At 36.9% G+C, this 144,179-nt stretch overlaps 1 protein-coding gene across 1 annotated transcript; it reads right to left on the bottom strand.

The window, feature by feature from the left end:
- Window positions 1–16,233: 16,233 nt before the first annotated feature.
- On the bottom strand, window positions 16,234–67,064 carry QRFPR (pyroglutamylated RFamide peptide receptor). The gene is made up of 6 exons (XM_055317093.1): window positions 66,725–67,064; window positions 26,038–26,196; window positions 23,008–23,069; window positions 18,627–18,862; window positions 17,338–17,435; window positions 16,234–16,574 (listed from the first exon to the last, which is right to left on the bottom strand). Exons 1-6 carry the CDS (start codon window positions 67,062–67,064, stop codon window positions 16,234–16,236), a joined length of 1,236 nt encoding a protein of 411 aa, XP_055173068.1.
- Between the last annotated feature and the right edge of the window lie 77,115 nt (window positions 67,065–144,179).

A 144,179-nucleotide genomic window follows, 5' to 3' on the forward strand; every position in this document is an offset into this window, starting at 1 on the left:
TATTGTATCTAAAGAGAAAATTATTCTTAAAATTTGTTTACATTTCTAACTGACTAAAGTTATAAATAAACTATAACAATAAGCATTAGGAAATCTGTCTATGTTCCCACAGTATCACCTTGAAAATTGATAAAACCAGTGTGGGCAAAACTCTGGATCCTGCTGGTAAAGATAGTCACAGAAACATTTGGTTTTTCTGTGACAGCTAATACAGTGGTATCAGGGCTGAGTTCCTCATTTTCCAGTGTGAAACAGCAGGTCATAAGTTGTCCATTCTCATGGAATGGATAGTGGCAGAAATTGTGTGGTGTTGGAGCCAGCAACAAGCACTGGCTTTCCAGTTCCCCACCTGTCAATGTTGGGTAATTAAGAAAAAAAAAAAAGGCTTGATTTATTTAAATATGTGAGGCTAGAGTCTGTATATTCTGTTGTCAGTAATTGAACCCTAATAGATGTAGGATGACAGAACAATAAAAGATTAATCATAGGAAATATGAATGATTTTAAAGTTTTGAGGAAGAATTGTGGCCCGTTTTCAGAAAATTTAGGGTAAAATCAACAACCATGTGTTTTCCCATTTTAGTGGGGTCTAATTCTGGGAAACTAAATATTACTGTATTTAGCTCTATATGTCTATGTAGTAGAATGGAAGGTGGGATATTACTATGAATTTACAGAACTAGAAAGGATCGTAAGAGAATACTATAAAAATTATACACCAAAAAATTCAATAACTTAGATGAAACTTAAAAAATTCTAATTCTTGGAGAATTTGGGTGGCTCAGTCAAGTTAAGTGTCCAACTCTTGATTTCATCTCAGACATGATCTCAGGGTTGTGGGATGGAGCCCCACATTGGGCTCTGCACTGAGCTTGGAGCCTACTTAAAATTCCCTCTTTCCTTCTCCCTATGCCCCTCCTCCCCACTTGTGCTCTCTTTCTCTCTCTCTTTCTTACAAAAAAAATTTTTTTTGAAGAAAGACAAAAACTACTGAAACTGATTCAAGAAGAAATTTAATATCTGAATAAGCCAATAATAAATAAAGAGATTCAATTAGTAATTTTTTAAAAAATCTCACAAAAAATAGCCCAGGCCCAGATGGCTTTTGTGGACAAGTCCTACTAAATGTTTAAAGAGAAATTAACATATTCACAAACTCTTCCAAAAACAAAACAAAACACAGAAAAAATGGGAACAAGTCCCCAATGTATTATACAAGGCCAGTATGATCCTGACACCAAAACCAGATAAAAGAATCACAAGAAAATAAAATCATACAGCAATATCCATTATGAATATAGATGTAAAAACCTTCAACAAAATGCTAACAAACCAAATTTAGTGACATATAAGAATTATACCAAGTGGGATTTATCCCAGGTATGGAGTGTTCATTCAACATATGAAAATTAATAAATGCAGTCATGTTAATGGAATAAAGGACAAAAACCACATGAACATCTTGATAGATATTACATGAATAGAAAGGAAATTATTCAATCTAAAAAAGGACATTTATGGAAAACCCACAACTAATATCATACTTTCTGGAGAAATACTAATAACTATACCCCAAGTCAGGAATAATGCAGGATATCCATTCTCACTATTTCTATTCAACATTGTTCTAGAGGTTCTGGTCAGGGCATGAGGAAAGAAAAAGAAATAAAAGGCGTTCACATTGGAAAGGAAAAAGTAGAACTACTTCTATTCACAGAAGACATTAGTTTTTATATAGAAAAACTTAGGAATCCACAATAAAAACAATCAGAGCTAATAAATAAGTTCAACAAGATTGTTCAATATACAAAAATCTGTTGTATTTCCACACAGTAGCAATGAGCATCCAGGAAAGGATATTTTTAAAATTTTGTTTATAATTATGTCAAAAAGAATAAAACATTTAGGACTAAATATAGTAAAAGTACAAGACTTGTACACCAAAATTATAAAACATTGTTGAAATAAATTAAGGAAGACCAATAAATAGAAAGACATAAATAGATGAAGACATCTATGTTCATGGACTGAAAGATTTAATATTGTTGAAGTTGCAATACTCCCCACATTGATGTACAGATTCAGTGCAATCTCCCTCAAAATTTGAACTTTTTTTTTTTTGCAGAAATTTAAAAAAATCTTAAAATTCCTATGGAAATGCAGGGGAACCAGAATACCCAAAACAGTCTTGAAAAGAGAACAAAGTAGGACTACTCATGCTTCCAGATATTAAATTTTACTATAAAGTTGCAGTTACCTGTGATCAACAGTGGTCTGGAAGCAGATGGTCCTCCTTCTGAAGGTCCATAGGAGTCTAACACTACATCATAATGTCTATGCCATTCACCTCACTTTGTTTTATCACAGGGGCATTTCATCATCTCACATAACTTTTATCCCAGTATATTGTTATAATTGTTCTATTTTGTAATTTAAATGTACTTGCATTCTAACACCAAATATGAATGGCTTTATCTACTTGCTATACTTTCCATTGTATTTTTTCCAAATGTGAGGCAATAAAGATACATAACATGAGAAAAATAGTACTTCAATTTTAGTGGGCAAAATAAGAATATCTCCTTTTGTTTTAGGTCTTGAGTTTTACATTCTCAATGATCTGTGAAAGTAAGGCAATCATTAGATAAAAAACCCAAAACAGCCACTGGAGATAGAAATTTGCTTAAGTTATTCCAATTTAAGTTATTCATTTACCTAAATTCTTGTATTTTTATTATGAAGCCCAACTCTATTCTTTTTAAGCAAAAGAAAGTTTATAGTATACCTCTTTTATTTTCATTTGATTATGTGTGTGTTTTGTTGTTGTTATTTGTTTGTTTTAGAAATCATGTTCCTGGAAAAACTCAGCTCCAATTGACTAGGCACTTAAATCTATACAATAAGGTACACAGTTCTGTAAAAATAAAATATAAATAAATTTAATATTTGCAGATGGAGTAACCAGTGACGCAATGTTTAAAGTAGCATCCTGTCAACCTGGTGGGATAGAGATTATGTACTTAGAGTTAATTTTATTAATTTTAACTTTATTTTATCAAAAGCAAATACATTAATATGATATTCTTTACATTTCTGAGTTTTAGGCTGTAAACTTTCAGCTACCACTATCTCATTGAATCTTTTTACCCTTACTCTATAATAAGAAAGGTAAGATTCAAAGACATCAGTGAGTTATCTAAGCCAATTCAGCAAACAAGTGGTAGAGGTGCGATTAGAACCCCAGGATATGACTTTAGCCCATGTTCTGTCCACTATTCCACAGATGACTAAGTGGACAAGAAATGGAAATGGGGTACAGAGAAGGTATTCCAGGTTGTCATGAATGTCCCGCCTCCCAGATTAAAAGGCTCTTTGGTCTGGGGCACCTGGGTGGCTCAGTGATTGAGCATCTGTCTTTAGCTCAGGGTGTGATCCCAGGGTCCTGGGATGGAGTCCCATGTCAGGCTCCCCACAGGGACCCTGCTCCTCCCTCTGCCTATGTCTCTGCCTCTCTCTCTGTGTCTCTCATGAATAAATAAATAGAATCTTTATTTAAAAAAAAAAAGTTCTTTGGTCTTCTTAGAATGAACAGAAGTGCCCAGATGATTATCACCCCTTGATAAAGTCCGGGTGATAACTAGTGAATTAACCAGGACTCCTCCATCTTTCAGTTCTTCCCACACTCCATCCTGAATGATAGTGTTTATACTCTGACTCAGACCTTTTGTTCATCCCTAATCCAGTTTCCTAATCTAGCTAGAACATAAGTTTCATTAATGGAAGATCTGAGACCTCCCATCAAAATTTTAAGAGTTTCATGATCAAGAGACATAAAATGGTAAATTAAGAGAACTTATAAATTTCTGAGAAGCAACTATTCAATGTCACAGTCTCTGTACTCCCACACAACTTTCTTATCTTCAATAAGGCTTTAATAAGTATTACATGCACGCTAAAACTGCTGGGTTTCTGCTGTGCTGTGACTCAAGTTGTTTATAAATACAAAATAAGAATAAACTCATATGACCCTTGAGGATAAAATAAGGATACATGTCAATTCAAATCAACAATTAAATATTTTACCGCTGCGAAGTGCAAAGCTCTATGCTTTGTACACCATATGTATATGTATAAACTATGTATATATGTATATGCCACAAAGGAGCCTACAAATTAGTTGGCAAGATAAGACACGAATGCAACTCACACAATATTAATAAATAATTAAATAGCAATTTATGTAAATGATACCACCTCCTACCCTTACATTATGTGGGAACCTGAGATCCCTCCCTCTCCTCCCACTCCCCATAACCAATGCACTAGAGAATCTTGTCTATTCAACCTACTAAGTATCTCTTCAATCTCTTTGGTTCTTCCCATCTTGATACTAATGTGTGTCTCTTAATAATGTCTAGCCTTCCCAGTAGGCATTACTATTCTCCACTATCACAAACAGTATCTCGTTTGTCTTACCACTTTATTCTCAGAATCTAACAAAATTTCTGATATAGAATATGTCTCAATGAATGTGTTGAATAAAGGAATGAATATACACTCAGAAAATATTAGGGTATTAGTAAACCAGGATCCTTTTACATTTTGAACTCCAAGTAGTCAGTAACACAATGATTCAATAGCTTTTGAAAACGAATTCCACACAAAACCCTGCACACAGATATTTAGAGAAGCTTTATTCATTCAATGCCTTGCATCTTTTCACGTACAAGTGACAAAAAAAAAATTCCAAATGGCTTAATGAAAATTGAGTTTATTAACCTGTATTTCAGCATCCCAAGAGCGGATTTCCTTTAGTGAAGCTTGATCCAGGACCTGTTTTCTTTTTCCATTTTGTGCCTCACCTCTCAGGGGAGGCCTTGTTCTTAAGTCACTGTTTGGCATTATTCACAAGATGGTTGCATCTGCCCTTGTCCTGTATCCAACAAGAAAGTGAAAGTGTTTCTACTTCAAAACTGACAAAAATGCCCTGGGCCTGACTCTCATTGGCCAGAATTGGATCATGTGCCCATCCTTAAACCAATCACTGTAGCCTACACTAATCATGGAACATTTCCAGAGTTGAGAGTGGAGACAATTCTGGTCAAACACAGTCTAATTTGAGAGAAGGGAATTCCCCAAAAGAAATTTTTCCCATAAAAAGGATAAATGTTTTCAGTATGGCCAAAACAACAAACAACAGATGCCCACTTCAGGCTTTTACATCCACGAAATTATTGTGGATTATTTGATTTTTGTTTATTTTGATTTTTTGCTTTTGATTATTGTTGCTACCAGGGCAGAAAAATACTGTTATACGTAGGAAGCTTGTAAGAGAGGAAGAAAGAACTATAGCATACACCACATTCCCCCAATGGTGCAGACAAAAAGTTTATTATAATATACGACTCAATATTTAGAACAAATAAGATCAAACAATGCCTCAAACCTACAAATATAAGCCCCAAAACAAGACTAGGAAGCCTTGGCAGATGAGACTGAGGCCAGAACAACCTGGTGTAGCACAGAATGTGTTTCTTTATCCACCCTGTATAGGGTTACTACTGTCTGACTGAGAATTTGATGATTTTCTGAAAAATGCTTCCACATATATTCATATATTTATAATTTTTCAGATTCTGGTAACCAGAGTGGGCAAAATCAGGTGAGTAGCCCACTCATACCTCACTTTTACAGAAGTCTGTCTGTATATTTTCACATTACATAAGGACACAAAAGCAAACAAGATCTCAGACAACAATAAAAGGCTGAATAGAACTGATTGCCAGAGGCATGTGCCACAGGCGAAAAGTACGTTAAGAGTTGGTAGATAAATTGAATTAGGCCAAGCTCTTCAGGGAAACCTACAAAAATGTTTTGTCCTTCCTATAGGAAGATGATGCAGGAAACAAAAATATGTGGTTAGTTGCTTCTCTCCCCCCCAGTAAGTAATAACTTCTTGGATGTGATTCAACCATGTATTCTTATCCTATAACTCTTGTGACATAGGTGTGCACTGATGAAAGACCAGCTAAGGATGAGGATGTCACCTATAGTCATGGAAACACAAAGCTTTGATCAGTTCTTGGGCAATGTTTTTTTTTTTTTTTTAAGATTTTATTTATTTATTCATGAGAGACTCACAGAGAGAGGCAGAGACACAGGCAGAGGGAGAAAGCAGGCTACATGCAGGGAGCCCGATGTGGGACTCTATCCCGGAACTCCGGGATCACACCCTGAGCCAAATGCAGACGCTCAACTGCTGAATCACCCGGGCTGCCCATTCTTGAGCAATCTTCCTACAGAACGTTGAAAACCTCAGTGAGATTCCAGTTTCAAGGAACCTTGTTACCAGTGAGATCAGAGCCTCAAAAGAGAAAAATACCCTCTTCCTTTTCCTTTTTCACCCAAGTAGGTGATGAGGAAGAGATGGTGCCCAAAGGCTCAGCCACATCAAATTTCCAATGAGAAAAAATGATATCAGACAAGCCAAAATCTCATCTAGTCACGGAAATCTGCCCTCTCGATGTTTTCTGGGCCACATCACACACTTTCTACCCTCCTATTGTAGCCACCCCTATTATCTGGGTCTGATGACAAAATGAAAACCTTTCATGTCTACTCAAAATCAATTCTTTTCCCCTTTACTACCTATTTTCTTCTGCTTTCTCATCATTTTTTTCTGTTATTAAAAAACAGAACAGCTGTTATATTTTCAAGAAAATACCTCATACTTTAGTGTTCCCCTTCTCTGCTGATCTGAATTTCCCAGACAACCTCATTTACTCTTTGGCATTATTAGAAAAATTTATAAGATCATGATATTTTGGGATCCCAGGGTGGCTCAGCAGTTTAGCGCCTGCCTTTGGCCCAGGGCATGATCCTGGAGACCTGGGATCCAGTCCCACATCGGGCTCCCTGCGAGGAGCCTGCTTCTCCCTCTGCCTGTGTCTCTACCTCTTTCTCTCTCTCTCTCTCTCTTCCTCTCATGAATAATTAAAAAAAAAAAAGACAATGATGTTTTGACTGACCATGAATTTGTGAAATATAATTTCAATTTGGCCCACCTGCTCACCCAGAAACTCTCTCAATCATCTCTTGTTGACACATTCCCCATAGTTGACTATTCTAGATCATTTCCATACAATTTAACCCCCTAAAGCACTATTCCCTACTCATAGTAGATGTCTTTGTTTTATAACAAATCTTATTAGATTTTTAAAAAAGATTTTATTTATTTATTCATAAGAGACACACAGGGAGAGGCAGAGACACAGGCAGAGGGAAAAGCAGGCTCCATGCAGGGAGCCCGATGTGGGACTGGATCCCGAGTCTCCAGGACCACGCCCTGGGCCGAAGGCGGCACTAAACCTCTAAGCCACCTGGGCTGCCTTTAGATTTTTGATAGAATTCTCCCTTACCACCTCCAGGAATCTTTCTTTGCACTACTTCCCTTATCTAGAACATTCTTTAGTCCCCAAACCATTCTAACCCCACAACTTGTCTAAATATTTCAAATATCAGATCTTGTTGTCTTATTTCTCCTTAACTATTCTAGGACCTTCTCTAAATTATCATAGTAATATTTGGATCTCTTTTTTGATACAGTTTTTGCTGTCTAGCGTTGTCTTTACATGTGCATGTTCTGTCATCTTGAGTAACTGTAAACATCAAGGCAGAAATCATACGATAACTCCTACCGTAGTGTCTCAGAGTTCACACTTAATAAGTCTGCATTTTAAAGCATAAACAATCATTCTACAGGCATAAATATGTAAGTTTTGCAAATTTTTAAATTGTTACTTTATCATGTTCTCAAAAGTTCTGAAAATGGCTAATTAGTGAACTTATGTGTATGTACTTGCTTTCAAGATGACCAGTTAGGGGATCCCTGGGTGGCTCAGCGGTTTAGTGCCTGCCTTTGGCCCAGGGCGTGATCCTGAAGTCCCGGGATCGAGTCCCACATCGGGTTCCCAGCAAGGAGCCGGCTTCTCTCTCTCTGTCTCTCTCTCTCTTTCTCTATGTCTATCATGAATAGATAAATAAAATCTTTAAAAAAAAAAGATGACCAGTTAGTTTCACTCAAAGCCCATTCTATGGACTAATAAGTAGAGCTAACTATCTTGTAAATGCAGATTTGGCATATAGAAATCACTCAACAAATATATTTTGGATGGATAGAATAAAAATGTGATGACTTCATCCTCATCGGAAAAAGGAATTCAGTTGACATTGTGATAAAATGAACAGGGTTACCTGAGGGGGAAAGGAGTAAACAAGGATGGTATAGTCTAAATTGGGGTGCTGGCAACTCTGCCCCTTGAGGGACATCCTCTCTTTCTATAAACTCATAAAGAGGGCAGCACCTGGATGCAGCCCCTATTCAGGCCTCCTGAATAGCCAAGATCTTTAATGCTGTAAGAAGGAATACGAACATGCAGAGTAAATTAAGGAGACATCTGAAAACTACAGTTGCTATTAAAGGATGAAGATAGAATAAACAATCTAGGTAGTCATGCAAATTCAATAGAATGAAATCAAGAATTTAAAATAAGCATAATAGGGGCACCCAAGTGCCTTATTCAGTTGAATGTCTGACTCTTGATTTTAGCTCAGGTCATGATCTCAAGATCATGAGATTAATCCCTGCATCAGGCTCTGTGCTCAGTGCTCAGCACTGTGTGTGCTTGAGATTCTCTCACTCTCTCACTCCTGCTTCCCATCCCCTGCTCTCTCTCTCTATAAAATAAATAAATAGATAAATAAATAAATAAATAAAATCTTAAAAATAGAATAAACCTATTAAATATCCTTCAAAAAATGTTACAGAGCTCACCTATACTTCTATTAAATTTTTTTTAATTAAGGAGGATTCTGGTGATATGAAAAAGAAACTGACAGTTACAATGAAAAATCAAGTGGATATGCTCAGTATGAAAAATATAAAATTTGAACTAAAAATATTAAAAGCCAGGATCAAAAGAGTAGATAGAGAAAAAGAACAAATTATTGAGCAACAATATCAAATTAGGAAACTCTCCCAGAAGACATCAAGGAGGTTTAAAGAGATGAAAAAAAAATCATTAATGAAAAATTGAGTGAAATGGAGAGTGGAAGTAGAAGTGTCAAATCCATAGAATAGAAATTCTAGAAGAAAAAACAAAAATAAAGACAGGGAAGGAAATAATTGAAGAAATAATAACTAGAGCTCTCCAAAAATAAATTGAGAAACCTCAGATCCTATAAAATTTTACCATCATGTATTTAGATGTGTACTTTTTTCTTTGTTACCCTTAGAGTACTTTCAGTCTAAGTCAAAGAGCAAGTTTTAAAAGATGCCAAAGAGAAAGACGGTATCTCAGACATCCGAATTCTTAACAGCTACATTGATATCAAACACAACATTACAGATTTAGATGTACTGAATGACATGAACTGAGAACTTAGACTTGTATATCTACCTAACCATCATTTAAGTATAAACATATGAGGAAAGATGTCCAGGCATACATGTACTGGATATTTTCTGTCTATCCACCCAGAATTATCCACTCTGCATCACTCTGCTCCACGCCTGATCAAGGGGGTTGCCTTGCCTCTCAACTGTGTTTGGGGAATGGAGACCACTTGCAGATCAGAGGGACTATGACTCAGGTTAGTGCATTTGTGCTCATGGCACCTGCCATGAGGAGCATCATGGCCTGGCTCATGCCTCCACCCACAGTCACAACTTCTATAGGCAGCTCCCCACACATAGATTTTTCACTGTCCCTCTAATTTTTTTTTCTCTTCCTATTCCTTCTTCTATTCATCCTCCTCCATCTTCTTGTTTGCTTTTCAGGCTTTGAGATAGAAACACTGCCTTGCTGTAGGTAGCAGCTGGTACTGTACCAACGCTTCTGTTTTTCTGTACCCTGCTCACTCCTTTGTAAACCGTCCCTTTATTAATCTCCCCTCAAATTACTCAGTTTGAATGTGCCATCTGTCCCCAGGCACCACTAAATGACAAACAGAGCCTCAAGAGGTTTGACACACAAACATACTTTAGGAAACACTTTTGAAGGAAACTTTTTTTTTTTTTGGTTCCTCTTAAATATATGGGGGATAAAAATGAGTAAATTATCTATTTTTAATTTCAGCAATATATTTTTAATTTCTTAGAGTTTTATTCACCCAATTTTTCCCTTCTTGTAGCATGCTTTATTTATGGTTTTATCAAAACAGTATCTTTTAAAATCTGAGAATAGTACTAATTAAATTCATTTCTAAATTTTCTTTTGCTATCTTGAATTATTTGATTACTCTAGGGTTAGTTTTCTATCACTATCATAGTCTTGTTCCCTCATTTTTCAGGTTTTTCTAAAATGTATAACAATCCTTCAGGAAGGCAGAAATGAGAACTGATCAAGAACTTTGTAAACATGGGCTGACGGTGGCAAGCAGCTTTGATTAGGATGATTGAGTGTGGATTCATCACACTTGGGCACTCTGTCATTCCAGAACCCTGTGGTTTCTGCCAATAGTCACACTAATTGCTGTAGTTCTCCAATTTAATTCCAAAGGAAACCTGTGTAGAGGGGTGGTGGGAGGAACCGTTAAGTACAGAGAAGTAAACACCTTTATTGTGGCCATTTTGTATGTGGTGAGTAATGGGATGGGCTAGGATGGCTACCTTTTCTCTAGACGAATCATCAAGGAATCCTCTCCTTTTTACCCATCTTTTTCTCTCACTCTCCCACTCAGAGACTTCAAGTCTCTCTAGGATTCTGCTGAAGATGTAGTTTCCTGTTCTTAATCTGGTCTTCTCTGGGTGTATTCTAACCTATAACTTCCTCTGTTTTTCTTCATGATTATGATGTTTATAATCAACACCTGAGCTCTGTTTTCAAGAAATTTATTGGAAAATTCTCATCCACTGTGACTACCCTTTGTTTTTCATCAATGTTGTGGGTTTATACATTTTGTTATTCTTTGTTATCATTCTGGTATCATAAATATGCTTATACAGTCTGTTATCTTAAATAAGAAATTCTTTAATTATTTTTGAATTCATTCAAGCTGGTAGAATTTAGAGAAAACCTGTGACACTTGAAACGTCTACTCCCTACAAAGAGGCTCTATAATTATAGATTTCCCAGATGCTCCTTCTCACTGAAATCTCCATGCTCCATCTACCTTTGCCAGTTCATCAAAATATTTCTTTTAATAATGGTTTTGGGACATCTGGGTAGCTCAGTTGGTTAAGCATCCAACTTTTTATTTTTAAGATTTTATTTATTTATTTGACAGAGAAAACCAGAGAGCACAACTGGTGGGAATGGCAGAGGGAGAGGGAGAAGCAGGCTTACTACTCAACAGGGAGGGAGGGCTTGATCCAGAACTCAATTCCAGGCCTCTGGGATCATAACCTGAGCCAACGGCAGACACTTAACCGACCCAGACACCCCAAGCATCTGACTCTTGATTTCAACTCAGGTCATGATCTCAGGGAGATTTAGCCCCACATTGAGCTCCATATTGAGCATGGAGCCTGCTTGAGATTCTCTCTGTCTCCCTCTGCCCCTCCCCACAGCTCTAGGCATATGTGTACTCTCTCTCTCTCTCAATAATAATAATAAAATAAAAATAAAAAGGTTTCTTAATAGGTAGGTTTTCCTAAGTTAACACAGTTTTGTGTTAATATAGCAATAGCCAAGGAATCTGGCGTGGCGACCAGAAACCAGTGTAGTCAGAACAATATTTCAGTTATTCCTATCTTCTCAGGATTCTAAATATACAAATTGTAATATTTTATGCCATTTTATCTCATTTCTTTCCATCTTTTTTCTTTCATCGATGAATCATAATCTCATTTCTAGAAGAAAAAATTTGAACATACAAGAGGATAGAGGGCCTGAGATATAAGCCAGTAAAGCTATATATGTTTTTAAAGTATATAGAGTCACCTAATTTTATGACTTTCTTCTTCCTATTCTCTCATTTGCCAGCCAACCCTCTTTAGCCTCATCTGGTTCAGAGTAGAAAGGATTTTCTTGATTTGAAATGGAAACAGGGTGTCTAGGTCTGACACATAGAGGAACTCCAAAAATATTGTTGAATAAGTGAATGAGAACAACATCTAAAAAAGGGTAGCCACTCTACACTTTTTCATGAGTGGGTCTGTTTCAACATTTCATGGACTCCTGCACACTTACAGCTACTCCATTTGAAATGCAGCTGAACTGTTTAATCTCTGTTCATAGCAAAAACTTCTCAAGATTGTATTTAAAGAGCCTGCTAGTCTGACATATAATGGAATTAAACAGCTGCAGGCTTATTTGGGGGCTATAAAGCAAAAAATCACGTTGAGGCTACTTTGATGAGCTGCGAATATCAAAACAACTCTTTGTGGAATGATGAAGAAAGGAATTGTGTTTTTATAGACCATATGCAGAATGGAGAGAGTCAGGCTGAGTATTAGAAGGAAATTTTTTGTTTAATTTTCACATATCACCATAACTCCACCTGCCACAAATGGCGGTAAACATGGTAATAAATAAAACATACAAATATATAAAATCATGTAACCATGACCAGAATCAAGATATGGAATATTTCTGTCATTCAAAGATGTCTCTCATGCCCTCTGTGCATTTAACTGCCTAAATTTAGCCAGCCCCTAGCCCATTTGCTATTCCTAGAGTTTTGTCTTTTCTAGAATTCATGTAAATGGAATCATAGAGCATATAATATTTTCTTCTTGGCTTCTTTATCTTTGTCGTTGCATGTATCAGTAGTTAATTCCTTTTATTGCAGAGTCATATTCAATTGGATAGAATTACCAAAATGTTTTTATTCATTCACTGGTTGCTAAACATTTGGGCTGTTAACAATTTTTGGTTATTTTGAATTAAGCTGCTATGAATATTCATGTACAGGTCTTTTTTTTATCAACGAAGTTCATTTTATTAAATTCTTTCTTCTAGGCTTCCTACTTTCAGTGCCCTATGAAATCTTTGCCTTGCCTAATCCAAGCTACAAAGATTTTATTCTGTTTTATTCTAGAAGCTTTTTATACATTAAGCTTTTATATTTAAGTCTATGATGCATTTTGAGTGAATGTATGTAGTATAAGGATCAGGTTCCTATTTTTGGTACTTGGCTATTCAATTGTTTCAGAACCATTTGTTCCAAAGATTTTCCTTTGCCCATTGAATTATGTTGCCACCTTTGTCAAAATAAGTTGACCATATATGCGTGCATCTACTTCTGATATCTAGTCTTTTGCAATTGTTTATATTTCTATCCTTAGGCCAATGCCACACTCTTTTGATTATTGTAATTTATAATAGGTCTTTGAATCAGGTAGTATAAACCCTGCAACTTGGTTCTTTTTAAAACATATTTGGACTTAGAGACTAGTGTTTAGTCAAACTAGTATACATAATGCTGATGTCCTGATCCATAACAAAATGAACTATGATAAAAGAAGTGGGTTTGTCTTTCTTTCTTTCTCTTTCTCCTTTTTTTTTTGTTTCTTTCTTTTTTTTTTTTTTTTTTTTTTTTTGGTACAGTGGAAGAAAAGACACAGCTCTTTTTGGCACAATGATCCATAATGAAATAAAAGGTTTAGAGGTCAGAGCAGTGATGCATATCTTTTCACTGATTTCATATACATTTTACCCAAATGCTAATGAATGGTTTTAATGACTAGCTTTCTGTACCCCTCCACAACCCTATCTCCTGGATCCAAAGGGACCTTTTCAATTTTCACTTCAAGCACAAATTAAGGGGAAATCAGATGGAATAAAATGAGCGACAGCCTAAGGCAAAGGAAAAAAGGTGGGGAGGAGAAAGCAGATGCCTGGGTGGAGGACAAAGGGCCTAAGAGACTTAGGGGAGTGCTAAGTCTGAGGAAAGTAAAAGAAAGACCCGTAACCAGGGCTCCTTTTGCAAATCCAAGGTGAACTCTCTCTAAGCTCATAAGCTGTGTTATAGTTTTGGCAGGACTCATTGCCCAGACCGGACTCAGAGCTGCTTTGGCTAATTGTAATAACAGTTTCTCAATAATGGATTGGATCAGTTTTCTCTTCTAAACCTGTACAATGGAGTAAGAAGATTGCATGTTTAAAGGACAAAAAAATAAGTGCTCTATTTTTGTTTCTGAAATGGCATTAATTCAATGTGAAGGGGAAAAAATCTTTCATAAGATGTCTGGACATTTTAGAGTAACTATTTATAATTTAATATCTAAATGTTTTTAGATCAAGCAATGTTTAGAAATTTAAAAATCTCTAACATTAAAAATTAAATGGTCAATAACAGTGTTGATTTGTCTGTTCTTCATCAAGCTCTATTTGGAGCATGTGTCCATCAAATTTAGGAAGAGTCAGGTGGATATTTTCTGATTAAATAAGGACAATCAAAAGCAGAGAATCTGATTCATTTTTAATGGCTTAATGATTATTATTGTTTTGCTTCAGGGTATCTAGCCATAATAGGATGCACACACACAACCCGTAAGTCCATTTCAGCACAAACCAAATAATCAGTTTCCTTCTCTTGACTTTAATTTTCTTGTCATATTGCCATTTTTTTCTTAATACCATGCAGTGTTTCATTTTTGTACCTTGATCCATGCTTATATTGACACACCTATAAAGTTAAATGTCTATATTTTGAAAGATCCCAATGGCCTGAGTTCTCTGGGTTCCCAAACCTTAAAGCTTCCCAACTGAAATACTCTGAGAATCCTTGAGCTTCTCTTCCTTTCTAGCCTTCCTGGCAGAAAGAGTAAGTGCTAGAAAACTGGAGGCAGAAGAAACATGTTAGCCAAGAGGCTGTGAATGGACTTTGGGAATCTCAGATGTTAAAGGGGAAGTGACAGGGCACTGCGATGCAGTCCATGACATTTGAGGGTAAGAAGAGAAGACTGGAAAGAAGACGGGTTAAGTTTAAGGGAGACTCAGGTAAGGAAAATGGGTAGGGAATTCTGTTGTTCATCCTGGCCTCACTCTCTTGGGGGTCAATCTTGGGCACAGTAAAATCTCATGGGCTTGGAACGCATTCTCTCTCTCATCTGCTAACTGTATCTAAAAATCCTTTTATATAACAGTCTTTCATTCCACTAGTGAAATAAGGGATTGAAAAATAGAAATATTTGAGATAGTTAGATTGGCGTATGTATATTACAGTCAACCTATAAATGAGGATCCCAGAAATATCCTTCTTTTGGAACACAGTTTGTAGCTCATAGAAATGAGCTATAAACCAGATACATGAGGAAAGCTGCACAGGGTAGAGGACCACTCTCAGGAAAAAAAAGGGAACAGGTCTCCAGGGGAGACCTGGTACAAGTTTCTGAACTTGAGAGTGCTTTAGAATATAAAGTGCTGGCAGGAGCCCTGTGAAGCAGAGGAAGGACCACCCCAGTTCACAAAGGAAAATACAGAGATGCGAAGTGGTTCAGTGGCTTGCCAGTCATCAGGGCAGCGGTGGATGGTAGGGCTGTGAGAGGCTCAAACTGGGTCATATGCTTCTAAATCTCATTCATCTGTCATTTTGAGGACAGACCTTATTTACAAGAGACTATACCACCAAGCTTCAACAGTGCACTTAAAATTACATTACTGTATTCAACTATTAACTCATTCAAGAGAGAAGTTTTAATCTTTAAGTTATTTTCTCATCTCATTTAGCAATACATAGAACGTCACCTTACAGGGGCCCCTCGGTGGCCCAGTCAGTTAAGCATCCAACTTTTGGTTTTGCCTCAGGTCATGATCTCATGAGTCCTGAGACGGAGCTCACTGTTGGGCTCCTCACTCAACGGGGAGTCTCCTTGAAATTCTCTCCATCTCCCTTCCCCAGTCTTCTCTCTAAAATAAATAAACAAATCTTTAAAATAAAAGAGTCACATTACATTGACTGAATTGAGGGAAAAACTACTATCCAAGAACATGTATTTCTGTACAAGTTTTTTCCTTAAGTTGATTTTTATAATCTAGAAGGATGGCTTACTAATTTTTCAAAACTGTGTTTTCACGTATATATATTTTTTCATGTATATTTTTAATGAAAAAATGGTTTGCTTCCTTCTTTTCATCACTGTGAGAATAAAAAGTCTTCAACCTTTGCTTGAATAATTTTCTCTTCTGATTAAGCTATGAATGGTACTAATCATGAAAACGGTTATAATTAGTGCCCACTGCCTAAAGCAGAATTCTCAGAAAGTTCAGAACTGAACAGGGCAAGATGTCACTTGAGATATTTTTTCCCCTCTGGTTGTTCACATAATTTGACTTCAATGTTGCCATCACTGAAAGCTTCTCCTTTGGTCTCCTCTACAGGATTCTCTCTTCGGGAAAATATTGCTTTCTTCTGCATCATTGTAATTCCTGAATTTCCATGCCTACGTGCTGGAGATAAGGTTTCTTTTACTATGCAATAACAAACTGCAGATACAAAATTTTTTTTGAAGTTTTCATTCATAAATGCGTAAACAATGGGATTACAGATGGAATTGGAAAATCCAATTATTTGCACTATAGCAAAAATCATCTTGATTGTGACATCATCATATTCCTTTTCAAAATTGCCTGAAATAAAAAGTAATAATATAGAATGCATTATGTTCTAATGAGCACGAAATAAAATTATCATCTATCTTTACAGAACACTTATACTTTAACAAGTGGCTAAAGGTGTGAAAAACTCTGAAGACAATTTTGGGAAGAGCCATCTGATGTCTGAAGAAAAATAAGCTCTGTGATGAGTCCTCATTCTTGGAGAGTCTTGGCTCACAAGCACAGCCTGGCAGCCAGCACAAATTTAGGGAGCTTACTGCATTTCAATTTGATTCCAAGCTTCATATAAACTGGAAGCAGCAGTTACCATTCAAATGTTTGCTTGTGTTATAGAAACACAATCACCTGAGAATTATCTTAAGTCTCAGATTATCAAAGGTAATACACTGAGGATCTGGCTGAAATCATAGGTGTAATTAAATTCACGTGGTTCAAGTCAATATTCTAAATCTAAACAGAACATTCATAGGATTTGGAGAACAAAATGGAGAACATTTCCCCAGTTTGAATGGCTTTGGGAGAACAGGAAAGCATAGCATGAAAGAAGACTCTCCAAAATGTTTCTGTACCTTCTGTAATTATTAAATATTTGGTCAAAGTCATACATAATTACCTACCATGTAATGATCTGGTGGGTCTTGAAAACATGAAAGAAACCCATTAAATGTTTGCTATTTGATTACCCAAGTGAATAGTAACAAATTTCAATGATTCATTGTCCATCTAACAGGAAATGAACTAGAAGTCTTACCAAATGAGAATGAAAAGCACTTACTGTATTCCATCATCATGTGAACAACATGGAAAGGTGCCCAGCACACAGCAAAGAGAGCCACTACTGTCACCATCATAATGACAGCTCGCTTCTTCTTCCTGGACCCACAAAGATTATATTGTATTAGTTAACTTCTTGGCAAATTTGTCAAATTGATATCAAAATTATTAAATAAGGTTTGAGCCTAAATCTCTCAACCATAATTTTTCAAATATTAATATAGCTCATTGATAGGAAAACTGTGGGCTGTTTCTCATCTGTTCCCATTGCTATTACCTCATCCCTATATTTCTCATATTATAAACATCCTTATGATGTATGCTCATGATATGTCTAGCCCTCTGCTAGATGCTTTCCAGGGATTATATCATTCATCTTCTCAGTAAGCCATTTGACAGATGCAGAAACTGAGGCACAGAAGGTTAAGTAACTTGCAAAGTCAGACGACCAGTCAGATATCCAAGGCATTTAAACTGTAAGGGTTAGTGTGGACTTAAAGTTAGGCAGCTTAACTCAGTGCTTAAGCCCTTATTCACTTTTTGTTGAAGAGCACTCTTCTGAGGAAGTGGGAGAGCTCAAGCAGTAAGTCCCAAGGTTCTCAACAGTCCAGCACTCTGCAGACAGGGAGGATGGCTTCGTACAAACTGGGCACTAGAGGTCGCTGCACACTTGAAGAAATGAGAAAATACCGCCCCACAAAACATAAGGCTTTGGTTTTGGTTTTTGTGTTTAATAGCCATTCCATGTAGATTATAAAATAAGCCATATTGACTACAAGTACCATATCAGTAAATTAGGTTTAAAATTTGTATTAATGAATATGATCAGAAAAGAAAGGCATTATTATTATGTCAATAATAATAATTTAAAGTAAATAGAATACTCTGGTCACCAAAGAACTTTCATACATATCTCATGTATTTTAGCATCACTTTTGGGTAGGAGGAAGTGAGAATGGATATTTATTAAGCTCCCTGGTACCCATGAAGAAAGCAGGAGCCCTAGGATTTAAAGAGACTCATCCACACCAAGTGTCTGGTGTGGTGGGGAGAGCACCACAGTTCTTCCTACCATGTCATACTGACATGTAGATGAAAATGTAAGAATTATCTAAATTCCTGCCATACCTAAAAGCTCCAAAGTTCAAAGTCAGCCCATGCCCTAAACACAAATTACAAATGGCAGTTTGGATAAATTTCCCAGGAATTCAGAGATCCCTGGCAACTGCTCCTTCAAGCCTGACTAATTACAAATATTTTAAACAGAGGTGAATATTTCATTAAACAGACCTGGTTATTTTTGACATTTCTTTTCCATGAATAGTTCGAAGCACTGAGCAATCCCCCACTCTTTTCTTTATCCAAAGTTCATAACCAATTTTACTGTATAGGATAAGCATCAGCATAAGAGGCAGGAGGAAGAGGATGACGAGGATGAAGGTGGTATAGATCTTCTGGTGTGCAGGGCTGGCCCACTCTTCCAAACAGCAGATGTGTTCTTTTTCATATAAGAAATCATACTTAATCTTTAACATAAAAACAATTCAGTTAGAGGAGCCAGAGTCACCATAAAAAAAAAAAAAACAGAAAGCAGCCAAGTTGTATTGTAAGGCTGCATTTTTCAGATCCTATGTATTTACTGTGGGTCCATATTCAGGTGAGATACAATTTTGATTGTTCTTTTGTTGTGAAGGTCTTTTTTCCATTTCATTCATTTCTTATATTCTTAATGGTTTTATACTTCCTTTTTTATTTTTTTATTTTTTTCCTTTTCTATTTTTAAGTGGAATTGAGATCAATAGCTTGTTTATTTTTTTAATCTTTCTCAACTTTTTACCTTAGAGCCATAATTTTCCAATTCAGGGAAAGAGCTATATACTCTTTGACCAAAATATGTATGTATACAGTCCAGATAAAGAACATTATTTCCAGATAAATAATATACTACAACAACCAAAGTATGTAGGAAAATAATATTTTGTACTTGCATGCCACCTACTTTAATGTTACATTATTTTGCTTCCTCAATTGTTGAAGAGTCAAATTTCGACAAGGCATCAGATGTCTTTGAATTGATGGGTACTGAACGCCTATATTCTGTTACTGCTATTTCAGATTGGAACAATCAGATTGCTTATAAAGATTTTAGAAAGGTAACTGATAGCTTTAAGATTCTGAGATGAAAAAAAAAGATTCTGAGATGAATAAGAAATTGGGATTCAAACTATTGTCAGTCTACAAATATTCAGACTCAGCTATAAGCCTTTGAGGTAGATATTTTACAGAAAGGCAATGTCTCTTTATTAACACTATTTCTGACAGACTCATGAGTTCAAAATATTATTAATAATAATATCAGTAATAATAGAAAATGCTAATAAGGGACAAACTAAGCAAAGCATATTCAAGAGTCATTTATCTAGATAATAAGAACAAAAGAGAATTTAGCAAAACTACTGCCATTTTAGTTAAAGCTTTCCAGATGAAGAAAACCTAGGTCTTAGACTTATTTCTTCCTTCATTCCTGCAAATTTTATCACCAATCTTTAGTCAATTGAAATGGGGAAAAAGCTTTCTGGTATACTCATCAAAGGTAGGAGAATTCAAGCTCTGATCTAGGTGTTTTTTACAAATACAACAAGAGATGAAAACACTTATTGAATAATAAGCTGAAGATCCAAACTCCCTGGGAACAGGATATAAAGTGAAATTCATTCTGACTCCATGTAGGCAAAGGCCGCAAAGGGCAACAACCATGGGGGCAACATATTGGCACATCTTAAAGCATAAGCTATACTAGCAGTCTCCAAATAGGTGCATGCTGCTCTGGGGACAAGCAAAACACCATGGGCAGATGGTTTTAAGGGAGCCAATTTCAGATTTTCTATTCACAACCATACAGTTCACTAAAATTCTACTACCTCAGGATGCCTGGGTGGCTCGGTCGGGTAAGCATCTGACTCTTGATTTTGGCTCAGGTCATGATCTCAGGGTCCTGGGATCTGACCCTGAGTCAAGCTCTGCGTTCAGCAGGGAGTCGGCTTGGGATTCCTCCTCCCTCAGCCCCTCCTCCTGCTCATGCTCTCTAACGCTCTCTAAAATTAATTAATTAATTAATTAATTAATTAATTTTAAAAAATCTTGAAAAATCCTACTACCTAGGAGAAGTCTGAGACTGAGCATTGTGCTGGCTCTCCATTCCCAGTTTCTTTTTTTTTTTTTAAATTTTTTATGATAGTCACAGAGAGAGAGAGAGAGAGAGAGAGAGAGAGAGAGAGAGGCAGAGACACAGGCAGAGGGAGAAGCAGGCTCCATGCACCGGGAGCCTGACGTGGGATTCGATCCCGGGTCTCCAGGATCGCGCCCTGGGCCAAAGGCAGGCGCCAAACCGCTGCGCCACCCAGGGATCCCCATTCCCAGTTTCTTGTTTCTAATTCCTCTTCTCCCTATCTATATGTCAGGTCTCTTACAATGAGGCATTGAAAAAGGAGGTGGTTTGAATTACTGATGTCAGGGAAGCCACCTTGATCAAGAAACCATAAATACATGATAGGGCTTTGTGCTTTTCCCTATCTTAAACATATTTCTATTCCGGGTAAAGCTTGGCATTAGAAAAAAAGGTGCTTTGACAGGTATTGAAATGTTGTGAATTCACATGTTTCATACAATGAAAGGACAGAAATGATGACAATTTTAATTTAACCACGTTGTTACTTCCGTCCCCTGAACATTGTCAAATACATCTCTCCTGAGAAAGAGCCCAGTGACAGCAGAGCAAAGAGAACTTCATTAGGTGGAAATGGTGAACTCAGGGGTGCTTTGTTTCATCCAGGTGAGAAATTCAGGCTTTGTGCATGCTCACACACACTCTCTCTAGTAGAAATTTAGAAGTGAGAAGGGGACTGTGGGGATGCATATTAATTCATTTATCTGGTATGAAAAATGAAATCACACTTCTTCCTGACAGAAATTTGATTTGGCTGATTTGGCTGATAGTGAGGAGCAGCTTTGCCAGTTACATATGCATTTTTTCTACAAAGTAAATAAGTTACATATTTAAACTATATTTAGAGCATATGATAAAATAATTTTATTTAAAAAAATAGACAAATCCCCTTGTGTCTATGAGCCAGGAAGGGACCCCACAAATGAGTACTGGGTTGGGTCACTTATGAGAGGACTCCATTGGTACAGGATTCCTAATGGGATAAGGACAGCCTTGGAGAAAAGAACAGAGCACATACAACTATGTGTGGAAGCTCACAGGTCTTGATGAGCAGCCTGCTGGAGAAAGGAATAACAGTCAGAAGCCTCAGTGTTGTTATCTTTGGAAAACCCCACAAGTAAAGAATTGATCATGGGCAACAGTCACCTGCAGAGAGCACAATACCCAAGGACACCTGCCCCTTCCTCTCCCTACCCCTCTCACCACTGCGCAAGGAGCCAGAGGCAGTCAATTGAATGGAAAAAGAGAAATGCACAATAAGGAAGCAGAGAGGAAGGGGATCGTGCCCCCTTTCCTAAAACAGCACAAGCTGAGGAGAGGGAGACATTTTGCATCAATTGAGAGTGTAGATTTATGTGATTATGACACTGGGCATTTTAATAACAGAACTAACACTGTTGTGACTGCAAGTCATCAGAGGAATGTTGCTCTCTGCATGGCTGGAAGAGTTACAGGGCCTGCTTGGGGCTGCATCCACAACATTGGGTCAGAGTACTAGGAAGTCCTCAGATCACATTTTTAAAGGTAGCAAGGGACAGAATAAAATTACTTCCTGCTCTCACCCGAGTCCAGATCATTCAGTATACTGGCTACATAAAAAAATCAAGTCGTATTTTAAATATGCCCTTGCCTGAGGGCTCATTTACTATCCTTGCCAGTGGACATCACATATCTAGTAAAATTTCACATTTATCAATTTAAAAAGGTATAAAGAAAAAATAAAAATAAATAAAAAGGTATAAAGAGGATAGACAGTTCAAAAAATTATCTTAGTGGGGTGTGAACAACTCTCTACTGCCTTTGAAGGCTACTGTCTGGGCTAGATCACTTAGACAGGAGATACTGAAGTATGCATGCCCTATCCAAGAGACTGGGTCGCTAAAAACAGCACGGTGCTCCCTCTACTGTGAATCCCCACGCAATGCTGGGCCCATCTGATAAAGGTGGGAGGGAAGGAGAGAGTTCAGATGAAATGATCCTGTGTCATGTTCCAATTCAAATTTCAATTTGTTAATATATGGGAGGCAGATAAGAAAGGACTTATGAAGGAGAATCAATTCATAAGCAGATAATTAATGACAAATTCTTAATGTGATTTCAAAATTTAAAAAAATCTAGAGCAAACATTGAATTCTTAAAATGTAGTAAGATTCTGGGGGTCACTAGGACAGGCATGCTCAGCTGGCAGGAAAATGTACAAAGTGATCCTGGTGAATTTTCTTATAAGTATGAAAGTCTTAACAATATAAGATCAAGGGAGAGCTAGATACACAGAGCGGGGAAAAAGTCTCAAAACAAATCACTGCACTTGAAAAGTTTCCAGTGAAACTTTTCCAGTAGCTGGGGTCATACAAATTTGCAGGAAGAAAATGGATTATCATTGAGAGGGCTGGGAAACATCTCAATAATATGACTCTCAATAATCAACCCCAGTGCTGAATCTACCTCAAGGCGTTGCACGTGCCACATGGGCGATCCCACGATGACTGCCACCAGCCAGACCACACCTGCCAAGACATTAAAATCATGAGAATATGGTTCAGTCTGCGAAGCAAAACACATGCATGCTTATGCCATAAAGCAGATGGTCTAAGCATAAAGACTCCTCATATGTGATCATCTCTGCCCTGGAACAGTGCGGTGGCCTACATGTCCTCACAGCCACTCTTTCACTATCCTCAAAACTGCTGCTGGAATAGTCTTCCTGAACCATTTTAAAATGCTTAATTAAAACTCCTTAAACATTTAAAAAAAATCCTGACTAGTATTTCAGTGCCTATAAGATAAAACTCAAACCCTTAACACGGTCCCCGAGGTTCTCTTACTTGCTTCTCTCTCCTCTTACATTTCTGTCCATGTTCTTCAAACCAGGGTCCTCTACTGAAGAATTTACAGAGTTGCCTTCAGCCCTCATATCCCAGAATGCATTGTGCTGCTCTGCGCCCTACAGTGTCACTCGGGATTAGTACCCTTTTCCCAACATCTATCTGTGAACTCATTTTCCAGGACTTGACTCAAAAGTCACTTTCTCTAGGAAATCTTTGAAGTCCACCATCATTTCCAGATAGAACTGACTGCTAATTGGCCGTTGTCTCCATGTGCCGTCTAGAGTGGCATCCTGTTGCCCTTGGTTGTTTCTTCTCAACTTCCTCTAAGATCATTGAGGGCAAAGACAATGCAATTTGGTTTGTTTGTTTCCTCAAATATGAGTCCAAGGAAAATTACTGGCCCTTAGTAGGTGTCGATCAAGCACCTGCTGTTTGGTTGTCAGACATGATATAGATCACCATCTACAATCTCTTCTTAAAACTGAGTAAAACTTGTCTTAAGCATCACAACATGAGTATTATTTCCTTATTTACAAAAACACTTAAAACATCAGAAACCAGAGTGCTCTTTCCAAATTCCCTGTCCTCCACGTTTTGTTGGGGGAATTGCTTTAATGATGTGCCCTCAGCCACATACAAAAGAGAATGTGAATAGATTAGGATGAGGCTAGAACCAAGAGACCCAACATCAATTCTGAGAGCAACTTATTAGCTCAAACTCTTCTTGTTTTTTCTGTATTGGGTAACACCAGTGAGAAACCAGTGTATTGCCTTGGGTTTCAAGAAACGGAGACTCACTTAAACTGTAACTGGTGTTTCTCATAAGGAAACACATGAACTGACACTGCCTATAAAAAGTCATTATTAGGGGCACCTGGGTGGCTCAGTGGTTGAGCATCTGCCTTTGGCTCAGGTCATGATCCCAGAGTCCTGGGATCGAGTCCCACATTAGGCTTCCCATGGGGAGCCTGTTCCTCCCTCTGCCTGTCTCTGCTTGTCTCTCATGAATAAATAAATAAAATATTTTTAAAGTCATTATTATTCAAAGATTTAAGATAGTTCTAAGACTCATAAATCAATCTCTCTTTACATCACCACACACATCTATTCCGTTTTGGTCCAATCAGTATCTCATTATGCTATCTTCTGCCCAATTACTTTTCCAGTCTTTAGTAGAAATGAGTCTAATTGGCTTAGCTCATTGCCAATCCTTCTGGCTCTACTGCCCATTCAGGGAGAGAAGGGTCAGGGTTAGATTCATATTACTGGTATAATCTGTGAACCCATGGGTAAGTGAGTCTAGCAGGTCGCTGCTAATGGGGGCAAGGCAGTTTCAGCTAGGAGGTACTGGGCATGAAGACAAGACTGGTTCCTAGTGTAACAGAGCTAGAGAGACATCAGGCAACACTGCACAAAAGCCCTACAGGGAGATGAGCCTTCTTGGTTTAAAATCTTTTCTGTCTCTCATGACTTTTTTGAGTCGAAAGTTCCATGACTGCCTGTTACTGACTTTGCCTTCAGATATTGAAACTCTCTTCCTCTCTTTCCTTTTTTAATAACTTCTCTCCTCCATGTATTCCTTTTCTCACCTGCTTTCCACATCCACACATGCTTTTCAGATATTGTGAAGTGGAAAGATGTCAATTATTAAAAGGGAGATGAGGCCTTTGAATTCTTTGTAGGTAGGATGTGCCAAACATTTGAAACTAACTAAAACTAAGATATATTTTCCCTGTTTTCTCACTATTTGGCATTCCAAAGCCTTCAGGAATTCTTTCCCACACTGGCTAAATTCCAACAGCAGAAACAAATATTTACTCATTCCTCTCAAGATATTAGTAAAAATTGCTCTTTTTGGTTATTGCATTTGTCACTCCCTTAACCTTTCATTGGTTAGCTATCAGACATTCAAACCACTGGGAAGTGCATTAAGATTTTAAATGGCTCTATTATGACTATCAAATGGACAAATGTTTCCATCTTACTGTGCTAGGCTTTAGGATGTTGCTTCGAGGTCACCACCTGTCAAGAAGTACCTGTTCATCATGACTTGCTGACTCAAGACCAGTGGCAGCAAGCCGAGGATTCAGAAATGCCTGGAGCAAAATTACAAAGTGGATGGAATTTGTCTTCACCAGGTGCCTCCAGCACTCAGCACCCAGGGTTCTCATGACCCCGGTGGCCTTCTGCTGTTGTGACCATTGGGGCCACCTCTGAGCAGCACCCCTGTTCTCCACCTTTCTAAAAAGCACCTTTCCTTCCCCTATCAAAAGCTATCTGCTCTAAGAAGGGCATTTTAGCTCAGATGCCTCTTACCTCAGGATGACAGTTTCTTAATCTAATAAATGTTAATGTGGTAATGCCACTAAAAGGTTATCTTAAATTAGCTGAAAGTAGTGTTAAAAAGTTAAGACTTAAACTGAAAAAGTAAGGCTGAAATGAGAGATTTTAAGTGTGGGAGTAGGCGTAAAGGTGAAAAGGAGTGGGGGTCAAGGTAAATGGGGAGAGATCTAAAATCCCAGTTGTACCTCATGCCTACAAACTCAACAAGAAGCTACTAGTCTGGTTCCTCAATATGATTCACCTTGAAGAAATTCTCTGTGTTCTGTAATAAAGACCGGCAGTACTGCCACTGGTGCCTCCTCACCTAACATGGTGAAAGCTCTCCTGTTGGTGTATTGTCCCTTCATTTTAAAAGGATGCACAAGTCCCTGGTGTCTTTCTGCAGCAATACAGGTCATGGTGAGAATTTCTGTCACGACAGCAGTAGACTGGACAAATGGCAGCATCTTGCAAATGAAGGCACCTGCAGCAAGGAAACAGGACAAGGTAAAATCATGAATAGAAGTTTTCTCTGTGTTTTTGTAATTGGTGCCATTAATTCTGAGCCTCTGTTCAAAATTTTTAGGACTACATATCGCATTATAGACTCAAAATAACCGAGAAAGGTTGAACTGGCTGATATTTTCTCGAAGTTCCTAAATTATAGGTGATTACATGTAAGAGGACAGTGAAAAGGCAAGTAAGTATCTGATCATTGATAATAGGCAGAAAAAAAAATCAACATGAGTCTTGTCCAAGAAAGAGCAAAGTCAGTGTGAATTGGTCTCCTGGAGTGTCAACTACACAGTAATCGTGGATTATTTCTTCCTTTTTGGTTCTCTGCCAAATTATAACAAAAAAAGAATTCTCATCAGATTCATATTTCTTTTTTTATTTTTTATTCTCCTTTGACTTTCTGTCCATGACCTTACATGTAGATTACATCATTACACCCTTTAACTGATTTCACTTTCTCTAATGCAAAGGTCTTAAACTGATGGCCCCTGGGCAAGATTTGGTCTGCAAACATGCTTTGTGTGATTTACAGAATCTTCTTAAAATATGTGAACACACTGCCAGTATTTTGAAAAGTTCACACTATCTGTCTTGCCCCTTCATCATTTATTTGCAACCCTGGTCTGGTATTTCTGCTCTTGAACCTATCCGCCTCATCACTGTCAAATTAATTACTCTGAATTATCAGAAAATCAGAAGATCAGAGAATATGAAAAGTTGGAAGAGACCTCAGAAGTCATGGAGTGAGTGCAAGCTCTCCCCAAAACCAGAAGCTGTTTTGTCAGCTTCTCTCACAGACGCTCTGCCAAGCTCTGCTTGAGCACCTGCAGAGGAGGCTTCCTTGCCAGCATACTCCCGTCTCAGGCCAATATTTGGCTCTTCTTTTCTGCCTAGAATGATCTTCCCCCAGAGAACTCTCTCACACCATTCATCAAAGTATTTGCTCAGATGCCTCCTTCTCAATGAGGCTGACCTGCTCTGACAGCATATCTGTGACTGAGGTCTGTCCCATTCCCCTTTCACCTCCTCTCATCCCTTATCTCTTATTCTTTTTCCAAAACCCTTTCAACCTTCCAACAGATTACATAATTTACTGATTGGTTTCATTATTTATTAAAAGTTACCTCATGCCTTCCAAAATGTAAACACTCCAACAGCAGGGATTCTTGTCTGTTTTCCTCACTGATACACTTGAAGCATTTGGCATGGCACAAGAGGGCTCTCAACCAACATTCACTGAATTGAAGATAATGAGTAACCCAGGAGGCTTTTAAACCTCTAGAAGTGCCTCCATTCAACTTTAGGAAGGCTCTCACTGGAGAAACTTTTTTTTTTTTTAAATAATTCCACCCACTTCTTCCAGTTTCATTTTCTATTTCTTAGAGTTTTAGAACTAACCAACCATCTTTTCCAGACATCAGCTCTTCATATATTTGAAAGAAGCTTTCTTGTCACTCTTAAGTCTTTTCTGGTTGGCCCAGCTGTTTCCCATTTGAGACACTAATCAGACCTTTCAATTTCTTGCACATCTTCCATGACTTTCTCTGGTTAGTAACTATATGGTCCTAAAGGAAGGAAACCCACTGTCTTCAAGATGAGGTCTGGCTAAAGCAGAAACTGCAGGAGTATATTGCCTCTTTGGGTCTGAACACCTTTTTTCTGTGACTGTAACTAAAATTTACATCAGCCTTTGGTGCTAGAATTTTCAATGGTTGGTTTCTTTTATACTTGAAATCAACCTGAAGTAAACTGTTTAATAGAAAATTATTGTTTTCTTATAGAAAATTATTGTTAATCTAAGATTTTTGTGACTGAGAAAGAAATGTATTCAGATATCACTGTAGATATGACCTTTCCAGTTCTTTTTGGAAGTTCCAAGTTTTAATCCAAAAGCCAATCACCCTCACTCTCAGCCTCTGTTCCAGTTTCCCAAATCCTAACCCTGCTCAAAGTTTCTTTGTCTAGCAAGATAGTTTATACGCTAAATGAACAAATTTATTTTCAATACTAATGTATTTCGCTGAATACTGATCATTACCTTAAATCCTGTTTCAGATGTGATATTTGAATAGAGGTATATGTGAATAAATTATTCATCTGAATATTTCTCCTTTGTCATTTTTTAAAAGTCTGATGAGTTTCTTCTATTCTTTCAACCAAGTTGTTTATTTTTAAAAAATAGTTAGATAGGTTGAGGTTAAAAAAAAACACCAGAAGAACCTTTCCATGAAAAAAACATGGACTTGGGGATCCCTGGGTGGCTCAGCAGTTTAGCACCTGCCTTCAATCCAGGGCGTGATCCTGAGGTCCTGGGATCTGGTCCCACATGGGGCTCCCCGTAGGGAGCCTGCTTCTCCCTCTGCCCGTATCTCTGCCTCTCTCTCTCTCTCTCTCTCTCTGTCTCTCATGAATAAATAAATAAAATTTTTTAAAAAAGAAAAAAAGCATGGACTCATTATCAACACAATTTAGGTGTAAGTATCCAAACAAGAAAGAATTATTATGGTAATGTCCACTGTAGTGTTACCTCATGGTAGTGTTATCCATCCTAAATATATTCATCTTGTCTAACATAATAGCAATAGGAAATTGGTCAACTGATTCCCTGCTATCAAAACAAACTCTGATCCTGATTCACCTTATCTATTAGCACTCTGAGTCTCAATTTCATTATTTGCTAAAAGGGATTAATAACACCCATTTGTCATAGGACTGATGTGTGTGCTTTATAAAATCACATAATACCCAGCACAGGATGTGTTCTTTAATAAATGAAGCTCTTTATCATCCAGAAACCTAGTTAAAAGAACTGAGGTAAATTTGGTACATGCAGAGCTAACAGATTCTTTGTGGACGGATTCTAAACTACCCACTAGAAGACATCTAGTTTTATAACATTTCCCAGAAAGAAATAATGCAGCTTAAAAAACTCAAGTGATTTGCTCATGTCCACAGAGTTGTTTATTGACAGATGAGTGTTTGTGCCTAAGTCATCTGACTCCAGTTCTTTTCACTGTGTCACCTTCACTTATCTTAACACACCTATGCTATCTGGGAGTTTTCTTGTCTCATAAATGTCTAATAATCTGGTTTAAAAATCCACTTGAGAACTTTGCACCAAGCTATAGTAACTCTATAATCCATTATCTTACCCTTCTAATGCATCCAGACACCATTTGCCCAACTTATTACTTCTGCCATTTCTTCAACCAATACTCTAAGAAATTATCTTCAGTGGGTTTTTTTAAAAGATTTTATTTATTTATTTATTTAGAATGCAAATAGGGGGAGGGGCAGAAGAAGACGGAGAAAGAGAATCTCAGGCAGAGTTTGTACTGAGGCAGGAGTCCCACACAGGCTTGATCCCAGGACCCTGAGATCATGACCTGAGCTGAAACCAAGAGTCAGATGCTTAATGGACTAAGCCACCCAGGAATCATTTTCCAAGGTCTAGAAGACTAAAGCAACATAGGTATTGAAGAGTTTGTATTTTTTTTTCTCTGCCCTTCATTAAATTTCCAACCCTCCCTTCCTTTTTCAGCTCCTTGCACTGGTAATCTCTGTGATAACTCTTTAGTCAGCTTGTTCTACATTTTAGTCTTCCCAATGTAAATTCCCAGGTCTGAGCTACTTTGCAAGAATGTGTCATTTGTGACACTTCTTCCTATAAAGGGCAATTTTAAACTGAGGTAATCCTAGAATTCCCTATATAGACCACTGTTTTCTTGGAATGTCCTTCCCTTTTTTCCTTATTGGATTATCTGACCTTAATATCAGCTTGTGTTTCTTAGAGTCTGCTTGGAATAGCTGTTTCTCATAATTCGATTATCCAGGCTCCACCTGTATTTTCTAGCAGCAACACAATCTCCTCTGGTACACAAACTCTCTCCTATGTGGGCAGATAAGGTAAGCAGCCCTGCTAGGGAAGACAAAGAATTCTCACAAAGAATCTATCAGCTTCCAATGTTCCAAATTTACCTCAGTTCTTTGAATCTGTTGAAAGAATGCAACAAAAGTGGAAGGGGGGATTGAGGTGCTACAGTGCTATGTTCACTGGATCTTGAGTGTTAACGGACCACAGCTTAGTTACTGCTGCTGACTTCTGAGGAACCTTGGTTCCTCAGTAACAGACCCATTCCTCCAGCTTTACACTGATTCTATGAGCCTCCCACATCCTTCTGGTACCTTCCTATCTCTTAAGCCACTTAGCTATCAATAGTTGCTTATGACCAAGTAAACCTCTTTGATATACTCTATTTTTATTATCTTTCCTCTAGAAGATGGATTTCCTAAAATGTAGAAATCTCTGGATAGTGTTCCTTCTGTGTATATTGCTAATTCTAAGATAACACAGTCCAAATCCTACTATTACAATTTACCTCCATTGCTGCTTCCATCTCTACTCTGTATGGCTCTTGCATTAGACGCTGCAAGTCTCCTTTGACTACTCGATGAGGAACAAATGCTTTGGTTTTACTATTTATTGCCTTCTACTTCCAATCTTACCTTATTTATACAACCTTATTTTCTAGAACATGAGTTCTGTTCTGGACATGAATGGTGCTCACTGTATCTACTCAATTCTGCCCTCACCTCCTACGTACACAGTGTGGGTCTTGTGACTCAAATAGAAACAAGACCTCCTTATTTCTAAAAATGATGCTTAGAAATTGGGAACAATTTGACTTGCATTTGTTTTCACCCTAGTGTAATGGTGATTTTAAAACTGACCCAATGGGAAAGACAGAGTAAAAAGAACAGAATATTCACATGTAGAAAAATGAAAAGATTCTTTTAATTTAGGAAATGGCATCATGAACTATAATTGCATAAAAGTATCTAATGATAGCCATTCTCTGAAGAATTTGTTCCCAGGTTTGGTAAAAAAAAAAATGTAAATAGACATTTGCAGTTTCTATTATTAAAAAAAGACTATATAACCATTATTTGAAACAATGCTTTAAAATATTATAAAATCTAGCATTATAAGTCCTTAATTTCCTGTGCCAAAAACAAAACAAGCCATATTCAAACAATCGATGCCCACTGGCCCAAATATAGCCTGTAAGTGTCTAGTTTTATTCAACATGTTTCTTAAGCAGATATCAATCAGCAAATTTACCAAATTCTGAATCCTACCTCATCTCCTTCAACCACACCTTATAGTAGGAGAGTGGGGAACAAATTAAATATAGTCAAAATCAGAATTCTTATACAAGCTGTGGCTGAGAACCACAAAAGAGTAAACTATGGAAGGCCCTCCAGAGAAGAGCCAGGTTGAGGCCTTTCCATCAGTGTTCCTTACAGCTCTGTGTTTCTAGGGGTACTCTAGAAGCTGCCAAGAAGGAGGAGAGGCAGGCTCAAGGCAAGAAGGGAGAAGAGGTTTTATGCTCCGACCCTGCTTCAACTGAAGCACTTCCAACTGCATCTAGTTTAATTGTTGAAGTTCCAGGAGAGAAGCCACCCATAATTCTAGAGAAGTTATAAACCCTAAAGAGGTCTTATTCAAAATTCACTATAATATTGTGTCTATTTGAGCCACACAACCCAAAGAAAATAGTTGCTAAATATTTTAAAAGAGATGTGTGAGAGATAAGATGACAGAGGAGTAGGGGACCCTAATTTCACCTGGTCCCTGGAATTCAACTAGATAGTTATCAAATCATTCCGAAGACCTGGGAAATCAATGGGAACTCGGAGAAAAGAATTGCTACAATCTTACAAATAGAAAAGTGGCCACTTTTTAGAAGGTAAGAGGTTCAGAGATGTGAATCTGGGACAATATATAGGAAGATATGGAGGAGGTTAGGGAAGTTGCTTAAGGAGGCCGCCGCAAAGTACTATAAGCAGCAGAGTGCAAAACTAGAACTTTTAGAAGTCTGCTACAGTGGGATGCATCCTGGTTTAAAGGTGCTCAAGTGGCAAAAGCGGGTGGAGTCCCAGGTGCTACAATATTCTCAGGATCCCCAGGGTCACAAGAAGAATGGGAGTGCCTCAGTGTGGCAGAGTTCCCAGGCATCAGATCGGGAAGCCACCTGAAACAGTGAGTCTAGGTTCTGGCTTTCTGCACAGTGTTGCCATAAACTGCAAATCGCTGCATTGCCATGGGACCACTCTCTGATCAGGATCCCAGCAAAAGGCAGAAATCCAGGGAGACCCCACCCCGCCCCTGCCCTGGGAGGAATGGACAGGCATTGTTCCATGAAGCACAGGTCCCTAAAGTTCGGAGACTCCAACGGGGTCATGTGTCTGAGATAATAGTGCTTGGTCAAAGGCTGGGTGAATACAGAGTTCGGTTGGAAACAAGGGAGACAAGAATGAGGACTGCATTTCCTTGGGGGTGCGCTGAAGAGTAGGGGGATAAAGACAGGGGTGCTGTCATATTCATTCTGCCCGTCCGTGCTGAAAGGCTTCAGGGAGCAAAACATAGTGCCCAGGTACCACATAGTGCAATCTGGGGCCACTCACACTGAGCCCAGTCCCCTAGCAAGGGGAGTGCAGTTCCACCAGGGCGAGGACACCTGAGAACCAATACAACACAAGAGAACAAGAGCACAAGAGAACCCCCCTCCAGAGGACCAGCAGGAACAGCCAGTTAGCACCAAGTTTACTGATCCTAGAAACTGCAAAATTTCAGCTCTTGGGGAAAATAGTGGTTCTTTTATTATATTTTAGCCTTTCAACTTTATTTTTTCCAGCTCTTTCCTTTTTTTCCATTTTTTAAAAAAATTCTTTTCTAGGGCAGCCCAGGTGGCTCCGCGGTTTAGCGCCACCTTCAGTCCAGGGTGTGATCCTGGAGACCTGGGATGGAGTCCCACATCGGGTTCCCTGCATGGGCCTTCTTCTCCCTTTGCCTGTGTTTCTGCCTCTGTGTGTGTGTGTGTGTGTGTGTGTGTGTGTGTCATGAATAAATAAATAAAATCTTTTTAAAAAATTCTTTTCTAATTTTTATTTATATATGTACATATATAAATATATATAGGTATGTTTCCTTTCATTGTATTTTATTTATTTTTTGTATATATATATATATATATATATATATATATATATATATATAAGTTTTTCTTTCTTTCCTATTTTGGGATCTAGTTTCATTTAACAAACAGACCCAAAATACACCAGGATCTAGTTTATGGTTTTGTTCTGTTTTACTTCTTGTTTGATTTTATCTAGTTTTGTTTCTGTTTTCTTCTGGTTTGTTTTGTTATTTTTCTGGTGTTGTTATTTTTGCCTTTTCTCTCTCTTTTATTCTTTTCTGGACATAATTACACACCTCAAAAGAAAGAAGAGGAGACATTCCTCACTGCCAAGGATTTCATCAATATGGACATAAGATGTCAGATTAGAATTCAAAACATGGATTATAAAGATACTAGTCAGGCTTGAAAAAAATAGAAGACAGTAGGGAATCCCTTACCATAGAAATAAAATTAACTACAATCTAATCAGGCCTAAATTTAAAATGCTATTACTGAGATTCAGTCAAAAATAGAGACTCTAAAAGTGGGATAAACAAGGCAGAAGAGAGAGTCAGTGATATAGAAGACAAAATGATGGAAAATAAAGAAGCCAAGAAAAAGAAAAACAACTACTGGATCACCAAGGAAGATTTAAAGAAATCACTAATATTATACGATAAAATAATATTTGAATAATAGGGGTCACAGAAGATCAAGAGAGAGAAAGAGTGGTAGAAGGTTTATTTGAATACATTGTAGCTGAGAACTACAAGGTTAGAAACATATGGCTGGCAGCAGACCTGTCCACACAGATCTGGCAGGCCAGAAAGGACTGGCATGATATATTTACTGTGTTAAATGGGAAAAATATGCATCCAAGAATACTTTATCCAGCAAGGCTCTCATTCAGAATAGAAGAGGAGATCAGGAGTTTCCAGAACAAACAAAAACTAAAGGAATTCATGAACACTAAGCCAGGTCTGCAAGAATATTAAACAGGATTCTTTTAGTGAAGACATATCCCAAAAGTAACAAAGACCAGAAAGGAACAGAGAAAATCTACAGAAACAGTAACACTAAATCCGTATCTTTCGATGATTACTCTGAATGTAAATGAACTAAATGCTCCAATTAAAAGACATAGGGTATCAGAATGGATTAAAAAAAAGTCAGCAAAAAAATGCTGTCTACAAGAGACTCATTTTAGACCCAAAGACACCTCCAGATTGAAAGCAAGGGGGTGAAGTACCATTTATCATGCTAATGGACATCAAAAGAAAGCTGGGGTAGTGATCTTTATATCAGACAAAGTAGATTTTAAACCAAAGACTCTAATAAGAGATGAAAAAGGACACTACATCATAATAGAATGGTCTATCCAAAAAGAAGATCTAACAATTGTAAGCATTTATGTCTCTAACTTGGGAGCAGTCAATTATATAAATCAATTAATAACAAAATTAAAGAAACATAATGATGATAATACAATAATACTAGGGAACTTCAACACCCCACTCATAGCAATAGACAGATCCTCTAAGCAGGAGATGAACAAGCAAAGAAGGATTTTGCATAACACACTGGACTAGATGGACTTCACAGATATATTCAGAGCACTTCATTCTAAAGCAACAGAATACACATTCTACTCAAGTGTACATGGAACATTCTCCAGAATAGATCACATATTGGGTCACATATCAAGTCTCAACTGGTACAAAAAGATTACAATTATGCCACGCATATTTTCAGACCACAATGCTTTAAAACTTGAACTCAATCACAAGAGAAAATTTAGAAGGAACACAAATACATGGCGATTAAAATGCAGGCAGCCCGGGTGGCTCAGCGGTTTAGCGCCTCCTTCACCCCAGGGTGTGATCCTGGAGACCTGGAATTGAGTCCCACATCAGTCTCCCTGCATGGAGCCTGCTTCTCCCTCTGCCTATGTCTGTTCCTCATTCTTTCTCTCTCTCTCTGTCTCTGTCTCTCATGAATAAATAAATAAAATCTTTAAAAAAAATGCATACTACTAACAAATGAAGGGGACGACCAGGAAATTAAAGGAAAAAAAATTTTTTTAAAGATTTTACTCATTTATTCACAAGAGACACACACACAGAGAGAGAGAGAGAGAGAGAGAGAGAGAGAGAGAGAGGCAGAGACACAGGCAGAGGGAAAAGCAGGCTCCATGCAGGAAGCCCGATGTGGGACTTGACCCCGGGACTCCGGGATCATGCCCTGGGCCAAAGGCAGGCTCTAAACTGCTGAACCACCCAGGGATTCCCTAAAGGAAAAATTTAAAAAATACACTGAAATAAATGAAAATGAAAACATGACAGTTCAGAACCTTTGAGATGAGGGAGAGGTAGTCCTAAGAGGGAAGTATATAGTAATATAGGCCTTTCTCAAGAAACAAGAAAAGTCTCAAATATATAACCTAACTTTATACCTAAAGCAACTGTCAAAAGAACAGCAAATAAAGCCTGAATACATCAGGAGGAGAGAAATATAAAGATTAGAGCAGAAATCAATGATACAGAAATAATACTAAAAAAACAAAACAGCAGAACAGCTCAATGAAACTAGGAGCTGGTTCTTTGAAAGAATTAATACAGTCAATAACCCCGTAGCCAGACTTATCAAAAAGAAATGAGAAAGGACTGAAATTAATAAAATCACTAAAGAAAGAGGAGCGATCACAATCAACACCGGAGAAATAAAAACAATTATAAGATAATATAATGAGAAATTATATGCCAAGAAATTAGGCAATATGGAAGAAAAGAATGCATTCCTAGAATCATATGAACTACCAAAACTGAAACAAGAAGAAATAGAAAACCTGCACAGACTATAACTGGCAAAGATATTGAAGTAGTAATAAAAAAATCTCCCAGCAAACAAGAGTTCAGGGCCAGATAGCCTCCCAGTGGAATTCTATCAAATATTTAGAGAAGAATGAATGTATATTCTTCTGAAGCTATTTCAAAAAATAGAAATGGTAAAAAAAACTTCCAAACTCATTCTATAAGGCTGGCATTACCTTGATCCCAAAACCAGACCAAAAAGGAGAATTATAGACCAATATCCCTGATGAACATGGATACAAAAATTCTATCTTGTATCTTGGATCTATTCTATCTTGATGCAGTACATACAAAACATTGATCTTATCTTGATACAGTACATATGAAACATGATACAGTACATATAAAACAACAGTACATATAAAATATTATTCACCATGACCAAGTAGGATTTATTCCTGGGCTGCAAGGGTGGTTCAGTATTCCCAAATCAATCAATGTGATACACCACATTAATAAAAGAAAGGACAGAAACCATATGATCCTCTCACTAGATGCAAAAAAAAAAAAAGCATTTGACAAAGTATAGCATCCTTTCTTGATAAAAACTCGCTGAAGTGTAGGGATCAAGGGAACATACCTGAATATCATAAAAGCCATATATGAAAGACCACAGTGAATATCATCCTCAACAGGGAAAAACTGAGAGCTTTTCCCTAAAGTCAGGAACACGACAAGAGTGTCCTGTTGTTCAACATAGTACTGCCATAGTCCTAGCTTCAGCAATCAGATAACAAAAAGAAATAAAAGGCATCCCAATCAGCAAAGAAGTCAAACTCTCACTCTTCATAGATGACATGATACTCTATGTAGAAAACCCAAGACTCTAAAATTGCTAAAACTCATATAGCAATTCAGCAAAGTGGTAGGATATAAAATCAATGCACAGAAGCCATTTGCATTTTTGTACACTGAAAATGAGGCAGAAGAAAGAGAAATCAAGGAATTGATCCCATTTATAACTGTACCAAAAACCGTAAAATATCTAGGAATAAACCTAGCCAAAGAGGTAAAGGATCTGTACTCTGAAAATCATAGAAGAATTATCAAAGAAATTGAAGAAGACACAAAGAAATGGAAAACATTCCATGTTTGTGGATTGGAAGAACAAATATTGTTAAAAGTATATGCCACCCACTGTAATCTACACATTCAATGCAATCTCTATCAAAATACCATCAACATTTCTCACAAAGCTGGAACAAACAATCCTAAAATTTGTATAGAACCAGAAAAGACCCTGAATAGCCAAAGGAATATTGGTAAAGAAAACTAAAGCTGGTGGCATCACAGTTCTGGGCTTTAAGCTGTATTACAAAGCTGTAATCATCAAGACAGTATGGTCCTGGCACACACAAAATAAATAAAAAAATAAAAAAATAATATAAATAAAATAAAATAATAAAATAAAATAAAATAAACAAAATAAAATAAAATAAAATAAATAAAATAAAATAAAATAAAAGACATATATCAATGGAACAGAATAGATACCCAGAATTAGACCCTCAAATCTATACTCAACTAATCCTTGACAAAGCAGGAAAGAATATCCAATGGAAAAAAGACAGTCTCTTCAACAAATGGTGCTGGGAAAATTGGACAGCCACATGCAGAAGAATAAAACTGGACCACTTTCTTACACCATACCCAAAAATAAATACAAACGGATGAAAGACCTAAGTGTGAGACAGAAAACCATAAAAATCCTAGAGGCGAACACAGTAACCTTTTTGACATCAGCCATAGCAACTTCCTTTTAGATATGTCTCCTGAGGCAAGAATGAACTATTGGGACTTCATCATGACAAAAAGTTTTTTGCATAGCAAAGGAAATAGTAAAAAAAAATAAAAGGGAACCAGTGGAATGGGAGAAGATATTTGCAAATGACATAACAAATAGGGGCTAGTGTCCAAAATCTATTAAGAACTTATCAAACTCAACACCCCAAAAAACAAAAAAAAATCCAGTCAAAAATGGGCAGAAGATATGAACAGATATTTCTCCAAAGAAGACATACATACATATGGCCAACAGACACATGAAAAAATGCTCAACATCACTCAGCATCAATGATATACAAATCAATACCACAATGAAATATTATGTCACACCTGTCAGAATGGTTAACAACTCAGGAAGCAACAGATGTTGGAGAGGATGTGGAGAAAGGGGAACCCTCCTGCACTGCAGGTAGGAATGCAAACTGGTGTAGCCACTCTGTAAAACAGTATGAAGCTTCCTCAAAAAGTTAAAAATAGAACTACCCTACAACCCAGCAATTACACTACTGGGTATTTATCCAAAAGATACAAACATAAAGATTCAAGGGGGCACATGTGCCCCAATGTTTATAGCAGCAATATTCACGATAGGCAAAATATGGAAAGAGCCCAGATGTCCACCAACAGATGAAATGATAAACAAGAGGTAGTATACACACACACACACACACACACACACCATGGAATATTACTCAGCCATCTTGCCATTTGCAATGACATGGATGGAACTAGAGGGTATTATGCTAAGCAAAATAAGTCAGCCAGAGAAAGACAAATATCAGATGATCTCACTCATGGAATTTAAGAAACAAAACTCATGAACATAGAGGAAGGAAAGGAAAAATGAAAAAAGATGAAACAGGGAGGGAGACAAACTGTAAGAGATTTTTAACTATAGGAAACAAACTGAGGTTTGCGGAGGCAAGGTGGGTGAGGGATAGGGGTGGACATTAAGGAGGGCACATGATGTAATGAGCACTCAGTGTTATATGCAACTGATGAATCACTGAATTCTAGATCTAAACTAATAATACAGTACATGTTGACTAAATTAAATTGAAATAAAAAATCTTTTAAAAGATGATATTTAGCTCCTCTAGGCCCTGTGCTTACTGATGTATATTTTAAAATTATCTTGCCTATGTTTTCAAAAAATCTTTCTGGGATTTTAATAGAAATTACATTAAACCTATTGATTGATTTGGGGAGAACTGTCATCTTTAATATCTTGAGTCTTTCAATCCACGAACACAGTATAACTCTCCATTCTTCTATTCACTGACTTCCTTCATCAGCATTTTCTAATTTTCAGCATGTACTACCTGTATGTTTTTGGTTCATAGTATACTTAAGTATTTCTTTTCTTTTTTCTTTTTTTTTAAGATTTTATTTGTTTATTCATGCTCTCACAGAGAGAGGCAGAGACACAGGCAGAGGGAGAAGCAGGCTCCTTGCAGGAGCCCAATGCGGGACTCGATCCTGGACCCCAGGATCATGCCCTGAGTCAAAGGCAGATGTTCAACCACTGAGCCACGCAGGCATCCCAAGTATTTCATTTTCTTTGGAGTAATTATAAATAGTATTGTATTTTTCATTTAAGTTGCTGAATGTTACTTGGTAATATATAGAAATACCATTAAGTTCTGTGCACTTATCTCGTATACTGTGATCTTGCTGAATTTACTTATCATAGGAATTTTTTGTAGATTCCTTGGAATCTTCTATGCAGAAAATAATGCCATCTGCAAAAAAAAGGCATTATTTCTTCCTTTCCAAACTGCATGTCTCTTATTTCCTTTCTTTGCCTCCCTACAGTGACTTGAATTTTGAGTGCTATATTATGTAAGAGTGGTGAGAACAAATATCCTTGTCCTGTTTCCAAACTTAGAACAAAAGTACTGTTTTTTACCGTTAAGCATAGTGTTAGCTGTAGGTTTTTACATTTTACATTTTCTTCAGCAAGTTGAGGAAGTTTCTATTTCTAATTTGCTGAGAATTTTATCATGAATGGTGCTGGATTTTGTAAAATGTTATTTCCTGAGCAATTGCTGTGATTATATGATTTTTCTTTTTAAGCTAATTACATTGATTGGCTATGGTGGATTATATTGATTATTTTAATCAATTTGAGTCAGCCTTATACCTACAATAAATCCCACTTGATCGCCCCTTTTTAAAGATTTTATTTATTTATGAGAGAGAGAGAGAGAGAGAGAGAGAGAGAGAGAGAGAGAGAGAGAGAGAGGCAGAGACACAGGCAGAGGGAGAAGCAGGCTCCATGCAGGGAACCTGATGTGGGACTTGATCCTGGGTCTCCAGGATCACGCCCCGGGCAGAAGGCGGCGCTAATCTGCTAAACCGCTAGGCCACTAGGGCTGCCCTTGATCGTCCTTTTTATATGTTGTTGGATTCTATCTGCTAATATATTAAGGATTTTTGTATCTAAGTTCATGAAAGATAGTTGTCCACATTTTACTTTTTATTGTACTCTCTTTCTGGTTTATTTATAACAGTAACAAACACCTCATAAAATGAATTAGTAATTATTCCCTCTGCTTAAGTTTTCTGAAAGAGTTTGTGTAAAAGTAACATTAATTCTTTAAATGTTTCATAGAATTTTCTAGTATAATTATCTGGCATGGAGATTTCTTCTTTTTTTTTTTTAAATTTTTTTTTTATTTATTTATGATAGTCACAGAGAGAGAGAGAGAGAGGCAGAGACATAGGGAGAGGGAGAAGCAGGCTCCATGCACCGGAAGCCCGATGTGGGATTCGATCCTGGGTCTCCAGGATCGCACCCTGGGCCAAAGGCAGGCGCCAAACCGCTGCGCCACCCAGGGATCCCATGGAGATTTCTTCTTGGCAGATTTTCAGATGCAAAGTAAATTTGTCTTTTTCTTTTAAAAAATGTATTTTATATCACAGAATTATGAGCAATAATAATTGCTTCTCCCCAGAGCTTTTAATTTTCTTATAACACTCTCTTCAATAACTTCTTTGGAAAGGTTTTGGAGGTTATTTCCTAAATTCATGAATGTAGTTTCCTAGTAATATTTTTAAACCCCTATTCATTGGCTTATCAACTTCCAACAGTTTCTCTTGTTCCTCACTTTGCAAGATGATACCCCACCTCCTTCCTCCTTTTCTTTCTCTCTTCTTCCTTTAAACTTCTATCAGTTTTGCTTTACATTTACTTTAAGGACAGGGATAGCTTTCCATTCTGTCTCATAGGCATATTAAGTCTTCTGCACTTGACTTACATTTTAGTTATAACAGATTAATACTATAAACAGCATTTTCATTATTATAACTAGTTCAATATTATAATGACAAAGCCAACTTGTATGTTCTAAATACATTTCTTTTTCTGATTTTTATAATTGTGATCCTTCTTAACTTACTTATAGCTCTAAAGTACGTCATATTTTAATCTAAGCCATAACTTTCTTGTATAATATTTTTGTTTATTTAATTCTTCCCAGAGTTTTTGATTGCATTTGTTTTTTCTAGTTGGAAGAAGAAACATGTACCTTCATCAACACAATCTAGTGGTTTAGAGTATGAGCTCTGGAATTATTGCCTAAGTTTGGATCCTGTGTCTACCACTAGTTAACTGTGTGACCTAAAGCAAATTGTCTTACTTCCTTATGTCTTGTTTTCTTATCTTTAAATGTTAATGATGATAATACTACTTATCCCATATAGCTGTTGGAAGATTAAATGAAATAATAAGTATAATGTGCTTAAGACAGTGCCTGGCACTATGTCAAAGAATATTCATGAATGTTAGCTACATTTATTGCTGTCATCATCCCCATCATCACCATCTTCATCATTTTTACTATTATATCTCATCATTTTACTATTATATCTCAAAATAACATTTACTGCTTAGAATCAATTACAAATGGCATTAGGAAAACTGGGCAGCAATATGCAAAAGAATGCAACTGGACCACTTTCTTATGCCATACACAAAAATAAATTCAAAATGGATGAAAGACCTAAATGTGAGATAAGAAACCATCAAGATCCTAGAGAACACAGTCAGTGACCTTTTTGACATTAGCCATAGCAAAGGCTTACTAGATATGTCTCCTGAGGAAAGGGAAACAAAGGCAAAAAATAAACTATCAGGACTTCATCAATATTTGTTCTATGAAGATCCTTCTAGAAGACTACTTACTTCCAATTTTTTTAAAAAGGTTTATTTATTTATTTTAGAGAGAGAGAGAGAGAGAGCGCACGAATGGGAGGGATAGAGGGAAAGGGAGAGAGAATCTAAAACAGACTCTGCCCTGGACTCCACACTGGACTCTCCGACATGGGGTTCATTGTCACGAACCTGAAATCACTACCTGAGCCAAAACTGAGAGTCAGATGCTTAATCAACTATGCCACTCAGGTACCTCTACTGACTTCCAATTTTGATTATTACAGTTTTATAGGGGTTTGGTTTTTTTTTTTCCTTTTTTAAGACTGCTGTATAGCTGTTACCTTAACACCCATTTTCATTGGATTCCTTCACCATTTCTTTCATTTCATGGCTTCTTATTCCTTGTGTTTTACATGAACCTTTTTCAAGTAATTTCTTCAAAATAATGATTTTAAAGTACGCTCATTAAGCTCTTGCATATCTGAAAATGGCTATAATACAACTTTAAATTCAATATCACCTTCCTTTGAAGATCTTGCTTTATTGACTTTTAGCATCTACTTTTGATGTTAATGCATCTTTATTATCCACCTGATTGTTGCTCCCTTACAAGTATCCTGCTTTACTATGTGGAAACTTTTATTGCTCTCTTTATAATTGGAATTCTGAAATAGTGTGGAGAAATGTTGGAGGATGTGTTATTTTTAGTCTTTCTCTTTGGCTTTATGTGCACCTTTTGAATTTAGAGACTTCTAACTCATCTATTTCTGTGTTTTTCTTTGAGCATCTTTTTGTGTATGTGTGTGTGTAACTCCTGTTAATCAGATGTTGGAATTCCTAGGTTGCTCTTCATATGTTTGACACTTTTGTTTAAATATATTTTTTGCTTTATAAATTCTCTTTGTCTGTTTGTTCCACATCATGGAGATTTTCTTGTCTTTGTCTTCTAGCTGTTATAATTTATACATAAGTTCAGCAATCATGTTTTCACTCTTGAGAGTATTTTCTTATTCTCAAAGTGTTTCTTTTTCAGAGAAACTTACGCATGATTTACGAATTCAGTATCTCCTTAAATCCAGATATCTCCCACTCAACATCAGTAACCCATTCATGAAAAGGAGACATTCTGTGTGAAATATGCACTGGTAACCTATTTTCCATCATTTAAAAAGACAAATTAAACTCCTAGCAAATTTCCTTAACTGTGACTTGTGACTGAAACACAGTGAAACCCTTCTTCACTATATAAAATGTTGAAAATAATGCTCTTGACTGAAAAACAGAATGGTTGTTATAAAATGGTTTATATGCATGTTTCTCTGTATGCAGCATTCTCATGATGCATCATGAGTATTTTTTTTCCAACAAGGCAGGGCAAACAGCACACATAAATTAATATTAATAAATTAATAAACATGTTAGAAGAGGGTAAAGGTAAAATTTGCAACAAAAATAGGGCAAATACCTTGTATGTCCTGTAATTCATGAAGAAAGGAACAGAGAGGAAACATGAAAGAGGAGGAGAGCTGAAGTATAATCATGGTCACTGGTACTGGAAAGTGATATCATGGGTAAGAAGAATTGCAAAGGAACAATTTCAGGCAAACTATGAAACTCAGAAGCTTACAGATTATTTATTGCTCCTGTACTGAAGCAGGGGTACTAAATAGATCTTCAGGGAGGCAGATGACATTTGAGCATGAAAAACTATAGAATGGAGCTTTATTTACTGTCCTCTAGTTATGTTTATAGAATTCTTTGCATAGTGCTATATGGAGGATCAAGCAATAATATCTTCACCAACTTCATTATCATTGTGTCTGTATAGCCCACAAATTATTTTCAGCAAGCCATGTCTCGTGGTTTAATTGAATGCTTTCCAAGTTACCATTGACTCTTCCAACTGATACTCTAACCAAGTTCAGTACTCGCTAATTTATCAGTATGATATTTAAAGAATTCTTCAATATCTTCTTCATTGACCTTTTCTCAAAGCCAGTTTTCTTTGCAAGAGTTAATGAAGAATTGCAAAGAATGGCTCAATTGCAAAGAATGTATATAATGATGTGAAGCTTCTCTCAGTGTCAGCAACATTTGGCACACACATTTGTGGACACTATAGGCATGCTTTTCAAAACATCTATTGGTAATTTTGATGTTCTACCAACTATATTTGGAATATAGCTAAATAATTTTTCTCTGTATCATTTTTAAATGTTTTATTAATTTGGGGGACATAAGTTTTTCTTATGTAGGTATGAGCTTAAAAATTGTGGTGCTGAATGATATGTTTATTGTAGAAGTTTGAGACTTAAAAACAAATAGGGGCACCTGGGTAACTCAGTCCTTTAAGCATCCATCCAACTCTTGACCCCAGCTCAGGTCTGGATCTCAGGGTCATTATTTCAAGTCCTGCATTAGGCTCCACCACCAGCATGAAGCCTCCTTAAAACCAAAACAAAATCAAACAAATAATAATTCCACCGGGGAAATATAAAATGAAAAGACATTTTTTAGGATATATCTGTAAATATAAACACACTACCTTAGAGTTTTATTTCTAAATTCATTTATAAATAATCCATATCTTCTGGTTTCATTTATCTGTCTTGTACCCTTTTATTCTGCAAACTTTACTCAAATTATCTGACAATTCTTAGTTGTCTTTACATATTCAAGAATGTGGCAATATGAAAAATAACTGACATTCGGTGTGTACATAGGCTGGAGTGGTACCCAGAAAGACTTTGATTTAGGATGAGTAGGCCTTACAGATTCCAAAATCTTCAGGTTTTTAATTGTGAAGTCAAAGCTATACCAGTTAGGTAGTTCTGCTCAGAGTGCTTCCTTCAATTACTTTATAAGACTCTTCTGGGTGTATATTTGTACCAGACAACAAGTTCAATAGAGTAAAATTGTGTGTCTCCTGTTATTTTTCTTCTAATTTTCATTATTCTAATGGCTACAAGTACTATTTTAGAAAAATAACTGAATTGTTTTTTTTCCTCTCCACTAGTGGCCATAATGAGACTTTCAAATAACAGAATTAAATGAGCCCAGGTTAAACATTAGAGGAATACAACAAAAAGCAGAATTCCTGTGGTTTCATTACATTAAAAATGTTAAATAACTCATTGTCAAGTAATGTAGGAGGAATTTTTTGTATGTATATTATAAAAGATATGAAAAAGGTCAGATTAGGCATTAGAAAAAAATCTTTGAAAATAAAGCCAACAAAATGTATTCTGAAGCATCCTTCCCAAGAATTGCTAAATTAAATTTTAGAAATATTTATGCAGTTTATTTACTCAGTTTCTCCAAACATACAATAATCTCAAATTAGTATAAACTAATCTCAAATAGTGAAAATGCTAAACAAATTATATGTCAATAAGATGTAAATTATTAAATTTATGAATACTTTAAAAGGAAGTGGAAAACTAACTGAAATCAAGCAGTAAACAAATAATATATACATGTGCACACACATACACCCAAACATTAAAAGGTTTCTATTTTTCTGAAAATATATGCGGGACAAAACTAAAATATAATACACTAAAATGGTCATTATAATTCTTTCTAGATGTCGGAATATATAATTTTTATTTAGATTTTTTTTATGTGTTAGGATGTTTTGGACTGCAAATAAAAGAAAATTCAACTCAAGTGGATGAAAAAATAAGGAAAAGCTATTATTTCACATAGAAGGCACTCCAGAGGTAGGAAAGTGACAGTATGGTAAATTCCACAGCAGAATGATTTCACCACAGATTGAGTTCTCTCCATTGGGTTACTTTGTGCTCCTCAGCATGGTTTTGCTTTTGTTCTTGGGATTGTGCCTTTGTACAAATAAGATGACTTCAGTATCTCTAAGCACTGCACCTCAAACAATATTCAAAAAACAAAGGGTAAAGGGAAGTATACATTTTTTGCAAGCTCTTCATAAAAATGAGGAAAACCTCAGACCCTGTGAACAAAATGGATTGCATGTCCATTTTTAAACTCATTATTGACAAGGAGAATGAAACTAAAAATATTGGTTTAAATTAATCAAATTCAACTTCTAGAGCTGGGAAGGGGTCCTAACCTTCCCTAAAGAATATGCCCACCCAATACCTGAACATATCAGGTTTTGGCTAGCAAGGCATAACATCAAACAAGACCTAATAAATGGAGAGTTATTATATATGTATAGGGTGATTGTGTCATTTTCCTAATGCTGCTAGAACAAATTACCACAATCTTAGTGGCTTAAAAGACACAAATTTATATCTTATAATTCTGTAAGTCAGTTGTTTAAAATGGGTCTGTGGGGCTACATTGCTTCTAAAGACTGTAGGGGGGAATCTGTTTCCTTGCCTTTTTCAGTGTCTAGAGATTGCCCACATTCCTTGGCTCATGGCCTTGTAACATTCTGATCTCTGATATAGTTGTCACATTTCTTCTCTACCTCTGAAATTCCAGACTCCCTTTTATTAAATACTCTGTGAATGATTGGGCCAATCCAAATAATCCAGGATAATTTCCCCATCTCCAGATCCTTTTGCCATGTAAGGATATAAGGTAATAGAGTATAAGGTAATATTGTAGTAGGTTGTGGGGATTATAATGTGGAAATCTTTGAAGGACTATTCTGCTTACACACAAAATGTTAATATGACAAATTATACAGTGACTTGACATTATAAAGATGTCAGTTTATCTCCAAAACTATAAACAAATTGAACACAATACCTATCAAAATTCCAGGGTAATTTTTTTTTTTAGGAAATTGACAAACTTATTAGTTTTAAATGTATATGGAATAATAAAAGTCCATATATAGCTAACTCATCTCTGTAAAAGATAGTCAAGGAGTAGGGGACTTTCTTTATGCAATATTTAGATATGCTAATGACCTTTGCAATAAATGCTGCAGCACACAGGCAACTAGACAATGTTTCAAAATTGAAACTTAAGAAGGTGGGAAATCAATTTATAATTAAAATGGCACCACAGATCAGTGAAGAAATTATAAGCTGTTTGTTTATTAAGTGCTGTAAAGAAGACTAGCTCTCTACACGGAGAAAAATAAACCCGGATGTCTACCTTAAATCATATACAAAAATATACAAAAATGAACTTTAAATAGATAAATTATCTGCTGTAAACAAAAGTATTAGGTAAACATAGCAACCTGGGTAGAAGTCAGATGAGCCCATTTCTGAAGATAGAAACAGTCACCATCACCTAGTTACATTTTCAGCATATTCTCCCCTCTAGGGAGATATTCAGATCCCCCTTCCCAAAAACAGGGAATACGTGTCTGTTGAGAATTCCAAGAGCTAGCCCCAGATTTTAGGCCCTCGAAAGCACTTGTGGAGGCCAAGAAAATTAAGGCCATTCCACTTTAAGTTCAGCGTTAGCACAGGTACAGCCATCCCAGGCCCCCGTGAATAAGAGCTGAAATTTACATTACTTCAGTTACAGGGAAAAAAAAAAAAAAACAGCTTACAGCTTAATGTCCTAGAAAGCCCCATATTAGGATGAGAACAGAGCCCAAGCTAGGGGCAGGAAGCCCCATATTAGAATGAGAACAGGGCCCAAGCCAGTGGCAGGAAGCCCCATATTAAAATAAAAACAGAGCTCAATGCCCTTGAAAGCCCCATATCAGAATGTAAACAGAACTTGAGAAATTCCTCTGCACCTTCTGGAGGTCCCCTAGACCAGCCCATAAAACTAAGCTGAAACCCACCTCGGGGTCCAAGTCCCTGCTCCGCTCTGTTGCTCTGTTGGGTGTACTTGGACCCAAGCTCCAGCTTGTAAATAAACCCTCGTGTGTTTGCATCAGTGTCGGCTTCTTGGTGGTTTCTCGGTTACATAATCTTGGGCACAACACACTGGCTCTCAAACTTGGCTACATGTTGGAATAACCTGAAAATCTCTAAAAGAAATTGATGCCTAAATCTCACTCTGAAAGATTCTAATTTATGGAATATGAGTCACACCTCAGCGTTTTAAAAAGTTCCCTTCCCGAGTGGTTTTAATATGTAGTGAAGCTTGAGAACCACTAGGGTGGAAATGGATTTGAAAGGGAACCTTCATTTCAAGGTCTATCCTTCTAACATTACTTCCAATTGTGGGGGGCTGGGGAGGTCTTGGAAGGATATTCTTAGTCCATCATATTGATTTTTCATTCTATATTTTGTTTTCTCATTCATTCATGCATTTGTTCATTCATTCACTTAAGGTTTTTTAAATACAGACCAAGACAAAACATAAACACCTCCAGCTGTTCTTCATGGAAATGATACAGGAAAGTTTGGTTCTTGTTTCACAAAGAATGAATCTCACGGACAAAGGAGAGTGAGTAAAGGGATAGACGTTTATTAAGTGAAGATACAGAGAAAGCTCTCAGAAGTGAGAGGTGTCCCAATGGGTTGCCACTGGGGGATTGTAGGGTTGGTCTTTTATTGAGCCTAATCAGGGAACCTAAATTTTTTTTAACTTATCCATCAATATCATCGAGTGAGGACTAGTGATAACATCTTTAATGACTTACTTCCTTTTTAGGGTGCGATAATTGTTGATCACAAGTAGCTGATATAACAAGACATCTTCCCCACCCACACCTAGAACAGGGTGGTCTGGCTTGTTCCATTATCTCTGGTTTCCTTACACCTCAGCGTTTTGGGGATTTTTGTGGGCCTGCTTCTGTGGCCCCTACCTAGTCCTGCTTAGCCCCATTTGTCCCTAACTCAGAAAGAGAGCAGACATTAAACAATATTCCACAAATAAACATTTAGTTACAAGGTAGTATTCCAAACAATTCAGTTTGAATAGACACAAGGATAAAGGAATCAAAATATTTAAAAACCAAAAGCAAAATGTTAAAGTTGAGAAATGATAAAAGAAAAATATGCATTTAGGCAATAGTGACAAGTAATACCAAGAATGCTGTCTATTATTTATCATCCACATTACAAGGGATACAAGTGAAGATGTGCTGGTAAATGTTAACAACCAGCTCTCCAAATTAAAAAGAAGAAAAGATCCTGATTTGTAGTGTTTGCTAATTTCCTTGACATAAATAATCTCACCATGGCCATTTCCAAACTACCAATATGGTATGAGCGGATGTGGAGTTGCAAAGAGACGCACACAGTTGGTTCTCATGAACTGATGCAATCTAGCTCTAGTATACCATTAGACACCTGATAGTGTTCAAATAAATTATAACTAAAAATAATGCCAACTAATATATGTTTTATGGTCTCTTTTTTGGTTTTGTTTTCTTTTCTGTTCTTTGTCGTATCTGAATCACTATTCTCGAAAAGACTAATTGTGAAAGGAGGTTTAGATTTTATAGATGAATTCTTGTGATAGTTAATTTGATGTCAACTTGACTGGATCATGGGATGCCCACATATCTAATTAAGTAGTATTTCTGGGTGTCTGTGAGGGTTTTTCCAAGAGATTAGCATTTGAATTGATGAACTGAGTAAAGCAGATGGAGTGCTCCTCCTGGAGTGGGTGTCATCTAATCTTGTTGAGAGCCTAAATAGAACAAAAAGGCAAAGGAAGTTTGAATTTGCTCTCTGCCTGACTGCTTGAGCTGAGAAATTGATCTTCTCCTATCCTAGTATTCCCTAGTTCTCAGCCCTTCAGACTCAGACTGGAATCCACACACAGGTTCTCTGGCTCTCAGGCCTTTGAACTACCACCACTGGTGGCTTTCTTGGACTTCTAACTTGCAGACAACAGATTGTGCAACTAACTATGGGCACCAGTTCTTATAATAAAATATCATTTTTTAATATACATGATATTGGTTCTGTTTTCTGGAGAAGCCTAATATGTTATCTTTCATCTCTTTCTCTGTACTGCTCTCATTAACTTCTGGAGTTTTGCAACAGCATGAAATTCCATCTCTGCTCTCTCCTGCTCTCTCTTCTTTTGTCCCTGTTTAGTACCTTATACCTGTGAGAAGTGTCCTTGACTGAGCCACTGATGATGGTGTTCAAAGTTAAAAGACTAACTTCCTCTCTATTAACAATTATTCATCACTTACCATGTGCTGGGTACTGTTCTAGCAAGCATGAATTCCAGCCGTAACCACCATAAAATCCTTGTAGCAACACTATAAGGTAGTTACTATCTCCAGCTGAGAAAGAAATGAGGACTAAAGCAAATTCCCCTCAGGTCACTCCTATATTCCATAGTGATGGAGCCAGCAGTCTGGCTCCACAGTCTATTCTCTTTGACACCATAGAAGACAGCCCCTAAATCACAGGTTTTCTTTTTTTTTTTTATTCTTATTTTTTTATTTATGATAGTCAGAGAGAGAGAGACAGAGAGAGAGAGGCAGAGACATAGGCAGAGGGAGAAGCAGGCTCCATGCACCAGGAGCCCGACGTGGGATTCGATCCGGGGTCTCCAGGATCGCGCCCTGGGCTAAAGGCAGGCGCCAAACCGCTGCGCCACCCAGGGATCCCAATCACAGGTTTTCAATACTAGTGCAGGCCTTACAAAAAAGTGAGTGTTCGGTGTGTCTCAATGATTTGGAAGCATCAATGCTGTTTCTTTTAAATTACTTCACTACCTGCCAAATTAATACAACTCTATTCTCTACTTGTGTGTATATTTAGACTGGACTTCTAATGTTGATTATTGCCATTCCTTCTCTGCATCTCATCCCTATGTTCTTCACATTTCCTATTGCTCTCCCCCTCTGTTTTTCTAACTGCTAGTTTTGGGTAACATTTTTTCTAAAATGTATTTGAGTGGAGGGGCTCCTATGATATAATTTACTAATCTCTAACTTCACACAGTCCAAAAATTAAAATATAGTATCCAGAAAGAGTACATACTTCTCTCTCTCTCTCTCTCTCTTTTTTTTTTCCCAGTAAAAGCTCTGTTTTTATTGCAGTAATAAAAAACAGAGCTAGGAGGCCCTCGGTAAAAATCATATGTAAGTCAGCCATTCTTCCACTCAGCCACCACTTATGTCTTCTGACATAATCTAATCTAAGCAGTTTGCCTTTGTCACAGTCTCATTTATACCCACACATTCCAAGATGGATAAAGAACTTACTACTTTATTAGCAACTAATCACAGGTAAATCAATTTTTCAATTATCTGTGTCCCTTTAAATTGTATCATCAATTCCTCCAGTTTAGTAACCCAATTGTGAGAGTTGGCTGGAAGGAAGTATAGTCACTATGTAGCAATAGACCCAAATCATGGCACTGCTGAGCCCTGCTGGGTTTAACCTGTTTATGGTCAACTGTACTTGCTCTAACCCAACTCCCTTGCCATCAGTGGTTTTGGGTTTTTTTTTTTTTTGTTTTTTGTTTTTTTTTGTCTTGTTTTGTTTTTAAGATTATTTATTTATTTATTCATAGAGACACAGAGAGAGAGAGAGAGAGGGAGAGACACAGGTAGAGGGAGAAGCAGGCTCCACGCAGGGAGCATGATGTGGGACTTGATCCAGGGTCTCCAGGATCACACCCTGGGCTGCAGGTGGCGCTAAATTGCTGCGCCATCAGGGCTGCCCCCAACAGTGATTTTGACCACAACCCACAGTAAGAAATACTTGACCATTATACACACACACAACTAAAGGTATTTCTTACTATGTGTGTATATATATATTTATATATGTGCATACACACAACCAAAAGTTTTATCATGTAAATGTTCTTTGATATTCTCTATTCTAATATATTTGGTTCTTTTCTCAATTGATAATCCTGACTCACCAAAAGACTTGATGACTTAAGACATTGCAACTCCTATTTTGAGATTCACTGCCCTAGACAGTGATGCCTCTGCTCCAAAATGAAGTTCAAACTCCTTAACATAGCACCAGAAGGCTCTTCATGATCCTTCTTCCTTTCTCTTCAGTTTCATCTCTCACCACTTCCCCTTTGAATGCTAAACTCCAGGCCTACAGAACTACTTATAATTTCCAGGAAGCCTGATGTCTCTCAAAATCTTTACAATATCTACACCATGTACTATTCACCCTTGTGTCTCAGTTCAACATAGTGGTTGGTATCTACTAGGCATTCAATAAATAATAGGTGGATTAGTAAATACATGAATGAATGAACAAATGGAAAAGTTCTATCAACATCTATTTAAAGAATATACTTTGACTATAAAATCCCATCAATTTCACTCTGAAAATCCAGACATTGGCTACAGAAAGGAGAAAAAACATTCAATAACCTAGAGGTTTATTAAGAAAAATCGTAATTTCTGAAATCCAGAGTCAACGGTTTCATAAAAGCTTATTTACTCAGGAAATTTTCACCCATTTAATTTGGGTCAGCTTGATTTTTTTTGTCATCAATAAATCAAGCCCACAAGTAAAGCTGATTGCGTACTAAATTTTGTGCCCTTCTTGGGATAATGATGACTTAGAAAAATAAGGTGCAATGGCATAAGTCCTGGTTACTGTAGTAACGGCTTTTACGGTATAATAGATAATTAAGGAGAAGTATTTAGCCAATCTATTTGCTAATGGGAAGTGCTCAATAGGTAGCCTTTCATAGTTGGTCAAAATATTCTATCCTGTGTTCATCAGAAGCAAAAGTGGAACACAGCAACAGTATATTATAAACTAGCCTTGAACTTCCTTGTGCATATGGACCACATGGTTAATTTCATTAAAATACAGATTCTGATTCAGTAGGTCTGGTATGGAGTCTGAGACCATTTCTAACAAGGTTCCAGGTGATGCTGATGCTGTTGGTTTATGGAACAGATTCTAAATGACAAGAAAAGTACACAGTGTACTGAAGACTATTTTGCTCCTAGGGAATATTATTTCCTGACACAAGCATTTTTGTTACCTAGGCAGCTGGGTCACAAGTGGGTCCTACGACTACTTGACCTAATGACTTACTGTGTCTTCAGAACTGTTTTAGCAAAGGAGAAGCCTTCCCTTGGACTCCTTCTTGGACAATGAGTTTCTTTCCCCTTTTCGAATTAAAGGAATCGGTACAGTGTGTATCTTCTAGTTACCAGTGAAGCAGCCAATTTTTATTTATCTCTTTTTGTCAGAAACTTAAAAGAAATTAATAACTTTGTTAACTACTCTCTAGTGCTGAAAACATGGGGAAAAGATATATAAGAGCCATGCAGAACCCAAATAGCTCAGTATAGAATTTTGACTTGTATGATTCTCACTTAATAATTTTCTGTTAGGGATTTCCTTAAGGTTTTTAATGGAAGATAATCAAATTCCATTCTTATATAATCAATTTTCCATCTGTCAGTAACATTTGTAAGTCAAGATTTTCTGACAATATTAGAAAAGTGTGGGTGTTTTTTTTCCCCAGTTCTCTTCCTTCTTAAAAGGTCTTTTTCTTTTTTTTCCTTTTTGCTACACTTTTCTCCAGGAAGAGGAAAAAAAAGGCATAGGTGTACAGAGTTACTTTAAATACAGAGAAAATCTTTCTTTGACATGTTTACTACAAGAAAGACCATTGAAAATGAAGTCTGATAAGGATATAAAGCAAAGCCAATTTAGAAAATAACCAAGGTTCATACTTGGCTGACTTAAAATTCTCATCATTGTTAGTGAAATATTGTTGCAAATATATTACAGACAACTGTTCTAAAACTTTGAGAATTTCACAGATAATTTAAAAGAAATGAATCAACCTCTCTGGAATCCATATAAGCCTAGTGCATTTTGCAGCCTCTTGCGATTTCCTAAAGAAGGGACCCAAACTACATCTTAACTCAGGCCCATCCTGCCAGGCTAAGGCAGTGACCTTCTCTCCAACTCTGTTGAAAGATAGGCCTAATATGGGGCACATGAACCACTTGTCCCTCCTAGCCCTTTGTTGACTGAACTATAATTGGATCCAAGTCTAAGCCAGTCAAATTCCTTCTCTTTGGGCTTAAGACGTAAGAAATAGAACAAGAGATAAAGCCAATGGGTATACAGAAAAGCCTGTATTGTATGGATGGAGATTTCTGTGATTTGTCCTGCATAATTGACCACTGTGACCCACACATATGCAGGCAGGCTAAAGAATGTTGTTCAGTGAGGCTTGTGCTGCATGAGTGACCTCGGGAGCCTGGTTAGTTGACAATAGCTGGCCTCCAGATCAGAATTGGCCCTTCTGGTCTGGATGCTAAGAGCTACAAATCTTGCATTACATCCCCTCCAGCTCCAGACTGGGCTGGTCCCCAAGAATGGGATCTGGGAAAGGAGGCAAGCACACCCTTGAAAATGTAATGACATGTTAACATAGGAATGCAGCTCCCTCTAAATTGCATATAGGAGAACAAATGTTTAACTTCAGACCCTGGTATGTGTCCTATAAATATGGCCCTCATAGGGATGGTCAGTTGGAAGTCTCACCTGAGGGGAGGATGCTCTGCCCAGGTCTCTGAATTGGGACTCCATCCTGGCTGTATCCACTGAGCTTCCCCGGCTAATGAGGTTGGACATTATAAGTTCCCAATCTGATATAACTCTGTCTTATTCTCCTCTACTGGTTACTATTTCCCTCATCTATCTGTAGATTTCCCTTTTCTTCTGTTTCTATTAGATTTTTATAATACCAATAAAGTGTTTTTTTTCCCCTTCAAAACTGAGAGGAGGGCCACTGTGAATCTTTTCTTCAGAACAGAGCCATGAGTAAGAGTGGGAGCCGTAAGGGTTATGAGAAGGTGTTTAGAAAATCTAAACACAAACAAATATAGCAGGGGCAAAATTAGTCTATGAGTTTTCCTAGGTTCTTCCTCTCCTCCACTCTTCTCTCCCTAACTAAAAGACATATCTGCTGGATAGTTCCCTCCATGGGCCATTTTATTAACCAGATTGTGTGAAATAATTTGGGTCAGAAATCAGGATGGGATATTTGCATAAATAAGAGTGAGTTTAAGGAGAGAGAAGGAAAGGGTAGGAGGTGGGAGAGATTGAGAGAGAGAGAACGGGGAGGGGTGTAGGGGAGAGGAATAGAAATACGAACAGTGAAGAGGAGAAAGGCTCATGAGGATGGAGGAAAGGAAGTAGGCAGTAAGAATGTCCACAAGGAATTGGAGCATATGTTCATAATCAAGGGAGGTTTCCTTGGGTTGGGATGGGGAGGTTGAGAGACCTTGAGGTCCTGCATTACAAGATGATGGTGGGAGTCAGTGACAGCTTTATATTAATACTAGTGTGGCAACATTGTGTCTACGTGTGCTGCAGGCTTGAAAAGACACATGATCTTTGCAAGGTGAAACAAGTTCTGTGACACACTACTAAGTGTAATAGTAAAGACCTGGATGAAATGAAAGAAAGAGGTTTTAGGCAATAATTTTGTGAGTTAATGAATTAAAATCTTTTAAAATTTCTTTGAGACATGTAAGTAAAGAATAAAATTATTTTATATTAGTGTTGGTCACTGGACTAGGGCTCTTTGAATTGGACACTTGGCGCACTAGGATTTATTCAGTTTTCCAAGAGTACAAAGCAGAAGGTGGAAGATACAGGATAAAAAAAGATCGAATACACTGAAAGACTGACTACTATGATAGTAAAAAGCAACCAGATTTAATAAGCAAGGCTTTGTCTACTGGTGGAGTGAGGTAAAGTCACATTTATGGCCGAGCCCTGGAAATTCATTAATTCTTCATGCTGAGCGCCACACAGCTGCTATTTAGGTCCCTCTTCAGTTTCCATGAGACCTACCTGTTACTGTCCTTAAATTCAAGACATCCCTCTCTTTACTGCTACAAAATAGGCTTGCTATAACTCCAATTATTTGAGGTAAATTGAATCTTCATTTCTTGCAACCAAGAAAGGAAAGATATACAAAAGATAAATATAATCTCATTCTTCTTTATATCACAAAAATAAATACAACTGACTCCTTAAAAGCATCAAATATTAGTATAATGACAGATAAGGTGATATACGTTAATACATTCAAAAAATATTTATTGAGAAGTACTAAGTAGTATTGAGAGCTTTCTATTACTGGGCAATTAAATGCTGCATAAACAAGAGTTGAAGTCTTTGACACTCTAGGGGGAGACAAAAAATAGGCAAATAGATTTTATCTTCAAAGTCATAAAGTTCACATGTATTATTTCCTCATCACTGAAAATTTAATTGAATAATGTGCTCACTGAATTAACCAGCTGTTTTTGCATCTTGAAAACACAGTGTGAAGATCTGTATTGTATACCTAATGATTCTATTTATAAGTAATGTAAAATTTTAACAGGACCTACATCTTGCTCAGAGTGAAGTTTTACTTCGTTAAGTCTTCATTTGTTTTAAGCATTAGACCAGTGCTAATTTCCAAGGCTTCATCACCTTGCTTTTAAAAAAAAAAAAAAAAAAGTAAAACTGTCCTTTTAAAATACATTTCCACTCTTCCTTCCTCAGACCCACTGAGGAAATCACTGCTTGTATTAGGTTTATATTTACACTTAGATTGGATTTTGACCCAAAAAAGTCCTCCTCGTAAAAATAAATCCTTTACTGTTTATAGTAATGCAGTAAAGGAAAAGTTCTAAAAAGCCAAGCATGTTGCTCTATCTGTAGAATAGCTTGACAGTACTCCTAAACCAAAGTCAATATGGACTTTTACGAATATGTATGTGTTAAGGTTCCAAGCATCAGTAGACAGGTGAGCAGAGCCAGAGCGTCAATATGCAGGAGTCCATTCTCAGGAAGGTTTCTGGGGAGAAGACCAGGATAACTCTTCATTTCAGAAATTTGTCCTCCAGGTCCCAGAAACCATATCTGAGGCCTAACTTGTGGGCAGCACTGTGCACAAACAGGGCAGAAGCAGGTGATGAAACACACAATGCACTGCAGAAAGAGAAATCATGCCGCAGGCCAGTAGAGCTACTGTGGCAAAAACCCCAACACAGAAGCAGAGTTCTTACTCTTAAATCCTGGCAGCAGCACTTCCTATTTATATGAACTTGGGCAATGTCCTTAATGTGATAGATTTAAAAAAAAAAGTCTATAATTTCTCCTGTCACTGTCTGCAAACTCCACCACAAGCCACCCCACTAACCCCCAGCAATGTGGTTTTGTCAGGTCACATGAATTATCAGGTGGAGGGACCTACTTCCCTACTCTTTGAATCTGGGCTGTGACGTGATTTGTTTTACACAGAGGTGACATCGGTGCAACTTCCAATCCTGGGCCTTGAGAGGTTTTGAAGCTTCTGTTCTCACCGTCTTGGAATGCGGTGCCTCCACATAAAGAAATGTGGCCAATCCTGCTAAAGAAGGAAACTACATGGGACAGAGATAACCTGTCGCTGCTGAGGTCTGGCCACCAGATGGTCTGGCCTCTGTCGGGCCACCAGATGAACATAGTCTCATGAGTGATGTCAGGTGAGACTAGCAAAAGAACTGCCCAGCAGAGACAAGCTGAATTGCTGGGCCACTGAATCGCGAGAAAATAAAACAATAGTCTCTTTAATCCACTAAGGTTTGAGTAGTTGGCAATGCAAAAAAGATAATTGATATACTAACCCCATCTTTTTGTGCCTCCATTTGCCCCTCTGTAAAATGGGGATGATAATATACTTGTCGCAGAGTGACCTCTAAGAGTTCGGTATTCATTTCATTATTATTCCCATTTCTCCAAGGTGCAGAGTGAGGCTCTAGTACCCAGAATTGCCCAGATCCTAGCAATCTGAGCAAGTACTATGGAACAGTCAAAGGACAGCAGTCATGGAACTGATGTCACTGCTTCACCCTGATTCTGGTGGGCATATTGTGGTGTTCTCATATGCCTTTTTCAGGCTATGAGCTAAGCAGCAAGTATGGCGGGAGGAGTTGAGGGACTCAGAAGTCCTACATTACAAGACTGGGGCACAAGTCAGTGAGACAGCTCTGGATTAATGTTAGTGTGGCAACATTGTGCCTACAGTCTGCAGTGTCCTGGGAAGACACATGAGCCTGGCAAGGAACTACAACATCTACATCAGCCCCAACAAAGCTTTTACTACTTCAGCCTCTTTTCAGGGTGTATAATTGCTTCTGAAATAAATGAAAGCAAACACTATTTTATGTTTTCTGAGTACAAATGATTAATTTGGATTTTCATTGTTTGAGTATAGAAGTAAGTATTTTCTTGTTAATAATTGTTTTATATAAATGTATATCATATGTCTTTGGGAAATTAATATTACAATTATAATTTTTTACTCTATCATCCTTATTAACTATAAATCTATTGCACACACAAACATGCCTAACATTTTAAAAAGAAATACTTTGTAAATGTAAACAACAATCAGCTTCCTTCCATTAGGTACCTACCACTAAGTGCCAAGTTCCTTTACACATAGGTCATTCTTTCTCACAGCAGCCCTATAAGTTAGGCATAGCTTTTCCCAAATTTATAGGTGGGGAAACTACAGCAAAGAGAAATAAAAATATTGTTCCAGTGTGAAACACTGTGTTTTCACTCTGCAAATAATTCTGCAGATATTAAATGCATCTCAATTTCACAAAGAGGTTTTTTAAAAAATGTTTTTTTACACATGCGTTGAAAGGGACCTTCAAGTTCGTTTCAGGTTTTACAGGTGCAAGTTTGCATAGGTGGAAGTGTATAAATGTTGCATACTTCACACTGAAATACAATGGGAAATCTTAAGAACTGGATATGCATTACAATTTTTGATAACATACAACATGATGTAAAATTTGCAACTTTGTTGTAGTTTCTGCCACTGCATTGACCACTGGGGGGCAACATCATACATAATTTTATAACTTCTCTGCTTGGTCTCCTAATAGGAGTGGACAGAATGCAAAGAAATGTAGTTAATAGTTAATTCAATAATTTATGAGTCGTAAATGGTGCAAAAGGATGAGAACCCAGTATCGTCCACTCTAGAGTACATACTCATTTTCACTGCACCAAACTGTCTCTCTCTTTTACTTCTCCCAGGTTATGAGAACACATTATATTTTAAGGAGAATTCCACTAGTCCTTAATACTCTGCAATCCTTCTGGTACTATAGGTGACATATTTCTCAAATACACAGCCACAGGAAGAACAAATTTAGTCTTGCCTACACAGATAAAAGCAATAAACACTTGAGTATTTTAGAATCAATCATTAGAAATCAATCCTTAATTTTAAAATAGGAAATAAAACAACAAAATAATCTGTGACTACACATTTGAGTTGAAATAGGGAGGTTTTTTGTTTTGTTTTGTTTTGTTTTTTTAGATTTATTTATTTTAGAGGGATGGGGTGAGGAAGAGCAGGGGAAAGGACAGAGGGAGAAGGAGAGAAAATCTCAAGCAGACTCCACGCTGAGTGTGGAGCCAGACTCCGGGCTTGATCCCAGGACCCTGAGTTCATGACTGGAGCAGAAACCAAGAGTTGGATGCTTGACCACCTGGGCCACCCAAATGACCCTGAAATGGGTAGTTTTAAAGAAGAAATGAGCTAATAGCTCTTTCTTACTACCTGACAAAGACAATCCAAAAATGAAACTGCAGTATAAAAGATGTGAGACAATATTATCCTCCTTTTCTTAAGTTATTTAAGATAGGCTTCTCTGCTTGCAAACAAGAATCCTAATAAACCACCCACTGGTCAAAGAACATGCTAAGCTATGCTCTAGAAAAGCAAATGAAAAAGGGAATTATTTTTATTCCTTCTAAATGCACAATGAAATTTTCAAATTTTCTCACTGCCAAATTCTTTTGTGTCCCGATTTTAAGTAAAACGCTGTTGTCCTATGTAGAGAGACTCATACAAATCCCATTGCAGTTACTACCACCCTCCAGCTTTCTGAGAAAACTTAGTGAGTTTCCTGACTACAGCATCCTTTCTTTTTAAAGGGTGCACATAATTGATTCTAGAGAAGATTACCCAGAGACTAGCCCCAGAGCACAATTTTTTGACTTCCAAACTACTGTTGCTGTTGGGCCTTCTCTTTGATTTACTTCTTTTATTTTTTTATTACTCCTCTACTTCAGTGAGTCTATTCTTGGTCAATAGCTTTCATCATTACCGTTAAAAGGTTTTTTAAAAGCCCCATAATAAAAAAAAAAGCCCCATAATACTGTTGATTCTACATCAGTTTTACCATATTTAAATTTCCCTGGGGATGCTGACATTTCTAAAATGTTAGAGAAAAGGGAAAATTATTATTGTTATGTTTTCTAACCACTAAGCAAATAATAAAATAGACCTGAAGAAGTTCCAGTCTAATTCCTTTGCTCTGAGCTGGCCCCCTAAATTAAGATCTTTTCACCCCATAATAATTCAATAACTTCCTTTAAAAAAAAGATTTTATTTCTTTATATGAGATAGAGAGGCAGAAAGAGTGCACAGGCAGGAGGGCGAGGCAGAGGGAGAAGGAGAAGCAGGTTCCCTGCTGAGCAGGGAGCTAATGCCGGTGGGTGCAAGGCTTGATCCTGTAATTCTGGGATCCCAGGATCATGACCAGAGCCAAAGGCAGAACCTTAACCAACTGAGTCACCCAGGTGCCCCAACCACTTCTTTTAATAACCCATTTCACAATTTATCAGGTTGAAATCTCTAAAAACTCACCTAGATTTTTTTTAAGGTTTTATTTCTTTAGAGAAAGAGTGAATGAGAGTGGATTGAGGGGGAGGGGGGAGGGAGAGAGAATCTCAAGCAGACTCTGTGCTCCGTGGGCCTCCATCTCCTGACCCCTGAGATCATGACCTGAGCTAAAATCAAGAGTTGGACGCTCAACCAGCTAAGTCACTCAGGTGCCTCTCACCTAAATTTTTTGTGCAGTATACAGTGAGTGTTCTTTTCTTTCCTACTTTCTTTCCCTCTTACTGGGAGGTTCTTCCTCCCAGTAAAATCCTTTTTTTACAAATATTAAATCTTATGCAAAACCCAATTTATTATAAAGAGAGAAGGGAGCTGTTTTGTTGAAGCCTGCGAGCCTGCCTGCCTGCTCCACATTCACCCACACCAGCCACCAAGGCTCTGGGTAACATGGACTGAAAATCTTGCTGTGGGGTGTGCTCATTTAAAATTAGAGTTTTATTCTCCAGGCGAGAAAATAATTCTTTTAGTCTTTCGTCCTATGTCAGGTATCCCAACATTATAATCAATTTTGACTTCTTTCTAAATCCACCTTGAAAGACTCCAAAAAAGTTTAGGGCTTTAGTGAAGATGTGGTTGGCTGAGTAAAATGGGAGAATTGCCTCTGAGTTCCATGTCAGGCTCCATTTTATACAACTTACTTGTAGATCTTCCAAGCATTGTAACTCCGATTGCTATTTTTTTCTGTATAATATAGAGCAAACTTGCACTGGTGTAATTGGCAGGCACTGTGCCTCTTAAACACCTTACATCCAATATTTCATTTCACCTCCACAGCAGCCCAAGCCTTGATGCTGTCAGCATTTGTACTACTTCAGTGGTTCTTGACCTTGGCTACAAATTATATTATTGGCGGACTTTTGAAAATCCAATACCTAGGTATCACCCGCAGATCAATTAAATCAGAATTTCTAAAGGTAGAAGCCAGGCATCATTTTAAAGCCTCTCCGGGTGATTCTGTATGTTTGCAAGACTGAACTACCACTCTAAAAGGAATTTCCTATCAGCCGCTGAGAAAATTAATTTTTACATTTTCTTACCCAAGCAAGTAGTCTTCAAAAGTAGTAAATATACATGAAAGTGCACTTCTCCCGGTGAGGCTGCCATTACTTAGGCTATGTTTGGAACTCCTTTTTTGTAATTGCTTTTAGTCAATTTACCAGTCCTCCTTAGAAAATTCTTTTCAGTGCCCACAGCAGGATTGCATGGAGGTGCAGAGAGCTCTGGGTGCACCTGAGGAGACCATCCCTTCCCCTGGCTGTGAGCTTACCCAGGATAAAAACTAGGATAATCCTGTGGCTCCTGGCAAGGCCATCAGCACCTCCCCCTCTCAATTCATTAATGCTGAGAGCCATAAAGGAGGCTAGAATGAGTATTGGTTTTCTACCTCCTTCTGGGAATTCTTCAGACTTAATCCCTCCATGTTTTAAGATCAAATTTAACTTCAGTCACCATGAGTCCCATTCTCCTAGACTAGCCCTTGTCTCTGGACCCAGTCCAGGCTCTAAACATCCCCATTCTGACTCAAGCCTCCCTGTTCCTCAACACCTGCCCTGTGCTTTCTCCACAGTGCACTCTGGAACTCTGACATCAACAAAATCCCCTGCCTTCTCCATTTTTTCTTTGAATGCCACCTTCCCCTTCTTCCTCTAACTGAAACCTAGCAATTATGGATATAACTTTTCTACACCTATAATATCCCGGTACACATAGCAGATACCCAGAAAAAGCTGAATACAAAAATGACTCAGAGTACTATTGATAATAGTTTAGACCCTGGGCAGAGAGACAAGGTAGGGTGAAAGAATGTTGGATGCTAACAAAATATCTATGTGTAAATGCCTAGTCTGAGAGCAGAGGAATTACAGCTGAAGATAATTAGATCCTGATTACAGAATCATCAGCAAAGGAAGGAGGGTCCTGATTGGAGCCTCTAGGCAGAAATGGCTGATGAAAGAAAAGACCATGTGCTAGGCTTCAGTGGACACACACTCAAAAACTAAGAGGAAGTGTGCGAGCCATCAAAGAGCAGAATATAAAGAAAGAGATAGACATAAAGAAAACTAAGAAGGAAAAGACAAGCTTATGGAATCCTAGAGAAGAGACAATAATGTTCTGGGGCATTGTTCAGAAGCAAAATCTACTATATGGAATTTAGTTGAAAAGAAAAAGGAACATAGTCGTGAATTTGGAGGAACATGTAGATATTACCAAGAAAGATATTAAAGAAGTAAGAAAGAGACAAAATGAGGAAGAACAGGCTGCAGATAAGGAAACATAAATTCCCTGGCCCCAAGAGTACAATGAGCGAGTTCACTGCTGGATTGGCGAGCAGAATGCACACAGGACTTCCAAGACCTAACTCCTAAATTCTATGACAACACAACACCATCCTTATATTAGTGATTAAAAAAAAAATAAGCAAATGCTACTTACTATTCTTAGGGGAAGGGAATCCCTACTCCTACTAGCTCTGTGTTGGGTATTCTGGGGAGTGGTGTGGGAGCGAATCAACTGGTGGATCAAAGAGCAGTGGCATTAGGATGGTAATGCCAAACTTATAGAAGGACTCCACATACACTTGTCTCCATGCTGAGCAACACTTAGATGCTGAATTTAGATCTCCTTCTAAGATGAGTGTAACTCATATAAATAAACTAAATATTTAAGGATGCACTTTGTTGCACCTATCATTTATGGTGCCATCACTATACCAAAGAAAACTCAAAGTCTTTGTTCGGTGATGTGCTGGAAAACAACTGTGTGGTTTTGTGTAGTTGTTTACTTGTTTGTTTTTAAAGATTTGGCTTGTAGCTGCTGATGTCCACAGTGTAAATTCTCCTATCATGACTGATTTCAAGCCAACAAGATGACTTCTCTGAATGGGGAACTGGGTAGAGATGTGCACAATGGTCTGTAAGTGAGCGCAGGCTGGCTCCAGAGAGTCAGACGTAACTGGTTGACTGGGGCTGGCACAGATCATTTTTAAAGCCCCTTAGGAGGTTCTCTGTGCAGCCAGGTCTGCGAATCACTACTTATGGTGGTGCTTCTCAAATTTTATGTGTTTATGAATCACCTGGGGATCTTGTCCAAATGCAGACTTTGACTCAGTAGGAAATGTTGGTCCCTAGCAAGGGAGATTAGTGGACTAAAAAAAAGAAGAAGAAAACTCATGTATAGCCCTATGTTTGTCAGAAATGTTTGAGAGGGAGGCTTTGAAGGAAAGTCACAAACCAGAGGTCCATGAATTATTTGTGGCCAAACCCACAGAAAGGTTTTATTTTACCCAACTGCATTTTACTTTTTAAATCTGAACTAAATGCCAAAAAAAAAATTGAACTAAATGCCAAGATCACAAAATTCTATATTCTCAGCTGCTCTGGAGAAGAAAAGGAAGAAAGAAAAAGAAAGAAAGAAAGAAAGAAGAAAGAAAGAAAGAAAGAAAGAAAGGAAGGAAGGAAGGAAGGAAGGAAGGAAGGAAGGAAGGAAGAAAGAAAGAAAGAAAGAAAGAAAGAAAGAAAGAAAGAAAGAAAGAAAGAAAGAAAAAGAAAGAAAGAAATAACAGCAACAACAAAAGATCTGACAATTCAGGGCACACACCCCTACCTGCAGGAGTCTGCCTTTAGGGGAGGTACTGAGGCTTTCCTCTGCCACTGTTGCCTTCTAGAGGTCCCTACTGTTTTATTTATAGTTCCTTCTACACCCCTGAAGGAATCTGAAGGGCATTCATATTTTAGGTTTAGCATAACTGATACTTTTTCCTCCCCAAGTTGCACTAACCTACCTTTCTGTCTCATTTCCCACCATTGCTCACATATAAACTATATATTCTTGAAATGACTTACATGGTGTTCTTAGGACTTCATCATCTTCTTTCTTTCCTCCAAACTGAATTGACCCCTGTTCCTAGAGTACACTCCATCCTTCTTTCTCTGTTAGAAACAATCTGAATCATTCTTCAATACGTAAGTCAAAAGCCTCCTATTTGGGGACAACTTCCTGACTTCTGTGCTCCTACAGCAGAGTGGATCCTTTTCTATTAAATCCTATATTTGCTCATTTGGGGATATTTTCTATTTTCTGAGACCCAAAAAGGGATCAGATAAGCTTTATTCAGTTTTTGTATTACCAAGGTAGAATGCTTTGCCATCAGGATCCTCAATAGCTTTATAAAATAATGAATCATGATTACCTTTGAACTATTACTCTATCCTCACCCCAACCTGTAAAATACATGCACAATACAGTGACCTTTTTCAGCATTTAGAAGCTATAGTGCAATGTCTTCCATGAACTAGGAAGCAAGGAAAACAGAAAGTTTAAGAAAACTTTGCACGCCCACTTAAGTCCTGGAGATGAAAGATCCACCCTAGAGTATTCCTCAGGCATAATCTCCCAGTATGGCTAAGGTCTAAACATCTGCCTCATTCCATTTCCAAGCTTCCAGAATTCCTAATACTGTGTTGAAAAGCTGAGGCCCAGATGTGTTGAATTAACGTGTATCAGAGCCAAAGTAGTAATCCAGTCTCTGGATTCCCAGTATAACATCCCACATTTCCTATGTTCACCTTTACAAACAGAGCTATAATCCTCCAGCAATAATACATACGTGCTTCACAAATCTGTCTTCACAAATATGTAAAAATGAAAACTCCTCTCAAAAAAATAAGTTATATATGATGATAAAAGTTTACCCATTAATTTTATGGGGTGAGTTGCACCAGGCAACTTTAAAATGCCCAAGTACGATGATTTCATCAGAGTGCATTAGAAAGGCTGTAACCCATAGTCAGTGTAACTTCCTGCATTATGTGTCACTCTCACATCAACACTACGTTCTCTAACGTTTAGTGCATTTTTGAAAATATTTACATTATAGATGAGATGGGAATCAAATATTTTAGCCTCTTCATCCACTAACAAAAAAATCCAGTGCAAATTAATGAAAAACAAAAAGCAATGCAAGCGAAAGAAATTGGAGATCTCAAATTGTTAATGGTAGGATGAAAGAAACTCTCTGTGAGATTAAAAGGAAGCAGCAAAGGAGTGGAAATGGCAGGGCTTGAAGAGATAATGATCCATTTCTCTCAAATCCTCTCTGTATTTGCAACCATTTTCTAAGAATGTTGATGTGGTCTCAAGAATGCACCCTTCCATGCCAGTGGGGTTACAACCAGTGCTTCCTCCCCAAGGCACACCATTAAACACTCATGACAGGGACACCTGAGTGGCTCAGCGGTTGAGTGTCTGACTTTGGCTCAGGGCGTGATCCCGGAGTCCTGGGATCCAGTCCCACATCAGGCTCCCTGCCTGGAGCCTGCTTCTCCCTCTGCCTATGTCTCTGCCTTCTCTGTGTCTCTCATGAAAAAATAAATAAAATCTAAAAACAAACAAACAAACAAACCACTCATGACAATAGAGGACACTACTGCTTATGGACTAGAAGATGCTCTATAGCCGTGTGTCTGTAAGGACTGGATCTTTTGGGGGAAGTGCCCTATTTTTTCTCAACCTCCAGGTACTGCTCCCGGCTCAAAGACTCTGAATGGCTTCTCTGCCCTTTCCACTCCCCCTTTAAGGAAAGGGGAGAAATCAATGTCTCCTTTATCAATCAGGAGGGGGTTATGTCTTCTCTGTTCCCTCTCCCTGCCTGACTCTGTGAATCCAATCTTGAAAGAAAGAAATTTGAGATTGCCCCCCCCTCCCCTACCGCCCCCCGAACACATACATGTAAGTTGGTTTCACCGGTTTGGATGCCACAGAAGCAACTGTGGGGTGAGCCTGGAGGCTCACTTAAGAGAAAAGAGTGGATATTGGTTTTTTTATTATTTGAAATACTTTAATCTTACTTTTATAAGAAAAGAGAAAACAAACTAGTACGATTATGGGAAAAGGAGCTCAAACAACTGATCAGCGGTGCGAACCCCCCTCCCCTGCACCTTTCCTAACATTTTCCTGTGTCTTTAAGCGACAAGTTGGAGAGACGTTAGACCGAATCGAGTGGCCCAAAAAACTTCTCTCCAAGGGAGCGCAGGCGAGTTGGTTCTAAGAAAGAGCCCCGGCTTCGTCTGGTAGACAGAGAAATGTTAGGAAGAGAGGGGCAGGAGAGCCCCAGGGGAGGCTGGGGGGGGGAGGGTGCGGGCGCGGCGGGCTCACCTCCCAGCCAGGTGTCGGAGATGTTCTGGAGCATGGTGACCGGGATGCAGAAGAAGGCGATGAGCAGGTCGCTAAGCGCCAGGGAGCAGATGAAGATGTTGGTGACGGTGCGCATGGCCCTGCGGCGGGTCACCACGTAGACCACCAGCGCGTTGCCGAAGAGCGCCAGGGCAAAGATGAGCACGCCCGTGAGAACCAAGGCCAGCTTGGCGCGCCCCGGCAGCTCGGGCGTGTAGACCAGCGGCCGCAGCCCGTAGCGCGCGATGAACTGCTCGCGGCTCAGGTTGTGGTCCCGCAGCAGCCGGGACAGCTGCTCGGGGGTGACGTTCAGGGACTGCATGCCGCGCGCTCCCCGGGGGCCGGGCACCCCCCCCCCGCCGCCCCCCGGACGCGCCGACAGCCTGGGCTCGGTCTCCCGGAGGTTCGGGGGACCCCGGGCGGCCGCGATGGGAGACGCGAGGCCGAGGCGCGGGACGCCGTCCCGGTACCACCAGGGTTCGTCCGCGAAGAAAGTTCTCTCGCTGGTCCCTAACGCGAGTTGCTGGGCCGGTCGGGAAGGCTGGGTCCCTACGCCTCCCAGTCCCCACCCTTCGGGTGCACGCGCGGCCCGGGCTCCAGGCGCCGCGGAGGGGGCGGGGCTGCAGCTCTGCTCCCCCCCCCCGCCCCGGCCCGCCCCGGCCCGCCCCCGCCGGCTCCCGCGGCGCCCACCCCCGCAGGGCCCCGCTACACCTCCCCGGCGCCCTAGGCCCAGGCCTCGCGGGATGCTCCTGTGCCAAACCAGTGTCAGGGCTTCTACTGTCTCACGGTTTCTTTTCTTTTCTTTTCTTTTTTTATATAAATTTATTTTTTATTGGTGTTCAATTTACCAATATACAGAATAACACCCAGCGCTCATCCCGTCGAGTGCCCCCCTCAGTGCCCACCACCCAGTCACCCCCACCCCCGCCCTCCTCCCCTTCCACCACCCCTAGTTCGTTTCCCAGGGTTAGGAGTCTCTCCTGTTCTGATATTTCCCACTCATTTTTTTCTCCTTTGCCCTTTATTCCCTTTCACTATTTTTTTTTAAATTATTTTTATAGAAACGACAAATACCCAGCATTTGCTTCGACGTGGATGGAACTGGAGGGGATTATGCTGAGTGAAGTAAGTCGATCGGAGAAGGACAAAGATTATATGGTCTCATTCATTTGTCTCAAGGTTTCTCCTTTGACAAAGTAATGTGGGCCACAGCTAGCCAAGGCAACATGAGATCTATTTTTAGTTTTTCCTGGATTTTCAAAGAATAATTACAGCACGCAGAAAATTGCAGGCGTAAGAGCACCTGGGTGGCTGGCTCAGAGGTCCAGCGTCTGCTCTCGCCTCAGGTCATGATCCCAGAGTCTTTTTTTTTTTTTAAGATGTTATTTATTTATTTATTCATGATAGACAGAGAGAGAGAGAGAGGCAGAGACACAGGCAGAGGGAGAAGCAGGCTCCATGCAGGGAGCCCGACGCGGGACTCGATGGATCCCCGAGTCTTAAGATCGAGTCCCGCATTAGGCTCCCATCAAGGAGCCTGATTCTCCCTCTGCCTGTGTCTCTCGTGAATAAATAAATAAAATCTAAAAAAGAAGAAAGAAAGAAAGAAAGAAAGAAAGAAAGAAAGAAAGAAAGAAAGAAGAAAGAAAGAAAGAAAGAGAAGAAAGAAAGAAAGAAAAGAAAGAAAGAAAGAAAGAAAAAAAGAAAGAAAAAAAGAAAGAAAGGAGAAAATTGTAGGGATAGTAGAGAGAGATCCCATGTATCCTTTATCTATTTATAGATATTTATCTTTTATCCCATTGATTATATCTTACTTGATTATGATACAATACAAAACCAGGATTTGACATAGGTAGGATGTGTGTGTAAGGTCTATATCATTGAATCCCAAGTGTAAATTCCTGTAACCATTCCCAAAATCAAGATAGAAAACTATTCTTTCAGGACAATGATCTCCCTCCTGCTATCTCTCTGTAGCCATACCAAGTCCCCCCCCCCCCATGTCAGTCCCTACCCCTGGTAATCACTGATCTGTTCTCCATTTCTATACTTTTGACAAAGGGTAATATAAACAGAGTCACACGTTATAGTAGCTTGTTACATTCATTTTTTCCTACTCTGCATAATGCCATTCAGATCCACCCAAGTTGTTAAGAATATCAATACTTTTTTTCTTTTTTATTGCTGAGGATGTACCACACAGTTTGTTTAACCATTCATGTTTAGTAGGCATTTTGGTTGTTTCCAGTTTGGGGCTATTACAAATAAAGCTGCTATGAAGAATCATGTACAGGTTTTTGGGTGAACATACGTATTTCTTTCTCTAGGAAATGCCAAGAAGTTTGATTGTTGAGTCTGTAGTTTATATTTAGGTTCTGAAGAAATTGCCAAATTACTTTCCAGAGTGGCTTACATTTTACATTTTCTGTAGCAGCATATGAGAAATTCAGTTTCTCCACATCCTTACCAGCATTTGGCATTGTCACTAGTTTTTTTTTTTTTTAACTGTTCTAAGAAGTGTGTAGTGATATTTCCCTCAGCTTTTAATTTGCATTTCTCTAATGGTTAATGATGAACATCTTCTCATGTGCGTATTTGTTATCCCAGTATTTTCTTCAGTGAAATGTCTTTTCATGTATTTTGCCCATTTTCTAATTGAATTGTTTGGTTTATTTGCTATTAGTTTTGAGGGTTCTTTTTATATTCTAGATACCCATCTTGTGTCAAAGTGGCTTGCAAATATTTTCTTCTAGTCTATTTCTTGTTATTTATCAATTTAGTAGGGGCTCTCACAGATTAAAGTTTTTAATTTTTAATCAGTCCTATTTATCAATATTTATTTTTTGATGTCCAGTCTAATACCTCTTTATCAAATCCAGTGTCCCCCAAATTTTCTTCTGTATCTTTTTCTAAAAATTTGATAATTTTACATTTTTCATCTTAGGCTTTCTGTTCTGTTCCATGCATTGATCTTTGTGTCCAACATGCCACACAGTCTTGAAAATTGTCTGGTTTTGGAAGGCAGCTATGCTCACCACTATACCACCAACGCAATTGTCTGGTTTTGGTCAGTACTTATGTAAGTATTGAAATCAGGCAGAATGATTTTTCCCACTATATTCCTCTTTTTCAAAATTATTTTAGATACTAGGGCTTGTGGCTTTTTGTATGAATTTTGCAATAAATTTGTCTGTGTCCACAAGAAAAACCTTGCTGAGATTTTGATAAAAATCAGTATCTTTACTCTGTTGAGTCTTCCAATCTGGAAATAGAATATGTCTCACCGTATTTTTAGGTCTTCTATGATTTCTCTGATCAGCACTTTTCAGTGTTCAGCATGTAAGTCCTATATATGTTTGTTAGATTTGCACTTAAGTATATCTTTCTTTAAGCTTTGATGCATAATATTGAATTTCTAATTTTCAGTTCCATGTATTCATTACTATAGAAATATGGTTTATTTTGTATGCAAGTCTCAAAACCTATCATGTTACTGAATTCACTTATTAGTTTTAGGAGATTTTGTTGTTGCAAATTTCTTGGGATTGTCCACTTAGGCAATCATTGCATTTGAGTAGAAGGGCAGTTTTATGTCTTCTTTTCTGATTTGTATGTCTTATATTTCCTTTTCTTACTATATTGCAATGGCTAAATCTTCCAGTGCTATGTTAAGTGGCTGTGATAAGAATGGGTATCTTTGCCTTATCTTCAGTCTCAGAGGGGGAAGCATTCAGTCTTTCACTACTTAGGGTGAGGTTAGCTACAAATATTCTTTATCAATTTGAGTATATTCCCCTCTAAATTTATTGAGAGACTTTATCATAAATGATGGTGAATTTTGTCAAATACTTTTTCTGTAGCAATTAATGCAATCATTTGTTGTTTTTTCTTTCATCCTCTTAAGTGGATCACATTGATTAACTTTTGAATATTGAAGCAGCCTTGAATATCTGAAATAAACCCTGTTTGGCCATGGCATATTGTTGTTTTTACATATTGTTGAATTTTTTTAAAAAGAATTTTCATGTCTAGCTTCATAAGTAATACTAGTATATGAGTTTCTCTTTTTTGTACTATCTTTGTCTGGTTTGGGCATTATAAAATAAAAGAAAGTATATATTACTCTCTGCCTCTAGTTCTTGGCACAGAGCTCCTGAAATTCTTGTAATTTCCTAAATGATAAGAATACTATGAGCATCTTTTGTTCTAACATTTGATCTTTGATTCCAGTTCCTTACACAGAGCTTTTAGATCCCTTGGAATTTCCTGGCTGATAGAAATATCTTTTGTTCACTTGAGATGACTCTTGGTGAGCTCCTGGATGGGGGCTTGTCACCAGAAAGATAAAGCCATGACTAGGAGATTGGAATTTTCAGCCTCATCCCCATTTGGGGATGGACTTAATAATTAATTGTGCTTATATAATGAGGCTTCCATAAAAATTCTAATATTACAGAGTTTAAGAACTTCCAGATTACTGAACACATGAAGGTCCTGGGAGGGTAACACTCCCGGCAAGGGATGAAAGCTCTGCACACCTTCCCTCATACCTTGCTTTATGCATCTCTTCCTCTGGGTGTTCATAAACATTCTTCATAATATTTTTTATAATAAACCAGTAAATGTAAGTGGTGCCCTGAGTTCTATGAACCATTTTAGAAAATTATCAAATCAAAGGAGGGGGCAATGGGAATCCTGATGTATAGCTAATAGGTAAGGCATACAGGTGACAAACTGAGACTTGTAATTGGCATCTGAAACGGTGTGTGTGTGTGTGTGTGTGTGTGTGTATATGTGGTGTCTTGTGTCTTGTGTAACTGAACCCATAAAGTGTATGATCTGCCACTATCTCTAAGAAGATAGTGTCAGAATTGAATGAAGTTGCAGGTAGTGTCAGAGAATTGTGTGATGTGTAGAAAACCTATATACCTAGTGTCAGAAGTATGCTAGTGGTATTAGTGTGAGTATAAAGGATAGATATACAGAGATGTGTTTTTCCTTTATAGGTATCCAGGTAATATTGGCTTCATAGAATGACTTGGGAAATATTCACTTCTTTTCTATTTTCTGGAAGAGATTGTGTACCATTAGTATTAATTATTCTTTAGAAGTTTGATAGAATTTTTAAATGAAATCATCAGGGCCTAAAGATTTCTTTTTTAGGATTTTTCAAATATGACTTTAGTTACCTTAATAGTATAGGGAGGTTCAAATTATTTCCTATTAAATTGTAGTAGTTTGTGTTCTTTTGAGGAATTGATAAGTTTTATTTGTCAAATTTATGTGTATAGGGTTGTTAATAATATTTTTTTGTTATCCTTTTGATGCCTTCAGGATGACTAATGATAACCTCTGTTTTATTTCTGATATTGGTAATTTTCTCTTCTTTCCTTTTTCTTTGTCAGTCCTGTTAGAAGTTTGGTAATCTTGATATTTACAAAGGACTAGCTCTTTGTTTCATTGATTTTCTTTATTATATATCCATTGATATCTGCTCGTACCCTTATTATTTTCTTTCCTCTACTTGCCTTCAGTTTATTTTGCCAATCTTTTTCCAGTTTCTTGAGATGCAAGCTTGATTTACTTCCCTGCAACTTTTCTTCTTTTCTAACATAAGCATTTAGTGCCATAAATATCCCCCTCAGCACAGCTTTAACTCTCTTATATGTTTTTGTACATTATATTTTCATTGTCACTCAATCTATTTTTAATGTACTTTAAGACTTCTTTTATGACCTACAAAGTATATAAAAGTCTATTATTTAGTTTCTAAGTGTTTGAAGATTTTCCTGTTGTCTTTATTTTCTAGTTTTATTTCATTGTGGTCAGAGAAGATATTTTGTATTTTTACAACTTTTTTTAAGGATTTTATATATTTATTTTAGAGAGAGAGCATGAGTGGGGGGAGGGGCATAGGGAGATGGAGAGAAAGAATCTCAAGCGGACTCCGTCCTGAGCACAGAGCCCTAGATGGGGCTCAATATCATGACCCTGAGATCATGACTTGAGCCTGTATCAAGAGTTAGAAGTGTGGGGCACCTGAGTAGCTCAGTCAGTTGGGCATCTGCCTTGGACTCGGAGTCCTGCGATCCAGCCCTGTGGCAGGGAGTCTACTACTCCCTCTTCCTCTGCTCCTCCCCTCCGTTTATACTCTCTCTCTAAAATAAATAAATAAAAAATCTTAAGAAAAAAAAGAGACAGAAGCTCAACTGACTTAGCCATCCAGGCACCCCATGTGTGATTACAATTCTTTTATATTTATTGAGGTGTTTTTCTACTCCAGGGTATCATCTGTCTTGGTGTACATTCCAAGAGGCGTGTGAAAAGAATATGTATTCTTGTGTGTCAGAAGGAGTATTCTATAAGCATTGACTAGATCTTCTTGGTTGATAGTGTGGTTAAGTCCTTCTATTTTGTTGCTGATTTTCTCTCTTTTATTCTATCAATTGTTAAGAGAAGGTATCCAACTTAATTGTGGATTTGTTTATTTTTCATTTCTGTTCTGTTAGTGCTTATTTTACAAACATTGTAGTTCTGTAGCCTGCTGAACATACATTTAAGACTTATGTCTTTTTGATGCCTTGATTCTTTTATCATTATATAGTAACTCTGTCCATCCCAGATCATTACCTTTGCTGTGAAGTTTATTTTATGTCATAATAATATAACCATTCCTGCTTTCTTTTAATTAATGTTTTCATGTCATATTTTTGTTCATCCTTGTACTTTCAGCCTACTTAAGTCATCACATTTAAATTGAGGTTATTATAGACACTCTTGCCTTTGGTCATTTTGTTTTTTTAAATCCACTCTGCCAATCTCTTTCAGCTAGTATATTTCAACCATTTACATTTGATGCAATTATTGATATGTTAGGGTTCAAGTAATCCATTTTATTTTTGTTGTTATTTTCTGTTTGTTCCATTATTAATTTTTAAAATTTCTATTTCCTCCCTGTGAGTTACATGAACATTCTTAAGATTTCATTTAGATTCATCTATAGTGTTTTTGCGTATATATCTTTATATCCTTTTTTCTGTAACTGTTGTAGGTGACACATTATATATACATAACTCATCGTAGTCTAATATGTCAATATTTACCCATTTGAATCAAGTATAGAAACCTCACTTCTTTTATGTCCCTTTATCCTTTTCCAGATATAATTGTTTCAAATATTGCCTCTACATAAATTTAGAACCACATTAGTTAGTATTCTCATTTTAGCTTCAACTATCAAAACTAATTTAGGAAATGCTAGAGGAGAAAAATCTATTGTTTTTACTCATATTTTTACTGCTTGTACTGTTATTTCTCATTGATATTCCCAGATCCCTCTTATTTCCTTTCTATATAGAGAACATCCTTAACCATTCTTTTCAGGTACGTCTGCTGGCAATAAATTCTCTTGGTTTTTCCTTTGTCTACAATGTATTGATTTCTCATTCATTCCTGAAGGATATTTTTACTAGATACAAAACTTTAAATTGATGGTGGTTTTTGTTGTGGTGGTGGTGGTGGTTTTTGTTTTGCTTTCTTTTGTTTTATTTAGCATTGACAAGGCCTTTGCCACTACCTTCTATCATCTATAGTTCTGGTAAAATTCATTATCATTCAAGTTGTTTTTCTCCTATAGGTAAAGTGTCATTTCTCTCTCACTATTCTCAAGACTTTATTTATTTATTTATTTATTTATTTATTTATTTATTTTATAAATCACAGTTAACCCGGGCTGTGGTTTATTTATTTATTTATTTATTTATTTATTTATTTATTTATTTATGATAGTCACAGAGAGAGAGAGAGAGAGGCAGAGACACAGGCAGAGGGAGAAGCAGGCTCCATGCACCGGGAGCCTGATGTGGGATTCGATCCCAGGTCTCCAGGATCGGGCCCTGGGCCAAAGGCAGGCGCCAAACCACTGTGCCACCCAGGGATCCCTCAAGACTTTTTTATTGTCTTTAGTTTTCAGAAGTTTCAGTATGATGTCTTGATGTTGATTTCTTTGAACTTTTTCTATTTGGGATTTGCAAAGCTTCTTGAGTCTGTAAGTTTATGTCTTTTGCCATATTGGGGGAAATTTTAGTCATTGTTTCCTCACATTTTTTTTCAACCCTAACTTCTTTCTCCTCTCCTTTTGGTACTTAGATAACATGAAGGCTAAATTTTTTTTTTTTTTTTATAATCCCACAGGTTTCTGAGGCTCTGTTTTTTTCTTTTTCTTCTCTCCAACCACTTTTGGTCTATTTTCTCTGTTATTCAGATTGGATAATTTCTACATTTCTACCTTAAAGTTCATTGATTCTTTCCTCTTCCCCCTCTATTCTGCTTGAGCCCATTTACTCAGTTTTGCCTTTTGGTTATGGTATTTTTTTTTTCAGTTCTAAAATTTCCGTTTGTTTTTTCTTTGTGTCTTCTATTTCATTACTGGCATTTTTTCTTTTTCTTTTCTTTCCTTTTCTTTTGTTTGCTTAAAAAAATGTGTTTATAATTGCTTGTTGAAGCATTTTTATGATGCCTGCTTTAAGATTCTTTTTTTAAGTTTTTTAAAATATTTATTTATTTGAGAGCAAGCAAGCATAAGCAAGCAAGAGAGAGAGAGAGAGAGTGCATAGAGAGAGAGAAGCAGACTCTTTGCTGAGCAGGGAACCCATATGTAGGGCTCTATCATAAGGAGCCCAACTTAGAAATCATGACCTGAGTTGAAGGCAGACACTTAACTGCCTGAACCACCCAGGTACCCCTAAAGGTTTTATTTTTAAGCAATCTCTACATCCGAGATTGGGGCTTGAACTCACAACCACGAGATTAAGAATTTTGCATGCTCTATCGACTGAACAGCCAGGTGTCCCTAAAATTCTTATCAGATAATTTTAACATCCCTGCCATCTCAGTATTCATGTCAACTGATTTTCTTTTGGTATTAAGTTGAAATGTTGCTGGTTATTGATATAATGAGTTTTTTTTTCTTAAAACTAGAAATTGGAGTCTATGTTATGAGACTCTGAATCTAATTTAATTCTCCTTTTGTTGACATCTGCCAACACTTTTTCATAAGAGAAATGGAAGGTACTCTTGCATTACTACCAGGCATGGGTGGAAGTCCAAAAATATAAAAATTCATAAATTTGCTTTGAAACACTCACCTGTCTGTTTTGCAATAGAAATTTTGGCAATTCAAGGTGATTTCTCCAGATACTGAGAAAGATATAATGAAATTTTGTGGAAAATTATTTTCATTATATTCATCCCTCCTCCCCACTCTCACTTCCCAAATGTGACTGTATTTAGAGATAGGATATTTAGAGGTAATTAGGTTAGTGAAGTCATAGGGATGAGGCTCTAATACAATAAAACTAGTGGTCTTACAAGGGGAGAAAAAAGAGAAGTATCTATCTCTCTCTCCATGTTCATGCACCAAGACCATGTGAGCACACAGTGAGCAGGTGGTCATCTAAAAGTCAGAGAGTTTAAACCAGAAACTAAATAAGCTAAAAGCTTGATCTTGAACTTTCTAGCCTCCAGAACTATGAGAGGAAATAAGTTTTTGTTGTTTAAGTCACATTGTCTAGGTACTTTGTTATGCCAGCCTAAACAGACTAAGACATCTCTATTTTTTTCTATCTTTGCCTCAATTCTTTCCTTAATTTGATACGAATCTTGTAGCCATTGTTCTCTCTCATTAGCTTTAAGATAACATAAAAACTGAGAAATATAAAAACTTAGAATATGAATATTCAGTAATCCTCATACTGGTCCATGTCTTGCATTATCTAAACCCAACCCTGGTATCTACCACATATTAATGCAAATGTCTGGGAATGTTATAGCAATTTTTAAAAACAAGCAACAATGTCATGCTATTATATACAAAATGTCTAGAATTCCAAAAAAGCAATGGTGAATGAAGAGTAATATTGTAACTATTGAGGGAAGTCCAAGAAAAGATGTGCTGATGATTGTAATCCATCTAAACCTCTTTATAGAAGTTATAGTCCACATCCATGAACCTGGTTCTCTGGGCTGGGGCTGAAGGTTTGGGTCACAGAGGGCAGCGCTCAAATGGTGCAGAGACCACAAAGATGGAGGACATGCCCTCCTTCTCCCAGGCTTTCAGTATTGGGATCAAGGAAGGCTAGCAGCACAGCTGCACACCAATTCTAACCTTAGGTGATTCACAGAAGTCTCAGGATCTCTTAGAGGGTGAAGTGAGTCTGATGTCAGTATATTCAATTCCTTATGCGATGTGGACATGTTATTATGGCCAGCGGTAGTGCTGACCTGGCTGCCTTAGCCCTAGGTATATGCAGCACTCTTCAAAAACAGGTGAAGGGGTATTAGAGATCAGAGAGGTGTGAGAAGGAAAGATTAACTCTCTCAGGGGCTCCATGGGAAATACTAAAAAGCCCCATAGAAAATTTTAATTGAAACAATACATGATTGATGTTAAAGTTGAATTGGAGCTAATACGGAAAAAGATAAAGTTCACCGTTAATGTTTCAAACTCTCTGTTTTCTTCCCCTTATTAATATTGCACAAGTCTTCATTTCCATCACTTATCCACACATCTTCAACCCTCACTCCCCATCCTCTCTACCCACTCCATCTCAGCTCTCCACTTCCAATCTCCATCCAAGTGAAATTATTCTTATTAAGGCTACCCAAGTCTGATTTCATAGGGCACTCCCACTATTCCTGACCTTCTTCTCCATCTCAAACCCACAAGCTCTTTGTGGTCCAGTTTATCAGATCACTGCTTACTGCCTGAAAACTGAAAAAGTAAATTAATATTTGTTCCTCTATTCAGTAAATTTTTTAGATGTCTGCAATATACCAGGCAATGCATGCATCATTGAGAGTAGTTTGGTAAAGAAGAAGATGGAACCCTTGATGGGCGGAGCACTGTAACCTGCACATAGGGACATAAAATATAGTCAGCCTTTGGGCAGCTCATAATCTAGTTCAGAAGTCAGCAAACTACACCCCAGGCTGAGCATGGTTTACTACTTGCTTTTGTAGAGCCCGTTAACACAGAGTGGTTTTTACATTTTCAAATGATCGAAAAGCAATCATAAGAAAAACAATTTCATGACAGGAAACTGCATAAAATTTAAATTTTAATGTCTATAGAAATTTAAAAAGTTGGAACACAACTATGCTCATTGTTTACAGATTGCCTATGGTTGCTTTCATGTTATAATGGAGGAATTGCATATTTGCAAGAGATTGTATGGCCCTCAAAGCAGAAAATATTTACAAACTGACCCTTTGCAAAAAAAGTTTGCCAATCTTTGATCTTGTTAAAGAGGCAGGACAGACACAAATATGCATAGCCTAAAGCAATGTAGTAAAAGCCAACCCATACATAGAAAAGACTTGTTCTACAAATTCAAGCAAGGCAGATCTACAAATGCTCCATAGAGAAAGTAGAGTGTGACTTGGCCTAGAAGAAAGCATAAAGATGAAAGACCACGCATTTCACACTGAGGGTCACTGAGCCTCCCCAGGGTCACTGAGGTAGAAATTATCATGCTAGATAGGGAATGCTGAGAAATATAAAACAGGAAATGTAGGTGGGGTTGGCTTCTGATATCTATGAGAGGATAGCAGTGAGAGAAGGTCCCTTTAAAAAAACAAACAAAAAACACCAGCTGATCAAGTAAAGGGGAAGCATTGAAGAATCTTTCCCGGTTAGGGTAGGAACCACAACAGAAAGTACTTGGATAAATGTAAAAGAAGAGGTAAGTGATACTTTATGGGAATGTTCTAGAGTTTATCTTACCAGACAGAGGGTATAATAATAAAGTCCTTCTTAGAAAAGATTACAAAATTGTCAGAGATGAGGGATTAACTAGACATTGGCTAAAGGTATAAGTAGTCTAAAAGCAAAATATATTGTAAGTGTTTTCTTCATCTGGCTAAGAATTTTGTTATTCAAAAGAAAGAGGTATTCTGGTAGAACTGGTATTCTATTCTTAGTTGTGGACAATATGAAAAGAGTTGATGGTAATGTGAGAGTGACTGAAAAGTTGAGAAGATTGCTGTTGTCAACTGCAAGTATGAGATGCAGTAGGACATGCTATATATACAGTCAGATGGGAATTCTAAATTTCCAGAACCCAGTTAATGATGGTTTAGAAAGGCCCATGTGATCTCTTGGTCTGAATTTTTAGTTAGAAACTGGCTAAGGGGAGCTGAGCAGCTCCACAATTTAAGTTTCTCACAACATAGTATCAGAGTATCAAAATGAAAAAAAAAAAGAAGCAGGCACAGAATATCATACCAATATATCAATATCATAAGGATGCATAATATCAATATTCAGAACTCACTACAGAACAGAAATCCATTTGATTATGAGCAGGAATTTCATTTGACTCCTCGTAACGAGAGTGGTTTTGGGAAGGCCTACAATAAGCTAATTGACCAAAGTGCTTACAGCAAAAAAGAAAAAGAGAGAGAAAGACAAAGACAGAGAAAGGGCTTTTTCTAAGTTGAAAGCTAGGTCCACTAATTGGAAATAAGATCATGTAATTGTATATATGGATATTTTTATATCTATGTTAATTACTATAAAAGAGAATTAGAGATACCTTGTGCCTCTTTTTTTAAAGATTTTATTTATTCATGAGAGATGCAGAAAGAGAGGCAGAGACATACACAGAGGGAGAAGCAGGCTCCCTGTGGGAAGCCTGATGTGGGACTTGATCCCAGGACCCTGGGGTCATGACCTGAACCAAAGGTGATAGATATATGTATATCTATCACACACACACACACACACACACACACACACACACACATATATATATATATATATATATATATGATATACACATGGAATATTATTCAGCCTTGAAGAAGACTGGAAATTCATGCATGCTACAACATGAATGAACCCGGGAGATATTATGCCAAATGAAATAAGCCAGTTACAAAAAGATGAATACTGTATGGCCCCACTTATTTCAGGTACTTAGAGTAGTCAAATTCATAAAGATAGAAGGTAGAATGGTGATTGCCAGTGGCCAGTGGTAGGAAGAAATGGATCACTGTTGCTTAATGGGTATAGAGTTTCAGTTTTGCAAGAAGTAAGGAGGTCTGGAGATTGGTTACACAACAAGGTGAATATATTTAACACTAATGCACTGTACACTTCAACTTGGTTAAGATAGTACATTTTATGTTATTTACATTTGATCACAATTTTTGTTATATTTATTTTTTAAAGATTTGTTTCTTTATTTTAGAGAGAAAGAAAGAGAAAGTGAGAGCAGTGGGAAGGACAGAGAGAGAGAAAAGAAGACTCTGGGCTGAGCGCAGAGCTGATGCAGGGCTCAATCTTATGACTCTGAGTCTACAACCTAAGCCAAAACCAAGAGTCAGATACTTAACCAACTGTGCCACCCAGGTGTCCCCATAATTTCTTCTAAAGGAAAAAAAATCACATTAATAACAGTATTTGAACCATACTTTATCATTTAAAAAATTTTTCACATCCATGTGAGGCAAGTGCTTTTATTATCCTTGTTTTTTAATCCATGTTTTATTATCCTTGGTAAGTGAAAATGGGAGGCATAGAAAATATTACGAAAACTTGCTCAAGGTCACACATTGAAAACTATCAGTTGATTTGCAAAATTCCAGAAAATTAGATTCTTAAGTACATACTACCAAGCAAAAAGCTGTAAACTTATTAGGACAAAAGAAAAAGGAGAGGGAGGTTATGAAGGCATGCGACTGGTAATGAGAAAAGCCAAGCAGGTAATTATACCAGCAAATCTAGACCATAGGAAGCTACAGCAACTGAGTAGAATATTTAGCTGTCAGCTTCGTGACAACTAGAGAGTCAGGGCCAAAAGGAGTATTGCAGTCCTCATTATCTAAAAAAGTAAAGCATATTGGTGGTATGTCAGAAGAGACCAACCATTTTGAGGCTGGCTCTAAACTTGGAAGGAATTTTATGTAAGAAACATAACACAAATTGCATGATGTCTTCAATAGCAGTGGTCATTCTGCACATAGCCATGTATAATAGCAAACTTGATGCAAGTTAGTGGCACAATTCAAGTCACAGTCCCATAAAGAGATTTGTATGGAAATCCAGAATAATAAAATGTAGGTATGCTACTTTCTGGTGATTTGACTCAGTAAGAGAAAGCTTAGGGAATGTGTGTAATGATTCATGACTCATAAACTACCAGCCCTGAATATCGATTGATTTGTCAGGCTTTGACCAGGAGCTATGTAGGAAATGGATCTGAACTGAGATAAATGAGGTAATCTCTGCTCTTGATTGAAAAGAGATCCATGTGCTTTGGATATAATGCATCTACCAATTCATGAATTAGTTATCCAAGTTAAGGGCTCAGCTGTGTGGCCCTCCTGTTCAAATGGACTACCCCCCCCCAATTCTGCATGATGTCAGCAACAGATCAGTACACATACAGCATAAGGGGGACTAACAATCAGTGTCGTGGAAGAACCACTGCTGAAAATCTTTAGGAAATTAGAAGACAGTGTAGACTAGACATGTGTGCATGGGTCAAGCTGAATAAGATCAGTAAGCAGAAGCACACTGGAACCCCAGGGCTAGAGAAAGTCACTGGGATAAGTCTCAGCAGTTGACATTAAAGCAAAAAACTTCTGGGAAGATTGGCAAAGACATTCTGAGGGGCCTAGTAATAGGCAGAGGGCCATGAGAGCAAGCCTGTAGGTATCAGCAAGACCTGGCTACTGGTGGCCAGTCCAAGCTGGGGGCGAGAATTAGGGGCTTTGACCACAGACCCCAGAGGGCTGGCAGGGACTAAGAAAGGGCCATTATCTCAGATTGGGGCCTGTATCAGAGGCTGGAACCTGAAGGTAAGTGTACAGAATGGAAAAAATAGAGACAGAGTTCTTAAAACTAAGATATAAAGAAAGGTATGATCACAGTAGTAAGTCAACAGCCTATCTGAGGGGGGGTTTAAGGCCAGACTATGGTCAATGACTGTGGATATGCCAACTGAAGAGTGACTTTCTGATGCTCCTGGTAGAGGAACGATTTAGGGCCCTCAGCCAGGCTCAGATGGCAGTAGGCACTTAAGTGGCTCCAGCTGCAGGTTTTCAAGGGCTTCATATCAGTTACTGATCATTATATGGCAGAGTGGAAATAGGTTTCAGAGAGAAGGTGGCAATGGGAGCTTCACTCTTGTTCTTGGGGTCTAAGACTGGGAGAACACCTGTTTTCCTCCTCATGCTACGTACCCCAGAGGGTAAACTCTCCTCCCTGGGTCTTGCAGGTGCATGAGCAGTTTGTTTCTGTGCTGAACTTGGGTGTCCAGAAAGCTGAAAAGAGGCAAATCAGGAATGTTGGAGAGACAATTAGCATAGCTTAAGAATACCCATGACATAAGTTACTGGGGAACACTCCTTATGTTCTGTGACAGTGGGGCTCTAATGAGAGCAGGAGGTTCATTTGGTTGTTTGGAAGGGGGGAGGGAGGAGAATCACTTGTTTAAGAGCATGAAAGGCAGGACAACTGTATGAGATTTTCAAAGCAATGCACGTTGCCAATATTAATGATTTTAAGCTCAAGTCCCTGGTACATAATATAGGACTTAATTTCAGTTACATAAACATTGGGAAAAGAGGTTTGTTCTGAGTATAGAGCAGTAAAAAATAGAGCAAGCAGTTGCTAATAAGACTGGTATTTATGAGGGAAGTTTTCATTAACATCAGCATATTTTTGTATGTAAAAACACTCAGAAATGTGCCTATGTGTGCCTGCTGCTGCCTTTGTACAACTTCTCTATTTAAAAATATAAAAATAGGCAGGATAATAAAAGAATTAAGAGCCAAAGTGATGGAGCAAAAATCACTTACTCTGCCACGGTGACTTTGAACAAATCACTTAATTTCTGGCCATTTCCATCAACTAGCACAGAGGTAGCAATAGTATCACAGGATCACAGTGATAATTAATTGAGTTTATATTCATAAAATACAGCAGTACCTAGTATGCAGCAGGTACAATATACCAAGTGTTCTCTATTATAACTAATATTTTAAAAAATCTCCCTATAAATCAGCAGTTCCCAAACTCAACTACATATTGAAATCCCCTGGGGGACTTCAAAATGTATGACACCTGGATCCCACCCCCTGAAATAACGGATGTAGCTGATTTGGTTGCATCCTGAGTCTTAGTGTAAAAGCTCCCTAGATGGGGATCCCTGGGTGGTGCAGCGGTTTGGCGCCTGCCTTTGGCCCAGGGCGCGATCCTAGAGACCCGGGATCGAATCCCACCCCACGTCGGGCTCCCAGTACATGGAGCCTGCTTCTCCCTCTGCCCATGTCTCTGCGCCTCTCTCTCTGTGACTATCATAAATAAATAAAAAAAAATTAAAATTTAAAAAAAAAAAGCTCCCTAGATGTTTCTAATGGCTAGTCAAGCTTAAAGAATCACTAAAGAACTCCCCTGCTTTAAGTAATGAGGGTTTTGTTTAATTAGATCATTATTATAGTAAATGAGTCTAATCCATTCACAAATGATGGTTAATCAATGTGCAAGTATAGAACCAATTGGAAAGTATCAGCCTTATGGCCTAAATTTGGGAAGTGATAGCATTAGGTCCATAATGCTTGTTTTATAGACTCATACTATGAGAATGACCATAAAAACTGTGCAAACCAATAAATTGTCAAATTGATGGAGCAAAGGATTAAGTGAGCCAGATGCTGTGTCAAGGGAGCCACAAAGGGGGAAAGTCCTCTCTCCTTTGTGTGTGTATTCCTGCAAAGACTATACACGAAGACGATTATTCCTGTGGGTCATTTTAGGATGAGGGTAATACCTACATGCTGGTGTTCCCATGATGGTGTAATGATAATGTAGCCTGTATGCTATTGGTTTAAACAGAAATTCTCCCCCAAGGCCACTTCTGAGTCACTTCTTGTACAAAACTAGTTACCCAAGCTACGTTTTCCAGAAAATGTCAGCATGTCATGGAATGGGAATCAATTTTTATCTCAGAGTCTGATAGAAAATGGTTCTTCTGGCCAAAGGGAGATGGAACAAGTGCTTTCGTCACCTATTAGCACAGCAGAATCTAATGATTACGGAGCAACCACAGCCATGAACTAGCATGTGGTCACAGGGTTCTTAGGTTCGAGACTTAGGAAGCTGCAGGATTCCTGAGGTTGGCAAGCAAAGCAGCCAGCCAGAATTTTGTGCAGCATTACAGAAAGAAGCGACGCTTTCCAAAGAAATTGATTGCATGCTGCTTAAAGACCAAACTTGGAACAGAAAGCCAAGAAGCTTTCTGATTTATATTAGGAACTCTGAAATGCATACGACAGCCACTGACAGAAGAGCCTTCAGCTGCATTGGTCAAAGACTGTGGCCTGGGCAGCCCGGGTGGCTCAGTGGCTTAGCGCTTGCCTTCCGCCCAGGGCATGATCTGGAAATCCGGGATCGATTCCCACATTAGGCTCTTTGCATGGAGCATGCTTCTGTCTCTGCTTCTCTCTCTCTTTCTCTCTCTCTGTCTCCTATGGATAAATAAAATCTTAAAAAAAAAAAAGGCTGTGGCCTTAGTGAGGCTTTTAGTCAGGTGGTGGAGGCCACACACACCTACTGTGTAACCTTCTTGTAAATTACATGCATGATTAAATGTGTAATCCCTACCTGAGAACATGTCTATATTCAGCAAGTCCAGGTGAAGCAGCACAGCACAGCATGACTGATCAGACTTCCCAGGTTTGAACCCTGACTCTTGTACCTGCTGGGGGAACCTGGGCAGCTGCTTCTTCTGTAAAAGAAATCATAAAAGTACCTTTTCTCAAAGAGCTCTTATGAAAATCAAAGAAATTCATATTTGTAAGCCTCCCAGAAAAATACCTTCACATTGCTATAAATACTTGCTTCTTAAATAAGTAAATCTTCATCCTCAAATTAGAAGTTCCCTTCTGAGTTTATGTTTAGACACCTGAACCAGGAACATCCTATCTGATCATTAAAATCTCAACTCTGGCATTCAGAAGTTAAAAAAAATAATAATAAGATAAGCAGTGCTTCTTTCAGTAGCCTGCTTTGCCAGGATTATTTCTACCTGAATTAACAGTGTGTTACAATGGCCACTCAGAGGATATTGGGATGTTAGTGATGTAATTTAAGAATCTGAGACATAGGGGATCCCTGGGTGGCTCAGTGGTTTAGGGCCTGCCTTCGGCCCAGGGCCTGATCCTGGAGTCCCGGGATCGAGTTCCACGTTGGGCTCCTGGCATGGAGCCTGCTTCTCCCTCCTCCTGTGTCTCTGCCTCTCTCTCTCTCTCTCTCTCTCTGTCTATCGTAAATAAATAAAATAAATAAATCTTAAAAAAAAGAATCTAAGACATAATTTGCCTATTACTCTCCTATCAGAAAATCAGCTATAAAATAAGCTTCCTTGAGTTTCTAGAATGCTATAAAATAAATTTCCGTAAGTTTCTAGAATACCACACAGCACATGCAATCTATCCTCAAAACTCTCTTCAGTGTTTGTTTGGCTGGCTGGTTTGCTAGTTTACAGTCCGGTTTTTGTGTTTATTGTTCAGCTGTTTTATATTCTGGAAAAGAGACCTGAAATTGCAGATGCTTATGCTGCTCAGAGTTTTTTTGGGTTGGGAATGGCCTAGGCAGAGACTGTTCTTTTGACTACCATCTTGACTAGTGTCTGCCACCAAGAAAAATTAAATTGTGACTAGGACCACATAGTCCTAGGGGGCTAGTATTTCTAGATCACCAAGGTACCAGTCCTGAAGTGTTCTGGGTTCAGATCAGTGGATCTCCCAAGATGAATACAAATCAGGAAAATTCAAGTTTCTTGATGTCTAATCTGCAAAGTCAAGGCATGGCCAGGTTTAAATCCTTAAGAAATCCTTCACACATCTATGCACCTAAATACACACACTTGCCCACAAAATTACCAGACTTTTGAGCTCCTTTTTAATAAAAAGTAATCAGGCAAGCACAGGGAAAAATAAAGGTATCTTAATTTCTATTATAGTAAAGTGTACTCTTGCTATTCCAGCTACATTTGTTACTAGTCCTAGAAGTTTTCTTAGCATCTGGTGTCCAATCCTTGGCCCTGGAAGCCTCCAGTCACTAATGATGCTAATGAGGTCCCTTTGTGCTGACAATCCTAAGAGCTCCGTGTACCGACTCTGCTTCCTTTCTCAACTTTCTCTTCTATTTCCAGTTACCCACCTAAGACTGGTCCTTCGTAGTGACCCCAACTTGCTATCTGTTGTCCTGAGCTTTCATGAATCAGTCCAGATGGTTCTAATCAGCATAAGATTCTTGCAGTGAGTGGGAGAGGCAGGATCAGGCCCTATGACATAAACAAGTTCTGTTCTTGTTTATGTCATAGGTCTCCAGCATCCTCCCTGCCCTTGAAAGATCTCCCTGTTAGCAAAGGAGATAACCAGATGTATCGGACTGAACTTCTTTAACTTTTGTCTAAACTGGTTTATGGGGATCCCTGGGTGGCGCAGCGGTTTGGCGCTTGCCTTTGGCCCAGGGCGCGATCCTGGAGACCCGGGATGGAATCCCACGTCGGGCTCCCGGTGCCTGGAGCCTGCTTCTCCCTCTGCCTGTGTCTCTCTGCCTCTCTCTCTCTCTGTGACTATCATAAATAAATAAAAAAATTTAAAAAAAATTTTAAAAAAATTAAAAAAAATAAAATAAACTGGTTTATGGTTGAAATTGATTCTGAACACATAGTACATTTCTAATTTGAGAAGATAATTCTGAGTAATTTCATGAGCATGAAGGAAAGACTGCATAGAAACTAGAGCATTTTCAAGCATTTCCAGTGTTTTCTATATTTCCAAGAAACGGCATTTCACTTGAGCCAACTTCCATTAGCCTTGAAGGATGTCTGAAACAATCAAAATTTTATAATCCACCAAGTTTTACCTCTTTGATGTCTTGAGATGGCATATTCTTTTGAAATTCCTTCTACAAACGAATGCTTCCAACTTAATCGATTTTATTTTATTTTATTTTTTTAACTTAATCGATTTTAAAGAGTACCATGGTGAGTTCTTAGCCTCAACCTTTCTTATTTTCATTTATAGCTCATTTGGACTTTAAATTCCTTTAGTAGAAAATGTCCATAGTCTTATTTCTAAGATAAGGCAAAATGACCCATCTGAGCCAGCCAATCTCAAGGACAATATAAACTAATAAATTAATATAACCTACCTATAAATGATGTACACAGAATTTACATTGTCTGGTGCATAAAATCTGCCTTTAGAAGAACAACCAAATTGCTTTGTAAGAAACAAAATATTAGCACCTAAAGTCTACTTCTTCCTTGACTATGTAGCCATAATAGGAATGTTTTCTTGGGTGTTACCATTTTGGTATACATACTCTCCCCAACTTAGAATGGTTTAACTTAAATTTTTTCATCCTTTGATGGTGCAAAAGCAATATGCATTCAGTAGAAACTCCCAATTTTGAATTTTGATTTTTCCTGGACTAGCGAAATGCAGTACAATACTCTCTCATGATGTTGGGCAGGAGCAGGAAACCACAGCTCCCAGTCAGCCACCCAATCGCGAGGGTAAACAACCAATACACTTAGAATTATTCTCTCACTTCTAGTACCATGTTCAAGAAATTACATAAGATATGCAACACTTAATTATAAAAAAATCTTTTTTGTTAGCTGATTTTTCCCAACTGTAGACTAATGTAAGTGTTCTGAGTGTGTTTAAGGTAGGCTGAGGGCACACTATGATATTTGGTACATGAAGTGTATTAAATGCATTTCTTAAAGGTTTTTTATTTATTTATTTACGATAGTCACAGAGAGAGAGAGAGAGAGGCAGAGACACAGGCAGAGGGAGAAGCAGGCTCCATGCACCGGGAGCCCGATGTGGGATTCGATCCCGGGTCTCCAGGATCGCGCCCTGGGCCAAAGGCAGGCGCCAAACCGCTGCGCCACCCAGGGATCCCTTAAATGCATTTTCAACTTCCAGTATTTTCAACTTAAAATGAGCCTGTCAGGACATAGGAAGATCTGTAGCGGATCTGAAGAAACAAATTAGTTTTATGTTCTCTTCAGAGCCCTTATGGCTTGAATGGCTTCTCATTCCATCATATTCTGGGAAATAAGACCTATTGATGGTAGAATCCTAATGTCACACTACTCTGTAACTCTCTTGGAAGCACTCTGTTTCTAATGAGTGACCACATTCATTCCTAAATCTAATTCTAAACTGTTAACTGACCATGTAATACCATGCCTTGAAATAGTACTGGAGGTTATAGTAGAGAAAAAAATTAATTTTAAAACCAATTTTTCAGAGAAATGACATTTATCTCCATATTACACAAGTTTTACCTACATTCCAAGAACTAAGGATATTTTGAAGACAACTGAAACTCTTTTTATTTTCTGTTGATAGAAATGTCATTTACAGCTTCTAGATATTATCTTGGTTTAAACACTTTTTTTTTCCTATAAGAATTTGTAGACCATTTTCTTAGGGGTGTGTGTTGCAGGACATGATTTTTCAGTGAGCAACATGTGAAATTCCCATACTCATAGATTGGAAGAATTAATATTAAAAGGTCCATACTACCCAAAGCAATCTATAGATTCAATGAAATTCCTATCAACATACCAACAGTATTTTTCACAAAACTAGAACAAATCTTAAAATTTGTATGGAACCACAAAAGACCTCAAAAAGCCTAAATAATCTTGAGCAAGAAGAACAAAGCTGGAGGTATCACAATTCCAATATTCAAGATACACTACAAAGCTATAATTCTCAAACAGTATAGTATGGTACTGGCACAAAAAATAGACACATAGATCAATAGAACAGAATAGAAAGCCCAGAAATAAACTAATACTTAAATGGTCAGTTAATCTATGACCTAGGCAAGAATATACAATTAAGGAAAAAAATAGTCTCTTCAATAAATGGTGCTGGGAAAACTCAACAGCTACATGAATGAAACTTGACCTCTTTATCATACCATATGCAAAAGTAAACTCAAAGTGGATTAAAAACCCAATTGTGAGACCTGAAACCATAAAACTTCTAGAAGAGAACATAGGTGGTAATTTCTTTGACACTGGCCTTAGAAACATTTTTCTGGATCCGTCTCCTGAGGCAAGGGAAATAAAAGGAAAAATGAACGATTGGGACTACATCAAAATAACAATTTTGTGTAAACTTGAATTCTGAAGTACGTTAAATGTAGAATTGAACATTGAAGTAAAAGAATAAAAGCCTTTTTATAACGATACTTGAATTCAAATAAATACAATTTTTAAGGAAAGTATTTTGGCACTGTCAAGGAGCAAAAACATGTTATTCATTGCAAAAGTAAAAAGTTTCTCATGTAATGATTCCTTGTCATTTGTCTACAAATGTACTAACTGGTTGATTTTTAACTTCTTCCTAAAAATAGAGGAATTCTAACAAAAGTTTAAGTGTCTAGAATGTGTAGAAAAAGTAGGAAAAAAGTAATTGTGTAAAGCAGTGCTTCTCAACATTTTATATCGTAGCTCACGTTGAAAATGTTTATATTAAGGCAAATAGGTACACTGAGTTTTCATGGTATGTATAGGAGCTTGCTGAAAATAATTGCATTTTATCTACACTATATGATTAAAATGTAGAGCCCTATTTAGGAAAACCTTCAATTCCAGGAAGTAAAAGACTTCACTCATGCTTTTCTGGTACTTATTTTTTATTTTAGCACATAGCTGATCAGATTGAGATTTAATCCGTGGTGTGGGGAATAGATCTAAACTTTTCCTTTGTTCCAACATCAATAATTAAAAAGCCCATCTTTATAAACTACTAAATCTTCATATTGCACTTGGGTCTGTTTCTTGACTTTTGTCTTCTATTCCAATGGTCTTTCTCTGTGTGTACCTATTTACTGCTTTTAAGTATAGTGACTTTATGCCTTAGTACCTAATGGGACTAGGAATCCCTTATATACTACTAGATCTTCTTTTTGAGGTTTTCCATGTGATCTTTAAATCAACTTTTCTCTTTATTTCCTCTTTTGTTTATATATAGTAATATATAAGTCAAGATTCTTAGATCAATTTTCTCAAATGAAACTATGTAAAGCAATTTAGAGTGTGTACAACAGGGATCCCTGGGTGGCATAGCGGTTTGGCGCCTGCCTTTGGCCCAGGGTGTGATCCTGGAGACCCGGGATCGAATCCCATGTCGGGCTCCCGGTGCATGGAGCCTGCTTCTCCCTCTGCCTCTCTCTCTCTCTCTGTGACTATCATAAAAAAAATTTTAGAGTGTGTACAACAATCATAGTTCTCTTCAGTTTTGCTGCTTTATACAACTGTGTGATTGACAAAAAATTGAATGACATGTGCCTGGTTGGAAATTTCACCTGTTTACAAAAAAAAATACAACTACACAGGAAAACCAACAACAAATCTACAGAATAGTTTGAGTCTGCAGGTCAATTTACAAACTAATTATTTAGGAGCTGCATGGGATTAGAAATTTTAGCTGCTTAATTTTATCCAACTTGCCTCCACAGAAAGCACAAATGGACTCCAACACTGTAAACTCTGAAGGGTTGAGATAGTGGACACTATTTGTTATCTGTAGTGGATTCGACTGTCGAATCTGAAAATAAAGCTTTTTCTCTTAACAGAAAAAATCTCCTTAGGTCCTTTCCTCTAATTTTGCTAGACTGGGTTCCAGAAGAATAGTGAAGAATTCCTCATGTGAAGTTTAAAGTGTGACAACTGCAAGGTATTCTGTTGCATTATAAAAAATTTTTGGTAATGGCATAAGCTAAAGACAGTTTACTAAATGTCACTGAAGAAAATCCTGACACTACTTAGTCCAAATATTTGGACTACTACTTAGTACTTAGTAGTGTGGCACTACTTAGTCCAAATGTTTCTGACCAAAGAAAATTATACAACGGTATTTATAGGCTCGCTTTTAAGAGATGGCTGACATTAATACTGTCCAAGAGTTTATAAATAAGTTCATGCATTACCTCTAAGAATATCATGTACAAGATCACTGCCTACCTCCTGTTGCCAGTATTGGGGTATCATTTCAGATGTCGCAGTCCTTACGTACAAAATCCAGCTTCTCTGCTGCATTAAGTATATAATTTAAAGAAATTTCAGAGACTACCAAGGAGAGGGGATTAAAGGATCCCATTGAAAAACACATGGGTACCTTGTCTGAAATTCTTGTACTTTCCTAAGTCAGAAATGAGGTGGGAGGGAAAAAACCCTTGAATAAGATGTGAGATGGGGAAGATTGTTCTATGTGTAGATGTTAGCCTTATAAATAATGTAGAGTAGAAAATAAGTACAGTTGTACATTTGTTCTACAACAAATTAAAAACATAATTATTCCTGATAATAGAGTGCTCTTACATTTATGGGAAATTGGTTCCTCTGTTTTGAAAAAAGATCCTCTGCCATAAATGCAACGGAACTAACTGTAAACATTAGTTCCCAATACTGTCAAAGGAATGAGAAAATTAAAAAAACTTTTAACTGATGACCTTTTTGTTTTAAATGATGTAGTGTGATCAAACATCATCTAGAATTTTTACATTTTTCTTTGTACAGAGGTTATGTATTCTGGATGTCTTTTATATATATATATATTTTTTATTTTTCCAGTATGATTAGCATGCAGTGTTATATTAGTTTCAAGTGTACAATATAGTGATTCAACATTACTCGGTGCTCATCAAGGTATGTGTACTCAATCCTCTTCACCTATTTCACCCATCCCCCCTGCCACATCCCATCTGGCAACCAACAATTTGCTCTCTATAGGTAAGAGTCTAGTTTTTTTTTTGTCTTTTTCCTTTGTTCATTTGCTTTGTTTTTTAAATTCTACATATGAGTGAAATTGTATGGTTTTTATTTCTTTTTCTAACTTATGTACTTAGAATCATACACTCTAGATCCATCCATGTTGTTGCAAATGGCAAGATTTCATTCATTTCTACGACTAATACACACATACATATATACCACTTCTTTATCCATTCATCCTTTAATGGACATTTGGGCTGTTTCCATAATTTAGCTATTGTAAATAAGTTGCAATAAACATAGAAGTCTTATTGACTTATTTCACTCAGCATAATACCCTCCAGTTCCATAAGTCAATCAGAGAAGGACAAACATTATATGGTCACATTCATTTGGGGAATATAAAAAATAGCGAAAGGGAATAAAGGGGAAAGGAGAGAAAATGAGTGGGAAATATCAGAAAGGGAGACAGAACATGAGAGACTCCTAACTCTGGGAAATGAACAGGGGTGGTGGAAAGGGAGGTGGGCGGGGGGTGAGGGTGACTGGGTGACGGGCACTGAGGGGGGCACTTGATGGGATGAGCACTGAGTGTTATGCTATATGTTGGCAAATTGAACTCCAAAAAAAAAAAAGAAATTAAAAAGGTAAAAAAATAAACATAGAAGTCCATACATCTTTTCAAATTAGTGTTTCTGTATTTGTTAGAGTAAATTCCTAGTACTGGAATTTCTGGATCATATGATTGTTCTATTTTTCACTTTTTGAAGAACCTCCATACTCTTTTTATAATACTTGCACCAATCTGCATCCCAACAAGCAGTGCACAAGAGTTCCTTTTTCTCCACTACCTTGTCAACATTTCTGGTTCCCTGTGTTTTTGTTGTTTTCTTGTTGTTGTTTTTTATTTCAGCCATTCTGTCAGGTGTAAAGGGATATCTCATTGACCATGATGGTTAGTGACGTTGAGCATCTTTTCATGTGTCTGTTTGCCATCTGTTGTCTTCTTTGGAGAAATGTCTGTTCGTGTCTTCTGCCTGTTTTTATTTTTATTTTTTATTTTTTAAAGGTTTTTATTTATTTATTCATGAGAGACACAGAGAGAGCGAGAGACAGAGACACAGGCAGAGAGAGAAGCAGGGTCCATGCAGGGAGCCCGATGTGGGACTTGATCCTGGGACTCCAGGATCATGCCCTGGGCTGAAGGCAGGTGCTAAACCCCTGAGTCACCCAGGGATCCCCATTCTGCCTGTTTTTAAATCAGATTGTTCATTTTCCTGGTGTTGAGTTGTATAAATTTTTTTATATATTTTGGATACTAACCCAATGTCAAAGGAATGAGAAACATCAGATATGTATCAGACATGTCATTTGCAAATATCTTCTCCCATCTGGTAGGTTGCCTTTTAGTTGTGCTGCTTGTTTCCTTTGATGTGCAGAAGTTTTTTATTTTGATGTAATCTCAATTGTTTTTACTTTTGTTTCCCTTGCCTCAGAAGACTTATCTAGAAAGAAGTTGCTATGACCGATGTCAGAGGAATTACTGCCTGTGGTCTCCTCTAAGATTTTTATGGTTTCATATTGCATAGTTAGATCCTTAATCCATTCTAAATTTAGTTTTGTGTATGGTATAAGAAAATGGTCCATTTTCATTCTTTTATAGGTAGGTGCCCAGTTTTCCCAGTACCATTTATGTGAGAGACTTTTTCTCACCATGTATTCTTGCTTTCTTCATTGAAGATTGATTGTATAATCATAGGTTTATTTCTGGGCTCTCTCTTCTGTCCTGTTAATCTATGTGTGTATTTTTATGCCATAATCATACTGTTTTTATTACTACAACTTTGTAGTATAACTTCAAATCTGGAATGTGATATATCCAGCTTTGTACTTCTATTTCAAGATTTTATTTATTTATTTATTTATTATTTATTTATTTTTTATTTATTTTGACTACTTGAGGTTTTTGTATTTCCATAAAAATTTTAGGATTTTTGTTCCAGTTCTGTGAAAAATGACTGGCATTTTGATAGGGATTGCATTGAATCATAGATTGCTTTGAGTAACATGGACCTCTTAACAATATTCTTTTAATTCATGAACATGGAATATCTTTTAAAACAAAATATTTGTGTTGTATTAAATTTCTTTTATTAATGTTTTATGGTTTTCAGAGTACAGGTCTTTTACTTCCTTGGTTAAGTTTATTTTTAGGTGTTTCATACTATTTGGTGTAATTATGAATGGTATTATTTTCTTTTTCTCTTCCTGCTTCATTATTATTTAACAAATTTCTGTACATTGATTTTTGTATCCTCTAACCTCACTGATTTCATTTATCATTTTTAGGAGGTTTTTGTTTTGTTTTTGATTTTTTTTTGTAGAATGTTAAAGGTTATATATATATAATATATATATATTATACATATATATAGTATCATGTCTTCTGCAAATAGGTAAAGTTTTACTTCATCAGTTTGGATGCTTTTTGTGTATTTGTTGTTGTTGTTGTTGTTTGACTGCTATAGCTGGACTTTCAGTACTATGTTGAATAAAAGTAGTGAGGGTAGACATCCTTGTCTTGTTCCTGACCTTAGGAGAAAAGCTCCAGTTTTTCACCATTGAGTATGATGTTTGCTTTGGGTTTTTCATATATCATATTTATTGTGTGGAGGCATGTTCCTTCTAAACCTACTTTGTTGATGGCTTTTATCCTGAATGGTGGTTGTACTTTGTCAAGTGCTTTTCTTGTCTAATGAAATGATCATGTGGTTTTTATCTTTTCTCTTGTTGATGTAATGTATCAAGTTGATTGATTTGCAAATATTGAACCACCCTTGCATCCTGGGAAATAATCCCACTTGATCATGTTGAATGATTTTTTTTTAATGTATTGTTGGATTCAGTTTGCTAAGATTTTGTTGAGGATTTTTGCATCTATGTTCATCAGAGATCTTGACCTGTAGTTCTCTTATTTTGTAGTGTCTTTTTCTGGTTTTGGTATCAAGGTAATGCTGGCCTCAGAGAATGAATATGGAAGTTTTCCTCCTCCTCCTCCTCCTTCTCCTCCTCCCCCTCCCCCCTCCTCCTCTCTTCTTCTTCTTCTTCTTCTCCATCTCCTTCTCCTTCTCCTCCTTCCCCTTTCTTCTTCTTTCTTCTTCTTCTTCTTCTTCTTCTTCTTCTTCTTCTTCTTCTTCTTCTTCTTCTTCTTTCTTCTTCTTTCTTCTTCTTCTTCCTTCTTCTTCTTTCTTCTTCTTCTTCTCTTTCTTCTTCCTTCTTCTTCTTCTTCTTCTTCTTCTTCTTCTTCTTCTTCTTCTTCTTCTTCTTCCTTCTTTTTTTTTTTGGAAAAGTTTGAGAAGAATAGATGAACTTTTCTTTAAATATTTTGTAAAATTGGGATCCCTGGGTGGCGTAGTGGTTTAGCGCCTGTCTTTGGCCCAGGGCGCGATCCTGGAGACCCAGCATAGAATCCCACGTCGGGCTCCCAGTGCATGGAGCCTGCTTCTCCCTCTGCCTGTGTCTCTGCCTCTCTCTCTCTCTCTCTCTCTCTGTGACTATCATAAATAAATAAAAATTAAAAGAAATAAAAGAAATATTTTGTAAAATTAACCTATGAAGCTGTCTGGTCTTGACGTTTGGTCTTTTGAGAGTTTTGATTACTGATTCAATTTCATTGCTGGGAATTGTTCTGTTCAAATCTCCCTGCTTCAGTTTTGGTAGATTACTTATTGCTAGGGATTTATCCATTTCTTCTAGGTTGTCCAATTTTAGGCATGTATTTTTTCATAATATTATCTTATAGTCTTTTTTTAATAAATTAATTTTTTATTGGTGTTCAATTTACCAACATATAGAATAACACCCAGTGCTCATCCCATCAAGTGTCCCCCTCAGTGCCCGTCACCCACTCACCCCCAACCCCCGCCCTCCTCCCCTTCCACCACCCCTAGTTCGTTTCCCAGAGTTAGGAGTCTTTATGTTCTGTCTCCCTTTCTGATATTTCCCACACATTTCTTCTCCCTTCCCTTATATTCCCTTTCACTATTATTTATATTCCCCAAATGAATGAGAACATGCACTGTATCTTATAATCTTTTGTATTTCTGTGGTGTTGGTTGTAATTTCTTCTCTTTCATGTCTGATTTTTTTTTAGTCCTCTTTTTTGTTGTTTTGTTTTTGATTAGCTACAGGTTTATCATTTTTTTATCTTGATCTATTCTAATGTTTTTTTGTTTCCATTTATTTCTTATGTACTCTTTTTTACTTACTTCCTTCAGCTGTTTTTATGTTTTTTTGTTCCTTTTTTAGCTCCTTTAGGTGTAAGGTTAGGTTGTCTGACATTTTTCTTACTTCTCAAAGTAGGTCTGTATTGTTATAAATTTTCCTCTTAGAACCACTTTTGTTACATTCCAAAGATTTTGCACTGTTGTGTTTTCCTAGTCCTTTGTCTCTGTGTGTTTTTTTATTTCCACTTTGATTTCTTGGTTGACTCATCTGCTGTTTAATACTATGTTATTTTTTTATTTTTTATTTTTTTAGTACTATGTTATTTAACTTCCAGGTATTTGTGGTCTTTCTAGATTTCTTTGTGTGTGTGGTTGATTTTTGTTGTGGCAAAAGTATGTATAACTTCAACTTTTTCAATCAGCTGTTTTATATATTTGGGTGTTCCCATTTTGAGTGCATATTTACTATTGTTACATCTTTTTGTTTGTTCCCTTTATTATTATATAGTGTTCTTCTCTGTCTCTTGTTACAGTTTTAAGGTCTATTTTGTTCAATGTAGTTATTGCTACCCTGCTTTCTTTTCACATGCATTTGTATGATAAATGTTTCTCTGTTCCCTTTCAATCTGTATGTGTCTTTAGGTCTGAAATGGGTCTCTTGTAAGCAGAATATAGATAGATCTTTTTTAAATCTTTTTTTTTTAATTTTATTTTATTTATTTATGATAGGCACACAGTGAGAGAGAGAGAGAGGCAGAGACACAGGCAGAGGGAGAAGCAGGCTCCATGCACCGGGAGCCCGACGTGGGATTCGATCCCGGGTCTCCAGGATCGCGCCCTGGGCCAAAGGCAGGCGCCAAACCGCTGCGCCACCCAGGGATCCCTAGATAGATCTTTTTTTAATCCACTTCCTCATCTTGTATCTTTTGATTACAGTATTTACCCCTTTTTCATTCAAAGTAGTTATTGATAGGTATGCATTCGTTGCCATTTTGTTACTTGTTTTGTGGTTGTTCTTATAGTTCTTTTCTGTTCTCTGTTCTCACCGTTTGCTGGCGTTCTTTAGTTATATATTTAGATTCCTTTCTCTTTACTTTTTGTGTATCTGTTATGGGTTTTTGATTCGTGGTTACCATTTGGTTTATATATAACCTCTTCTGCATATCACAGTCCATATTACACTGATGAGTTCTTATATTTGAACCCATTCTTCCTCCTCCCCCTTTGTTGTAGGTATATAGTGTCATCCTCTACATCCTTTAATTTTGTGAGTCTCTCAACTGATTTTTTATAGATGTACTTAATTTTACTACTTTTGTGTTTCCTACTCTTTTTATGCATGCACATGGTCTTTACTTTCCACTCAGTCCTCTTTAACATGTCTTATTAAATAGGCTGCTTTAGTGTTCTTGAACTCCTTAACTTTTGTTTGGGGAAACTCTCTCATTCTATTCTGAACGATACCTTTGCTGGATAAAGTATTCTTGGCTTCAGACTTTTTCCTTTCAGTGCTTTGAATATAGCATGTCACTATCTTCTGGTCTGTAAAGTTTCTTCTGAAAACTCAGCTTATAGTCTTGTGGGGTTTCCCTGTAAATGTTTCCTTTAAAGTTCTCTTTGTCACTACTCTATGCCATATTCATTGCTATATAACTTGGTATAGACCTTATTGAGTTGATTTTGTTGAGGGATTTTTGTGCCTCGTGGGTCTGGATATCTGTTTCTTTCCCCAGATTAGGGTTGTTTTTAGAAATTCTTCAGATAAATTTATGGCCTCTTTTTTTCTCTTTTATGAAATCCCTATAGTGCCGATATTATACTTGATGGTGTTGCTGAGTTCCCTAAGTCTATTCTCATTTTGCATATTATTTTTTCCTCATTTGCTGGGATTGATTACTTTTTATTACTCTTTCCTTCAGGTCACTAATTCATTCTTCTGCTTCGTCTGGCCTGATATTTATTTCATTTAGTGTATTTTTAATTTCATTTATTGTGTTCTTTATCTCTGATTTGTTCTTTTCTAGCTCTTTGTTGAAGGTCTCAATGATGTCCTCTACCCTTTTCTTAGGTCCAGTGACTATCTTTATGATGATTATCTTAAATTCTCTATCAGGCATATTACTTATCTTCATTTCACTTAGGTCTCTTGGTGTGATTTTTGTCCTGTTCTTTCATTTGTAACCTATTTCTCTCTCTCCTCATTTTGTCTAACTCTTTGTATCTGTTTCTGTTTCTTAGGAAAGTCAGCCATGTCTCCTGCTCTTGGAAGTAGTAGCCTTATAAAGAAGAGGTCCTATAGTGCCCTGTAGTGAAGTGTCCCCTGTTCACCATAACCTGGTGCTCCAGGGGTATCTCCTATGTATGTTGCACATGTCCTGTTCTTGAGTCTTGGACACTTTTTCCTTCAGTACAATTGTCTGTAGTGGCTCTCTTTGACTATTTTGATAAGTTTTTGTTCCCTGCCTGGCTAGTGGACTAGTTTGGGGCCACCTTGGGCTTGAGTTGAGTCAGACCAGGTGTTTGCCAGAGATGACATAGCATCAAATTGTGAGGTGTTTTCCCTGTGTTGTCCCCTGAGAAGACTTTGTTTCTGGGTGGGGCATGGCGTCAAACCAACTGTCTATCCCATGCCCACTGCTGGGGCTATAATTTGACTGGTGTGTATAGTTATCTTCCCCTCATCCTAGGACTAGAGTGACTTTTTGGAATGGTGCTGGCCCTTCAGAGCAGCTTGTCCACTGCCAGACTTGTGGCCTTGGTTTGTTCTATTGAAAGGAGCAGGGTGCACAGTGCCCACATGTTTTGCATGCCCACAAGAGGTGACCTACCACTGCTGTGGGGACTAGGCTATCTAAAGCAGGGCATGCACTTTTAACAAGGTTCATGCTAGTATTCCACAGTGCCCACTGCTGCCACTTCCACTGTGACTGAGGTCCTACAAAGTGTGCCATTGGGGAGTCACAGTGTTGGCAAGGTTTTCACTGGTTTTCTAGGTGAAGAGACTGAGATAAGTGTGACTGAATGGCAGATCTGCCAAAGCCCAGAGGATGGTGATTGATGTAAGCAGGTTAGTTAGTGGTACAGCACTGGTTCATGCAAGTGGTTCTGTGTTTATGTTGGGGTGGGGAAGGGAAATAGTGCCTGCTGGTTTCTTTGTTCCTAGGGAAACTCTCAGCAATCTGTTTCTCTGTGACACCTCTGAGAGGAGTAAATTATTCTCCCTTCCATATGTCCTAGGCATTTTTCAGACTGCTGCTTGTCTGCTGTATCTCTGCAGGCTGGTTTGTTGTGCTGACTCTTTAAGGGCGGGGACTCAGCTTCCTATTGCCCTCCAGGCTCTCACAGAACCAAGCCCATTGTTTTTTCAAATTCTATGCTTTAAGTCCCACTGCTTATAAGAACTCAATAAATTCAGCTCCTCTTATTTTCAAAACCAAATATTATGTGAATTTGTCTTCTTCACATGGGCTCACTGGTGTGAAGGTCTGTTTTATTCCCCTTTCCATATCCATGGTTTTTTCATTTCTGTGGAAAGACCTGTAGGTCCATTTAACTCCCCATTGTGTCTCCACCCTTCCTACCCTCTTCATTGTGGCCTCTTCTCTGCATTTAGTTGTGGAGTTTGTCCTAGTCTTTGGGTCATTTACACTGATTTGAGTGTTCTCTAGGTGTATAATGGAACAAGGTGAGGTTAAGGTCTTTCTACTCTGCCATCTTTCCTGGCTCTCTGAGACTTGATTTTCAAAACTAGACTGACCTGTATTCAGATTTTAGTCTTGCCTCTTACTAGATGCGATCCTTGGTTAAATCACTTAAACGCTCTGGGTCTCATGGTGCATGGGTTGTATTAATTCATGTACATAAAACATTTAGCACAATTCCTGGTATATAATAATTACTCCATAACATTATTTTCTTCTTATGGGTGTTACATCTTGTCAGGAGAAAGGTAAATATTTCAGATGTATCTTAATCTTTAATATCTCTAGTCTTAGAAATTTCAATCACTAGAAATCCCAAGTGGAAATGGAAGAACAATAAAGAATATATCTTTATCTCTCCAACAAAAAATATTGTATCCATTCCCTACCCATAAGTAATGCAAAAAGACTTGGACCTTAGATTTGGAATCATTTAATGTTAGAGGTTCTAAGTATGCTAAAGCATTAAGCCCCAAAGATGATTTGATTTTTCTTATCAGTAAAACTAGAATAAAGTCTTCTCAAAATTGATAGAAGGTAAGATTATATATTATATCCTTCAGTGCAGGGTCTAGCACATAGTAGACATCCAATAAACAATATCTATGGATCATAATATGATTATACCAATAAACTAGATAAGTAGCATTCTACTAAATGATAGTGAAAGGGAATAGAAGCGAAGGTAGAAGAAATGGGTAGGAAATAAATGATACCTCTTTTCAATCTGTGTAACAAAGAAGAATGGAATTTATAAAACTTGACAATGTGTAACCTTTTCTGTCTCATAAAGCCTTGCAATTTCTTTAGCTGAATGACTTTGGGAAGTCTCTTAAAATTATTCCCTGTCTCATCACTGACACTATTCTTGACAGGATCACAAGCAGTCTCCACCTTGGTGAATCCAGTGGTCAAGTCTTACTCCTCATTTCACTCAACCTTTTGGCAGCATTTATAAAGCTGGTTACTCTCTCCTTGACACACTTTAGCTTCAGTGGAATCAATCTTTCTCTTGGTTCTCCTATTACACTTTTGTGAGTGTTGTTTCTTCTTTTTTTATTTTAATCTCTTTGTGTTGGAGTACTCCTGGAATAGGCACCACTTCCTTTCTCTTTATCTCACTGACTCCCTGTGTATTACATTAAGAGTCCTTGTTGTCAATGTAATTAGATACAGACAACTACTAGTGTCCATCTCTACCCTTGGCCTCTCCCTTGAGCTGTAGATTCATCTCATATAGCATATCCAATTTCTTAGAGATGCTGTACCAAATTACCACAAACTTGGTAGCTTAAAACAAAAATTATATTACTTGTCTTCGGGTCTCAAGTCTGAAATCAGGGTGTGTTATTAGGACTCTGTGCCCTCCAAAGGCCTTAGGGGAGAAAACTTCCTTATCTCTTCCAGCTTCTGGTGACTTCAAGCCTTCCTAGGCTTGTGGCCACATAAGCCACAAGTTGTGGCCACATAACTTAAATCTCTGCTTTTATCATTATGGTCATGATTTATTTTTGTTTATGTATCTTCTGTCTGTTATAAGGATACTGGCATTGGATTTAGGGTATACATGGATAATCCAGAATGATCTCATCTAGAGATCTTTAATTATATCTGCAAAGGCTCTCTCCTTTTTTCCCCCAAATAAAGTCATATTTCCAGGTTCCAGGGGTTAGGATGAAGATAGATATAGATTTTTTTTGAACCACCATTCAACCCACTGCAAAATTCATCTATGAACTCTACTTTCAAGCATAACCCAAATCCAACCATTTCCCACCATCTTCACAGCTTCCAGTCCAACTTAAGCCATCATAATTTCTTGTCTTAGACCTAAACTGCTTTTTTAACTAGTTTCCTGTCTCCTGCTTCTCCACAGACTATTCTCTGTACACAACAACCAAAGTGGTCCTTTAAAAGTGGTATTATATTTTTTTCTCTTCAAATTTCTACAGTATTTTCCCATAATACTTAAAAGAAAAAAATCTAAATTCCTCAATAAAGGCTGCCAAGGCCATACAGGATCTGGCCCTACCCAACCCTCCAAATTCTTTTACCACAAGCCTCTTTGATCAATCTGCTTCAGCTATAGTGCTTTCTTGCTCCTCTTTGATTTCCCCTGAAGCAAGGAGCATCTTTCCTCCAGATTTCTAGCATTTTTCTCTCCTTCTTTCAGGTTGCTGTTCACATATATGTCTGTCTGTCCTCTCTTTTAATATATTTTACATTATATCTCAAGGACTTAAAATTGGAAGTTTGTACCTTTTGACTAACCTCACCCATTTTGTGCCCCACTCCCAACTGTGGCTCCTGCCTGTGGCCACCACCAATCTGTTCTCTGTATCTAGGAGTTTGGTAGGCTTTCATTTTTGTCATTTTATCTTTTTAGATACTACATATAAATGAGATTTTATGGTACTCATCTTTCTCTAACTTATTTAGCATAGTGCCCTTAAAGTCCATCCACACTGTCACAAATAACAGATTTTCAAATTTTTGGATGGCTAAATATTCTGTGAGTGTGTGTGTACCACATTTTCTTTATCCATTTGTCTATTGATAGACAAGTTACTCTCTTCTTGGCTATTATGAATGATGCTGCAATAAACATGGATGATGGATGTGTGCATGTCTTTTCAAGAGTACTTTGTTTTCTTTGGATAAATATTCAGAAGTAGAATTGCTGGATCATATGTTAGTTGGAGAAACCACCATATTTTTCCCCCTGATATAATGGCTATATCAGTTTATATTCCTACCAACTGTGTACAGCAGTCTCCTTTTCTCCACATTTTCAACGACACTGGTTATTTCTTTTTGATGATAATCATTTTAAGAGATATAAAGTGATATCTCATTGTGGCTTTAATTTGCATTTCCCTGATAATTAGTGATGTTGATCACCTTTTCATATACCTGTTAGTCCATCTGGGTGTTGTCTTTGGAAAAATGTCTATTCAGATCCTCTGCCAATTTTTCAGTCAGATTTGCTTTCTTGCTATTGAGTTGTAGAAGGTCTTCATATGTTTTGGATATTAACATCTTAACAGAATATGATTTGCGAATATTTTCTCCCATTCTGTATGTTGCTTTTCATTTTATCAATGGTTTCCTTTCTTATACAGAAGCTTTATGGTTTGATGTAGTCCTACTTATTTAATTTTGCTTTTGTTGTCTTTGATTGTTGTCTTTGGTGTTAAATTTATGAAATCATTGTTAAGCCTCTTTTAGGCTGTCCAAGAACACTCTTTCTAAATTACTTTGCCTGGGCACTCTTTATTGTATCCTGCTTATTTTTTTGTACAGCACTAATCACTAGCTTTGTATACGCCCTTTCCTGCCTCTGGTATGTCCACTCATCAAGGACTGGGGCTTTGTGTTGTTTAACTGTTTCTTCAGTACCTGCAGCAGTCTGAAAGATTATAGAAATTTTAAAATTATTTATTGGATGAATTAATGAAAGAATGGTTCACATAAAAACCCAAAGTAGCAAGAGATTTTGAGGTGGTAATAGAAGATGTACTTTCCTTTGCATCTATTTAATCTTGAACTTACAAAACAGGTAATTTCCCTTTCATTTTTGGGGAATAAGACAATATCTTAGACAGACATTCAGTGTTGATCTGAATAATGAAAGTAAAATGAAAAACTTGAAGTAATCCAAAGTATAGGTGTATTTGCTATATCAACCATGTGAATATTCAGGAATGTTTTAAAGAAGCTTAAAAAACTTCAATAGTAGCTCAAGATTGCCTTAAAATACTACCTTGGAAAAGAGAGCATGTATTAATATACTCTTTACTTCTGCCCTTTTATCAGTTTCCTTTCATCTAGGATTCAGGCATCACAAAAGAGAGTTTCCTCTCTGTTTAGAAAAATTATATTTCCATTTTCACTAAAAGCAATGATCCCAAGGTTACATAATGAGTCACTTAGGAATGGAGTCAACACATGGATGCAGACAGTCTAGTGTTAATCTGTACACAAACATTTAACAAAGTCTTATTTTTAATTTTCCCTGCACACAGCAGTTAGTCTATAACAGAGCTATCACTGCTGTTGTTGTGGTTGAATTAAAATTCTTTGTCCTTGTAGTGGCATTTTGATGATAGATCTGTACTAGATAGATAAAAACAGGTCCTGAATCAAGATGAGGCTAGTAAATTTGAGAATGTTCACCCCCACCTCTCACCATTCATAGAATAACAGGTCTCAAGAGGAAGAGTACAACTGTCTGGACTCTATTCCACCTTTAGAATTTTTTTTTCTTCTGGTGATAAGTAACTTAAAATTTTTGTAAGAAATTTTAAGAATTCTTAAAGACAGAATCCAGATTTCAAAGATATCATGCACATATAATGGGCCTTAGAATACCCATATGTTGAGGTGCGCTTTTACTTTCCTCTGTGGGAAGTAGTGTTTCCATGGAGACATTTGAGTAACACTGTAAGATATCACTATATTCCAGAAGCATAGGTTTTTAGTTCAGAGCATAGTTTGTACCTGAATTTCCACTTTGAATGGTTATCTCATTGAAAGCTTTGAATGTTCACAGAAAGTTGTAAAATACCTAGTATGTGAAAAGCAATTATAATCAGAACAAGTAACATTTGGTCACAAGGCATTTTAGACATTTTAGAGCTTGAATATGCAGTCCAGAGGTTCTTAAACAGTGCTTCCTTAGAATCCCAGTCTTCAACACATTAGACTTAAACCCCTTTGTCTAATGTTAGACACTGGCATTTCCTTCAGTGTAAAAAAAAAAAAAAGATACTTGGAATTTTAAGCTTTTTTTTCATAAACTTTTCAATGTTATACTATGACTGCTTGAATGGGCATGTTATATTGCTCTTCATGTGATTTATTATATAACCTAATTATACATTTCGTACCCATTAGTTTGATGGTATTAAATCCTTATTCTACAAAATTAGACTGATCTCCAGAAACTCTGCTCTCTGAAAATTTGAGAACAACTTATCAAGTCCAGATACTTTGTTTTATGATTTACTCAGATGTTACACGGAAATAAAGTCACAGAAAAAACAATGCGAATCTGTGTCTTCCACCTGATAATAATTTTTCTTTTATTGAACTTTGTATTTTCTGGACTACAGAGATTTTTATTTCTTATGCTAGATGTCAAACTTATAGTACATTATAGCCTTTTGTGCATAGAAAATAAGAACACATAGCCACATTTACCCTAAGAAACAATTCTGCTTTCTCTGCTGAATTTGTAGGTAAAAAAGTCTGCAGCTGAGATCTTTTTGGGGCCTCAAAATAAAGCAAGTATAAACATTTGTGGCCACAAAAAGAAAAGAACATTGTCACACTTGCAAGTACCCACACATGCCATGACATTTGGCTAAAATAATTGTGATGAACAGCCAGTGATGAACAGAATAGAAAATCCAGAAATGAACCCACAACTATGTGACCAATCTTTGACAAAGCAGACAAGAATATCCAATGGAAAAAAGATAGTCTCATCAACAGATGGTGTTGGAAAAACTGGACAGCAACATGCAAGAAAATGAAACTGGACCTTTTTCTTACACCAAACACAAAAATAAATTTAAAATGGATTAAAGACCTAAATGTGAGACAGGAAACCATAAAAATCCTAGAGGATAACACAAGCAGTAACCTTTTTTATATCATCCATAGCAACTTCTTTTTAGATATGTCTCCTGAGGTAAAGGAAACAAAAGCAAAAATAAACTATTGATACTTCATCAAAATAAGTCTACTGCACAGTAAAGGAACAGTAACACTAAAAGACAACAATCAGAATGGGAGAAGATATTTGCAAATGACATATCTAATAAAGAGATAGCATACAAATTCTATAAAGAACTTATCAACACCTCAAAACCAAATAATTTAGTTTAAAAATGGGCAGAAGACATAAGTAGGCATTTTTTTCCCAAAGAAGACATACAGATGGGCAGTAAACATAGGAAAAGATGCTCAACATCATTCATCAGGGGATTACAATTCAAAACTATAATGAGCTGTCCCCTCACACCAGTCAGAATGGCTAAAATTAACACAGGAAACAACAGAAGTTTGTGAGGATGAGAAGAAAAAGGAAAACTTTTGTACTGTTGGTGGGAATGCAAACTGGTGCAGCCACTCTGGAAAACAATATGGAGGTTCTTTAGAAAGCTAAAAATAGAACTACTTTATGATCCAGCAATTGCACTACTAGGTATTTACCCAAGGGGTACAAAAATACTCACTCGAAGGGACACATGCACCCTGATGTTTATAGCAGCAATATTAACAAAAGCCAAATTATGGAAAGAGCCCAAATGCCCATCAACTTAATGAATTAATAAAGAAGATGTGGTATAAATATACATTGGAATATTACTCAGCCACAAAAAAGAATGAAATGTTGCTATTTGAAGTGATGTGAATGGAGTTACAGTGTATTATACTAAACAATAAGTCAGAGAAAGATATATACATATGATTTCACTTATGTGGAATTTAAGAAGAAAATGAACATGTGGGGTGGGGAAGAACAGCAAACCAAGAACTAGACTCTTACCTCTAGAGAACAAGCTGGTGGTTACTGGAGGAGGGGAGATAGGTTAAGTGGGTATTAAAGAGGGCACTGGTTGTGATGAGAACTGGGTGTTGTATGAAAGTGACGAATCACTGAAGTCTACACCTAAAACTAACATTACACTGTATATTTACTAACTAAAATTTAAATAAAAATTTCAAGAAGAGAAAAAAAGGCACCCAGGGATGAAAAAAGTAAAGACAAACAGCTCTGAAGGAGCAAAAAGATACAAATGAGTTCTTTGATATCCCCCAAATTATAGAAATTAATTTGCAGTCCTCAAAGAGGTAGATGATGTCTATGTAAAATTTTGGAGAGGGTAGAAAAGATCAGGATCAGAGATGGACTAGAGTCTACCTTAATCTTGTTCTCTAAGTCACACTTTGGATCTTGTCTTCCAGCAACTAAATGGGGAAAGAACCAACCTCAGTAGACAGGATGATGCCCATGGTCTGCCCCAATACTGGGACCAAATAGAAAAGTCAGGTCACTTGGCTCTGGCAGGGAACTGCCACTACCTAGCTTTCCACTAGCCCAGCTTCCTGAGTTTCTTTCCATTTCTATGTCTGAGGACAAAAACTGTTTCTAAAACAACTTTCCCAGTTCTACAATCTATAAAGAGATAAATTATCATTTGGGGAATAAAGATTCTTTTTATTATCTTCTAGCTCAGGTGAGTAAAAATCTATTATTTACCAAGTTCAAATAGTCAATCAATGTTCAAGGATAGTGATGTTGCACAAGGCAAGGCAAGGCTGTGAAACACAGCTTTAATTTGGAGTCTTAGAATTGCAATTTGCAAGAAAAATTCAGGCAGTAATCCAGATTGTGCTCTCAAGAGACAAAGGAAGTTAGGTTTTTAAGGACAAAGGAGGAATTTTAGTCATATTAAAAACAATGTACCTTACACAATGTGTAAAGTCTTGTGATTAGTGTTGGCAGAGTTACAGTAACATATCCTATATATGATTGGTTGCTAAGGTTAATGCTAGATAAGAGTGTCCATTTAAGTCTGTTCCTGTAGGCAGCAAATGTTCATGCAGGATATTTGGGATTTGGCAACAAGCAGGTTCAGTACTTTTCCAAGAATTGAGACAGGAGACCTAGGCTCTACCTCCTTAATGTCCTCTAAACTCCATTTTAATTGACTCTCTAAGTAATAACCTCAGATTATATTTTCTTTTATCAGTGAGTATACTCCATACTTCTACTAATGAAAAAGATAACCTCAAATATACATTTATTGATTTGAAATATAATTATTAGAGGTAAAACACTACTATACTATATTCCAAGGGTTCAAAAAAGTTGCATTAAATACTAACTGAATCAATGTCAGATATTTGAGGAAGGAGCAAATGTGAGCTGGCAATATTGAGGGGGAAATATAGGTTGCATTGAGTAAAGGAGTGTCTGCATTAACTGCAATCTTAACAGTTGACATATATTGAGGATCTATAACGCATTAGAGGCTTTCTATACATTCTCCGCCTCTCTCAAGCCAGAAAGTGCATTTTCTTCAGCTGGAAAAACCAAGTCTCATAATGCATCTCAGGCCCAGATCTGTGTGGCCCCCAAGGCCCTTTCTGCTTTAGATGGTGCCTCCCCTGCTCAGAGGTAAAGTGGAAAAGAGGCTAGGAAAAGATCTAAAAAGAGGTAAGAAAGAACTATGGTAGACAGAGAAGGCTCCAAATTTCCAAACCCAAAAGAAGCAGACAGCTTTACTCTATGTGCCTTCTGAGGATTGATTTCTTTTCTTTTCTTTTTTTTAAAGATTTTATTTATTTGAGAGAGAGAAATGGAGATAGTGACAGAGAGAGAGAGAGAGAGAGAGAGAGAGAGCAGGAGCAGGGAAGAGAGGGAAAAGCAGGTTCTCCACCTGTAGGGATTCCAATGCAGGCTTGATCTCAAGATCCTAGGATCATGATCTGAGTCGATGGCAGATGCTTAATTGACTGAGCCACCCAGGCACCTCTGGAGATTGATTTCTGCCACTACAAGAATTATTCAGTGAATCTCACTTGCTCCACCAAGTGTTAACCTACATGCTTATAGATGTCCAACACGGACTGTACAAAATTAGAAATAAAAGATGTGATAGAGAAATAAAGGCCAGTATTCAAAAGAGTATCAGAATATTCCCTATTTTACCATTAAAAAATAGAGAAAATCATAAAAAAGTAATACTTTTTTTTAAAGCTTTGAGACAAAATGTGCAAATTAAAATTTGAAAGTTACGGTTTTGTCTAGTCCAAAATTGTGAACTTTCAGCTGGGAGGGGCTGCTGGAACTTACACAGGGGGTTGATCATCCAGGGCTACGGATTATGCAGCTTTGCTTAAGTAATACGTTAATTCTGAGTTGAGCTGTTTTTAAAACTTTTTTGATAAATGAATTTCATTCCAAAAAGATGTGTTAATCAAGGTTCTCTGTATTTTCAATGTCTTCGATCTGTGGGGAATATTAGAAGAGCAATCAGAAATTAAATTTAGTGCTTTCTTCTGCTCTGTGGGAAGAATTTAATTGCTGTGATTACAGAGTCTCTGATTATCTCACATAGGAAACTTGGGTTTGATAAAATTCTGATTAACAGTTCAACATATTTGAGAACCCAAAAACAATAGTAAGGTCTATAAAATCCCTTTTTGCTGAATTTTCATAGGAAAAATAAATTTCTTTTGAGACTAAAAACCAAAGGAGAAAAGCTGACATGTTAATTCAGTTTTGTATACGTTGGTAAAAATTGTGTATGTGATTCATTGGTATGCATAAAGTCATGAAATTAGTCAAAGTAATAAAATCCTTAAAGCAACCTCTCATTCCTCAGCTTAGATTGTTTTATAGTAAAAACAATAAATTATATATTCTTATCCCTCTCCATCAGATCTGAGAAGTATTTACAATGTTTTTCATAAAAGTAAAAAGTGTTAAAGTATTTAATAATTTAAACTAAAAATATTTTCAGCATTTCTGCCTCAAAAAAGAACTTCTGTCTAACTAGCAGCTCATAACTGTCAGGGATCTGTAACTTTTTTTAATTTTATTTTTGTGTGTGTGTTTAGTCCATCTTACCATTTTCTAACCCAGTGAAGTGGAAGAGGGAGATTCTTGTCACCCCATTGGGCTCTCAAGGTAGAGCAATGATAAAGATCTTCCTCTCTCACCACTTAAAATCAGAGATACCTGAAGAGAGCACATATTAGCAGTATTTTTAATACCTTCCTGACAGCATAGCAGGAATAGGTTAACATCTAGTTAAGAGCAAGCTAGAAATCTAGAGACTGAACCCAACTGTATGTACCTGATAGCTATTCAGGAGGGCTCTGATGGAAAATGGCCAAGGTGGAAATTCAGGAAGAATTTGACCATTTTTTACTCCACTGTGTTTCCAAAAAAGTAGTTTCATGGATCTAATAAATGAAGCAAGATTTAGCCTTAAATCCAACAAATATTTATTGAATGTCCTGGGCTAATGCTTTCAAATCCATGGTATATTTCTTAGAATAAGAAATTTTTGAACATGCACAAAGGTGATAGTAGTCTAGGGTAAAGTAGAATGGATAAAATGGCAAGCCAGTTGGGAAATTGATTATTTTCTTCAAGCCCAAAAGATAAGAATTCGCAGATGTCCAGCAAAGAGCTTGGAGAATACCAGCACCATCACAAGATATAGACTGGCAGTCATGGACAGCAAATTGCGGATGCATAAGTTCATCATCTTTTCCCATTATGCAGAGAGACCTACTTGAGCTAAGAACAGCAAGGAGCTGGGCTCCAGTAAGGAACCTTAGAGCTTTTTTCCCTTTTCATAAGAAAACATGAAAATGGTTATGTAGATGGGCTCTTTGCACCCAAATTTAAGTTCCTCATAACTTAATATCTGGAGACCTAAGAGAAATTGAGATCATGTGCAGCTCCTTCCACCGGACATGGAAGAGTGAAGGGTGAGGAGGGTTTGACCCACTTAGTTCTAACTCCTTGTCTAACTCCTTGTCTGTTATGTTAACCAGGCAATCCTGTTTGACTTAGTAGCTCATAAACCCAATTATATTTGTTTTGTTCCTTTCTCTGGCCCATCAGGTTTTTCAAACTTTAGTATTCACAAGAATTTCCCTACAAGCTTGCATATACAAAACAATGTTTACTAGACAGAACTATGAACATCTTGGGCGATGAGAATGTACACAAACTGAATTAGGTATCATTTAAGGAGTACCTAATACCATGTTATTCTCATGGTTGTTACCTCATCAACTGAATTTTTATTAGCTTGTCCAGGTCACATCACTAATGATGGAGCAGAAATTTGAACCAAGTCCCTATAACTTGAAGCCCAAACTCTTTCTGATTTCTACTTTTCCTATGTAGATAATGGCTTGAGATAAATGTCTTCAATAAAACAAAAGAAAAGGGATCTCTAATGGGATGTGAGATAAGTGGTGCTACATAAAAGCAAAATATGTGAATTTAAACTTAACCTCATGATTTTGCATTAAGTGGTCTTCACCATTAATCATCTCATGTGACATGTGTGGAACAAAGGTTGCTCTAGGTAAGCTTTCTATGTATAAAATATCAACAGCCAAAGACGGATGTATAAAATCACCTCAACTACTATGTTTCTTGAATACTAACAAGCTATTGTGATAGTCACGTATATTTTTGTTTCTCAGCAGGGCAAATTAGAGTTTTGTATGCGTGTGTTTAAACAGAGTAATAGTAGTGGTATTAAGTAGATATTAGCAACTGTGTTTTCACATTATGGCATTTTAAGATGGAAAGCATTCACATTGGTAGAAGTCTTTTAAAATTTGCTTTAAAACTTCCATACTGTAAAGTTAAAAAAGAGAAATTTCCGTAAAAGTTAATAAAATCATGACTCTCCCAGCGATTTAAAATGAACATATCAAAAATTTCAGCTCGTTAAAGAGGGAACCAAACCAATGTTGCAGATTGTTCAAAGAAGTCAAAGAACCAATAATTTATATGTTGTAAGAAAATGTTGAAATGAAATAATAGGCTCAAAAGTAGCTCTCTCCACCAGAAAGTTAATAGCAATAAAATAAGTCTTGTAGTTCTATCTACAATTCAGAGAGCTTTAGAATCATCCAAGGCAATGAAAGGTGCAGAAGTCTTTAACACCCAGGTAGTCTGCTGGAGGCTCTAGCATTCAATTGAAATGATATCCAGTAGTCTCTTTAGCTTATTACAAAGTCTTAAATCTTTCCTTACAAATGATACCTGATACTTGCTATAAAACCTATTTTCTAAAATAGTCACTTTTTAAAAGACCAGTCCTTAAAAGAATATCTTATTTATGCCTGTTGTGTTGCTTGGTTTCCTCTAGCACCTGAAAAATATGCTAAATAATTAGAAGTATCCGTGAAGAGTACTTGTTCAATGCCAATTTATGAAGTATTGTGTCAACTTGTTTTTAAAGCTATTCCTTATTTTTTTAATTATTTATGATAGTCACAGAGAGAGAAAGAGAGAGAGGCAGAGACATAGGCAGAGGGAGAAGCAGGCTCCATGCACCGGGAGCCTGATGTGGGATTCGATCCCGGGTCTCCAGGATCGCGCCCTGGGCCAAAGGCAGGCGCCAAACTGCTGAGCCACCCAGGGATCCCTCCTTATTATTATTATTATTACTTTTTGTTTAAGCTGGTTATGGTGTAGTGTTGGTTTTAGGAGTGAAATTTAGTGATTCATCATTTACATGTAAAACCCAGTGCTCATCCCAAAAAGTGCCCTACTTAATGCCCATCACCCATTTAGCCCATTTCCCTACAGCAACCTTCAGTTTGTTCTCTATAGTTAAGAGTCTCTTATAGTTTGCTTCCCTGTTTTTATTTTATTTTTCCTTCCCTTCCCATATGTTTAGGTTTTGTTTCTCAAATTCCACATGAGTGAAATCATATGATTTGTTTTTCTCTGACTTATTTTGCTTAGCATAATAGTTCTATCCACATTGTTGTGAATGACAACATTTCATTCTTTTTGATAGCTGAGTGCTATTTCAGTGCGCGCGTGTGTGTGTGTGTGTGTGTACACATCTCTTTATCCATTCATCAGTCGATGGACATCTGGACTTTTTACGTAGCTTGAATACTGTTGATAATGCTGTTATAACATTGGGGTGTATGTGCCCCTTCAGATCATGGTGTTTGTATCATTTGGATAAATACCTAGTAGTATAATTGCTGGGTCGTAAGGTAGTTCTATTTTTAACTTTTTAAGGAAACTCCATATTGTTTTCCAGGGTGCCTGTACCAGTTTGCATTCCCACCAATAGTGCAAAAGGATTCCCCTTTCTCCACATCATCACCAACATCTGTTGTTCCCTGAGTTGTTCATTTTAGCCATTGACAGGTGTGACATAATATCGTATCATGGTTTTGATTTGTATTTCCCTGATGATGAGTGATGTTGAGCATTTTTTCATGTGTCTGTTAGTCATTTGTATGTCCTCTTTAGAGAGATGTTGATTCATGTTTTCTGTCCATTTCTTAACTGGATTATTTATTTTTGAGGTGTTGATTTTGATGAGTTATTTATAGATTCTCAAAGCCATTTCTATGCTTGTATAGAAATGTGTAAGAAAACTTGGCCAGGAGGGAGTCAGAGACAATATTGGGTTCAGTGATAAAACTGTGGTAGAACCCAAAGTGGTAGAACAATTGGGTTCAGTGGTAGTGGGGGTTGGGATCGAGAAAGACAAGGTTCTAAGTCCCCACTTGTGACTTAAAATCACTGGAAAAGCACAATATAAAAGATGTGTAAATAAATAGAATAGTTTCAAAAATAACTATTGGAGAACCTCAGCGTTTGGGGTGGATGAGATGATTTTTGGTGTACACAGACATGTATAGCCTCAAAACATTGATTCAGTGTGATTCACTACCACTGAACCCAATGGTTCTACCACTTTGGGTTCTACCACAGTTTTATCACTGAACCCAATATTGTCTCTGACTCCCTCCTGGCCAAGTTTTCTTACACATTTCTATACAAGCATAGAAATGGCTTTGAGAATCTATAAAGAACTCATCAAAATCAACACCTCAAAAATAAATAATCCAGTTAAGAAATGGACAGAAAACATGAATGCCATTCAAATAAAGAAGATGTGGTTTATGTATACAATGGAATATTACTCAGCCATTAGAAATGACAAATACCATTTGCTTCAACGTGGATGGAACTGGAGGGTATTATGCTGAGTGAAGTAAGTCAATTGGAGAAGGACAAACTGTATGTTCTCATTCATTTGGGGAATATGAATAATAGTGAAGGGGAATATAAGGGAAGGGAGAAGAAATGTGTGGAAGATATCAGAAAGGGAGACAGAACATAAAGACTTCTAACTCTGGGAAACGAACTAGGGGTGGTGGAAGGGGAGGAGGGCGGGGGATGGGGGTGAATGGGTGACGGGCACGGAGGGGGACACTTGACGGGATGAGCACTGGGTGTTATTCTGTATGTTGGTAAATTGAACACCAATAAAAATTAATTTATTAAAAAAAAGAAATGCCATTCAATTTCATCATAGTAAAAAAAGACTAAGTTACAGGGCTGTCTTTGAGGGTCAAATAGGATTAGTTGGATGGGTTTGGGGATCAAACAACAGGCAGACCATGTGTGCAGAGAGCAAATGTTGTGAGACTGTGGTTGTGTGTGTACGCATGTGTATGAGAGGGAGAGAAGGTGATAAAGAGGGACAGCATATGCAACAGAAGGCTAAATTAATGTAAACCTATGGTTTAGGATTATCCATGTGAAAAAAAATTCCTCTTACCCTAGAAGTTGTCTTGTCTTCACTTGAATATAAAGGACATAGCCACAGAACATACCCATCAATCAGAACAGCTAGGATATGCAAGAGATAGAAGCACTGGGATATTATAGGCTAATTGTAATACAAATTCTAAAAATCAAAACACATAGCTATTTCAGAATAGCGCAGTGATTATATTTTATCATTTGGCTCTTTTGTTTAAAAACTTTTGCGTGTGCCTTATGTCTTTGAGTAATTTATTCACATCTACATAAGATGGCACACTTTTGGATTATTCTTCTTCCTGAATAATTATCAAGAGCATTGGTATTGGATTTATGGATAACCACCAAACCTGCTAAGGCTTTTCCTCTGCTCATGAATTGTTTCTGTGAGTGCTGTGTTTAGTAGACTTAGTCTCATTTAGCTAAAGAAATAAGTGAACAACACTGGAATTTTTCCTGTAATGCTTGCCTTAATATAGCAGAGAACTGAAAAAAAAAAAAAGGTATGGGCAAGTAAAATCTAGAGAATGAATTGTATTTAGACTTTCAAAAAAATGTGATGTTTAAGTTTTTTTTTTTTTTTGCTATTCCCTTGTTTTATTTCTTAAATTCCACTTGCAAGTGAAATTGTATGGTATTTGTCTTTCTCTGACTTATTTCAGCATAATACCTTTAGGTCTATTTATCCTGAAAATGGTAAGTTCTCATTTTTTTTGGCTGCATAATCTTCCATTGTACATATGTACCACATTTTCTTATCTACTCATCTATGGTTGGACAGTTAGGTTGCTTCCATATCTTGGCTATTGTAAATATGCTGCAATAAACATACAGGCGCATATATCTTTTCAAATTATTGTTTTTGTTTCCTTTGGGTTAATACCCACTCATGTAATTACTGGATCATAGTGTTATTACTATCTTTAATTTTTTAGGAACCTCCCTGCTGTTTTCTACAGTGGCTGTCCCAGCTTGCATTCCCACCAACAGTGCTTGAGGGTTCCTTTTTCTCCATATGCTCACCAATGTCTGTTATCTTTTGTATTTTTCATTTTAGCTATTCTAACAGGTGTGAGGTGATATCTCATTTTGGTTTTGATTTGAATTTCCCTAATGATCAGTGATACTGAGCATATTTTTATGTGCCTGTTAGAACTTTTTCCAAAGAAGACATACATATGGCTATCATGTTTTCTGCCCATTTTTTCATTGGATTATTTGAGGGAGTTTTTTTGTGTTAAGTGTATATATGAGTTGTTCTTTATATTTTGGATATTAATCCCTTATCAGATGTATCATTTGCAAATACCTTCTCCCATTGGGTAGGTTGTCTTTGTTTTGTTAATGGTTTCTGGCACCGTGCAAAACCTATTCATTTTCCCAATAATTTAATTTTCCTTTTCTTCCTTTGCTAAATGTGATATATCTATAAAACAGGTTTCTAAAGCTCATATGAAAAAGATTTGGGCCTATGTTTTCTTCTAGGAATTTTATGGTTTCAGGATTCACATTTAGGTCTTTAAGCCAACTTAAAGTTTTTTTAATGTGTGGTTAAGAAAGTGGTCTATCTTGTTTTGTTCTTTTGCATGTAGCTGTCCAGTTTTCTCAACACCATTTGTTGAAGAGATGGTCTTTTTCCCATTGTATATTCTTGCTTTCTTTGTTGTAGAGTGAGCATGTAATTGTGGGTTTATTTCTGGGTTTTCTATTCTGCTCCATCCGTCTATTTTTGTGCGACGTCTATACTGTTTAGATTACTATAGCTTTGTAGTATATCTTAAAACCTGGGATTATGAAAACTCCAATTTTTTCCTACTTTTTCAGGAATGCTTTGGCTTTTGAAGTCTTTTATGTTTCCATACAAATTTTGGGATTATCCTAGTTCTTTGAGAAATACTGTTGGTATTTTGATAGAGATTGCATTAAATCTTTATATTGCTTTGGGCAATATGGACATTTTTAATAATATTATCCCAATTCACAAACATGAACTATTTTTTTCATTTATGTCAACTTCAATTTCTTTCAAAGTTTTAGGTTTTCAGTGTACAGGTCTTTCACTTCTTTGGTTAAGTTTATTCCTAGATATTTTATTATTTTGAATGCAGTTTTATTTATTTATTTTTGTATATATTTTAATTGGAGTTCAATTTGCCAACATATAGTATAACACCCAGTGTTCATCCCATCAAGTTGAATGCAGTTTTAAATGGGATTATTTCCTTAATTTCTCTTTCTGCTGTTTCATTATTAGTATATAGAAACAACAGATTTCTGTATATTAATTTTGAACTCTGACACTACTGAATTCTTTTATTGGTTCTAGTCATTTTTTGGTGCAGTCTTTATGGTTTTCTACATATAATATCATGCCATCTGCAAATAGGTAAAGTTTTACTTCTTACTAATTCAAATGCCTTTTATTTACTTTTCTTGTCTGATTGCTAGGGCCAGGACTTCCAGTACTATGTTGAATAAAAATGGTGAGATGGACAGCCTTGTCTTGTTCTTAATCTTAGGGGGAAGAGCTTTCAGCTTTTCACCATTGAGTATGGTGTTAATTGTGGTGTTTTTTTTTTTCTATATGGCCTTTATTATGTTGAAGTATGTTCCCTCTAAACCTACATTTTTGAGAATTTTTATCATGAAAGGATGTTGTACTTTATCAAATACTTGTGCGAACTTTCTATTCATGATTTACTTTGAGGAGATTATATGTTTCTAGGAATGTATTCATTTATTCTAGGTTGTTTGACTTTTTGGCGTATAATTTTTCATAACATTCTCTTATAATCTTATGTATTTCTGTAGTGTCAATTGTTATTTCTCCTCTTTTGATTTCTGATTTTATTTGAGTCCTCTTTTTTTTTTTGTTTGGCTAAAGGTTTATCAATTTTATTGATCTTTTCAAAGAACCAGCTCCTAGTTTCACTGATTTGTTTGTTTGTTTGCTTATGAGAGTGAGAGAGAGTGTGTGTACAAGCAAAGGCAGGGACACTGGCAGAGGGAGGAGCAGGCTTCCTGCTAAGCAGGAAGCCCAAAGCAGGACTAAATCCTAGGACCCTGGGATCATGACCTGAGCCAAAAGCAGATACTTAACTGACTGAGCCACCTAGGCACTCTTGTTCTATATTTTTTTAGTCTCTATTTCATTTATCCTTAATCTTTATTATTTCTTTCCTTCTACTAGCTTTGGGCTTTATTCTTATTCTTTTTTTTTTTTCACTCCTTCAGGTGCATGGTTAGGTTATTCAAACTTTTTTTTCTTGAGTTAGGCCTGTAGTATAGTCGTCCCTCTTAGAACAGTTTTTGCTGAATCCCAAAGATTTTGGACTATTGTGTTTTCATTTTCATTTGTCTCCACTTGCTTATTTGTCTCCATTTGCTTATTTTTTATTTCTTCTTTGATTTCTTGGTTGACCCATTCATCATTTAGTAGTATGTTACTTAATATCCATGTATTTGTGTTCTTTCCAGATTTTTTCTTGTGATTGATTTTCAGTTTTATACCATTGAGGTCAGAAAAGATGTATGATATGATATAAATCTTTATTAGATTTGTTGAGACTTGTTTTGTGGCCTAGAATGTGATTACATTTGGAAAATATGCCATGTGCACTTGAAATGCATATTTCACTGTTTTTGGATGGAATGTTCTGAGTATATCTGTTAGAAACATCTATTCCAGTGTGTCATTCAAAGCCATTATTTTCTTGTTGATTTTCTTTTCATGATTTGTCCACTGATGTAAGTGGGGTGTTAAATTCCCCTACTACTATTGTATTACTATTGATTTTTCTCTTTATGTCTGTTAATAGTTGCTTTATGTATATGGGTGCTCCCATGTCGGGTGCATAGATATTTACAATTATTTGTCCTTTTGTGATTATATAATGTCCTTTTGTTGTCCTTTGTTTTTTTCAGATTTTATTTGAGAGAGAGAGAGAGTACACAAGTGGTGGGGAGGGGCAGAGGGAGAAGGAGAAGCCGACTTCCTGCTGGTTGATATCCCAGAGCTCCAGAATCATGATCTGAGCAGACGCTTAACCAACTGAGACACCCAAGCATGTCTCTATTTGTCTCTTGATACAGTCTTTGTTTTATTTATTTTTTATTTTTTTTAATTTTACTTATTTGTGATAGTCACACAGAGAGAAAGAGAGAGGCAGAGATATAGGCAGAGGGAGAAGCAGGCTCCATGCACCGGGAGCCCGACGTGGGATTCGATCCTGGGTTTCCAGGATCACGCCCTGGGCCAAAGGCAGGCGCTAAACCGCTGCGCCACCCAGGGATCCCCAGTCTTTGTTTTAAAGTCTATTTTGGCTGATAAAATTATTGCTAGCCAGGTTTCTTTTCACTTCCATTTGCATGATAAAGGTTTTTCTATCCCTTCACTTTTAATCTGCATGTGTCTTTAGGTTTAATATGAGTCTCTTGTAGGCAGCATCTAGATGGGTTATGCTTTTTATCCATTTAAAAAAATGTTCCAATCTTTTGATTGGAACATTTAGTCCATTTACATTCATGGTAATTATTGATGGGTATTATTGCCATTTTGTTACTTGTTTTACATTTGTTTTTGCAGTTCTTCTATTCCTTTTTTCTCTTGCTCTCTTCCCTTATGGTTTGATAACTTTCTTTAGTGATATGCTTGGATTTCTTTCTCTTTATTTTTTTGCATATCAATTACTGGTTTTTGATTCACGGTTACCATTAGTTCATATAGAACATCCTATGCATATAGCAGTCTGTATTAGGTTGATGGTTGCCTATGTTTTAACTCATTCTAAAAGAACTACATTTTTACTCTCTTTCCCCCCATGTTTTATGTATATGATATTATACTTTCTTTTATTTTGTTAATCCCTTGACTGAGCTTTATAGATATAATTTATTTTTTAATGCTTTTTGTGCTTTAACTTCCATACTGGTTTATAAGCAATTAATCTATTTTTTATGTTTTTATGTATCTGCGAAATTTTTTACTCTCCCAATTTTCTTACTCCTGACTATATTATAGTCTTTCCTTTCTATTCAAAGAATTCCTTTTGATATTTCTTGTTTGACTGGTTTAGTGGTAGTGAAGTTCTTTAACTTTTATTTTTCTGAGAAAATTTATGTCTCTTATTCTGAATAAGAATGCTGGATAGCGTATTCTTGGTGGCAGGGTTTTACCTTCTGCACTTTGTAGGCCAACAAAGAGTGACATGATATATTCAAAGTTTCTCCTGAAAATTCAGCTGATAGCCCTTGGGGTTTCTCTTGTATGTAACTGTTTTCTTTTCCCTTACTGCTTTTAAAATCTCTTTATAATTACTTTTTGTCATTTTGATTATCATATGTTGGAGATGTAGATTTCCTTGGATTGATTTTTTTTTGTTTGGGATCTCTGTGTCTCCTGGGTCTGGACTTCCGTTTCCTTTCCAGATAAGGGAAGTTTTCAGTTATTCAAGTTTCCTGCCCCATTTTCTCCTTTCCTCTTTTGGGATCCCTATAGTATGAATGTTATTATACTTGATGATGTTACTGAATTTCCTTAACTATTCTCATTTTTCACTTTTTTCTTATTCAGCTTGGTTGCTTTCCAGCACTGTCTTCCAGCTTACTGATCCATTATTCCTCCTCTAATTTACTATTGATTAATCCTTCTGGTGTATTTTTAATTTCAGTTATTGAGTTCTTAATCTCTGATTGGTTCTTTTTTGTTTTCTATCTTTTCTTTGAAGGTCTTACTGAGATCCTTTGCTCTTTTCTAAGTCCATTGAGTATCTTTATGACCATTACTTCGAAATCTCTGTCAGGCATATTGCTTATCTGTTTCATTTACCTCTTTTGCTGTGATGTGCTCCTGTTCTCTCATTTGGGACATATACCTTTGTTTCTTCATTTTGTCTTACTCTTTGTGTCTGTTTCTATGTATTAAGAAAGTTAGCTACATCTCCTGATCTTGAAAGTAGTAGTCATATGGAGAAGGGTTCTATTGTGTTCTGTTCCCCAGAACCTAGAGCTTCAAGAGTGTCTCTTTTGTGTGTATATACACCCTACAGTTGTGTTTGAGCTTCATTTGCCTTCAGTCCAGTCATTTGCAATGCCCCTCTTTGCCTGTTATGGGCATGACTTGGTTCCTGTGCTGTTAAGAAAACAGTATAGGGCTGTCTTGGGTTTGAGATGGATCAGCTCATTCCCAAGAACTGTGGTCCCACTGAACTGTAGGGAGCTCTCCCTGTGTCATACATCATACATTGAGAGGATTTCATTGGTAGATAAGACTGGTAGTCAGACCAGATATCTGCCCTCTGTCCGTTAGGTTTGCAGTTCCATGTGCAGTCCCCTATAAGGTTGTTGTTAGTGGGCAAAGCCAGTAGTCAGATTAGATGTCTGCTCCCAGTCCATTTTGGAGGCTGCAGTGGAATTGGTGTGTGTGGTTATTTTCCTGTCTTCCCCAGGCAAGAGTCACTTTGGAGTGGTTTTGGTCACTGCTGGGACTACTTGCAGAATAAGATGCACCTGGCATAGCTTTAAGGGATTCCCATTGAGTGGGATGGATTGGATGGGGCAGTTTGCAGGGGAACATGGTGGGGGAGTTGATGGGACAGTGTGTGTGGTGTTAGCAATATAGATGGCTAGTGTTCCTGCTAGTTCTTGCAGGTGTTTGGGTATCTAGGTTTGGGGACAGGGGGGAGAAGTAGTGCCCAACAGTTCTTTCATTTTTGGAGAAGTCTCCTAAAGATCCTTGCTCCTCCAGTGCACATTATGAGATTAGAAAATAAATCTCCTTCCAGTATAACCCAGATGCTTTTCAAATTGCTGCCTCTATACCATATCTCAGTGCATTTGGTATCTGGTCTCCTTAAGGGCAAGAACCCTTTGCTATGACCCTTTGGCTTTCCCAGAACCAAGCCCACTGATTTTTAAGTTCTCAGTGTTATGTCTCACTGGTTATAAAAACTCATAAAGTTGAACCCATCTGGTTTTTTAAATCAAATATTGTAGGGACTCATCTTCCCACTCCAGGTACCTTATGTCAGGGGTACCTGGTGTGAGGTTTGTTCTTCTCCTTTCTCCATGCTCGAGGCATCCCTCCCATTCATGGTTAGTTTGGTTCTTAACCTTGTCTCCACTCTTCCTAACATTTTTGATGTGTCTTCCTCTGTATGATTAACTGTGGAGAGTCTGTTCTGCCTGTCTTCAGGTCATTTTCTGGGTTAGTTACACTGATGTGACTAGTAAATACACTGATGTGACTAGTAAATCTGTGGGATGAGGTGATTTTAGGATGATCCTCCTCAGCCATCTTCTCAGGCTCTGTATGGCCTCTTTTGAAGCCACTCCTAATCTCTTTCCTATTGCCTCTGTGATATTGTTCCCTTTTTTTCCTTTACACCATCTATTTACTACATTTCATTTTAGTAGTTTTCTTCTCTCAAGCGTCATACGTTATTTTCTCTCAGGGTTCGCCGTAGGCAACTGTATCAGAATTCATTGCAGAAGACAATTTTCTCTAGCCAACATAAACAAGAAGGGACTTATTTTAGGGCATTTAATTACCTATAGAATTATTGTGTAAGCTCAGGAGACAGACTCAAGATTGAGCTTTCAGGAACATATTCAAGGAAATAAAAGGATACACTGTCTCTTAAAACTGTAAAACCATTTGTCAAATTGTGAAGGTATCACTCTGCTGACTCCAGAACTAAGCCCCATTGTCACCGTCAGGAAGCTAAGTATACAAATGACACATGATCAGGAAGCTGCCCAAATGGAGAAGATACCATTTCCAAATGGGGTTAAAACTGAAGCAACATGTACAACAGAACTGCGCTCATCTTCTGTTTTCTAAATTTCACAGAAGGGCATCCAGTTTGTATAACCTGGATCATATCCAGAATCCTAATTACACAGGGGAAATGGAAACTGTAATTTTGGCCTTTCAGCCTCTGAAGTAAGGATAACATATTAGACTAGGATCAATACTCTATTGGATACTCAACATCCAGACATATTCTTCTATCCACACTTAACACTAGCAACAGTGCGGTAGAAAAAAAAAAAAGAAATAACCTGATTTTAAAACAGGCAGAGAACCTGAACAGACATTTCTTGAAAGAAGACTTACAAATCACCAACAGATATATGAAAAAAAAATGTTCAACATCACTAACCATCAGGAAAATGTAAATCAAAACCACAATGAGAGGACCTCACTCCTCTTAGAATGGGTATTATCAAAGAGAAAAAGGATAAAAGTATTATTGGCAAGGTGGAGAACGTGGAGAAAAGCTAACACTTGTGCACCGTTGGTAGGAAAGCAAATTAATGGAAAACAGTATGGAGGTTTCTTAAAAAGTTAAAAATAGAACTACCATATGATCTAGCAATATATACCCCTTCTGAGTATATATTCAAAAGAAATGAAATCAGTATCTTGAGGAGAGAGGTTTTCATTTTCATGTTCACTGAAGCATTATCTATAATCACCAACATGTGATTGTCCATTAACAGATGAACGGTAAAGAAAATAGGGATACAAATGCAGAGTAGAATTTTATTGAGCCTCAAAAAGGAAATCCTGTCAATTCTTGTCATTTGTGACATTGTGAACATGGATATTATGCTAAGTGAAGTTAGGCAGGCACAGAAAGACAAATACTGCATGATCTCATTTATGAAATATAAAAAGATCAAACTTATAAAAGCAGAGAGTAGAATATGGGAGGGGATGGGGAAAATGGGGAGATGTTGGTTCAAGTGTACAAACTTTCAGTTATGCAAAATAAATAAGTTTGGAGACCTAATGCACATCATGATGACTAGAGTTAAGGCTCTACTATATACTTGAAATTTATTAAGCAAGTAGATCTTAAATATTCTTACCGCATGTGCGCACACACATATATACATACACAAAGGGAAAATGAGATGATGAATATGTTAAGTAACTTGATTGTAGTAATCAATTCACAACGTACATCAAAATGTCAGGTTGCATATCATAAATACGGATAATTTTTGTCAATTATTCCTCAATGCTGGAAAAACAAAACACTAGCAACAACAAAATGCTAACGCCAAACATAGTAGAACTCTTCTTTATACACATGAAAGAAAGCTTATCTTTCCTCACAAAGGGGAGACCCAAAATCCCATAAATAACTGCATCCATCCTGAGGTGATTCTCAATCCACTTTTGGTTCCAAGTGCTATTTTGATATTTTGTACCAACGGACAAAATTATAGTTGTATTAAATGAGAAGGAAAAAAGAGAACATTAGAAAAAGTATATATAAAATACATTCTTGTACTTTTTGTTTAATTGTATATTAATGAGCAGCTACCACAGGTCTTATTTCTACAACTGTTCACAAGGTTTGTATGTGATATTTGTAACTTTCTCCACTGTCACAGTCAGGAGCTTCTGTGTTGGGGAACGATACATTCAGATCACTAATACGGAAGCTACACTCCCCACACTCCTCACCCTACCCCCATTAGCATGATCACCATCACCAGCTGTGGGAATGAAGCCTCCACTTCACTTTCATCTTCTAAATATTGTAGAAATGCTTCTGCTTTTTGGAAATTACATCCCAAATGGCAGCTTCCAAGGAGAAAATAGGGTTTTTTTTTCATACAGTGTTATATTAGTTTCAGGTGTACAATATAATGCTTCAACAATTTTTTACATTACTCAGTGCTCATCACAGTAAGTGTATTATCTTAAGTATACTTAAGAGAAAATAGTTATCTTTCAAGTTTCTGCAGAGCAGGATGGAAGTTGGAATGGATATGGAGTGACATTTCACCACATCCATCACAAAACTCATCCTTTCTCAGGGATCTTGCGGCCAGAATGGTCCTTTTAAAACCTAAGTAGGTCACATTCCTCCCCTACTCAAAACCCCATAGTCTTCCCATCCCTTTTCAATGCCACAGTCCTTCCAGTGGTCATATTCACAAGACTTCAAATACAGTCCACAAATGCCTAAGACCAGACAGATGAGATTTGGATTTTCATTTTGGATTTTAGAAATCTAAAACACTTACATATGCTTATATTACTAGCATGAGCAGCAGGTTTGGGCAGCACCTTAAAACTGAATATACTAACAGTTCTACAGCAAAAGGTATAAATCATGCTATTGGGATACATAAAGATTAAAAGGTTTGTTTTAATTTAAAGAAAAAGATTTTAAAGATTAAAAGCCAGTTTATCAGGCTTTACTTACAAATACATCCACATGAAATTTCAAAATAAAAACGTTCAGTTTTCAGAGTTTGAGATTTGAACTTGTGGATCTATACCAATTATTGATAATCCCCAAATATGCATTTCCAGTTCTGAGCTCCACGTACTTATCTCCACTTCTATCCCTCATATACATAAACCTCAACATTTTTCAAACTGAATTCAAAATCCAGTCTTCCTCTCTTGTTTTGACTCAATGAAAGGCATCAGCATCTACCTATTTGTTGAAACCAGAAATCCATATGTCACCAAAGAAAATCCCTCTTCCTCATCTACATGTAGAATTAGTCACTAGTTCTGTCAGTCTTACTACTAAAATCTCTCTGGTGTATTCACTGCTTCCCAACATCAAAAACACCTTTTCAATTCAGACCACCAGCACATCTTACCTAATTATTTCAATCAGCTTCCTATCTTCTTGTCTCTCACACTCAATATCCATTCTTGATGCAATAACCCAGTGATCCCGTCACTTTCCTACTTATAACACTTCCCCTTTTTGCTAGAGACTGTTTTACCTCATGAAAAAGCCCCACCTGAACATTGTTTATAAGACCATTCTTTGCTCACCACTCTACCCTCACAATCTATGCTCCAGTAACACTGCACTCCTTCCAGAAGTTTGAGTTCATCATGCCCTGCCTCACATCAAATCTTTCTCCTGAAACAAGCCTTTTGACTTTGTCAAGCTAATGCCTACTCAGCTGTCAGGTTTTCACTTAGATGTCACTCCCACTAAGCAGTCTTCCCTCATTCTCAAAGCCTGCTCATATGTCTGTGTTTTTAAAACAACTTACACTTACTTCCCTTACTTCCCAGTTACTAAACTGTATTCACATTTATTTAAAAAAAAAAGTCTGAGAGACTTGAATTTGATCTCAAAAAGGCAGAAATAGAACATCACAACAAAATCTGAGACAAATCAGTTACCAAAGTAGTGACTTCTCCCTTTAAGACATATGAAGCGCATAGTTAAAACTTTGAGAGGAAGAAAAGAAAAAAAATCTGAGAGAAGCAGCCACAGAAAATATGTTAAGAATCTCAAAATAGCATGTAATATGGGAAGTCAGAGCGAAGAAAACTTTGGGGGAAGTATCACTTTTTAAATATCACTTATTATGCCAAGACCAGCCTTTACACAACCAAGAGGAACCAGGGCTCAGAAAGAACACTCAGAGGCTGGCCACCAGCTACTCCTTCACAAGGCTGGTTAAATAACTATGAAGAAAAATATTTATACGTGGACAGTTAAAAAAAATCAAACAGTATCTTTCATATCATTGAGAGCTAGGATTTCAGAAAGTTTTCAATGGAAATTATCCTATATGAAGATGAATTTGTAAATTAATATTGTAATCAAAGCACATCTTGATCCCACAGAGGATCTTCTTTTCACACCTCCTTCCACGTTTAATAACCTGTGTTACAGAGGCACTAAAGTCATCACTGGATGGTAACCTAGGCAAATGAAAACAATCCTTTTAATTTAGATGGTATATTGGGTAACTTTTTAAAAAAGATTTTATTTATTTATTTATTTATTCATGAGACACACACACACAAAGAGAGAGAGAGAGACAGAGGCAGAGACAGAGACAGAGACAGAGACAGAGGGAGAAGCAGGTTCCATGCAGGGAACCCAGTGTGGGACTTGATCCGGGGACTCCAGGATCACACCCTGAGCCGAAGGCAGGTGCTAAACCACTGAGCCACCCAGGGATCCTATATTGGGTAACTTTTGTCTATATTTCCTTCATTTTAAGTATTTTTAAAAAGAGTAATATTTTCAGCAGGGAAAGAACATTAGCTAGCTTTAATGTTTCCTACTTTTATTAACAGATTTTAATTCTCACAATTTAGTTAAATAATCTACATCAGTGTTCATAAGAATGGGCATTTTATTCTTGCCATAAAAATTAACAGGCAGTTATTAATCTCAATGTAGAAAGGTGGTCCTAGCTGAGCCTGACCAACAGCACCTCCCTACCCAATACCTATCCATGTTAGTTGACGATACACATACAGGCAAGGCCTGTGCTGGTTCCTGGGATGGAGAGACTGAGAAATGGAAAAAACTGATGATTTCTATTCCTTAACACCCAGGACAAAAGAGAACTTGTTAGAGAAAAAGCAGAAGCTAACCGACTTCTAGGGAACTTAATAACCAATGACTGCTTTGGGGACTAAGAAAACAAATATAGGGATACCTGGACAGTTCAGTCAGTCAAGTGCCTTCTCCTCAGGTCATGATCCCAGGGTTCTAGGATCTGAGCCCCATATCAAGCTCCTTGCTCAGCAGGGAGTCTGCTTCTCTCTCTGCCCCTCTCCCCCTTGTTCTCGCTGTCTCTCAAATAAATATTTTTTTTAAATAAAACAAATAAACAATCAAATATAATAGACTTGACTATGGAAGGGAGGCTTTCCCCAACCCTTCTGCTCTGGGAAGAGACCACAGGAAGAAGAGCACATCTGAGACCAACCCTGGAGAAGACCAGGAAGTGAGGCAAAGGTGACAGGATGGAGTCCTAGGCAGCAGATGAGGACTAATGAACTAAGGAAATTCAAGTCTGTAATGTTAAGGTAGCCTCATTTGTGACCTCTGTTTGAGGAAGCCTGGGCATTCTGGTTATATAAAGATAAAGTACTTAAAATAATCCCAGATCCTAGGAAGTTGACATTTCTGATAAGAATGATAAAGAATTTATGATTCCTCTCAGTAAAACAATAGAATACTACCAGTTTGGTATGTAAGTTAAGTCAGACGTACCTAGCATAGAAGTTAGAGCACTAGAGTAGGTGTCAAGCCAGATTCTGTTAATAACTCAAATGATACCTGTGTGACCTTGGGCAGGTTACTTTTTGTGTGTTTTTTTATTCATCTATGAATTACCAAGGTTGGATTAAAAAGAATGTCTAAAACTCCTCCAACTCTTAAGGTCTAAAGGCAGACTCTATAGTGAGAAACGTAGAAACATTTGGTGAGTTAACACGTGTAACCTACAGAACAGCTTTGCTGGCAAGTCAAGCAGTCAGGGAAAAAGCCTTTTTCAAACATAAGGGAACTTCTGAACTGTGCTAAAAATACATACATGTCCCCTATGAAATTTAGTCTCTTCGGTTTTTGGATATACTTGATGGTTCACCAGATTCCTTGTGATATTTTCTCACATGATAATACATTTGTATTATTGTAAACCACTAAGTCTGTGATAATTAGAGCAGTAGTAGGAAACTTGCATATTCCCTAAAAAGCTGTATCCATAGAAAATATCAACTCTCCAACTTCACAGAAAACATAATGATCAGTGATGTGTAAATTTCTTCTGCAAAGTTTAATAGATACCCCAAAGCCCGCTTTTAGCTTAGAAAATAAAAAGCAAGTCTGTTTATATGAAAGCCTCATAGATCGGATAAACTGTGCGGAGGTGCTGGATGTTTCCATAAAAGGATGATGATCTTACCATGAATCATGCCCTTTAATGTGTAATCTGTTGAGACCTATCTCTTTCTAAATTAATATTACATAAATTAAAAGGATCCCCATGAAAACAAGGGCTGTTATTAAAACAAGCTGTGAACCAAATTTTTCTTTATGAAGCAGACATTTTCCTCTTGTAGGCACATAAAAAGAGCTATGGAGCAAATACACTCATAAGGTGTACAGTAGGCTCTTTAAATAACACTGTGGGAAGCACCTGGGTGGCCCAGTCAGTGAAGTGACCTTTGATTTTGGCTCAGGTCACAATCTCAGAGTCAAGGCAAGTCTGCTCAAGATTCTCTCTCCCTCTTCCTTTGCCCCTCTCCCCACTCTCTCACTTCCTTGCTCTCTCAAATCTTCAAAAAAAAAAAAAGTAGCATTTGTGAGGAATTAACTCTGAAATACCTGTCTTGGATAACACAGCAGGGGCAGTACTTAAAATAATTACTTCATCTGACATAATTTGAGGAAGTTTTTCTGACAGTTCTTGACAAGACTCTTCCTTAGGAAAGCCATTATCAGGTAAGTGCTCTGCTGGAAGTCTGGGCTGGAGGCACCCAGCATGTAGGTAATTGGCATGAAATAGATTTTCTGAAGAGAACTGAAAATCAGAATTAGATTGTTTCATTAGAAATAAAAATATGAAATTAAAACATATTAACAAAATTTTAATGTAACTTATTAAAGAGGAAATATCTAGTATGACATCTGTACAAAATATCTCTTATACCACTTACACACCCTACTAACTTTACATTAAAATTTTCCTTCTAGGTCATTTTTTTTGTTCATTTCTCAGACAGGGGCATCACTGAATTCCAGGCATTAAGTTTCAAAGGGCACACGCACTGATTTTTGCTTCAGTCTATTAAGGAACTTTACCATATTATATACCTTCTAGTCTTTAAGGAGCCTATAATTAAAAAGGCTATTGTTTTTCTCTCACAATCTTTTAAAATTTTCCATTTTGCTGTTACTTGTCTTCTACCTCACCCTTCTTTACCAAGTTCTATGTGCAAAAATCTCATACCATCTAAATAACATGGACCACATCACTTTAACATCCATTTTCTTACCTGTGAAAAGGGGATTATTAACCAATTCCATAGGATTATTGTGAATATTATATATGATAATTACAATGCTGTTTAGCATGACTTGATTTCATATTAGGGTGTTTCTATAAGAAAGTTCCATATATGTGTCACAGAAAATGTTTAGAAATATTTCATAAATTAGAAGGGACAAAGAAAGACAGTAACAACTATACACTAGGCAAGTTATATGCACATCTGATTTATTGTGCACATCTGGTGAGATAAAACTATCTTTTCCAGCTATATTAAGAGATAAGTGGTATATAACATTATGTAAGTTTAAGGTGTATAATGTGATGATCTGACATATATATAGAGAGAGGGGGGGGGAGGGAGGGGGAGAGGGAGAGAGAGAGAGAGAGAGAGAGAGAGATGCAAAATGATTACCACAATAAGGCTAGTTAACACATCCATCACTACACTTAAGTACAACCTTTTTTAAATGGCAAGAACGTTTGAGATCTACTATCTTAGCAACTTTCAAGTATTGAATACATTATTGTTAACCAGAGTCACCAAGCTATATGTTAGATTCCCAAAACTTATTCATCTCATAACTGGAAATTTCTACACGTTGACTCACATCTCCCCATTTTTCTCTCCCACACAGCCCTAGGCAACCATCATTCTCTTTTGAGAGTTTGGATTTTTTTTTTAAATAGATTCCACATATAAGTGAGATCACACAGCATGTGTCTATTTGTCTTTCTCTGATTTATTTCACTTAGCATAATGCCATCAAAGTCCATCCATGCTGTTACAATGGCAAGTTTTCTACATTTTTGTGGATGAATAATATTCATATACACACATACATATTTATATGTAATTGGATTAAAAATGGAGAGATATGGGACAACTGGGTGGCTCAGTGGTTGAGCATCTGCCTTTGACTCAGGTCATGATCCTGGGGTCGTTGGCCTGAGTCCTGCATCAGGCTCCCCTCAGGAAGCCTGCTTCTCCCTCTATTTCTCTGCCGCTCTCTCTGTGTCTCCCAAGAATAAATAAAAATCTTTTTAAAAAATGGATATATATATAACATTTTCTTTATCCATTCATCTGTCAGTGCACACTTATGTCAGAGCCGTATTTCGCTATTATGAATAATGCTACTGTGAACACGGGAGTACAGATAGCTCTTTGATATCTTGTTCTCATTTCCTTTCTATATACCCAGAAGTGGAATTGCTGAATCATATGTTCTGTTTTTATTTTTTTGAGAAACTTCATACTGTTTTCCATACTGGCTATACTAATTTATATTACTATCAACTGAGCACTGACACTCTCTTTTCTGCACATCTTCCCCAACACTTATGTTTTGTCTTGATAACTGGACCAAGTGGTGTGACGTGAAGTCTTGTTGTGATTTTGATTTGCATTTCCCTAATGATTAGTGGTGTTGAACACCTTTTCATGCACCTGTTGGCTGCTTGAATGTCTTCCCTGGAAAATTGTACAGCTTCTCTGTCCATGTTTTAAATCATGTTATTAGTTTTTTTTGCTTTTGAATTCTGTGAGTCTTTCAAGTATTTGGCTTTTAACCCCTTATAAGTTGTATAATTTGAAGTAATTTATTTCATTCCATAGGTTGTCTTTTCATTTTGTTGATTGTTTCTTTTGCTGTGTGGAAGTGTTTTAACTTGTTGAAGTCCCACTTGTTGATTTTTCTTCTGTCGTTTGTGCTTTTGCTGTTATATTAGAGAAATCACTGTTAAGAACAATGTCAAGGAGATTTTTTTCCTGTTTTCTTCTACAAGTTTTATGGTTTCAGGTCTTAAATTTAAATTTGAGTTTATGTGAGTGGTATAAAATTGATGTCCAATTTTATTCTTCTGCATGTGGTTATCCAGTTCTCCCAACACCATTTATTGAAGAAACTATCTTTTCCCCATTGAGTATTCTTGACTCCCTTCTCAAATATTAGTTGACTGTATATGCAGGAGCTTATTTCTGATCTCCATTCTGTTCCATTGTTCTATTTTTGTGCCAGGACCATGCTGTTTTGATTATATATAGTTTGAAATCAAGAAGTGTGATATGTTCAGCTTTGTTCATGTTTTCAAAACTATTTTGGCTATTTCAAGGTCTTTTGTAGCTCAATATGAATTTTAGGATTGCCTTTTTTCTATTTTTATAAGATTAATTCCTTTTTTGGCGGAGTCTTTAGGAGTCTTTATATATAAGATCATATCATCTCCAAACAAAGACACTTTTCCTTCTTCCTTTCCTATTCTAATTGGTTTTCTTTTTCTTGTCTGATTGTTCTCACAAGCATTTTCAGTAGTATTACAATATCTTGTTCCTGATCTTAGATGAAAATATTTCAACCTTTCAGCATTGAGTATGTTAGTAGTGAGTTTGTAAAATATGGTCTTAATTGTATTGAGGTATGTTTCTTCTATATGCAATTTTTTGAGCATTTTTATCATGAAAGAAAGGTGCATTTTGTCAAATATTTTTTCTGTATCTATTGAGATGATCATATGACTTGTTTATTCTTCTAATGTTATACATCATGTTTATTGATTTGCCAATTATGAACCATCCTCACATCCCAAGGATTGTGAATGATTCATTTAGTGTTTTGTTGATTTAATTTAATATTTTGTTGAATATTTGTATCTATGTATAATATGGATATTGGAGTATAATTTCCTTTCCTGTAGTATCCTTATCTGGCTTTGATGTTAGGGTAATGCTGACCTTGTAAGATGAGTTTGGAAGTATTCCCTTCTCTTCAATTTTTTGGAAAAGTTTGTGAGGGACTGGTATTAATTCTTTAAATATTTGATAGAATTCACTAGTGAAACCATCTCATCCTAATTTTTTCTGTTTTGAGAGGTTTGGGAATACAGATTCAATCTCTTTATTTGAAATTGGCTTTTTCAGATTTTATATTCATGATTCAGTTTTGGTAAGCTGTATGCTTTTAGGAATTATTTCTTCTAGGTTATCCAGTTTGTTGGCACATAATTACTCTTTTAGAATTCTTTGTATTTCTATGATATCTATTGTAAGTCTCCTCTTTCCTTCTTTTTTTAAAAGATTTTATTTATTCACGAGAGAAATAGACAGGCAGAGACATAGGCAGAGGGAGAAGCATGTTCCCTGTGGGGAGCCTGATGTGGGACTCAATCCCAGGACCCCAGGATCATGACCTGAACCAAAGGCAGATGCTCAACCACTGAGCCACCCAGGTGCCCCTCCTGTAAGTCTCCATTTTCATTTCTGATTTTATTTTTCTGAAACCTCTGTTTTTCTGAGTTAGTCCAGACAAAGGTTTCTAATTTTGTTTATATTTTTTTCAAAAAACCTCTTGGTTTTATTGATCTTTTATATTGTTTTACTGGTCTTTATTTTGTATTTATCTTTTTCATGTAATTATACTCACATATCTTTTCTTAAATATTTTATTTATTTCAGGGAGAAAGTGAGCAAACAAGAAAGAAAGAAATAGAAGGAGAAGGAGGGAGGGACAGAGGGAGAAGCAGACCCCTCACTGTGTAGGAAGCCCAATGTCGGGCTCTATCCCAGGACCCTTAGATCATGACTTGAGGGGAAGGCAGACATTTACTGACTGAGCCACCAAGTCACACCTGTATTCACTTATTTTTGCCCTGATCTTTGTTATTTCCTTCGTCCTACTAACTTTGGGCTTCATTTCTTCTTTTCTAGTTTCTTGAGATATAAAATAAGGTTTGTTGAAGGTCTTTCTTGTTTATTGGTAGTGGTATTTTTTGCTATAAGCTTCCTTCATACAATTGCTTTTACAGAACCCTTTAGGTTTTGCTTCAATACATCATGTCTCAATTTTATTTTGTTTCAAAATATTTATTGATTGCCTTTTGATTTCTTCTTTGACATATTGGTTTTCATGAATGTTATTTAATATCTATATATTTGTGAATTTTCTGTCTTTCTTCCTGTTAAAGATTTCTAATTTATATAATTGTGGTTAGAAACAATACTTGATTTATCAGTCTCCTTAAATTTGCCGAGACTTGTTTTGTGATCTATCATGTAATCTATTCTTGAGCATTTACTGTTTGAACTTAAGAAGAATGTATATTTTTATGCTGTTGGATAAAATATTCTGTATATGTCTGTTAAGTCCATTTGACCTAAAGTATGGTTGTGCTCTAACATTTTTTGTTGATTTTCTATTTGGATGACCTACCCATTTTTGAGAGGTATTGATATCCCCCAATACTATTGTATTAATATTTCTCCTTTCAAATCTGTTAGTATTTGCTTAATATATCTTTTTAGGTGCTCTGATGTTTATGATGCATATATATTTATGATTGAGCTATCTTCCTGATGAGTTGATCTCCTTATTATATAATAAGCATCTTTCTCTCTTGTTACTATTTTGGCTTAAAGTATATTTTGTCTGACAAAAGTATTAGCTAACCCTGTTATCTTTTTTTTTTCCCACTTCATGGGATATCTTTTGCCATCCCTTCAGTTAGAATCTATGTGTGACCACAAAGAGCACATAGATTCACATAGATGAGACCCTTGTATGCAGCATATAGTTGAGTCTTTTTATTTTTTAATCCATGTAGTTACTATACGCCTTTTGACTGAAGAATACAATCCATTGGTATTTAGAGTAGTTATGGAAATGTAAAGATTTACTAATTACATCTTATTGTTTTCTAATTCCATTTTTTATTTCTTCCCATCCTTGATGCCCTCCTTTGTAAACTGATTTTCCATAGTAGTATGATTAGAATCTGTTCTCTTTATCTCTTGTGAGTCTATTGTAGATTTTTGTTTTGTGCTCACCATGAGGTTTACATAAAAAAATCATGTCTATCTCTTTTATGTTGATAACAATTTAACTGTAATCATGTAGGAGTCTATTCTTCTCTCCATATATTTTTAAAATTTCAGTGTTGCTTACATTTTTATGATGTATCAATTAATGTATCATTAAAGCTATAGATATTTTTTGTCTTTTTAAATTTGAATTATAGTTAGCAAATAATAGTTTCATATGTACACCATAGTGATTCAGCAGTTATATACTCTACTAAGTGCTCATCATGATGTGTAGTTACCATCTATCACCACACAGTTATTACAGTATTATTGACTATATTCTTTATGCTGTACTTTTTATCTTGATGACTTATAACTGAAAATATGCACCTCTTAATCCCCTTCACCTGCTACACCCATTCCCTACTGCCCTCCATTCTGGCAACTACTAGTTCTCTATATTTGAGTCTGTTTCTTTTTTATGTTGCTGTTTATTTCTTCATTTATTTTTTCAATTCCACATAGAAATGAAATCATAATATTTGTCTTTTCCTGTCTGACTTACTTCACTTAGCATAATACTCTCTAGGGCCATGTCAAAATGGTAAGATATCATTCTTTGTAATGACTGTTATTCTATTTTTTATATATACTGTATTTTCTTTATCCATTCATCTTTTAAAGGACACTTTGGTGGCTTCCATATCTTTGCTATTATAAATAATGCTGCAGTGAACACAGGGGCGCATATATGTATCTGAACTGTTTGTTTTCCTTGCAGAAAGTGGAATTACTGGGTTGTATGGTGCTTAAATTTTTAGGATTTTTTTTCTATTTTTAGTTTTTTTGAAGAATTTCTACACCATTTTCCATTCTGGCTCTGCCAATTTACATTCCCACCAACACTGCACTAGGGTTCTGTTTTCTTCACATCCTCTCCAACACTTATTTCTTATCTTTTTTTTTTGAAGATTTTTATTTATTTATATATTTATGAGAGACACAGAGAAAGAAGCAGAGAGACAGAGGGAGAAGCAGCAGGCTTCTCACAGGGAGCCTGATGTGGTATTCTATCCGGACCCCAGGATCATGCTCTGAGCTGAAGGCAGATGTTCATCCACTGAGCCACCCAGGCATCCCACTTATCTTTTTAATACTAGCCATTCTGACTGGTATGAGGTGGTATCTCATTGTGGTTTTGATTTGCATTACTTTAATAAGTAGGGATGTTGAGCATTTTTTTCATGTCTTCTTGCCACCTGTATGTCTTTGCAAAGATGTTTATACAGGTCTTCTGCACATTTTTTATATGGTTGTTTCAAAGTTGACTTATATGAATTTTGGGGGGTATTAATCCATTATTGGATATATTACTTGCAAATATATTCTCCCATTTACTATATTGAATTTTTATTTCGCTGATATGTCCTTCACTGTGTGAAAGCTTTTTAGTTTGATGTAATTTTGATTGTTAACTTTTGTTTCTGTTTTCCTTGCCTCAGGGGACCTGTCTAGAACAATGCTGCTAAAGTTGATGTCCAAAAAATTACTGCCTGTGTTTTCTATCAAGAGTTCTATGGTTTTAGGTCTTATATTTAGGTCTTTAATCCACTTCGAATTTATTTTTGTGTACAGTGAAAGAAAGTGGTCCAGTTTCATTTTTGTGCCAGTACCATATTGTTTTGATTACTATAGCTTTGTAGTATAATTTGAAATCTGGGATTGTGTTAACTCCAGCCTTGTTCTCCTTTTTCAAGATTGCTTTGGCTATTTGGGGTACTTTGTGGCTCCATAAAATTTGTTGTTGTCATTCTCAAAAAAATTCTATGCGTATTTTGATGGGAATTGCATTAAATCCATAGATTGTTTTGGATAATATGTACATTTTAATAATATTCTCCCAAATCATGATCATGATGTATCTTTCTTTGTGTCATCTTCAATGTCTTTTATCAATGTCTTATAGTTTCAGAGTATAGATCTTTCACATCTTTGTTAAATTTATTCCTAGGTATTTTATTCTTTTTGATGCAATTATAAAGGTTATTAACTTTCTTTTCTTCTATTTTGTTATTACTGTATAGAAATGCCACAGATTTATTTGTGTATGTTACAGACCATATCCCCAAAGACCATAGCAGGACTTTGTATCTACAAATTTACTGAATTCATTTATGCTAATAGTTTTTTGGTGGGAGTCTTTAGTGTTTTATATGTATAGTATCATGCCATCTGCAAATAGTTAACACTTTATTTTTTTTAATTTATTTTTATTTATTTTTTAAGATTTTATTTATTTATTCACAAGAGACACACAGAGAGAGAGGCAGAGAGACACCAGCAGAGGGAGAAGCAGGTTCCATGCAGGGAGCCCGACATGGGACTTGATCCTGGGACTCCAGGATCACGCCCTGGGCCAAAGGCAGGCTCTAAACCACTGAGCCACCCAGGGATCCCCTAGTTAACAGTTTAACTAACATATTCCTTACCAACTTGGACACCTACTCTTTTTTTAATCTGATTCCTATGGTTAGGTCTTCCAGTAGCATGTTGAATAAGTGATAAAAGTGGGTGCTCTTGCCTTATTCCTGATCTTACAGGAAAAAACTTTCAGTTTTTCATCATTGGGTAGGACATTAGCTGTGGGTTTTTCATATATGGCCTTTATTTTGTTGGGATATATTTCCTCTAAAACCCACTTTGTTGAAAGTTTTATCATGAATCAATGTTGAATTTTGTCAACTGCTTTTTCTGCATCAAATGATATGAGCATAGGATATTTATCTTTCATTTTGTTAATATGGTGTACCATGTTGATTGATTTCCAGATATTGAACAATCCTTGCATCCCTAGGGAAAAAATCTCTCTTGATTATGGTAACCTATTTTTTAAATGTAATTTTGAATTTGATTTGCTGATATTTTATTGATAATTTTCACATCTATACTCATGAGGGTATGGTCTCTAATTTTTTTTTTTTGTAGTGTCAGGGTAATGCTGGCCTCATAGAATGAATTTATAAGCTTTTGATCCTATCCTATTTTTGGAATAATTTGAGAAGAATAGGTATTAACTCTTTAAATGTTTGGTAGAATTCAACTGTGAACCCATCTATTCCTGAACTTTTGTTTGTTAGAGGCTTTTTGATTACTGAGTCAATTTCATTACTGATTTATTTTAGCCTGATTTTTTTGTATTTTTTTCCTTGTGCATTTGTTTCTTAAATTCCACATATGAATAAAATCATATGGTATTTATCTTTCTCTGATTTATTTTACTTAGCACTAAACTCTCTAGAAACATTTATGTTTTTGCAAATGGCAAGGCTTCATTCCTCTTTATGGCTGAGTAATATTCCATAGTGTGTGTGCATGTGTATGTGTGTGTGTGTGTGTGTGTGTGTATACACCCCATATCTTCTTTATCCATTGATGAACACTTGGATTGCTTCCATAATTTGACTATTATAAATAATGCCACAATAAATAGGAAGACATATATCTTTTTGATATAGTGTTTTCATACTCTTTGGGTAAATATCCAATAGTGTAATTACTCAATCATAGGGTAGTTCTATTTTTACTTTTTTTAAGAATCTCCATACTGTTTCCATTGTGGTTGCACCAGTATGCATTCCCACCAATAGTGCATGAGGTTTCCTTTTTCTCCACATGCTCATCAACACTTGTGGTTTCCTGTGTTCTTGATTTTAGTCATTCTGACAAACTTGAGGTGCTAACTCATTGTAGTTTTCCTTTATATTTCCCTGATGATTAGGAATACTGAACATCTTTTTATGCATCTGTTGGCCAACTGTATGTCTTTGTAAAAATGTCTGTTCATATTTTTTTATTATTATTATTATTATTATTATTATTGGTGTTGAGTCATAGAAGATTTTTATATATTTTGGATAATAATCCTTTATCAGATTTACTGTTTGCAAATATCTTCTCTCATTTACTAGGCTGTCTTTTTATTTCTGCTTTTGTTTTTCTTGCCTTAGGAGACATATCTAAAAAAAAAAATGTTGCTATGGCCAATGTCAGAGAAATTACTCTCTGTGCTCTCTTCTAGAATTGTTATGGTTTCAAGGCTTACCTTTAGGTCATTAATACATTTTGGCTTTATTTTGTGTATGGTGTAAGAAAGTGGTTCAGTTTCATTATTTTGCATGCAGCTGTCAGTTTTCCTAACATCATTTGTTAAAGACACTTTTTCCCATTGCATATTCCTGCCTCCTTTCTCATAGATTAATCTACCATATAATCATTGGTTATAATCATCTGGGCTCTCTATTTTATACCATTGACTTTGTATCTATTTTCGTGCCAGTATCCTATTGTTTTGATTAAAACAGGCTTTGTACTGTATCTTGAAATCTGAGATTGTGATACCTCCAGTTTTGTTCTTTTTTAGGCTTGCTTTGGCTATTCAGGGTCTTTTTGTTTCATAAAAATTTTAGGATTATTCTAATTCTATGAGAAGTGCTGTTGGTATTTTGATAAGGACTACATTAAATCTGTAGATTGTTTTGGATGGTATGGACATTTTAACAGTATTCTCCCAATCCATGAGCATGGAATATCTTTCCATTTGTCTGTGTCATCTTCAATTTCTTTCCTCAGTGTTTATAGTTTTCAGAGTACAGGACTTTCATCTCCTTGGTTAAGTTTATTCCTAGATATTTTATTCTTTCTGGTGCAACTGTAAATAGTTTCCTTAATTTCTTTGTGTTGCTTCATTATTAGTGTATAGAAATGCAGTGGCTTCCTCTTATATTGATTTTCTATGCCGCAACTGAATTCATTTCTCACTTCTACTAGCCTTTTTGTGAAGTCTTTAGGATTTTCTATGTATAGTATCATGTCCTCTTCAATTAGGTAAAGTTTTACTTCTTTCTTACCAATTTGGATGCTTTTTATTTCTTTTTGTTGTCTGATTTCTGTGGCTAGGACTTCCATAGTATGTTGAATAAAACTAGTGAGAGTGCACATACTTGTCTTGTTTCTGATCTTAGGGAGAAAGCTCTCAGTTTTTCACTATGCGGTATAATATTAGCTATGAGTTTTTCTTATGTGACCTTTATCATGTTGAGGTATGCTTGCTTCTTTCTACTTGTTTTAGGTTTGTTTGTTCTTTTTTCTAGATCTTTTAGGTGTAAGTTTAGGTTGTTTATTTGATATTTTTCTTGCTTCTTGAATTAGGCCTGTTTTGCTGTAAACCACTTTCTTAGAACATCTTTTGCAGCTTCCCAAAGATTTTGGACCTTGTGATTTCATTTTCACTTGTTTCCATTTTTTTTAAATTTACTTTTCGATTTCTTGATTGACCTTTCATTGTATAGTAGCATGTTATTTAATTTCCATGTATTTGTGTTCTTTCCAGATTTTTTCTTATGGTTGATTATATAAACTCTAGGTTTATAGAATTGTGGTCAGAAACAATGCATGATATGGCTTCAATCTTTAATTTCATGAGACTTGTTTTGTGGTCTAACATATGATCTGTTATGGAAAATGCTCCATGTACATCTAGAAAGAACATGTGGTCTGTGGTTTTAGGATGGAATGTTTTGAATATGTGTGTTAGATGTGTCTAATGTGTCATTCAAAGCCACTTTTCTTCCTTGTGTTCACTATGAGACATAGTGAACACAAGAAAACAAGACATTGAATCACAAATACACAAAATATGACTTATCAGAGGTAAAAAGATAAACAGCACTTGAGATATGTCACTGCTAAGAAATATTATCAAAGTCACTGTCTTAAAAGAGGAATGTGCAAATTCATTTATTAGCTTTCTGTTTCTACTTCTATTTATAAACCTTGTTTAAAAGTTAGAACTTTTTGTTAAATAAACAGGTAAGCAATGGGCTCTGGAATAGAAAAAAATGAAACCAAATCATAATTCAGTCTAACTGTCTTCTTTAGATATTATTAGCTAGTAGACCACGAGATGTTTCTGTCTACTACTTGCCTTCTTGTCCATATTCCTTCCTTTTCCCCTAAATCTGAAGCAATACTTGTCAAGGGGGAGAGATTGCTACTCAGGGGACATTTAAAACCATTGTTTCTGTGCTGATATTCTGTTTGGATTCTCTGTCCATTGATGTAAATAGTGTGTTAAAGTCACTAATATTATTGTATTATTATCAGTTTCTTACTTTATGTTTATTGCTAGCTGTTTTATATATTGGGGTCCTCCTGTGTTAGGTGCATAAATATTTAAATTGTTATATCTTCTTGTTGATTTGTTCCCTTTATAATTATGTAATGTCCTTGTCTCTTATTACAGTCTTTGTTTTAAAGTTTATTTTGTCCAGTATAGGTATTGCTACCCTGGCTTTATTTTCACATCTATTTGCATGATAAATGGTTTTCAATCTCTTCACTTTCAATTGGCATATGTCTTTTGGTCTGAAATGAGTTTCTTATAAACAGCATATAGATGGACCTTGTTTTTTTATCCATTATGTCACTGTGTGTCTTTTGATTAAAGCATTTAATTTATTTACATTCAAAGTAATTACTGACTGGTATGTATTTATTGCCATTTTGTTACTTGTTTTATAGTTAAGTTTGAACCCATTATAAAAGCACTAAATTTTTATTTCTTTCATCCCTACGTTTTAGGTATATGGTGTTGTCCATTACAGCCTTTTTTTTTTTTGAGTCCCTTGACTGACTTTTAATAGATGTACTTAAGTTTCCTGCTTTTGTGCTCCCTACTTTTTTTTTTAAACTCATGCTTATGGTCTTTCCTTTCCACCCAGAGTCCCCTTAAACATTTCTTGTAAGGCTGCTTTCATGGCGATGAATTCCTTTAACTTTTGTTTCTCTGGAAACTCTCTCATTCTATTCTGAATGATAGTCTTTATGGATAGAACGTTCTTCATGGCAGATTTTTTCCTTTCAGTACTTTGAATATAGCATGTGTGTCTCTCCTGGCCTGCAAAGTTTCTGCTAAAAACTCAGCTTATAGCCTTATGGGGTTTCCCTTATATGTAACTGTTTTCTTTTCCCCTGCTGCTTTTAAAATTCTGTCTTTGTCACTACTTTTTGCCATTTTCATTGCTGTGTGTCTTGGTGTGGACCTCCTAGGGCTTATTTTGTTGGGGACTGTCTGTGCCTCCTGAATTTGTATTCCTTCCTTCCTTCCTTCCTTCCTTCCTTCCTTCCTTCCTCCTTCCTTTTCTTCTTCTTCTTCTTGTTCTTTTTCTTCTTCTTTTCTCCTCCTCCTCCTCTTCCTCTTTTTAGAAAGGGACAACATGTGAGCAGTGCAGGGAGGGGCATAGGGAGAGAGGTGGGGGGAATCTTAAGCTGGGAATGGAGCCTGATATGGAGCTCAATCTCATGAGCCTGAGATCATAACCTAAGCCAAAATCAAGAGTGAGACACTTAACCAACTGAGCCAACAAGGTATTCCCTGGGTCTGAATTTCTGTTTCTTTTCCTGGACTTGGGAAGTTTTCAGCTATTATTTCTTTAAATACATTTTCTGCCCCATTTCTCTCTCTTCTCCTTCTGGTATCCCTGCAATGTGGATGTTATGCTTAATGATGTTGGTAAGTTGCTTTTATCTATTCTCATATATTATTATTCCTTTCCTGTTCACCATAACTGCTTTCCATTACTTTGTCCTCTAGGTCACTGATTTATTCTTCCTCTTTCTCTAGTCTACTATTTATTCTCTCTAGTGTATTTTTAATTACAGTTATTGAGTTCTTCATCTCCAGTTGCTTCATTTTTCTGTTTTCTATCTCTCTTTTTTTTTAGGGTCTCACTGAGGTCCTCTACTCATTTCTCAATTCCAGTGAGTACCTTCATGACAATTACTTTAAATTCTCTATCAGGCATATTATCTCCATTTTGTTTAGTTCTCTTGCTGTGATGTCTTATTCTTTCATTCTGAAAATATTATTATGTCTCTTCATTTTGTCTAACTCTTTTTATCTGTTTCTATGTATTAGGAACATCATCATCAGCTATATCTTCTCCTCTTGAGAGTAGTGACCTTATAAAGAAGAGGTTTTGGAGTGCCCTGCAGTGCAATGTCAGAACGTGGCACTTCGTGGGTGTCTCCTATATCTGTGGCATGCATCCTACTGTTGTGGCTGAGCTACATTTGCCTTCAGTCCAGTTATCTGCAACGGATTTTTGCCTGTTGCAGGCAGAATTTGGTGCCTACTTTCTTAGTGGGGCAGTCTAGAACCATCTTGGACTTTGGTTGGGTCATACCAGGCACTTGCCAGAGTTGCAATCACACTGAACTTCAGGGTCCTCTTCCTTTATTTTCCCCTGAAAAACTTTTGTTGGTGGGCAAAGCCTGCAATCAGACCAGATGTCTGCCCCCAGCCCACTGGTGTGGGTAGTTATCTCCCCCACTCTTTCCGGAACAGGAATCACTTTGGAGTGGTGCTGGTCCCTATTGCAGCTGCTTATACACTGCCACATTTGTGGTCCTGATTTAAATGGATTTCTGCTGAGGGAATATTCAAGGAGGCAGGTCCGCAGAAGAGTGCTGGGGCTGGGTGCACTGTTAGCAAGCTAGGTAGTGTTTGCACTGAACTGGTTCTTGTAGGTGTCCGTGTATCAAGGCTGAGTTGCAGGGGTGGGAAATGGTACCTGCCACTTCTTTTGATTTTGGAGGAGTTTCTTAAAGATCCTTGCCCCTGGGGCACCTGAATGGCTCAGTCATTTGGGCTTCTGCCTTCAGCTCAGGTCATGATCTCAGGGTCCTGGAATCAAACCCCACATTGGGCCCCCTGCTCAGTGGGGAGCCTGCTTCTCCCTCTCTCCCACCCCTGCTTATGTTCTCTCTTGCTAGCTCTATCTCTTTCTCAAATAAATAAATAAAATCTCTAAAAGAGAGGGAAAAAAAGACCCCTGCCTCTCCAGCACATGTCCTGAGATTAGCAAATAAGTTTCCTTCCTGTACACCTAGGGGATTTTTCAAACTACTGCTTCTATGCTGTATCTCAGTGAGGCTATTTGTTGTACTATCTCTTTAATGGTGGTGACCCAGTTTCCTATCACACTCCAGCTCTCCCAGAACTAAGCCCACTGATTTTTTAAAGTTCCAGGTATTGGGACACCTGGGTGGCTCAGCAGTTGAGCACCAGCCCCTGGCTCAGGGCATGATCCTCGGTCTCAGGATCAAGTCCCACATCAGTCTCCCTGCCTGGAGCCTGCTTCTCCCTCTGCCTAGGTCTCTGCCTTTCTCTCTCTGTGTCTTTCATGAATAAATAAGTAAAATTTTTAAAAAGAAATAAAGTTCCAGGTATTAAACCCCACTAATTTTAAGAACTTAGAAAGCTAAGCCTCTGGTTTTCAAGGACAAATGTTATGGGGATTCATCTTTCTAATGTAGGAACCCTATGTCTGGCTTGCCTGTTGTGTCTGCTCTTCTCTCTTCTCCATGCCCTATTTTTTTTTCTATTGCCATTTGTATAGGATATCTGTTTTCCATTTCTTCATTTTCAGCTTGCATGTGTTTTTACATCTAAAGTGAGTCTGTTGTAGGCAGTATAGACACGTCATTTTTTTTTCATCCATCCAGTCACACTCTTTCGGCTGTAGCTTTTAGTCCATTTACATTTAAAGTATTAATAGGTATGTATTTATTGCAATGTTATTAATTTCTTATTGTTTTTATAGTTCTTCTTTATTCCTTTCCTTTCCTGCTCTTTTCCCTTTTGGTTCAATGGCATTCTTTAGTGTTGAATTTGGATTACTTTCTCTTTATTTTTTTGTGTAGCATTATGGATTTTTGGTTTGCAATTACCATGGGGTACCTATATAACATTCTATTTGTATATCCATGTTTCTTGAGCTGCTGGTCACTTAGTTCAAACATAAAAGCATGAAATTTTTAGTCCCTTCTCCATGTTTTATACATATAATGTGTGTGTGTGTGTATATATATATACACATCATATATACATACACACACACACACATATATATATTTTACTGCCAGAGTTAATTTTTTTATTGGAGTTCAATTTGCCAATATATAGTATATCTTTTTTTACTTTACTCTGGCCTGTGTAATGTCTCTGAAGAATAATCTGCTAGTAGGCCTTTTGAGATTCCTTTATATGTGAGACTTTTTTCTCTTGATCCTTTTAAAATTTTGTCTTTGTCATTAGTTTTAGACAATTTTATTATATTTGTTCAAGAAGAACATTTTGGATTGAAATTTTGAGGTGATTTATTAGCTTCATGAACTGGTATGTCCAAACCTCTCCCTGTGTTTGGTAAATTTTCAGCCATTGTTTCCTTAAATAAGCTTCCTATTCCTTCCCCATCTTTTAGTTCTTGAATTCCAGTGACACAGACATTATTTCTTTTTTGAGGGCCATATAACTCCCATAGACTTTCTTTCTTTTTATACTTCTTTCTATTCTTCTACTTGTATAATTTCATTAATCTGTTTTCTAGTTCACGAATTCTCTCTCTTGTTCAAGTCTGATGCTGAAACTCTTTAATGTTTTGATATCATATTCTTGAATTCCAAAATATCTTTTGGTGCTTTTTTGTTTTCTATCTTTGGTGAGCTCGTTATTTTGTTCTTGTATTGTTTCCTACTATTGTTAAATTGTCTGATTTCTTATAGCTTTTGAAGTATCTATAGGAAAAACATTTTGAAATCTCTCAGGCAAATTCCATATATTCTTTTCTTTGGGGCTGATTACTAGAATTTACCATATTCCTTTGGTGGATACCGATTTCCCTGAT

The sequence above is a fragment of the Nyctereutes procyonoides genome, unplaced genomic scaffold, assembly GCF_905146905.1.
Source record: "Nyctereutes procyonoides isolate TBG_1078 unplaced genomic scaffold, NYPRO_anot_genome, whole genome shotgun sequence".
NCBI lineage: Eukaryota > Metazoa > Chordata > Mammalia > Carnivora > Canidae > Nyctereutes > Nyctereutes procyonoides.

Coding starts and splice junctions, on each gene's coding strand:
- QRFPR (XM_055317093.1), bottom strand. CDS start 67,064: ATGCAGTCCCTGAACGTCACCCCCGAGCAGCTGTCCCGGCTGCTGCGG. Junction 26,197..66,724: donor CTCCGACACCTGGCTGGGAG/GTGAGCCCGCCG, acceptor TCCTTGCTGCAG/GTGCCTTCATTTGCAAGATG. Junction 17,436..18,626: donor GAAATGTCAAAAATAACCAG/GTCTGTTTAATG, acceptor TTGTGGGTCCAG/GAAGAAGAAGCGAGCTGTCA.